Source organism: Plasmodium malariae, assembly GCF_900090045.1.
Source record: "Plasmodium malariae genome assembly, chromosome: 14".
In the NCBI taxonomy this organism is placed as follows: Eukaryota; Apicomplexa; class Aconoidasida; order Haemosporida; family Plasmodiidae; genus Plasmodium; species Plasmodium malariae.
In genome coordinates this window covers 2321205-2445971 of record NC_041788.1, presented here as the reverse complement: position 1 = coordinate 2445971, position 124767 = coordinate 2321205, and the positions used below count along the sequence as shown (strand labels likewise).

The window sequence follows — 124767 nt, the reverse complement described above, 5'->3', positions numbered from 1 at the left end:
TAATTGATACACATCTAAGTGAACAGTCATTATGTGATACACTTCTATGTGAGTGGTCCCTGTGCGAGTAGCCCCTATGTGAGATTTTTTCTCCTTGAACCTCCCTCAAATGACTAACCGAATGGTATTGCTTTCGACTTACACTTACCCCGCTGAGTATTTCCCACTCTTTTAAAAATACTGCGAAAAAAAAGTATATGTACAACTTAAGCATATTCTTACATTTTAACTATAATATTATGCGCTAAAAAAAAAAAAAAAATACGTTCTTATATGCTCCTAAATTTTTTCTCCCCAAATTTTCCAAATGTGCTCATTCGTTGACTTAATTAAATTGGTTTTCCTTTATCCCGTTTAAGCGCCTCTTGTTCCTATTTTACTTCGTTTAATTTCTCATTTTGTTCCTTTATTTATATATATAAGTACATATGTATATGCACATATACATATTATAGTATTTATTTCTTTACTTCACTTCTTTTATATTTTTATATTTTTATTTCACATATGTTATTTCATTTTGTTTTATTTTATTTATTTTATTATTTTATTATTTTATTTTTTATTACTCCACATACTTTTTTGCGCCTTCACTCTTCCCCTTTTACACTTTTTCTCTCTTACCAAATCGATTGATAATAACGATCATACACGCGTGTACGCATACAGCATGTACATAATAGCATAGATATGTACGTTAATGTACGCATATATTTGTATATATATATATATATATATATATATGTTCACATATGATCCAATTTTTCCTGACTCTTGGTGCTTTTCCTTCTTGACCTCTCAGTTTTATTTAATTTAGCCAACGAGTCTACTAAAATGTATTAGAGCACAAAAAAAAGAAAATAAAAAATAATTTTTAAAAGTGAAAAGGGTTAATAATAAATACACCCTTTGAAAAAAATTTGACCTTGTATATTTGTAGAAAAGTATATAATATGTATATATATATTATATATTTATTTATTTATTCATTTTAAATTGCGTTGTGATATGTATTATTGAGCATATATAAATGTTATATGCGAATTGTACATGTAGGTTGTCTGTCATTGTTATATTCATAATTTTTTTCTTCAGTTCTTTTCGTTTATTTTCGTCTAGTTTTTTTTTTTTTTTTTTTTTAATTTTTTTTCCATAGAATGAAGTTCATTTTTCCAGCTATTTTTGTAAAATCAAGTTCAGTTATCAGTGCAAGGATAACCCAATAAGATGACTACTATTAAACGTGGCACCTCCAAAAATGAGAGGAAATGATATATGTGTGCATATACATATACGCATATATACGTGCATATGTACCTATATTTGTACTCATTTTATCAAAATACCGACGAAAGAAATAGAAAGAATGAAAGGTATTTTCCCCATCTGCTTGAAAATTTGTGTACGACTTAGAAAACATTTTCAACCAGTGCGCAAAATTTTGCTTGTTATAAAAATGTATATTACATTTATATCACATCATGTAGTTATAATGGGGGTTCGCTTTTTTATAAAGAATTAAAATGATATAACAATGAAGTGAACATCTTAAATTTAAAGGAATACTATATGATGAATGGTACATGAACACATGCATATATATATATATATATATATATAAATGCATGTGTATGTATTTATATAATACAACATCAAAATAAACGTAGAGATAATTTTTATTGGAGAATAATGTTCAGACGTTGTTCAAATAAAATCATATGTCAAAATACATACCCTTTGTTACGTTTTACACACAACTGCTTCGTTCACACGTGCTGCATAGTTTCTGTGTGTTGTACATGTGTGTACTTCTTTCTATTTGAAAAAAGACAGCTGTAAATTACTCCCACATATAAAGGCGTAGACATATTATATTAACTGTGCAACGGATCTATATATAATTTTGTATTCATTTTGTTAAGCACTATCTAAACAAATAGATGATAATTTGTTGCGCATTTTTTTTATTTGCTATTTGTATTTTGTTTTTTCCCCATTAATGATTTATTATGACTAGTAATATGACTCGATCTTTGGTTTGTTTAATTTGTACGCGGTTTTGTTTTACCTGTACGTTATACATACGTATGTACATACATATATACATACATGTACACATAAATATATTCGTACAATGTATATATGTACACCTGTGTGCAAGTGTACTCTGTTTAGCTGGGCCCTTTTTCACATAACTCTTTTTTCATTAAACACATTATGTTTATTTATTATCGTATATAAAATGCAATTAATGCAATATTTTCTTTTTTACTTTGTGGATTAGAGTAACATATCTGAATTATTTATTTTATTTTTCTTTTAAATGCTAATTAATACTGTCATTATTCTTACTAACACTAAGAACATACACATTATTATAATGCGCTATGATATATATATATATAATATATACATTTATGTATATACACATATATAAAATAAAAAGACAACTATATATTTACCCCTTTTTCTTTACTTTTTATAATATATACGAAATGCCACAAAACACGTAATTGATTATCTCTTCTTTTGTTTATTCACCTTTTATGAGTAAGAAAAAAAAAAAAAAAAAAAAAAACATGAACACTGTCATAATATATTACATTACAATGTGTGACACTTCACCAAGTCATATTAATGAATTAGTAGACTTTTATTATTTGTTCTCCTATGAAATGTTTAAAAAAAAAAAAGAAAAAGTACGATTTACGAATATAAGTAAAATATTTGTTCCTCTAAATAATCAATTTTTTACCATTAAAAAATGCATTTTTATTATGGATTACCTTCTTTTTAAAATATGAAAAAAGGAAAAAAAAAAAAAAAAATGTTCATATTTTTATTATGACGCTCCTTTTTAGTAAGAATAAATTTAATGTACATAAATATTTTTACAATTTTTTTCCGTTGCAAAATTAAATCTTAAGAAAAATATATTAAGTGTACTTAGCAAATATTTGAATATTATAAAAATTAGTTGAACTGAATAAATATGTATTTAAAGTGTCATATTGGAGAAAGTATGATACTAGGAAGCGATCAAAAATCAGAAATACGGCCAAAGGGCAATATGCATAATATGTATGAACAGTACATTAATTAATTTTACCCTCTCATTACATGTTATCGTATATATTTTATTAAATTAAAAAAATAAAAATAAAAAAATACATACGTACATGTGTACATAACATACACACACATGTACAAATTCCCCTTTACACGTATTTACGTGTGTTCATGCCACAAAAGCGCGACTGCTTTGTGTGCGTACATTACGTCTTCACTGTGAATATTATTTTCATTCTAGTCATTTATGAGAAAAAACATAAGGAGGTTGTAAAATGGCGAGAAACAAAATGACAGAATAGAAATATATGTGAAACCTTTTGACATGCATTAAAACAATTTGGCTATTTTTCAAAGGACAACAGCTAGCCAAAATGCAATAATTTCCTGGTGTTCAGAAAAAAAAAAAAAAAAAGGAGAGTTAATATTTCATCGTTCTGTTTTTACATATATATATATATATATATATATGTAATACATATATTTATCTTTTTTTATTTTGTTGAAACAACCGTATTACAACAATGAATAAAAAACTTCAGTCGGTTACAGTATTTCAGTATGATTGTCTAACACACGAAAAAGAATATTAACTTGGTGCACAGATCATTATGATCATTTATTGCACATTCGTTCGGGCGCTCAGTTGTTTGGTTGTTCAATAGTCCAGTTCAGTAGCTTAACCGCTTGACTGCTCAGTCGTTCGGTTATTTATCCTTTTTGGAGGGGTGTTATTTTATTTTTGACAAAAGTGCGAACCTTTATTTCAGTATTTTTATCGTACACCTGTTAGTGCACAGTTCAGTCAATTATGCATATGTACATAATATATGCATAAATGTGCATGTGTAAATTTAACACGTCACGGGGCTGTATTTTTTTTTTTTTTTTGAATTATCTTTTAGCACATTTTTTACATTGTGACAATCGATTTTATACGATATTAAATTATTAGATTTTATTTTACTTTTTTTCTTCTTTTTTTTTTTTTTTTTTTTTTTCTTTCCTCTTTTTAGTTGTGAAATATAATTTAAAGAGTAGAATACTGAAAATATTACTTCTAAGAATACAGTAAAAGGCAAAACATTTCTTCTAGAAGTGGAAATTTATTTCGTTTGAATATTACATGTACGTACATATATATTTACATGCATGTTTTACATGAATAAATCTTTTTACGACATTTTCGAATATTTCTAAAATCGCTGGAAGGTCAGGTACCAATCGAAACCGTGCACGCAATTGTATACGTATATTTATTTATATAAATGTATGCATACACAAATATATATACACACATATATATATGCACACCTATATATATACACACCTATACATATACACACCTATATATATACACACATATATATATACACACCTATACATATACACACCTATGTATATACACACCTATATATATACACACCTATACATATACACCCTATATATATACACACCTATATATATACACACCTATATACACACCTATATATATACACATATATATATATACACACCTATACATATACACACCTATATATATACACATATATATATATATACACACATATATATATACACACCTATATATATACACACATATATATATATACACAAATATATACAAATTAACCATGCTGCATTGTAATATGCTCAACAGAACAAAGCGAAATGCACGATTGCATATTTGTCAATCTTTTTTAAAAAAAGTGACCCCTTTTTAAACTTGAATTGAACTTGAATTGAACTTGAATTTTTCTTTTTTTTTCTTTTCTCTCTTTTCTCTCTTTCTTTTCTCTCTTTTCTCTCTTTTCTCTCCTTTTTTTTTTTTATAACGCCTTCACAATTGAGCGTTTGGGGGGGGTGGGGGAAGGTTTACTTTGCGATCTCTCTTTACGTCAAGGGGCTTACACACAGCTTCCTACATATATGCATAAATATGTTCATATATTCACAAATATATACATACATTTATGTGCATATAACTACTTACGTATGTATATATGCGCAAATAACTACTTATATATGTCTGTATGTACATATAACTACATATATGTGTATATATGTTCATACGCCTCATGAATGCGTGTGCAACTGCAAATTTGCTAATACACAAGCCACAAATTTTTTTTTTTTTAACGACATACCTTTTGTTGTAGGTCTCTGTAAAAAAGAAAAAGTAAAACAAAAATAAGGCAGAAGAAACAGAAAAGACAAAAATAATCGAGAAAATCCTAGTACTGCAAAATAACAGCGAAACAAAAAAAGTACTTCAACAATAGCTCCTTTTTTCCTAAAGAATGAAAATAAAATTTTTAATTTTTCCCTTGGTTGCCTTGCTTGTTCAGAATAGTTTTGCAAGGTGTAACGATGTGGCAGAATTCACAAAATTGTTCGACAACGACCTTATAAGTAATTATGAGAAATTATTTAAAGTTATCAAATGTCAATATTGCAAAGCAAATAAAAAAGAATTTAAGGATGAAAAATGTAAACAAATAAAGGAAGAATGTAAGCAATTATTGAAAGGAGGAAAATATCCCCAAATGGTAAAGAATTTAATGTATGGTATAAAAGTAGATGATAGTCAAGATTTATTTGGACATGACACAGAGGAATTAAAAAAATTAATTAATTTCTTAGAATTGCATAAAAAAGAAATTGACAATGTAAAAGGTATGATAGATCATATAAAAGATAACAAATCCTTGTTGCAACTTAATGCAGGAAACAACTCAACTGTTCATACTCTAAATGCAAAAATGAAGAACTTGAAAAATAATGTAGACTATATAGAAAAGAGTCAGGATTTCATAAATAAACATTTAAATGCTGGAAGTGATGATATAGATAATGAGGATTTGCAAAATATGTTTAATATAAAAGAAACAGGAGAAACAGATAATGGTTATAAAGGATTATATAAACTTAGCAATAGTGCGAATACATTAGATCTTAATGAAGATGATAATATTCATAATATAGAACTAGGGGATATTGGTATCAAAGATTTTGTAAAAAATAATATGAAAGATATACTTAAAAATGGAGATGGACTTTTAGATATAGTAAAAAGTACATTAATTCAAGATGGTGGTAATATTGGAGGAGATTTAGTAAATCTTATAGAAAAAGGAAAAGAGATAGGTGAAAAAATTTTACATATAGAAGGAGTAATTAAAGGTAAATCAAAAACACAAACAGGTCATGATGCAATTGAACAGCTAGATCATTTTAAAACGGAATTAGCTTCTTATGAATATTTATTAGTTAATCTTAAAGGTGTAGTTCTGAATAAACTAAAAGATATATTACTAAAACTGTTATATAAAGCTTATATATCCTATAGAAAAAAAAAAGCAAAAGAATTAGGTTTAGAAGAAGCAGTTGAAGTTACTCATGATACCTATGTGAATGAATTAAAAAAAGGTATCATCGAATTAGGTATGAAAATATTCTTTCACAAAGTCAAACATTTATTATCTATCGTTAAAAAGAAAATATTCTACAAAAAGAACTCAAAAGCTAGTACTTCGGGTAAGGAACAAAAACAGGTCGATATGCATAATACCGTTGAAACACCTAAACTAAGAGGAACTGCCCCAGATGAAGAGGTTGCTCTTATGTCCAGCATAGACAACATGATTGAAGAAATAGACTTTTACGAAAATGAAATGTATCACAATCAATATGTAGACACAGCCAACCAAGAAAATGCTAACGTGCAAGGAATGGACGAAGATGAACAAACACAAGACGAACAAATGGTTGACGAGCAAGCGGCTAATCCAGTAGTGGATGGTACGCCAACCGATAACACGCCAACCGATAACACACCAACCGATAACACACCAGCCGATAACACACCAACCGATAACACACCAACAGATAACACACCAGCCGATAACACACCAACAGATAACACACCAGCGGGTGGCGTTGAACAGGAAGTAGAGGCTCCAAACAATAATCAGAATGAAGAAACGAATGCCCTTAATTACAATTTTGTTGAGACTCTTGACAAATTAGCTGAAGAGGGTGCCGTCCAAGATGCAATAAATCAAATAGTACACGATAGCATAGCTGTGGAAGCTGCCAAAATAGAGGAAGTCGTTGACAACGTTATAGAGGAAGTGTCTAAAATGGAGGACAATTTACCAGGTAACGAAAACGAAGCGGATGAGTTAAGTCAAGTCCAAACTCCACACAGTGAAACAGCGGTACCTAATCACGCAGTGGGTGAAGTAACTCAAGAACTAGCAGCACATAACGAAGCGGCAGAGGTAGTTCAACCATCTACACCATATAACCAAGTGGGGGAAGTAACTCAAACTCAAGCGGTAGTACCACAAAACAATGCGGATGAGGTTGTCCAAGCAGTGGTACCACACAACAACGAAGTAGGTGAGGCAGTCCAAACGGCAGTTCCACACAACGAAGTAGTCGAAGTGGTATAAGAAGAAGCATGCATCAATTTTCGCCATGCTTTGCAGAAACAATATGCAATGACTTTCCTCCATTTCTGTTCTTCCAACGGAAGCAAACGCGATTTTCAAAAATTGCACCCATATGTTTTAGCACGATCTTACCACAATCATAGTACAGTTTTATATGTTCGTATTTTTCAATAATTTTGTTATCTTTAAAGGTGCAATTGATGAGGGTCCAAAGTTGGAAATCATAAATGATATCTTCATTCATAGTGTCCACAAGTAGAGTTAAAAAAAAAAAAAAAAAATCTGTTACCCTTTTTTCACTTTGTTAATATTCTACCAATAAGTGCGTGCGTATATACATAAATGCATATAATATGTACATATGTTGTACACATATGCACATGGTTCGTTTGTTTCTTTCCAAAATGGACAGTATATGTATATTTATTTTGAATGGAGTACTAAAAGAATATGGTTATATATAAAAGTAATTAAATTGGCTAAAAAAAAAAAAAAAAAATTATTTTGCGAAGCCTTATTTTGTTGGTTTGTATATTTGTACTTGGATGAGTTCCGTTTAACACAACATTGAAGAGTGTTTAAATTGGACAGTATATATGGTTACTTTGTCTCTCTCGTTTTACTTTATATTATTTCATTTTTTTTTTTTTTTTTTTTGTATATTGTACCGTAAAATCATTTGCAAAATTTTTTCCTATGTTTGTGTATATAGTTTTATTCATTATCCGTTGAAACGCTAATTTTTTCGTGGTAGATTATTAATTTTTTTTTTTTTATCTTAATTTTAAAATTTTAGTTTTTTCATTTTTCCGTTGCAATATTACCTTTATTGTTTTTTTTTTTTTTTTTTTTCCTTTTTGTACTTCCTTTTTTATTTTTTTTCCTTTTTTTTTTTTGTTTCCTTTTTGTACTTTTTTATTTTTGTTTCCTTTTTTTTTTTTTCCTTTTTTTCTTTGTTTTCCTAGTATTTGTATTGTAAAAAACTGTCTGATTAACTTCTTTCACTTTTTAAAATAAGAGTTCAGCGTGTGTGAGTCTGTAAAATGCGGCGTGAAAGAATGATGCCCATAGTTACTGAGAGTTACAAATATTTGCACAAAGTTGTGCGTACTCATGGTGAATATTAAAAGTGTGAAGCTCCTGCTCACAGGCAGGTGCTAGCACGAATAGAGAGGGGGGGGGATGGGGAAATAGATATTGTTGGGAAGAAAAAGGCATAAGGAAAAAAAAAAAAAAAAATAAAAAAAAAATGATGTAATAATTTGCTTGGTCACGATGATCAAAAGTATCATGCATGTGCATATATATTTATGTATATGTTGATATGTCCATAATGGCGGTAAAGGAGGAGAAACATGCAATGGATAACACCTAAAGAAGCTTGGTTTAAAAAAGTATGCTTCTCTACATACGCGAAAGCAGTACTACTTCTTGCTGCACATCATATATCCCTAACAATTGAATCCTTTAAATAATTTTGTACGTAGACAAATTTATCATCAGTATCAGTTACCATATTCCCAGGTGGTTGGCATAATGTTAATTTTGAATTATATTTAGGAATTAAATGAACAATTGTTGAGTGTATTTTTAAAGGCATAATAAAATTTTGTGTTAAATCAGATGATCTGTAAGGTCCAAAAGAAAATCTTTTACATTTCCTGATGGTTATATTATATTTTGCAAATAATTTGTCTATATCTGTGTGTGATTTTTCAACATATGTTAATTTAATCCATTTACTTACTAACCCAGATTTTATGACTTGTACATGTAAAGGACGTATATGCACATGTTCTACATAACAACCTTTTTGCAATAATTTTATTTTTTCATCAGTTAATTGTTCTTGTGTTTTTATTAAATAAGTAGTTAATATATTATTATTTACATGTTTCAAATTATTTGCAAAATCTCCATCATTTGTTAGTAATACTATTCCTTCACTTAATGAGTTAAGACTATTGACAATTATTAAGTGTTCAGGTATAAAATTTATTACATTATTTTTTGATTCATATAATATATTTTTTTTTTTTATAAAATCGAAAAGGTTCATATTCAATTTTGAATTATTCCTAGTTATTATTCTATTATTCTTAAAAAACTCATTTTTATCCCTTATATCTGACTTTCCATCGTTCACAATTCCCCTTACGTTATTCCTTTTTTTGCCCAATTCACCCATTATACTCTGCTTTATCGTTAACGTTTTTTGATCTGTACTAGAACTTCCTGTTAATTCCATACTTGTCAGAAGCTTCCTCTGTATCTTTTTAGCCCCTTCCATATCTCCCTTATATGGTAGTTGTAGTTTATAGTTCTCAGCTAACACCCTCTTATAATCATTATAAAATATCCGCTTTTCCTCATATTCGTAATTTTTATCAGTACTGCAAAATACATGTTTCGGCTTATAAACACCCCATAGTTTTGTTGTAATGTCTACGTTAATTTTCTTTCCGTCTATCACTATCGTCGAATTTACATCAACAGCAACATTTTGCTTAATTACTTGGTTGTTTACCTTTCGTCAGGTTAAGAAAAAAGAAAAAAAAAGAAAGTCTATGAAGATGGTTCCATAAATAATTTTGCATACATGAACGTGGACATGTACAGATATAAAATAAAATAAAACAAAATAAGCAAAATAAACAAAATAAACAAAATAAACAAAATAAACAAAATAAAAAATAGTTGACAAAATTGTGCTGCTCCTCCTGCATACTCCTTAACTGTAAAAAACAAAAAAGAGCAAAAAGTAAAAAGAACGAAACAAAAAAAAATTAAACCTTAATTTTCCCGCTTTTTATCAATTCTTGGGCCTTACTCCTCGACGTTACGGAGGATAGGGACAGTATTTTCGAAAGCCTTAAAAATGTTCTGCACAGGGGAATACACACACACATATATATATATCAATATGTATTAGTGTTAATATATACGTCTGTTACCATATATGTACACATGAACATGTCGTGTTAAATGTTGTGTTAAAATATATGTGTGTAGTAAAAAAGGAGAATAAGAAATATGGCTCAAGGGAACAAAGAAAAACAGCGGAATGTTCAACATACATTCACGAACTCAGACATAATCATGCTTATACTTTCTATGTTAAATAATTTCAAAAAAAGCAAAAAATTGAGTTCATACGTTTTCTTTAGCTGAACTGATGGAAACATGCTCCTTCTTTCCTTCACATTTTTTAGGAAATTTTAAAGGGAAAATACTAACTTCACTTAAAAAGGGAATTATTCCCATATTTATTTTGTATTTACAATTTTTTTTTTTTTTTTTTACAATTTAAATAATATTGTATTTGTTGAGATTTTTCTCTCTTTGATATGACTCAGAGAGGAAGAGTGGGGAAAGAAAAAAAAAAAAAAAAAAAAAAAAAAAAAAAAATAATAATAACAATAACAATAACAATAACAATAACAATAACAATTACAATAACAATAACAATAACAATAACAATATCAATAACAATAACAATAACAATTACAATAACAATTACAATAACAATAACAATAATAAAATAAGTTAACCTTGTTCATAAAAAGAAAAAAAGGGAAACTACTGAAAAGGTTCAAATGTCGGAAATGATTGACGTGATAATAGTTGAACAGGTATGACGAACAAACAGTTTAACACATGTTCACATGGGGCCAAAAGAGTAACCCGCCTTCGCAAAAATGAGGCTGTTTAATTTTTGTAGGATTTTTTTTTTTTTTTTTTTTTTGTATTATCTTAAATAAGAAGAAAAACAAATAGCTATGAAAGGATAATCAAAAATGAAAAAAAATAATAATAAAAAATTGCTAAGTGTTAGGTATAAAGTGCGAAGAGTAACAATTTACCATTTAATAATTCAAAATACAAAATTCCAATTGTACCATTTAGGTGAACACCCTTTTCCCAAGAACAATTTTCTGTAATCGTTCTCCTCATCCTTAGCATAGCACATTACATTCCACTAAGGCTCATCATTGCGTAATGAGATAAGCTACACTTGCTTTTGTGCTTCTCTCATCCAACCATTTTTGTAAATTTGAAAAATGCATCAATGATACCACAACAAAGGCACATGGCTTTTCCAACCAACACATTTTATTATACTGCATTCAGATTGTTTTGTTAAAAATAGAGCCTTTACAATAAACTAATAAAAATAAGTTTTTAATAGAATATCTTAGTGCATTTCATGAACATGTGGAGACATATATATATCTACATGTAACATGTACGTGCGAAATGTACATGCACAATTATATGTTCAATGCCCGTACGCATGGATGAATCAGGAAAACGCTGTTATATAGCAAAAATAAAATAAAAGCTGTAATATGCATAAGCATTATGAAAAAAGGCTTTTATTTACATTTTGTTTTCTTTTTAAAATAGCTACATCTCTCTCAACAAACTGTAACACTTAACGACGATAATGCACACAAAAAAAAAAAAAAAAATAAAGTAAAATAAAAAAGGGGGGGGGAGGAAATAATGGTAAAAACGAGGAGAAAAAACATTGGGGAAAAAGCCCGCAGGAGGCAGCGATCCCTTATTTCCTGTGTTCATATATAAACTGTGTAACCATAAATAATTTTATGACAGCTCTTACACCTTTATTTTTTTTTATTTCACCCTTTACATAGTTTTTTTTTTTTTAAAATAAACAATAAATTAAGACACATTCTTTTAAATTTCAAAAAAAAAAAAAAAAAAAAAAAAAATTAAATAAAACGTTCATAATCACTTGAGGTTACTACTACCTTCTTCTCATTTAAGCCTCCAAAAATTTTTGAGTGCAGAGTGCAAAAACATTTCACATTTTTACAAAAGTGTATGTCATGTTTTTGTAAATGGTAAACTGCACTTCGGTAAGCAACTGTTAAATTTTATGTATGTTTCGAATTCTCCTGAAAGAAATAGGAACCAAGCAACTAAGCATACATACCTGCACACATACGTACAAACATACGTATGTGAACATGGGTGTAACTGCCTATGTTCATATTTCACGCGCGCTAGGTACCCCCCCCCCCCCATTAACAAGCATACATAGCAACTCGCGTCTGATTACCCCCTCCTTTGGCTACCCCATTTTGTTTCTGCCTTTTCTTGGAAGTATTACGCAAAATGTATGCATCCTCCTTCATCCAGTTGCTACGATGTATGTCATCCTCTTCCTCTTTCATTAAGTGTACGTTAAATTTCTTTTTATATATATCAAACAAGTAGTAGTAGTACCTTTTTATTATGCTTACCCTGTAAGCATATGATAATTTTTTAAAATTTTTTCTTTTTCTTTTTTCAATTACATACATATTATAATTATTTTGTTTCATTAAATAGGAACAAACATAAATATTAAATAAGCTCTGTAAAAATTTGGTGCATAATTTATCCAAAATTTTGGTAGCACCAATGGAAGGGGGTAATAGTGCTGGGGTGGTCTTCTGTATAATCTTATTCTTACTAGTATCATTTCCTTTGTTTATGTTATCTACTCTACTCTTTTTGCACTCTTCATATGTATATAAATCTGAATTATCGTTAAAGATGAAAAAGGCTTCACTAAATATGGGGTCTATAAGTCTTCCTTTGTTTTTTTTATCTTCATCCGTGTCTACAGATAAGCACTTTGTTCCTTCTTCCTTCCCATGCTCCTGTTCTATCTTCCGCTCTTGTTTATTCTGTTCATTTGGAAAAACATTTTGTTCTTGGTTTTTTCCCCATTGAGTAGTTCCTGTCCCTATCTCTACCCGATCTGGGGTATTATCATCATTATCATCTTTACGATATAGTTCGGATAACATTTCATTTTTCCTCATACCTTTCTTAAAAACATCTTCATCTAGTTGACCGTTAATGATGGTACCCAAATTTTTGGACTTTTTATGTAAAAAATAAACGTTCATAATCTTTTGAAAATGTACATAAGTTGACAAAATGACTTCCCTCTTTTTGATGCATAAAGGACGACGATCAAAACCATATGAATTAATCGATTCACATAAATATATTTGAAGATTTTTATTTCTCATATTATTTTTGTTAAAATTGTTATATATACAATTTTCGTTACACACACTGTCTTTTTTATTTACAATTTTTATTATTTTTTCAACAATCATATTTATGTTCATATTGTTAATAACTTCATTTCCATTACAGATATTGTAGAAATAGTTCTCTACATTCCCTTCTTCTTTGTCATTATTTGAATGTATGTATTTCTTATGACTACTACTCATGCCGCTATTATTACTATTATTATTAATCCCCCTAAATTCGTTGCGATGGTTTATATTGAAAATTCTGCACACGCGCAGCTTCATGCCCCTCATATCATCCTCCTTTGACACGCGCCTATCACTGCGCCTGCTTCTACTTCCATTGCTATGTGCGCTTCTACTTCCACTGCTACGTTCGCTTCTACTTCCACTGCTACGTTCGCTTCTACTTCCGCTTCTACGTTCGTCCCTACTTCCACTTCTACGTTCGTCCCTACTCACGCTCCTTTTGTTGTCCTTTTTGTTTTTCCCCTTCAAGCCGCTGATAATCTCGTTTTTCATCTCGGGCTCTGTTAAGAAAAACACTATTGATAAATTCAATCCCTTATTGTAATTTATATAATTATAAACTTTTTCTTGATTTTTCTTAGTTTTTAAATTAAGTAATGGTTTATAAAAAGGGATGAATCCATCGAAGTATACATCATATATTAGAATGTTTCTCACATAATTATTCTGTTTTAAACAATAATAACAGAAAAACTCATGTTCAGAATTTTTTGTACAAATAGTTATAACATTCTTCTTATTGTTATAGTATATATCTGTGTTCGATGGTAATTTTATATTAGTACAAACATACGTTAAATTTTCCACCTTTCTATTTAACACTACAACAATGTAACTGTATGGTATGTACAATAAACCACAACAAGCACTGTTATCACAAGTCTTACATTTTTCTTTTATAATTCTGTACAAGCATTTATGAAAAAATAATTTTAACAAATTCTCCTCTTCTTTCGAATTAGTATTGGGGATACAATTCTTCTCCTCTTTTATTCCATCTACCTTTAAATGATTTTTCAGTGTACCTTTGTTACAAGTCTTCCCTTGTACAACATCATCTAAAGGAATAGAAGTACAACTTCTCTTGTCATAATAATATTTTTCAAAACAGAATAACTCGAAGAATGCCTTTGCATACAGTTTCATCTCCGCAGCGTCCGATGCTACCTTCCCGTACGAGCTGGCATCACCTCCACTACTGCATCTATTCATATCACTAACACTGTTTCTATCCACATAGCTAACGTTTTTGTCGATACCACTGCCATCCTTATCATCAAAGATGGAGTTTTTTTCTTTTCCATTATGATCGGAAAAAGTGCAGTTAAAGAGGCAAGGGTATTTACTGTTTAGGTACCTAAAAAAATTTTCTTTTAAATGTTTGTTGGAGCATTTACACACAGGTGGGTTATAAAATAGGAAAATATTTTGGTCGTTCTGTCTGTACATGTCATATATATATTTAAACTGCTTTTCAAAACATAAGACATCTGGTGATAAGTTTGATACATAGCTTGCATCTGAGTAACTAGAATGTGAACTGAATGATTCATTGTGTTCACACTCGTCAGAATAATCATTAATATTGATACTATTACTTATTCTATTTGCCGTATTTACGAAATTGTCCACATCTTCTCCTTCTTTTTCTACTTGTTCCACTTCTTTCACTTCTTCCACTTCTTTCACTTCTTCCACTTCTTTCACTTCTTCCACTTCTTTCACTTCTTCCACTTCTTTCACTTGTTCCACTTGTTCCACTTCTTTCACTTGTTCCACTTGTTCCACTTCTTTCACTTCTTTCACTTCTTTCACTTCTTCCACTTCTTCCACTTCTTTTTTTAAAATATTACCATATTCAACATGATATACATCCTCCGTTGCCTCCTTCACACTACTGCTACGTCGATCATGTAATAAATCGCATTTTTCATTCTCCTTCTCATTAATATGCAAACTTTCGCTTTCATTATTATAGGAAAATGAATCACTCTGTATCTCATTCCTTATTATATTATCTTCTGTATGATTAACAATACTAATTTTACATTCGCCATTTTTTTCTTTATCCTTATTGCCTTTTTTTTTATTTTTATCTTTTTCATTCAATGAACTGTCATTATCCTCTTCCCTAGTTTTTCCACTCCTCATTTGATTATCTTTATCACTAATATTATTGTTCTTTATTTCATTTCTTTCACTTTCTGTTTTTCCTTTTACTAAACTCTTATTCTCATGGATGTTTTCACTTTTACATTGAGCTGACACATTATACATTCCGTCCCAATAACAATCGCGTATTTTGCTGCGGCTACTTCTACCACTACGTCCACCACTGCTAATTGCACTACTTCTAGCGCTACGCCTACCCCTTTTGTCTTTTTTTCCCCTCCCCACTAATGCATGCTTACTAATCAGTATCTTTTTCTTTTTAAAGATAATGTTCAGAAAATTATGATACCCCAAAAATATTTCAAATTTTTCATTTAAATAATAGTTCAACTTATTAACATCTTTTACTTTGTTCTTTCTTTTATTGCTAAGGTATTTGTTTTCAAATAATAATTTATCTATTATTAATTCTTGCCCTATTAAGAAGTTTGATAGTCCGCTGGTATTCTGTCGAGAGAACGAAAAGGAGTGTACGAGAGTCGTACGTGCAGATATGTGTCTATGTTCGCGTGTGAGCAAATGCATATATAAACATACATGTATACATGTAAATATATACACGTATGTAAACCAGTAAATAGTATGCTTAACTGTAGAGTATTCAAATATTAAGAATTGTAAAGAGAACGCTTACGATGATGTAAAATAGCTTAAAGTATAAAAAACATCCATTTTATAAAAAACGAAATAGCACAGGAGGGGAGGGAACATCTTTTGCAGCTTCCCTCCCCCCTTATACGTCTTAACGTCGATTGGACAAGAAATGCATAAATACATATGTACACAAGAACAACGTGCTCATATCACTACAAAAAGGTATACATATACTAGGCGTACAGAACTATATGTAAAATTAGCATGTCGATCCATTTCCAATGTGGGAATATTCTTTTTTTTTTTTTTTTTTTTTCTTTTTTACTTCGAACTTATCCATGTGACAAGTACTGAAAATGTGGTGCCCTGGATCAAACGAATAATTGCTTTTAGGTATTTTTTTTTATTTTTTTATTTTATTTTATTTTTTTATTTTTTTTTATTATTTTATTTTTTATTTTATTTTTTTTATTTTATTTTTTTATTTTTTTTTTTATTTTTTTTATTATTTTTTTTATCTTTTTTTCTTCTCTCCCTTATAGTACTATTTTTTTTTAGAACGTTCTTTTTTGAAAATTTTTCATAAATTTTCAATAATCTTCAAAATTTTTCAAAACATTTCAAAATTTTCTACATTAAACTGTTGTTGAGTAAACATAAATAATCTTAAAATGAACAGAGTTCTCTACAACAAAAGTGCCAAAAATTAAATGAAGTGCAAAAACAAACTAGAGCACGTCAAGGGGACGAAGAAAAGATGCTCAACTACAAAATACACTTGAAGTTTTCCAACTAAGTTCAACGACTTAAAGGTTAATGAAGCACAAATAAAAAAAAAGTATACATACCTACGTACATACATATACAATACATACATATACAATACATACGTATACAATACATACGTATACAATACATACGTATACAATACATACGTATACAATACATACGTATACAATACATACATATACAGTACATACATATACAATACATACATACATGCATGAATATAGGCATATAGTTCTTATGTATAAATATGAAAATATGCGAATGTGCGTGAACAGCCGTGCGTATTAGCGTATTTAACACCCATCCTACATTATTTAAACGTTAGGAATATTATTTGTAAAAACACCTGACATGTTCATAATAATTTTTTCTTTTTCTCAATCCCAAAAGGTTTACAATATTTCATAATTTAATAAAACATTTTTAAATAAATTTGGAAACCTTTCTTGTTTGCTCAAAATTAAAAAAAAATAAAATAAAACACATGTATATATGCATAAATATATGCATAAATATATGCATAAATATATGCATAAATATATGCGTATATATATGCGTATATATATGAGTTTATATGAGTATATATATGTGTATATATAAACATGTACATATAATGGTGAAAGGAATCTATATATTTATGCGCATTATTTAAGTATTCAATTACGTATATACGTATTATACGCATATTAATGCAAATATATATATATATATATAAATAGTACGTGCACATACGGTATTTTGTATGTATGTATGTATATGGTACTTTGCGTACATATACTTGTATAGAATAAATTCATAAAGCGAAAATTTGTGAAAAGAATAATTTTAACATTAATTAATAATTTGTCATTAACTTATGTGTATAGTGTATACGAATATGTAGTAAAAGAGTATTAAACTACAAACTGATATAAATGTTTATGTAATAAGCCAACGGGAAGATGTAGTGAAGTAGAATTAGAAGGACACTACTAAACATACATACGTATGCAGTAAAAAAGAGCATGCTAAAATTAAGTACAAATTAATGCATACTCTTAAGAAAAATTAAAAAAATAAAAAAAGGACGTTATATAGAAATTATAAAAATAAAACTAATTGACATTCACGTATATGCTACTTATATTAATTGGGGTATTCATTTTCCTTCCTATTTAAAAACTTTTAAAACGAAATGACAATGGAGTGGAATATAATGGATTATGATATAGTAGAATATAATGGATTATGATATAGTAGAATATAATGGATTATGATATAGTAGAATATAATGGATTATGATATAGTAGAATATAATGGATTATGATATAGTAGAATATAATGGATTATGATATAGTAGAATATAATGGATTATGATATAGTAGAATATAATGGATTATGATATAGTAGAATATAATGGATTATGATATAGTAGAATAAAATGGGTTATGATATAGTAGAATATAATGGATTATAATAGAGTAGGATATAATGGATTATAATAAAACAGAATATAAAAAAAAAAAAGAAAAGAAATAGTAAGGGGGGGGGGAATTAAATTCTTAATAAAATTAACAGTATATTATGTTAGAGAACCAAAACAAATTTAAATGAAAATATTTACATATATGTATATATATATATTTACATATATATATATATATATATATATATATATATATATATATATATATATATATATATATATATATATATATATATATTAATATTTACATTAACGCGTGCATATATGTAGATATGCACCTTTGGGGAAGAAACGAAGGTATACATACATGTGTGAATGCGTGCATATACGTATATATCCATGTACAAGTATATTTATGTACGTACACATATATATATGTACATGTATGCATTTCCCATACTCAAAATTAAAAATGCATTTATATTACATATTTAAAAAAAAAAAAATAATAATAAATAAATAAATAAAAACAATGCTAAAAAATAAAAAAAGGAACAGCAAAAGATTGAAATGTACATATTAGTACCATAACATCAAAGTAAAGAAATATAGGCATTATCGTATGGTAATAATAATGTATGACATGTACATAATATATTTATGCCATAAATGTGGGTGAATCAAAGAACCGAAAAAAATAAAATAGGAGCAAAATAAATATAGTAAAATATGAAAGAAATAATATAAAAAAGCAGCAAAATAAAGGAAGTAATGTAAAAGACGCAAAATAAACGTAGCAATGTGAAATACCAAAAATAAGTTAGGCAAAAAATAAAAGAATAAACTGTCATATAATAATAATGCACAAATGGAAGTAAAAGTGCTCTATAAAGAAAGGTTAAATAGACTTTAAAAAAAGTAGACAAGTATCAAAGAATCAAGAAAATGAAAAAAATGGTGAAAAATATTAGCGTAATGATAAAATAAAAAAGGCTAAAAATCCCCCCTCCCCATTTATCTGCCTCATGTTATCTACAGAAATACATACTTCTTTCATATGCACCCGCACCACCATTATTATGTACTAAATTTGTCGTGTTATAAATATTTCTATTTTTAATTACATAATTATGTTCACCATCTTCATGCTCCTTTTTCATGTTGTACGAGTTCCTTTTTTCATGTTCGTTCGTGCAAATAGACAGACTTCTGTTGCGCCTGCTGTCTTCATTCGGTTTGTTTGCGCCTTTTATTTTTTCACACCTAAAAGAGGGGGGGGGGAGAAGGAACGGAAAAAGAAGTCATAATAGTAGATGTATTTGCAGTAGTAGTAGCAGTCATAGGTACATTATTAAAGTTACATGTACATTATGTCAGTAGCATGCATACGAAAAAATGTCATCTTCGGGGTGCACACAGAAAAAAGCAACAGTGAGGTGTGTATAACTAGCTAATTTTTTTTTTTTTTTTTTTTTTATTTTGTGTACCTTTCATATCCCTGCACTGAGTAGGGGTAATTATTGGTTTGCCTCATTCGTTCATAAATTTCCTTATCCTTTTCAAGCAGTAACTTTTTTTTTTCGAGTAGGTACTCTCTGTCCTTTTCAAGATTTTTAAAACCTCTATTTTCTCCCACATTATTATTTTTATTATATGTATCATCTTCACATACATACACACTCGACTTGCGCCGACTGAGGTTGTTCATGTGGGGCATTGCACTAACACTTCGTCTAGCGTTGTCGTTAAAATACATGTTAGATATTCTGCTGCTTTTACACGTGCCTATTCCCTCGTCATTATTACCACTGTTGCTATTATTGTTTCCCCTACTATCGTTGTAGTTCCTCTCGTATTGGGGAGGTGTTCTATACCCAGAGTTGATAATTTCATTATACACGTCCTTCGCATTCTTTGTAATAGTCATGCGCTGTTTATTATCACCTTTATATTTTTCACTTTCCACCGAATTACTACTATACCGACTTAAGGTACTGTTATTATTGTAAGCACTATAGCATTCAGCAGCAGAATAATTATTATTAAGATGCGTACTATTATTACTATAATTGTGCATATTCTTACTCGAAATGCTTGTACTCACAGAATTTTTTTTTAAATATCTATTCATATCACATTTATCCAAGTTTTCATCATCATACATATTCGACTTCCTGTTGTCATTTATCATGTATGCTTTGTATTTATTTATGTGTGCATATGTGTCTTTCATCCTTGAAAAATTATTATTATAAGTACCCTCGTTCTGGTACCCTACCCTGCTGTTTTTCACCATGTCATCGTTGTTCCTGCTGCTAACATTGGCACCTCTGCTAACATTGGCTCCGCTACTAACATTGGTATCTCTACTAACATTGGTATCTCTACTAACATTGGCACCTCTGCTAACATTGGCACTGCTACTAACATTGGTACTGCTTCTAACACTGTCATTGTCATCTCTTCCCTTTAGAAAGAATTTTTCCCTTCGAATTTTTTCCATCCTTTCTCTCTCCCTCTCTCTCTCCATTCTCTGCTGCATTTTCTCTCTCTCAATTCGTTCTAGTCGTTCACGTTCTAGTTCTAACTCTCTCTCCCGATCCCTTTCTTTTTCTCGTTCCCTTTCTCTTTCCCTCTCAATTCGCTGCATTCTTTCCCGTTCTAGTCTTTCCTTCTTCTCATTCTCTATCCTCTCCAATCTCTCCTTTTCCAAACGCTTCTTCTCCATCAGTTTCATTTCCAAGGCTTTCCTTTGATTGTTCTCCTTTTCTATTCTGTTTCTCTCCATTTGTTCTCTCTCCATCTGCTCTTTCTCAATTCTGTTTCTCTCCATTTGCTTCCTCTCCATTTGGTCTCGTTCCCTCTCCATCTTTTCCTTATCATCTAACCGCCCTTTTTCTATATCATACATTTTTAGCTTTTCTTCCCTGCCAGCATATTTTCCATTCACCGCATGAGGGGTATTACTAATAATATGATGGTTATGATGATTGAACTTTACATTGTCCTTCGTAATCGTGTTAGAACTTTGTCTACTTAAACAACTTGAATTTCTTTCCCGTTCGTTGTTTCTTTTATTTACCAAAAAATTTGGAGAAATGCCATAATTTTTGGCATTATTATTACTATTAATGTTACTGATGTTACTATTAATGTTACTGATGTTACTATTAATGTTACTGATGTTACTATTAATGTTACTGATGTTATTAATGTTATTAATGTTATTAATGTTATTGATATTACTATTACTACCATTGTTATCCCTATTACCATTGTTATCCCTATTACCATTGTTATCCCTATTACCATTGTTATCCCTATTACTACTGTTATCCCTATTACCATTGTTATCACCTACATTTTTACACGTGCCAATATTAGCTAGCTGTGGGCAGGTATTTTCCTTTCTGCTAATAACAGCAGGTACTACATTTTTAATTATTTGGTAACCTAAACACTGTAATGCACTAGGTCTTTCCTTAGCTGATAAATTTAACAAATTCTTAATTAGAATATTTAACTCTTTTGATTTCCCTTTAATAGGTAACTCAGGTCCTCTTTTTAATTCCGATATTAATTGTGCAAAATTATTTGCTTTATGAAAAGGAGTTTTACCTGAACATAGTTCATATACAATACAACCAAGAGCCCACATATCACTCTTATCATCATAACTTTTTGTTTCATGTAATAATAATTCTGGTGACCAATAATATGGAGTACCAACACATGAATGTGCCATACTTTCTATACCTATATTTTTACTTAATCCAAAATCACCAATTTTTGCAATTGGTCTACCACTTAAATTATTTGCTTGAGCTGTTATTTTCCCTATATGTCTTATACCTGTAGAGAGGAAAATATTTTGCGGTTTTAAATCTCGATGTAATACCCTTTCTCCATTAGGGCCATCTTTTAAGTTATGGCAATATGCAAGTGCATGTAATAATTGTCTAGTTATATCTATTATTGCATGCTCTTCTATTTTACCAAACATTTTGTAACATTTTTGTATATTTCTTGATAAATCACCTGCATCACAAAATTCCATTAATATATATAATTTCTGGTTTGCTTTATTTAAAAATCTATCAATGTATCTAACAATATTTTTATGTTTTAATTCTCTCATTACATTCACTTCAATTACTAACTGAGATTTTTCTCTTTCTTTTAAACCCCTATAAGATATAGCTTTCCAACAAAAAAATTCTTGTGTCCTTTTATGCTTCACCAAAAACACTTCCCCAAATCTACCGCTGCCAATTTTTTTTATTACTTCATATTCGTTTAAACGATTCTCCCCATCGTCATACTTGCCCGGCATTTTACTCGCTTTTCTGTTCCTTCACATGTACATAATGTTATGTACATAAAGCTTCGTATATGCGTTTGTGTGTGTGTGTATTTGTGTCTATATTGGTGTGTGCATATATGTATGCATATATGTACATATACATACAAATAACTGTACTACAAAAACGAACAGGGGAACGGCTGTTCTTATGCCATTATACGTATACAAACATGTTTAGACTTCAAACAGGTATGCACATGTGTACATACAAATGTATTATGTATATATATATATATATATATATATATATATATATATATATATACATAATACATACAAAAGCTCAAAAAGGAGGTCAAGTAAGGGGGGGAGAGGAAAAAAAAAGAAAAACACAAACAAAATAAACGTTTTTATTTTTTAAAAGACAATTTATTTCTATTAAGTATGCTTAATTCAAATAAATTAAAAAAAAAAAAATTAAAAACATACATAATTAAAATATATATAGTTTAAAACATGGTATATTTTCGCTAAAAAGGCTATATAATTTGTTAAATTGTAAATATATACAATGTAAAGTTATGAACATACGTAAAACAAGTATCATAATGAAATTGTCTCTTCTGAAAATGATTATTTTGTTTGTTTGTTTGTACGCTTGTTTTTTTTTTTTTTATTTTATATATTTATTTCTTTTCTTTTCCTTTTTTTCTGTTTTGTTAGTATTTCTGCAAACATTGTAATCACCTTGTGTTAACTGCCAATCTGGTATTCATTTCCTTCTCCTTCTCTTTCCGTTTCTGTTTCTCTTTCTCTTTCTCCTTTTTTTGTTGTAAAATGCCTCAAAATTAAGAAAATATGCTAATAAATAATATTACTACGAATTCTTTTGTCCCGTGCAATAAATGACCACAGACTAAAGCATAACTAAGGGGGGTTATCTTCTGTTTATGCTGTAATTATTATTTATTTTTATTTGCAACATTGTTTTTTTGTATTCTTTTATAAATGCTTTTTTGTATGCTCCTCTATTTGTTTCTTCGCTTTTTTTTACTGTTTGCTTTTTCAAGTCTGTGTTCTCTTCCTCTCTCATATAAAATATAATGCACACATACATACATGCATATATATATATATATATATATATGTTTATATGTGTATATTATATGTAAGTTTCCATGAAGCATGGTATAAATTATTCGTTTTGCACCAATAAATTCATGGTTGAAATCGCAAGTGTCCCATGCCACCTTATGGTAAAGGGAGTACACATAATATATAAAGGGATAAGATTAAGAGGAAGTTAAAAATAAGAAAAAAAACATAAATTAAAACAAAAATAATAAAATAAAATCTAGGAGTGTTTAAATCAGCTATTAGTATTATTTCTGTATGGGGTAAATTATAGGTAATAAGTCAAATGAATTCAAAAGGTGTACGTAAAAAATTATAATTGATAAAAAAAAAAAAAAAAAAAATTCAAAAAATATAGTCTATGATTATTCTCTCAGAAAAGTTGTAATTATGATATTAATTAAATGAGTAAATATGCGAAACTATGAGTAAATATGCGAACATATGAGTAAATAAGCGAATATATGAGTAATTATGCAAATAAATAAGTAAATATACGAAGATAAAGAGAACGAATAATTTAAAAGTTTATTGTCATACATAATACACAATTTTTCGCGCTTGAATTTTTGTTTTTTTTTTTTTTTTGTTCATGTATATTCTCCTTAGAGTATTCATTTAAAAGCATACATAATGTACCAAGCAAATTTTGGTACTTTTTTTTTATGTCTAATTTTTGCACACATCTGCGCAAAAAAAAAAAAAAAAAAGGTAAAATAGAAAATGGTAAGGTAAAATAGAAAATGGTAAAAAAAATAAGGTAAAATAGAAAATGGTAAGGTAAAACTGCAAAATGGTAAGGTAAAACTGCAAAACGGCAAGGTGAAATTGCAAAACGGCAAGGTAAAACTGCAAAACGGCAAGGTAAAACTGCAAAGCAGCAAGGTAAAACTGCAAAACGGCAAGGTAAAACTGCAAAGCAGCAAGGTAAAACTGCAAAACGGCAAGGTAAAACTGCAAAACGGCAAGGTACAAAATTTCTAGCAAAATAAAAAGCTATAAAAAAAGCTTGCTAAAAAAAAAAAAATAATAAATTAAAATAAGATAAAGTAAAATAAAGCACAATAAAATAAAGCAAAATATAGTTAAGCAAAATAACGTAAAGCAAAATAAAGTAAAATCCCCTTGCCTACCAAAATCTAAAGCATAATAAACAGAAATTTGCCATTAAGCAAAACAGTAACAAGTCATATTTTATAATACATTTTTATGTTTAAAAAAAAAAAAAATATAGTATGAACTTAGAGATGAAATGACGTGATGAACACACATGAGAACGAATAAATTAACGCTAAGAATAAATCGTGAATAACTAGTAAATTAAACACCGTATTTACGGTAGATGCTATTAATATTTTATGTTTTTACCTTCTATTTTTTATATTTCATACATATTTTTTACTTCTTATTTTCTTCTTGTTTCTCACTTCGCACTTTTTGCTACAAGAAAAGCAAATTAATCTTTGAGTTTGGTTAGGAAGTTATGGAGAGACAAAAATGTTCATAAAAATATTACTCAACGGAGTGAGTGAACGAGTCAAGTGGTTCCACTGAAGTTGTGTTGTGGTATGTATAATAGCAAATCCCAAAAAACAAAAAAAAAAATAGAACAATAAAATGATAAAAACAAATTAAAATGTTATATAGTAAGTTACAATATGACACGTAAGGATATAAATTACGATAAGACATTATATGATAAGAAGTGTGTGTGTGTGTGTGTGTGTGTGTGTGTGTGTGTATGGAGGGGGTAACAAAACGGAATGACCACACTCCACAGGTGTACATGCGCCTATCAGAGGCACTTATAATTAGTCCAAGATAGTAACTCCTTCCTTTTTCTTTTGAAAACTTTTTTGTTATACATAAGTAAAACAAAGTCATATAACTTCTTTAAATGCTTTATATACACATTGTTGTTATAATATACATGATTGAAAATATTGATGGAGCATTTTGCTTTTTTTTGAAAAGATAAATTCGGAGAATTTATGTGCGAGGAGAGAAATGTTAGTAAGGATGTTATAATAATATTAATTTTCTTTTTGTGTTCATTTCTTAATTTATCAGTACTGTTACATAATTTTGATATAAATAAAATTATAAAATGATTATCCATAAATCTTAGCAAATGCATATGAAGTAAAGTGTTTATAGTTTGCTCAGTTGAATTGTTTCTTATGCTACAGTCAATATCGTTCAATAAATTTATATACTCATTATTGAAAATATAACCTCTTTTTGAAATGTTTTTCATTTTGTTCCTTAGCCATTGTTCGCGTGTTTTCTCAGTTATCCTATCGTACTTTATATCCTCTATGTCGGATGCTTCTTTAATATCTTCTTTGTATATATTACTTTGATTCATTTCCACATTTCTTGTTTCGCTCTGACCATCAGCATTGCCTATTTCGATGTGAACATTTTGATCATTGTGAAAATGCAACCTCTCACAGTAATCAAAATAATCGATACTGTTATATTTCTGATAATGATGTATCAAATAAACATATTTCAAAAAAGGGGATTTAAAAAAATTTAAAGAATAAATTGCTTTAAAAAAAATTAACTTATAATGTACTTCTAAACTGTATATGCTATCTAGATATACATTTTTTTTCATATTTTTTAATATATTATTTTTATATATGATAAAATTTTCAATACTGGTCTTCTCACTTCCTGTGTTTTTGTAAAATACATTACGTATTTCTATAGTATTATAATGCATTGTAAACATATCCACTATAGGAAAAATGGATTCATTATCTGCACGTAAATTTTCGCTAGCACTTGCGTCTTTGCGCAATGATATAATATAATCTTTATCCTTTTGATCTAATTTCGCTTCTTCAGTTGATTTACTGGAAGTATAACCATTTGACATCTCGTCTATGTATAAATGACCCCCTTTGAAAAAAAAATTTTCCGAAATTGGATAAAAGATGTTTGAAATAATGTAAAAAAAAAGACAAATTAATTTATGTTCATTCAAATCGTTGTCTATGTAAATAAAATTCTTGTACGAATTATCGATTAAATTGATATATCTCTCTTTCTTTTTTTTTATTTCTTTTTCGTTTATCGTTTCTGGCATATATGCTTTTTTTATATCTTTTTTTATGTTAATCTTTTCAACAAATGCTTCTATTAATGTAAATAAAATTTTCCCCACATTTTTAAACTTATCATTATATAACGAGTTAATACACCTTTTGCTAGTACAATCTTCATATTGAGCAACCCCACAAATAGTAGAATTGTACACATACTGTGATAGGACCAGTAAAATTTTTATCAAATGATTTTTATTTATATAGTCTATGTTCGTGTTAATAAAAGGGGAAAAGAAATTGTAAATATGAAAGCTCCTGTAGGCGGCATTATTGTAGTAGTCCCTGTATCTGCTAGTCCCGTTTGTGTGTTCCCTGTCTTCCCACGGACCTCCTCCCGTACGACTTCCACTATTGCGGCTACAATTACTGCGACTATTACTATTGAATCTACTACTATTGGGGCTACTACTGCTAGGGCTACTACTATTGGGGCTACTACTGCTAGGGCTACTACTATTGGGGCTACTACTATTGGGGCTACTACTATTGGGGCTACTACTATTGGGGCTACTACTATTGTTCCTGCCGCTCCTCCCATCCTTCCGGATTAACCGGGGGTGCGTCAGAACGCTGCTGTCCTCGAAGACGCCCTTTAGCGTTTGTGTATCCGTTTCTTCGACAATATTTTTATCATTATTTTTTAAAGTATGAACATTTCGCTTGTGCCAAGTTAAGAAGTAGTAATTTTCAAATAAGTAGTAGGAATATATAACGTGAATAATGCTATTTACATTTACATTATTGAAATAACGTTTCGAAAACAAATATTTATCATAAAAATAGGAAAAAAAGTTGGAGCATATATCTAAGTAATATAAATCATTATATACTAGTATGTACAAAAAATGAATCATTTCATCAGCAACGAAATTTTCTTTTTCTTTTAAAAGTTCTTTTAATATATTTTTATAAACTATTCGATCACTTTGAATTTTCTTTTGTTCTAAACATTTTAATTTATGTAAATTATCTTTTATTTTATTCTCTAAAAAATTTAGCTCTTCATATCTATCTGCTGAATATACTTCATCTTTACGAATTATCGTCTGTACCCTTCTTTTGGAGAATGCATTAATTATTGAGATAACTTTTTTGCCTCTTCTTATCATTTATGAGTACTGGTACATAATAACATATTTGTATGAACTTGTGTATGTATATATGTATATATAAAAGAGAACACTTAATTGGTACCTGCTACTTACTATAGCATCACTCCCTTCCCTAATATGGTTTCGTGTATTAATGTATTAACTGCAAACTATTTAGTGATATACTATATCCTTGCAATTACCGCTAATACGTTGAAGATCTTTTCGTCGTGCACCCATAACTCCTTACCACAAATGCTTGGGTTCACTATGCACACGTGAAACTAATTGTTTGCTGCATGCGATTGTATGCAGGCGTAGATTAATTTATGCCCTTTTTTTTTCTCGTTCTTTTTACTTTTTATTTCTCGTTCTTTTTACTTTTTATTTCTCGTTCTTTTTACTTTTTATTTCTCGTTCTTTTTACTTTTTATTTCTCGTTCTTTTTACTTTTTATTTCTCGTTCTTTTTACTTTTTATTTCTCGTTCTTTTTACTTTTTATTTCTCGTTCTTTTTGCTTTTTATTTCTCGTTCTTTTTGCTTTTTATTTCTCGTTCTTTTTGCTCTTTTTTCCCGCTTTTTTCCCTTTTTTTTTTTTTTTACCTTTTTTCTGTAGCACTGTGCACATTGCGTAAAATATAATACACCAAAGGATGAACGAAATAAACCAGTGGAAAAAAAAAAAAAAATTAAATAATACTGCAAAATGTAGAGATATATATCAAAATGTAGCTAAGGGAAGGACTGAAAATTAGCAGAATTGGCAAAATAAAAATTAAAAACTTAAAAGCTAGCATGGTGCAATTTAGCTATTCCACAATAATGTGTGTTAAAAGAGTAGGAAAAGATTATTACGCTCCATGATACTGCTGAACACGTGCGGAGAGCTTAAATGAAAAAAACCAGCGAGGAAAAAAGTTTGCATGTATGTACGTATGTATAAATGAATTCGAGCGAGAAAAGATTAAAAGGACTTATTTTACTAGTGTATAATATTAAAAGGGGGAACATGTTTGCATGATCATACTTTTCGATTTTTTTTGGTTCATCAAAAAAAAAAAAAAAAAAAGTTTACGTTAAGGAGAAATTGCAGTAGAAAATACAAGCACGCATAAATACGCGCATGACGTAAGCATGTACACATAAGTGTACGTACCTATAAACATAACGCTCATGTCTACACATATAACATTCACGTGATTACACCCTTTCCTACTGTACTACCCGAACAAAATGAAGTTAGACTTAGAGCTGATTAAAAAAAAGAGCGAGCATAACGAAGGGCTTATTGAAGAGTTAGAAGAAATATCGTTACACCAGTTGCAAATTAAGAAAATTGAATGCATTAACATCCATTGTAGAAACTTGAAAATACTACTACTGCAAAATAATTTAATTGAAAAAATTGAAAATTTAAGTCAGATGAAAAAATTGGAGTACTTGAATTTGGCCTTAAATAATATTACAGTTATTGAGAATTTAGAGAAATGCGAATCCTTAAGAAAGGTAAGAAAAAAGAAAGGTTAAACCCGAAAATATAAAAATAAATAAAAAAAAAAATAAAACAATAAAATAAGGAAAAGGGGTGGGGTAACATACATATGCACAAGCACACACCAGTGCATATTAGACATTAGGAGGCAGAAAGTAGACATATAATTTTGCGTACTAAATTCACCGTAAAGGTTAGTTTTTTCCTAATTTTTTTTTTTTTTTTTTCCCATTTTTGTAGCTCGATTTGACGCTAAATTTCATCGACGTTTCAACAATTGAAAGGTCCATAAATAATTTAAAAAAAAATGAAAAATTAAAAGAATTATATATGATGGGAAATCCTTGTGCCAGTTGGGAGCACTTAAAATTTTTTATTATATTTCATTTGGAAAATTTACAAGTTCTAGATGGTTCTGATATCTTAATGTCCGATAGAATAAAATCAAAACAGAATATTGTATCTGTTTTAAAAACCCTAGAAGAAGAAAAAAAAAAATGTAGACTTAACGAAAACGAACCGTATGATTCCATTAACAAAAGAAAGGAAATCTATGAAGAAATAGAACAAAATGAAATGGAACAAGAAAAAAATGAAAATAAAAATAAAAATCGAAATGCAGAAAAGGAAATTTTACCTGTATATACGGATGAGGGAGATATTCGTCAGTGCAACGAAGGTGTGTTATCTAGCCAAATGGGAAAGCAAAATAGAGAGGCAAAAATAGGAAAGGGAGAAAATGAGAGAAAAGCAAAAATGGGAGAGAAGCGAAAACTACATCGTTGTGCTCCTTCTGAGTTATATATCATTTTCACATAAGACGCACCATTTACATATTCACACATTTGTATACACATATATTTACGTATGCATAAATGTTTGACCGCATAAAGTGAGATGTCTCAATAAAGTCATTTTATTTTTATTTTTTCCCATCCTCTTTTAGGTCATTACAAGTTCATGTTTGACGAATATTCAAGCAGAAAATTTACCTATTTGAAATTATTTTTGCCAAAGTATTTGTGTAACTCCCTAATCAAGATAGACATAAACATAAACTATGTGAGGTGCATAATTAAAAACAAATTATTCCAAATAAAATTAAATGATTGCATTTTAACTGATTTTACAAAAATATATAGAAAAAAATATACTGGAGAATTACACATTAAAATGAGAAAAAAAAATTATAAAAAAAATAAAATTTTTGAAAGGGATTATTTTAAAGGGGAAAATTTTAATACATATGCAAATACTGCTCAACTTCACTCAACCTTGTCATCATCACCGTCATCGGTATCTTCACGTACTTCGTCTTTTTCTGATTCGTCTTGTACATCCTTTAAAAATAATCATTCCATTAAAGAGAACAAAAGGAAGAATTCAAAGAATTTTATGCTACCTTTCCTCAGCGAAAAGGATGACAGTTTTCTTCTCGAAGAAAAACAAACTAAATATTGTGCATCCCTTATCAGTCAAATACCTCCTCTCGAAAAAATAGCTAAAGGAAATTCTTAACAAGTAATGTTGTAAATTATTTTAAAAAAAAAAATATACAGCTAAACCTGGAATTAAAACATTGTATTTACAATGACCTATAAAAAAGGACATACGCGAGTATGTATGTACATATATGTAAGTACGGGAATTATAAATTGAAAATAGAAAAAAAATTCTTTTCTTTTATGCAGCAAGTACGCACCTGTTCTGCTACAAGGACTCAAATAGCTTTTTTGTCGTGTACGCGTATATGGCCTTTTTAATGTGTTCATAAATAACATTTTTTTTCTTTCTTTTTTTTATTAATTACAACATTTTTTGCAATAGCAACTCTCGATGGCGTTTTTCGCGTCGAAGGTTTAGAGCAAAAGTTTTTATTCGCATGCACAAAAATTTTATTTCATCAATTTAAATTTAATAGCTTCATGTCTGCTCAGTATGCTATTCTCTTTTTCTTTCTCTAATTTCCCTTCTGCCTCTTCAAAAGCCTTTAAGATATTTGGAGAGAGCTTTTCTAAATGCAATATTTCATCATACGTAAAACTTTCCAATAACGTATGACACTTAGCTTTTGATATAACTAAACATGGGGTAATAACAGAATTATTTTTTACAACACACTTAGTTTCTTTCATACTTTTTACAGTTGATAAAAAATTATCTCGTAACTTTGCATTGCACACAAATATTAATTTATCACTATCATCAGTGAGCTTTACAATATTACTTCTTTCCTTTGGTGGGTACGCAAATAAGAGAATTTTTTTTCTACCCCTTCTGTTCTTTAACCAAGACCATCCAGCTTTTTTAGAGAACCTTCGAACGCATACATTAAACATGATTACTTTTTGATGCCCTCCTAACTCCTAGCCTGTACATGTTACTTATACGTAGAAACGCTGCTAACGCGCATATAATATATGTGCATACATACATACATACATACATATATGTGCATACATACATACATACATACATGCATACATACATACATGCATACATACATACATACATACATACGTGTATTCTTATTTCATTCCTCCATTAAGCTCCTTTTTTTTTGAATTATTTTTATCGCTCAGGAAAATTTTCCTTATGCGGGTAATTCTTTATTTTACAGGCAAAAATTAAAAGTTCACAAAAAAAAAAAAAAAAAATTCAAAATTACATGAACAGGTCAGCTTTTTTCGAACAAATTTGGAAAAAATAAAAAAATAAAATAAAATAACCCATAATGTGATCAAAAATATATTAAAATTGACCAAAATAGTCAATATAGTCAAGCATGGCCACAAATGACCAAATATATATGGTAAAAATATATTCAGAATGCCAAAAATATAACCAAAAATAAGGTAAAAAATATTATCAAAATTGCCAAAAAAACTTCTGTTCATAATTATTTCAAAAAACGCACCTTACACAATTACAGCTAAAACATTTCAAGCATATAATGCACAATATATATATACATACAAATATATATATATATATATATATATATATATATATATGTAGCAATGGGGTGGGGAAAAATAAGTTTTCCCCTCTATAGGGAGACACCAATTTTTTAGCAAAATTGCTGACACCGAAGAACAAGAAGATAGGATGAAAAAAAAGAATACATGACTTGTGCATATTTTTCAGAAGAAAAACTCATTGGGCATAAGGAAACGCCATTTCCCCATGGGCAAATTATTCAAGTGAATTCCGCCTATTCTTACCCTATGCAAGGATTTTATTTTAATGTTTGACTGTAAGCATAATTTTCTTATCATTTTATGAAATCCTTGGTATAATTTAATTTTTAGTGTAAAACTATCTATATATTGTACATGACATTTATATATTAATTTACCATCAATAAATAAATTTTCTCGTAGTAACTTTAAATTTATTTCTTTTATTTCATTGTATGTTTTGATTTCATATTCTTTTTCAATTTTATATTTATATTTATGTAATAAGTAATTACTTGATAAAGTATTTTGCGTAAAAATTAGCAGCCCGCTTGAATTTGCATCCAGTCTGCCACACACATATAAATTATTAACCTTTTCAATATTAACATTTTTATAAATAAAATAACTCATACATTTATGTTCATCTTCAATGTATTTATTTTCATTTCTTATTAAATTTCTTACCAGTAATTTTTTATTTGATTTGTTATCAGCTGAAAGAGAAAGGTAATATTTAGGCTTATTAATAATGATAGTGATTTTATATTTTTTTAAGAATTCTTTTCCTTCTTTTGTTAATTCGATCTTATCATCATTAAGGGAAACATTAACATTTTCATAAACAATTTTATCATTAACTTTAAGAATTCCTTTCTTTAAATTGTTGAAGGCAAACCTCGAGCTACATATGCCTTTATAAGAACAGTATTGGCAAATTTTCATTTCCGTATCTTCTTCTTCTTTTCCATTATCACAATGAAAGTGTTTACTGTTATCTATATATATACTAGTTAAATCACTGCTAATAGCGTATGTTCTATTATAAGGAGCATTTAAAATTATATTATCTAATGCTAATGAGGATGCGGGTGCTTCTTTTTTTTCTACCATCTCACTTATTTTTATGGCACTACATTTATTTGTGACAGATTTGTTTTTTTCATCTCTTACCTCTTTTCGATTTTCTTCTTCATCCTCCTTAACTTTTACAATATTGTCTTTGCTTTTTCTTTTGGTTTTTTCTATTTTAGGCTCGTCTACATTTAGCTTATTATCCTTTTTCTCTTCTAAAAATTTCCCCTTTTCCTTTTTAATTTTTTTATCCCAATTTTTATACTCCTCTAAATATTCTACTCTTAACGGAGCGTACATTTCATGAACACATTCTTCTCGTTTTACCTTTTCATCCGAAATAGCACATTTGTTTTCAAAGGAATATATATTTAATTTTTTTTCATTCCTTTTTCCATTCAGACATTCCCTACTTAACACATTTTTCTTATGAATGGGCAGTATGTAATTTTCTTTAAAAAAATAATCATAATATATATTTTGTTTCAAGTCAATATGGCTTTTGCACTGTTCATATAAGTGCACGTTCTGTTCATATATTTTTTTGTCATATACATGAGTAATTATTTCTTCGTTTGTTTCATTACATATATATCGATAAAAACGTTTTAAGCTACTCCTAGAACTGACTTTGCATCTTCGAAGTTTCCATCTTATTATATTTGATGCTACTAACATGCGAGCTGGAGATATTCAAATGGGGAAAAAACACTCAACCAGAAATATGAAGGAGACCACAAAAAGATGTTACTGAACTGGGTGTTCAATAAAACTTGAGCATATGGTATTACCCAAAATATAAATAAAGGCATAAAAATAGTATATATTCTTATAGGGTAGATTAACATGGAACAGATTTTATTCTTAGAACCTAATTTTTTTTTTTTTTTTTTTTTTTTGCTAAAAAATTATGAACAGTTCATAATTTCGTTAGTGAGGTCATAAAGGCTATTTCCCCTTACCATAAAAGCATAAACAAAAAAAAAAAAATGTATACATATATATATATATATATATATATATATATATATACGTTAATACAAGCATACATTAATACGTGCATTTTTATCCAGTATTTGCGAATACTTATTCCTATGTTCCCATCGTTTTAAATTAAGAAAAAATAGATTAATACAAAAAAATTTTTTTTTTTACGTCCAACATTGTAATAATTGTCGATATTAATAGAACACAAGTGGCATTCAATATATTGCAAAATAATAACAAAAAAGTTAAACGAATTGAAAAAAAAAAAAAAATAAAATGTAGTATAAGAAAGAGCATACTGTGAATATAACAAATAAATAACTACTTCATGTACCATGTACGTGAAATGCTATCTAACAGCGAAATTATAGGAGCTGCGGATTTACATCAATCTATGCAGAGTGATGTTACAAGTCTTTAATTAGGCATAAAAAAAAAAATATATATATATATATATATATATATATTATATATGTATATATACATATGCATGTATGCATATGTATTCCACAGCATCATATATTATGTACACGTGTAGATGCGCATCTTACTCTTTTCGTTTTTCGAGTTAAAAGAAGCCCTAGCTAATCTTCAACCCTGAGGAAGAATGCTACTCGTTAATCATTAACACGGAATAAGTATAAAATTGTTGTGTATGCAAAGCTGCCTCGGTAAATTTTATTCTAAGCTGTCATTTAAAAATATAATAAAAAGAGCAGGGAAAGGCTTTGATGCTAGTTTAATAACGTTAATAAATTGTACAACTTGAAAAAATTGAAAATACTGCAAATATTGAAAATATTGGATATAATATAGTATAATATAAAAATAAAAAAATAAAAAAAAAATATGACTCATATAAATGCGCATGATACAAGGAGTGAACGAGAAAAATGAAGATGAGCCGTAAAATGAAAGAACGTATGAGGGAACTCCTTGAAAAGATAGGAGCGAGTAATAATGATGAAACTGGGAATTATGTCAAAAAAGTAGGGAAAAATAAGAAAGAAATAGAAGAGGATGTGTCAGAGAAGGCAAAAACAGTTACAGATAGTAGCAACGAGATTAATTCAAATCAAAGAAGCTATGAAGATGATATTCTTAATGAAACAAGTGATGACGAAGGTGATAATGATAAGCATAGAAATGATAATAGTACTAGTAATAGTAATTATAGTAATGGTAATAACAATAGTAATAATGTGCTGTACGAAAACAGTATGAGAAGAGCGGACGTAACAAATGAAAAAGATATTGGATTCTACATCAATGACGTTATAAAAAGAAATTATCCCATCGAGTATGAGGATAACAATATATACCCAAAAGTATACTGTTACGAACCAACGAGCTTTGAAAATTTTAAAAAAAAATTAAAAAATAAAAATGAATTAAGGCATTATGAGTGTTATTCGTCAACTATGAACGAATTTTTCTATAAATATAATGAGAATTATTATGACGAAATTTTAAAAAATGAAAATTTTAAAAAATTTGCGGAAGAATTGTGGTCAAATAGAAGGTATATAGAAAATGAAACACAATATAATGAATTATGTATTCAGTTGAGAAAAAAATTTAAAGTTAGTCCTTCAAAGCATCAAATTAGTGTTGCTCTACAATATCATTATTTGCAAACGTTAAAGGATGAAAAGGGGGATTCTATTCATGATACAGGGGAAAGGAAGAGCAATAGAGGATCCAACACCTCCGACGTTTCAAACCCGTCCACTGGTTGTGATGATACCACAATTGAGGAAAACAGGGTAGGCATTATGAACGATAACGGGATAAACAATGTTAACGATAAGAGAGTAGGCAATATTCGTGATAACATGGTGGAAAACGTTGTTGATATGAAGGAATCCACTGACTGTGGTAGTAACGAAATCGTGGTTAACAAAAAGGGGAAGGACGTGAAGTTCGTGCTAGAAAATGTAAACAAGATGATTATCGCGAAGGAGATTAAAAACTACAAGGATTTGGATAAAGAAAGTGTTCACTTTCTACAAATAAACAAGCGTAAAGGAGTTAGATCAAATAGTGGAGTGTTAGTAGTTACCATAATTACTCACCCGCATCAGTTTAGTTGCAAATATGATTGTCATTATTGTCCGAATGAACCAAATCAGCCAAGATCGTACTTATCTACAGAACCCGCAATTTTAAGGGCTAACCAAAATAATTTCGATGTGATTTGTCAATTTTTTAATAGAACAACTACTTTAGTAAATAATGGACATGTACCAGATAAAATTGAAATATTAGTCTTAGGTGGAACATGGAGTTGTTATGATTTAAATTATCAGAAAGAATTTATAAGAGATGTTTACTATTCTGCTAATATTTATCCTGTGTTAAAAGATAGAAGAGCAAAATTAAGTTTGGAAAAAGAACAAGAAATAAATGAACAAAGTAACTGTAGAATAATTGGGTTGACATTAGAAACAAGGCCTGATCAGATAAATAAGGATGAGCTCATAAGACTACGTTCCTATGGTTGTACAAGAGTACAATTAGGTATACAACATACAGATGATTATATTTTGAAAAAGGTGAATAGGCAATGTACATTAAAAGATTGCATAAGAGCAATATATTTATTAAAAGAAAATGGATTTAAAGTAGATATACATATAATGCCTGATTTACCATATTCAAATGTACATAAGGATATTAGTATGTTTAAAGAAATTTTATGTTCAACAGATTTACAAGCGGATCAATGGAAAATTTATCCATGTGAAATTACTCCATTTACAAAAATTGAAAAATGGTATAATAATAATGAATTCAAGCCATATTTCGAAACAGATAAAAATTTGCTTATTTCTCTTATTTTACTTGTAAAGAAATCCATTCATCCATGGATTAGATTAAACAGAGTTATTAGGGATATACCCAACCCGTCAATTATTGCTGGTAATAATATAACCAATATGAGGCAGCTTATAGCAAATGAAATGAACATAAGAAACATTTTCTGTCAATGTATTCGATGTAAAGAAGTCAAAAATCAGCAAATCCAAACAAAAAAGGATTCAATTTTTTTAAAAATATTTAAATATTCTACATTGGGTGGAGACGAATTTTTTATAACTTTCCAGGGAACAAAGAAGCAAGTTAACAAAGAGGTGTTAAGGTACAGCAAGCGGAAGAGGAAAAGAGGAAAAACTACAGAAAAGGGGAGAAAAGACGCCATAAATTGTAATAGCAGTATAAAAAGTGGAACTGCTACTCACTGTGGAAAACAGAATGGCATTGCCAGTAGTTCTACTCTCCCATGTGGTGAGAAGGAGGACGCAATAGGCCTATCATCCATATTAAGTACTAGTCAATATATGCCAGATGCTGAATCGTTCATGTGCAATAAGGAGATGGACAAGGTGCATAAGAGTGAGGATGTAAAGATAAATGAAAGTAATAGCGGTAATGCATCAGTACTTAATAATTTCACAGATGATAACAGATCAAGTAGCGATATGGTTAGAAAAAGAAAAACAGTACACCAAGATAATAAATTATATAGCAGTTTTGATGATGATAAGGATTATGACAATAAACATTTATTACTTGGTTTCTTACGGTTACGTTTAAGATATAAAAACAACTACTGCGATGAGAGACCATTTAAATGTTTAGAGAATGCAGCTTTGATTAGAGAGTTACATATATATGGATCATTGTTAAAACATGATGATTTCAAAGATGATTTAAATTTTGTACAACATAAAGGCCTAGGCAAAAGTTTAGTGTTAGTAGCTGAAATTATTGCATACTACTATAAATACAATAAAATGTCTATTATTGCTGGTATTGGTACGAAAGAATATTATAAAAAATTAGGATATACAAAAGAAGAAACATATATGACCAAGATTTTGGATAGAGAAATTATATTTAAAAATTATATACTTAACCGCAGCAGAATTGGAAAAACACTTACTATTTATGACTACAATTTAAATCACTGCCTTTATTTAATGCACAAAGAAATATGCGAACCTCCAAAATTTAAACGAAGTGAAATAAAAGAGTTAAATAGGTATATTAATGATAATATTATTCCACTAGGATCACAATTCTGTCATGAGTCTTTCAAAAATGAATCCACTCCGTACACGATAGATGTTGATACGCTACTAGACATTCGTGAGCGTAATATGCTTATTACTCCCATCGTCGACCTTTTAAAAAAATTGGCAGATAAGTATTTACTTAAAGATAATGGCAAATATTTACGTAACGGTGGGGGTGAGAGTAGCTGTGAGAGTATAACTGGCAGCGGAAGTAATGGCACATGTGACAGCATATGTAATAAGATATGTAAGTACCTGGACAAGTATTTAGTCAAATATGTTGGAAAATATTTCGTTAAAAATAGGGGCATTTTCAATGCATCCACTCTTCTACTCTTCGGTACCACCCTTTTCCTTACCACCCAGATAATTAAAAAGAAGAAAAATATACCGTTGTGATGCATGCGCAGTATCACATGCACAGTTCATACAACCAGAATTAGCCTCCTTTGTTTTTTTCCTTTGTTTTTTTCTTCCTTTGTTTTTTTCTTCCTTTGTTTTTTTCTTCCTTTGTTTTTTTCTTTCTTTCTTCTTCTCTTTTTTGTTCTCAATTTGTTACCCCCTTTTTGCATATTTCTACTCGTACCTTCGCCTTTTACATGCACCATATTTCGGTCGAAGGTGCGGGTGGCTGGCTCGTCCCTTGGTTTCCATGCACGTATAATACATGAACAAGTTACACGAACGTGTTACATGATGTGCTACATGTTTGTACGAATTGCATACATATGCGATATATAAATGTGTATATATGCACGATTCCCCCCGAATTATTAACTTGTCATAAAATTAAAACTGATAAAATATAGTTTATATTAACAGGAAAAAATTAAAAGGAGCATTAAGATGTGGATGACCGAGTAGTAGTCACAATAGGTCGTTCCTCTATTTCTTTGTCATTAGGCTAAGGATTTTTTTTTTTTTTTTTTTTTTTTTTCCCCTCACGGCTAAGCTACTTGTACCTGCCATTATAGTAAATTATGTTAACCATAAATTTTATGATGATATTAATATTACAGCTTGACGCGTAGGGGAAGCGGATATATTCTTTTATACGTATGCATATTTGTTATTATGTTTTTCTTTTTCAAGGACCAACTACTTTAACAGGACAAGCAGTTATATGTACTTGTAGATGATGAAAAAGAAAAATGTACGCAATTAAAATTAAGACGGACTATATACATACATATATGCATATGTATATAATGCAGAAAAACAAATATGCACAAAAATATATGTTAAATATAAAAAAATAAAATACATATGCATGTGAATGTAAATAAAATTAATGTACAAAAATTAAGTAAAAAAATTTAAGTAAAAAAAATTAAGTAAAAAAAATTAAGTAAAAAAAATTAAGAAAAAAAGCGAAAAATAAACAATAAACTGGTTAAAAAACGTTGAAGAGGATGACAAAAAAAAAAAAAAATAACAATAATAAAGATAATTTTAAAATGAATTAGATTGAATTGCACTGTATTTTTAATTGTATTAAATTAATATTAATATTGATATTAAAAAAAAATAATAAATAAATATAATTTATAAAAAAAAAAAAAAAAAAAAAAAATACATACATACATACATACAAACATACATACATACAAACTTACATACATACATACAAACATACATACATACGTACATACCGTTTTAACGATTTTAAAATTGAATAAATAATTTAATTATTTATTTTTTTTTTTTTTTTGTTATACTAGAATTTTCTTTTTGATCATATTTTTTTTCATTCGTTATGTATTTTGTATATAAACATCCATTATATATTTGTATGTATATAATATGTAGAAGTATATATATATATATATATATACATATTTATTTAGGTAATGCGTGTAAATTTATATATATGTATATATATGTATATTTTTTCCTTTTTTCGAGTCCATTTTGGGATTACCACAGTAGTGTAGCTTATCGTTTGAGAAATTTTCTTTTTTTTTAAAGATATAAAAATGTACATATATATTATAAATATATATACATAAATATACTTAAATACATAGATAAGTACATTCATACGTACGTACGTACGTGTATGCATACCACTTTTATATATTTCTTTCCCTGCTGATTTTGAGAAGACCAAGTATTATATGTACATGTATATGTATATGCGCACATGTATCAGTATGAATATACGTTCTGTAACATACAAGTAATAACGTTATGAAGAGCAGGTTTATAATAACATAAATTCCGGGGTGTACATAAATAGGACATGAATAAACAATTTTTTCATGTTTTAATTAATACCATATACTAATTAAAATATACTTATTTCATATGTGGACATAATATTTGATATATATTATAACTGTTCTGTAAATTTTAATATGATCAATTTGTTATTATTTTTTTTTTTTTTGTAATTATCATGTGTTTGCACGAGTAAATTTACAACCATACGTACGTACATGCATAAATATATACATATATATGTATTTATGTATATATATATATATATATATATGTACATATGTATATATATATATGTATATATGTGCATACATGTACAATTTTTTCTTGTTTTCATCTACGTAGCCCCACTATTTGCTTATTTGCTAACTTTTTTAAATTCGAATCGTAAAAAGAAAGAGGTGCTGTAATAATAAATTTATTCGTGTTGTTTCTTGTAGATCATTTAGTAAAAGCTCGAAAAAAAAAAAAAAAATTCCTAAAATTTCAATTCTTTGTGTACGATGTTAGTTTAAAGAGGAATAACATGTACATATGTGCATATAAATATATATATTTATGTGCTTACCTATGCATACACATTAGTTGCATTTGCAGCCTTAGTTTTTTTGATTTCTATTGACCTTATATTTTGTTCGTTTCTCTTTATTTCTTTTAATTTTTGGTACATATATTTTTTTTATTTCTACGTGCAATAGCCTTTTATTTCTATTTCAACCTCTATTTTTGTTTTTATTTATGGCCATAAGTAGCCGGATTCAACGTTATTTAATATTTTTTTAATATTATTTAACGATATTTTATTTTACGTAGTTTTGTTCTGCTCTGTTTTTCTTTATTTTGTTTTACTTCACTTTATTTCGCTCTATTTAATTTTATTTTTTTGTTTTATTTAAACTTTTTTTTCCATTCGATTTTGTCTGCAACCTTTCCAATTTACCATTTATTTTTAATGATTTTACATTTTTATCCTTGCCCCTTTTTGTTTATATCGGTGTGCATAATGAGCTAAAAGTAAATTACTTCATTTGCTTGATCGTTCAGACTAATTTATTTTTGTTTTTAAAAAATTTACCTGTACGTTTAATGTTTTTTATCACTTATTATTTGTTATTTGATTTTTATTATTTGATTTTTATTATTTGATTTTTATTATTTGATTTTTATTATTTGATTTTTATTATTTGATTTTTATTATTTGATTTTTGTTATTTGATTTTTATTATCTGATTTTTGTTATCTGATTTTTGTTATTTGATTTTTATTATCTGATTCTTATTATTTGTTATATGTTTTTTGCTATATATTATTGATTTTTTTTTTTTTTTTGTTAAGTCCATTTTTATTAATGCAGAATTTATAAGTAAAAAATTGATATTAAGTATAATCCATTTTGCATAAGACAGAGTAGTAATAAAGTGCGTGCGTACGAATATATATGCATGTGAAGATATATATATACACACATACATACGTATGTACATTTATGTATGCTCTTTTACAAGTATACATGTGCTTGTAGGCACACACACGCGTACGTACCTGCGCACATGAATAATATTTGCATGCACATGTGCATGTTAAAAATTTATACTGCACCAAAATTTACGGCAATAAGGTAAAAGTAAAAATGAATAGTGAGAGTAAGTCGGACAGAAGTGAAACAACGAAAAAGTACGAATTTGAAGATATTGGTAATTTACAGAAGGACATTTGTGAGTTGAATCATAACATAAATGATGAAAACAAATTTAGTGAAATACAGAAAGAGGCAAATGTTGATATATTTGATATGCATTACACTGAAATAAGCAACACTTTTGTAAAGGTGTATGAAAAAGGGGATGATAATAATGACAATGTTAGAAGAAAGAGTATAATTATTAACAGTAATAGTAATAGTAATAACAATAGTAATGATAGTAATAACGATAATAATGATAGTAATAACGATAATAATGATAGTAATAACGATAATAATATTAACAACAATAACACGAATAACACGAATAACACGAATAACACGAATAACACGAATAACAGTAATAACAGGAATAACAATAGTAATGATAGTAGGAGCATTGTTGAAAATTTGATTCAAAGTAATGATGATGATAATATCCGTATTAATATAGAAGGGTGCAGTGAATTAAGTAAAAACGGAGGTGATGAAAAGAACGATTTCAGTTTAAATAACATTTCAGAAAATTCTTATGAACATGTTAAGGTGAATTTATCAAATCATAATTTCACGGAAGTGGATAGTTTCCCGCGGAATGAAATGAATGAAGACAATTCCGATGAATGTAAAATGAAAATGAAAATTCAAAATTTGCTAAAATTGGTAGGACTTTTAAAAGCACAAATAAATCAAAAGGATCAAGAAATTTACAAAATGGGTAAGATACTTAGTGTTCCTTTGTGCGCACGTGCATACCGATGTGTATACTTACATATGTGAACACTACTTTACATGCATGCAGGCGCAAGGGCAAACCCCGTTGCATACCCCCTTCCCATTCAGTTTGTTTTCCTATCGACATAAGTTTTCATATCTTTTTTTTTTTTTTTTTTTTTCGTAGAAGTAGATTTCAAAATGAGAAAGGAAAAAAATGAAAAGAATATTTATATGCTGGATGAACTAATTGCAGAGAGTGAAACAAACACAGAAAGAGTAGAAGCGGATAATTTCCTTATGAAAAAAATGAAAAGCATCTTAATATCGCAGAATGAAGAAATAGTTTCATTGAATGAAGAATTAAAAAAAAAATCAAAAGAAATTTATTATCTTAATGAAGCAAATATAACAAAAAATGAAAAATTGGTTGAATTAAAAAAAGAGATCGAAACAAACTATATGCAGTTGAAAGAATATAAGAGCATTCAAAACGAGCTAGAGGTTGATGTAAATAATAAAATGTACAATGCAGAAAGCTATCTAAATATAACAAATCAAAAATTAATGGAAAACAATATTAATATAAGGGAAAAAAAGCTAAATATAGAAAAACAAAAAAGAGTAATAAAAGAGTTATATAATCAATTAAATAAGAAAGAGGAAAATATTTCAGAACTTAGAAGTATTATTGAAAGTATTGAACTAAATAATAGTAGAGATATTATAAAATATAAACAAAATAATATGGACCTGATAAACAGGTTAAGCTTAAATAACTCTCTAATGAATAGTCAAAAAATTGAAATTGAAAATATGCATATGAATTATAAACAATTAGAAGAAGAATTAAAAAATAAAGACAATGAATTAAAAAAATTGCACCAAAATCTTTTAGCGAAGGATGACGAAAATAACAAAATGTTACATGATATAAACAGACTTAAATTTGATATGGAAATAAAAAATATTGATGTTTCTAATATAAAACAAAAAATTAAAAATATTAAAAAAGAATATTCTATACATTTAAAAAAACAAAAAGAGAAATTTACAGGTGTTATTAATGAAATTTACAAAGAAAAAGATGAAATTATAAAAAATCATGTTGACAAGTTGTCAAAATTGACTTCTCAATACAATGAAATGGTTTCCCTTAACGAAGATATAAAAAATGAAGTAATATCATAAAAAAAAAAAAATTGAGCTAAAGCAAGGAGAAATTATTCATCTATCATTTTTTAATTGTTTGTTATGCCATGTTCATAATTTTCCCTTGCTTTTTCGTTGTTTTTTATGCCATGTTCATAATTTTCCCTTGCTTTTTCGTTGTTTTTTATGCCATGTTCATAATTTTTCCTTGCTTTTTCGTTGTTTTTCCTGCCTTGTTCATAATTTTCTCCCATTTTATCGTCTTCCCCAACTTTTTAGATGAATTTTCTGAAGGATGAAATTCTGAAAAAGTCCTGTGAAATCGAAAAGTTGCAAGATCGTTTGTTAGATTACGAATCGAAATTGTTAATATATGAAAACAACAATGAAATTAAAATATTAAAAAAAAGTGAAGATCATCTGAGGAAGCTTCTAAGCAAACATATACACAGAAATGAGCAACTGCTAAATACAACCCTTCTGTTACAAAAATCGACGTTAGAAAATAACACACTAGAGAAAAAAATAATTGAGTTAAAAGCTAAAACGTACAGAAAGGATCAAGAAATAAAAAAACTACAGGAAACAAACACTAGAAAAAAGGATCCAAATAGTAATTCGAATATCAGTGAAGATATTATTCTGACCAGTGCAGATAACAGTAATAACAAAAGTAATAATAATAATAATAATAGTAATAACAATAGTAGTAATAACAATAATAGTAATAACAATAATAGTAGTAATAGTAATTATAATAGCGTTAATAATATTAATATTGATGTTAATAGTGACACGCATATTATTAACAATTTGAGAAATTTTAACAACTGTTGTACGGATGAAGATAATTCCATTTATATGTTAAAAAAAACAAGTGAGAAAAATAATATGCTCGATGTATTTGTAGAAAATGAAGATAAAATTCAAAATATGAAAGATTCCTTCCCCAGTTCATTTAATGATGACCCTGTTCATGTAGCCTTATGTGAATATCTTAATTGTATGAAGAAGAATAATACTTCCTTTAAAATAAACAAAATTAATGATAACACTTATTTGTTGAATAATAAAAAAGTGTTCATAAAATTTATCAATGGCGATCTGTATGTAGAAGATGGTGCATATCCAGTCAAGTTGCATGATTACTTGCTAGGTATTACAGACTAAATAATTCCGGAAGAGAAGAAGAAATTAAAAGAAAAAGAAAAAAATCGAATTCACTTATCCGTATACATTTTCTAACTATGTGTATACATTTTATGTTTCCCCAAATGTTGGATATTTAAAAAATTAGAAGTGGGGAAGGGGAAAAGTACATACGTGTGGATATGGATGTGTTTGTACACATATTCGTACATTCGAATAATATCCATGTGTTGTAACCGTTTGATCGTTGCTTTTATGAATAATCCTTTTTTTTTTTTTTTTTTTTTTTTTTTTTTTTACATATATAATGCATATCTGTGACAGTACAAAGGAACTCATAAAATTAAAAGAATTTTGATTTATCACTCATCATTCCATTGGTGTTTTTACTTTTGAGTAGTAAATAAATTGCGCAAACAAAATTCTACATATAAATTGTGAAAATGGTATTAAATTTATCCTTATACCCAAGTACAAAATGTGTATAGGAGAGCTACGATTTTCACTTTCTATTTTAGTACAAATTTTCTAGTATGCTATTGTAGTTTGTACTTCTCTCAAGCATGTGTGTTTATCCTTTGTTCATTTTTCCTTTTTCGTTTTTCTTATTATGTAAGTTTTCTACAGTTGGTGGAGAAGGTGTGTTTTTAATAAATCAGTTGATAAACAAAAAAACAAAAAAAAAAGAAAAGAAAAGAAAAGAAAAGAAATGAAAAGAAATGATAAAGAGTAAAAGTAAAAGAAAAGAAGCGAAATGAAGTAAAATGAAATGAACAAAAAGACAGAGTAAGATTACAGAAAAATGAATATATTTTTGTTAGCTACATAACATACAGGGGGTTGTTAACTTGATGCCAATGCAAAAAAGAAGGGATGAAAAAAGAAAAAAGCTGAGAAATAAAGAGCGGACCGACGAGAGGACTGAAAAGAGGACAGAGGCGAAGAACATAATAACGAAATTAATCAACGAAACAGAATAAAAGAGACAGAGAAGAGAAATAAAAATGGGATACATATTGAAAGAACAGTGTTTTCTTATTGATCAAATAGTATAATGCTGTGAAAAAAAAAAAAAAAAAATTAATTCATAATAATTTATAATGAAGCATAACAATCATAATGAAGCATAACAATTCATAATGAAGCATAACAATTCATAATGAAGCATAACAATTCATAATGAAGCATAACAATTCAAAGTGACGAAGAAATGGACTTAAAACGAAACGGATGTGGATTGTTAAAAAGTGTTATAATAAAAAAAAAAAAAAAAAAAAAAAAAAGACAATAATGCACATATGTACACATGTGCATGGGAAAAAAGCGGTTTGCTCAAAAGTAATCGTCAATCATTTCTTTGTCAACGAAGGTTTCAATCTGACTCCACAAATAGTCACTTGCGTCAGACGTTATTTCATTCTTGTCTAATTGAAGCCTGTGCCACATGTTAGTATTTGTATTTTTGGGAATTAAACATACTTCTATTTGTTTCTCATCATCTTTTATTATTTTCAATCGAAATAATTCTTCAATTAATAGAAATGTTTTTTTATATCTCCTAGATGTGGCTAAGGTTTTAAGTTTAACCGCATCTGTATATTCTTGGAGTTTTTGTATTTTATATTCAATTTTTTTTAATAGCATTTTTTTGATTTCATATTTCTTTCTAAGTATATTTTTTTTTTCATCTATTTCGTAAAAAACTTTTAACTTCCTTTCTCCTCTTTCATCATTAGTATCACAAAATATGGATTCACATTCCCTTAATTTTTGTGAAATTGTTTCATACTCTTCATTAACAATATTTCGTTTATCCTGTACATTTTTTTTTTTATTATAAATTGCTTGTTGTATATTCTGTATATTACTATTAACACTATTTCTTATGTTTATTATCTCACCTATACAATCATTTTCACTATTGAAATTTAAAGAATAATTATTCAAAATCATAACGTTTTTATATAATATATCTATGTCTTTTTCACTATTACTACATTCTGTTATATTATGAACAATATTTTGAAAATGCAAAAAATTATTATCCCTATTTTTGTAAGCATCCATCATGTTATGTATTCTCATTCCCCTTGTCTTTTTCAAATCCATTTCCTGTACACCCCTCGATATGCTATTTATTTCGTCGTACTTGCTGTAATAGATACCTTCCATGGTTCTTTCCCCCTGCTTCTTATGCCCATTCGGTTTATTACCACGTCTGTCATCGTTTCTACTACCGCTTCTACTACCGCTTCTACTACCGCTTCTACTACCGTTTCCACTACCGTTTCTACTACCGTTTCTACTACCATTTCTACTACCATTTCTACTACCATTTCTACTACCATTTCTACTACCATTTCTACTACCATTTCTACTACCATTTCTACTACCGTTTCTACTACCATTTCTACTACCATTTCTACTACCACTTTTAGTAGCGCTTTTACTGATGCTTCTACCACCCGTGCTACCGATGTCGTTCACTTCCGAATCGTGATAAGAATTAGACAACATTTTAAGATCCTGATTATTCGATTCTATTAAACTATTTTTTAGAACCCCTTTTTCATTACTTAAAAAAACGGAGTTCACTTGTTGGTTGACGGCGTCCTCCTTCAATAAATTAGTAAAGCTCAAAGAATTGTTTGATATATTCTTTCTATTACTACTACTGTGCTTGGTGGTCACTCCTCCCCCTCCTTCTACGTGGTGGCTATCATTGATCCCTTTTTTATAATAAGTTTTCCTTTTTACATGTGCATTAAAATTTTCTTCACTTAATACTTCAAATGTACTAGTATTAAACATATCATTCTTATTTGAATTATTCAATATTTTTTCACTATTAGTGTCTGTTATGTATTGTAAATGCCTCTCATCATTTTGCTCATTTCTAGTTACTAATCCATTCAAATAATATAAAGAACTGTTGAGATTTCGATTTATGTAATTGCTACTAGATTCATTAAAATTTGTGTTAGCATTAGTACTCCCTAATTTATTCCTGACTAAATTTACATCTTTTTTTTTTTTTTCTTTTTTTTTTAATTCTTCCATATTTGTGCATATTTCTTTTTCCATGTAATGATATTTGTAATTTCCTTCGTAATTTGTACCATTCAAACAATTATCACTATTTTTCAAACGCTCATAATTAGTGTTATTCCTTCCCAACGTGTGTGAGGCAAAATTAAAATTCTTGTTCATATTATTGTTGAACGTGGTATTTACATTAACTCCACTGGTAGCATACATTGTTGGCAGTGATCTATTTAGGATTGTACTCTCTTTATTACTACCAAAAAATATATTGGCACTCGGTCCCTTAGCACTTTCCTTATTACCATCTCCGCTATGTTTACCACTTCCACTATTGATTATGTTACCACTACCGATTATTTTACCACTACCGATTATTTTACCACTACCGATTATGTTACCACTACCGATTATGTTACCATTACCGATTATTTTACCACTACTGATTATTTTGCCACTACCGATTATTTTACCACTACTGATTATTTTACCATTACTGATTATTTTACCACTACTGATTAAGTTACCACTACTGTTCATGTTCCCATCAGTGTTGATATTACCATTATTATATTTATAATTATAATTATCATCAGCATTACTACTACCATTAGCATCTCCATTACTATCATCGTCCCCACTACCGTTTGTGGGCTTATTTTCGAAGTTTAACTTCGAATTATGAACATTCGAATTTTCCTTTGTATTACTTGACACGTTGTTCATACTATGATAACTTTTACTGTTATCAAAATCGTAATTACTTTGATCGAACTTTTTATCTGACCTTTTAAGGTCCTTATTTTCATTGTCATAATTTTTATTAACACCTTCTATAGCATTATATTTCCTTTTTACTGGCGACGTGTATGAGTACATAATACCCTCCACGTTGTTACCACTGACGTTCTTATTAGTGTTTTCCTCACCGCCTTCGCAATTGTAGGGACTGTTATACAGTATAGAATATTTATTACCTATAGTTACATTACTGCTAACTGCATTACCAGTAGCGTCTTTTTCCAAATGAATATCCTCATTAAGGTTCCTTCTTACATTCTTCTGTTCGTCAAATCTATTATCACTATGGTTCTGCGCTATTAATTTATTGAAATGCGGCTTCTTAAAATTGTTATTTGTCAAATTTCTTGTATCATATAGAGATACTTTTTTACCTCCATTTCCTAATTCATTGTGTGCAGGTTTTATAAAACTTACTGGAGGAATTTTGTGAGAACCATTCTGATTACTTTTGAGACTACTTTTAAATGGGGGTTTCAAAATATTATTATATGTTCGTTGTTTCAAGTTGGAGTTCTTTATATATATCTGTTTATGTGATGGTTGTGTAGTCTGTCCATTTATTGTGCATTTACTAACTCCATTTAAATTACTTTTAGCTTTGTTCATGAATCTAACATTCTTATTTTCATTATTAATAAATTCGTTTGTCTTAAATTTTGATTTTGCCGAGACCTGATTCATATCTTCGGTGCGCTATTTTATTTTACTTATCTGTTTTATTTATATGTTTGTTTATTTAACTGTTTTATTTATATGTTTGTTTAGTTAACTGTTTTATTTATATGTCTGTTTATTTAACTGTTTTATTTTATGTTTGTTTACTTATTTATTTTATTTATTTGTTTATCCGTTTATCCGTTTATCCGTTTATCCGTTTATCCGTTTATCCGTTTATCCGTTTACCCGTTTATCCGTTTATCCGTTTATCCGTTTACCCGTTTATCCGTTTACCCGTTTATCCGTTTATCCGTATATCCGTATATCCGTTTATCCGTATATCCGTTTATCCGTTTATCTGTTTATCCGTTTATCTGTTTATCCGTTTATCTATCTGTTCATTTATTAATTTATTTTATTTTTTTTTTTTTTTTTGAATATTCAAAAATGAGCTGCTACTCTTTTGTTCACTTTTGGCTAGTTCCTGGCATAATTATTTTTCCCCTTCTCTTACTGCCTTTGCCAACTTTTGCTATCTTTAGCTAACTATTTCTAATCTATGTTTTTCTTTACCTCTCTTTACCTTTTTTTTTTTGTTTTTTTGTTTTTTTTCCTTTTTGTTTCAGTATCGTTTATTGAAATACTCTAGGAAGCATCCCTTTAAAAAATAATAAAAATATAACAAACTTTTCATATCATTACATGAGCGTGTAAAGTCTTCGTATGTGTTATTAACTACGCAGTTTTATGCTATTTATCTGCAACGGCATTACACACTCATTCCTGACAAGCATACATTTCAGTATTAGGTAAAATTGTAAATTAAGAATAAAATGACCGTGTACATATGCGAGAGGGGGGTGGGGAGGAAAGGTAAATAAGGATTAATAGTATTGACAAGGTGCTTATATTACGACGTACTTATATGCATACGTATATATATAAGCATGGATGGATATACATAAATATATAAACGTTTAAATATGTATGAACATACATATAAATATATATCTTTTATTTTAAGGATTATTCAAATGTACCATTGTGTGCGATTGTATATGACTATTCATGGTTAACCTAACACCATTTTCGCACATAAAGTAAATTCGTGGGTCCCCGTGCTTCCTCTATTAACACACGAATAATATGTACATAAACATACATATATACATGTATAATATATGCCACGTTTGGTCAAAGAGAAACTTGTATAATATGTAAGATGATACATTTAAATTCATAAAAATTGCATCAAAAATTTTATATTTTTAAAGTGACTATCAAACAAAAATTAATATGTATATTTAACAATAAAATTATGTAAATCGTATGATGACCGTATTCTTTAATATTTTTAACTTGTCTTTATAATAATTATACTAATAATAATAATTAAAAAAAATAATAATAAAAAAATAAAATATTATGTATGCGTAATGCAAAATAAACTAACGAAAAAAAAAAAAAAAAAAAAATGTATGGTAAAATATTCAACGATGTACATACTTTTTATAACTATTTCAGGTGAATTCAGGTAAACCAAAAAAAAAAAAAAAAAAAAAATTATGAACAGTTAATAATTTTCAATGTGATAAAAATACTATATGTATCATTTTATATGTTAAAGGGAATGTTTTTATATATTTATTTAATTTATTTTATTTTATTTTTTTATCCCATTTGGAAGTGTGTGCAACAAAAATTTACTGTTTTGCGCGAATTAAATTTTTTATTTTTCATTTATACTCTCCATTATATGAAGCACATGTACGTGTATGTGTACGCGTGTACATATGTATGTACCTGTCCATATATTACGCGTCTATGTATATCTACATATGTATACATATATATACATGCTAACGTACCTATATCTACGTAGGTATATATATGTACACGCATTCAAGCAAATTAGGAGAAAGAAAATGAAACCATAGCAAAGCAAAAAACATTTCCTATCTGACACGTTTAAAAAAAATAAAAGCGCGAAAATAAAATTTTACCCAACGGAATCAGTGTTAATTATAACTACATATAAAGAGAAAAGGGAAGTACAACAAGAAGTGTAAGAAGAGTAAAAAGACATATAAATTTGATAGGAAAATGAGGGTAAATAGTCTGTCAAGAAATATTGTAAATAAGGATATAAGTTAAAAAAAAAAAAAAAATATATATATATATATATACTTCAATCAAATAGATACGTATTAAAGCTTTATGGACTTAAAAATGGAAGTGGTGTTCTTTATATTTTCTTCTTTTTATCGAACAGTTATTTTCCCATATGCTGTTATACACTATTTAAATAAAATATATATATATATATATATATATATATATATATATATATATATATATACTACTCTGTATTAATGTAAACAGAGGATTTCATTTTTTTTACGTATTTGTGCTATTTGTACGTATTTGTGCTATTTGTACGTATTTGTGCTATTTGTACGTATTTGTACTTTTTGTACTTTTTGTACTCTTTGTACGTATTTGTGCTATTTGTATGTATTTGTACTTTTTGTACTCTTTGTACGTATTTGTGCTATTAGTACATATTTGTACTTTTTGTACTTTTTGTACGTATTTGTGCTATTTGTACATATTTGACCATTTTATACTTCAGTACTTCCCTTAATTTGACCTTCGTTTAACAAATAAAATGTTATAGAGGGGAAATAAAATAAAATGAAATAACAAGAACGTATGAACGAAAATTCTGTAACATAGCATTTGTGAACATATTTCTCAATTAACATTTGATTATATCAGTGCTGTTTATAACTCTCAAATAATTCAAAAAGGCAATCTACTTAAGGTTTATTTTCACAAATATATTTTTTCATGTTTTAAAAAAAAAGAGATATATGAACTTCTTACAGATAAAGACACAAATTGTGTACCTTCTTTAATTACAAAAATAAAATGCATTTCAAAAAGAAAACTTCCATTTTCTCCTTTTCATTATTTTGCTTGTTTCGTTTTTTATTTTTTTGTTCTTACTTTTTTTTTTTTTTTTGTTTTTTCCTTTTAACAAATTAAAATAAATGGCTTAACTATAATTTAACCGATGTCTGCCCTTGTTGGAGATACCTACTTCTACTTTTGAAAAAAAAAAAAAAAGGAATGCATAATTGTATATACAGTATTGCACATACTCGATGGTATTTTCTGAGAGTATATAGAGAATAATTTCCTTCCTTCAAATAAATAAAATAAAATAAATAAATTAAGTAAAATAAAATAAAATAAAATAAAAACAAAAGAAAGGAACAAAGAAAAGGAAAAAGTTAATATATATTTGTCTTTTGAACGATTATTCCTTCAAACATTTATCTTTCATAATTTACAAGTAATAACACTTTTTGAATGCACATTTTTTTTTTTTTTTCTCCCCACTTCCACATTTTTCATACTGAGGAATAATGCATTTATTTCCCATGTGCAGTTAATGTTTCTTGTCTTCATGTTTTCTTCCTCGCATAGTTATATAGATAAGTAATTTGATATGATATAATTAACTGAAATACACTTTTTTGCTTTTTTTCATCAATGAATTGAATGATTAACACAGCAAGAAGAGAGAAAAAATAAAAGGAAAAAAAAGAAAAAAAAAAAAAAAAGCAAAAAAAAAAAAAAAAAAAAAAAAAAAAAAAAAAAAAAAAAAAAGCAAAAAAAAAGCAAAAAAAAAAGTAAAAAAAAAAAGAAGCAATGAAAGAAAAAAAGAAACAAGCAAAGAAAGAAAAAAAGAAAAGGCAAAAAAAAAGAAATAAAAAAAAATAGAAAAAAAAAATTCTATTAGAACATATTTCCATTCGTAAACGGTTGGAAGATACAAATCTCCATAAAATGTTTTGATGTCTAATGGGCTTTTTAATTTCCTATCAAATAGTAAAATAAAAGCATTTTTCCCCGCATCAGATTCGCAATGTAATTATGCAGTTTTCTCTATTCTTTTTTCAAAGAGGAGAACATTGTTGTCCTCTTTTTTCATTTCTTTTCATTTATCTTTTCTTATTCTCTCATCTCTTATTTCATCTTATCTTTTTTTTTTTTTCTCCCCTTTGTTTTCAAAATTACTATAAACATGTCCCGCCGCTTTCCCCCTTTTATACCATACATATACGTACATTAAAAAGAAAAACGAAAAAAGAAAAAACGAATTTCTTCTCTATCTTATACATTTAAATGTTCGCAGTTAACTTTATGTAAAAAAATTATTATTGTATCAAGGGGAAATGGAAGCTCCTCGCTTATGCTTCGGCGTAAAAAATAGTAGTTAGACATAAAATTGATTTTATTTTATTTTTATTCTTCTATGTTTTTAGTCTATACTTTTTTTTATATTCTATTAATTTATATGCATATAAATATATTTCATATTTTTTCATTTTTACTTTATAATTTTTTTTTTTTTTTACCACGAACTGGGTTAGTCGACAGTAAATGTATTTTCCTTCTATGCAATTACATCTTACTCATACTCCTTCAAATGGAGTACTGAAATAATTTCGACATAATTCGTAACAACATCATAGTGCGGGAAAGAGGGATGTGCTTACTTGTAGAAGTATGTAGTTAAAAGAGAAGAATCGTGTATTTGCGCCAATATAATACATACATATACACACATATACGCATACATATATATTCACACGTATGTGCATATGTATATATCTATATGCATATATCCATATGCATATATACGTACGTATATATGCTATCCCCTGCACGCGCATATTTACAACTGCTTACGTATGTTGAGAACCTGTAGCGTATAAAAAAGGAACTAAACAAAAAAGACAAATACATTTTTTTTCAAAAAAAAAGATTTAACTATGTATTTTTAAGATATGCGTTGAAGCACATAAAGACATAAACTATGTAGCAGCTCGTGTAAATTAAAAATAGAAAAATTTGAAAAAGACGTAGCCATTAATTTATTCATTGGCGATAAAAGGCAGTAACTTGTTCTAACTGGTAAATGGCAAGTTTCAGCGCACAAAGAAGTGCGTAAATAGATAAATGTGTAAATACGTAAATTTGTAAACAAATACAGGTATGAGCGTATAAATATATACACAAAGACACATTTAATTTCCTTATTAATTTCCTAATTAACTTCCTAGTTAATTTCCTAGTTAATTTCCTAATTTTCAATAAACACACGGTAGTGTTACATATATGGGGGAGAAACATACATGCAAAATACATATTGTATGACGTTAAAAATTCCAAGGTCCCTCCTTTCGATTTATATATTTATAAAAAAAAAATAGTAAGTAGCATAAAAATAAAGGAATAATTTAATAATTACTATTAACAGATTTGATGACAAGCCCAAAATGATTTAAATACATACCACCAATTGTTAGTCATATAATATTACATTAAAAAAAAATAATAAAAAATAAATAAAATAAAAAAAAAAAAAAAGCAGTGTGTAAAGCTATGAAAAGCATAAAAGGGACTTCACATGAAAAGGAAAACAATCTACATAAAAAACAAATATTTTCTGGAGGAAAAGGAAAAATTAGAAAAGAAATAAGGATGTATAAAAGGATACACAAAAAAAAAAATAATCAAAAGAGTAAGAATAAATATAAAGGTAAAAAGATTGAAATAATTCAGAAAAAAAAAAAAAAAAAAATTATAACTAATAAAAACAAATTGTGTAAAAAAAAAGCATATAACATATTACGCTCTTTACAAGGGAATACCAATTCAAGAAATACCATTTTTTTGCTAAAAAAAAATGAACCTCATAATAACGATAACAGTGACAGCACCTCTTACTGCCTACTACTCATTAGCAAAAGAAATGCACGCGGTCATACTATTTTAGAAATCCCTAATTATATGAACGAAACCGGCTTCCAAGAAGTATGCTTCACTCGAATATTCAAAAATATGCTCCCCGTATTTCAGACCTACGAAGGGAAAGCGCAGAAGGGAATAAGAAGTGGTCAAATAGTAGGAGCCGATGAAATAATTAGAAGCGGTGAAATAATTAGAAGCGATGATATAATGCGAAGCGATGATATAATGCGAAGCAATGATATAATGCGAAGCGATGATATAATGCGAAGCGATGGTATAATAAGAAGCGATGGGATGATAAGAAGCGAACGGATGATAATAGGCGATGGGGTTATAAGTTCTAAGCTAATACAAAGTGATGCGAGAATGACACGTGCAAAGTTAAATAAAATCGATATTCGATTTACCAATAACAGATTTTGCACAATAGCAAGAAAAAAAGGGGGCTATACACCCTTCTCATTAATGATTTCGAATTTTCAATTAGGAAAAAAAAAAAAAAGTTCTTGTGCACTTCTCTGTTTTTTAGAGCTTGCAAAATCAATCATTAAAACTGCAAGTAAAAACGAAACTTCTGAGCGAACGGATACAATAAGTAGAAAAACTAGTACAAGAAAAAAAAAAGTTCGTAAAGAGAAAAAAAAAAATATACATTGCCCATTAAATTGCCCATTAAATTGCCCATTAAATTGCCCACTAAATTGCCCACTAAATTGCCCATTAAATTGCCCATTAAATTGCCCATTAAATTGCCCATTAAATTGCCCACTAAATTGCCCACTAAATTGCCCATTAAATTGCCCATTAAATTGCCCATTAAATTGCTCATATTACCCACTAAATTTCTCATTAAATTGTTCATTAGTATGCTCATTAATATATAAAAAAGTGAAGGGTACGAAGAAATGTGTTATTACATGTGATCCATGTTATTACACGACCAATTATATTAGCAGCAAATTATTATTATCATTATTATTATTAGAAACAGAAGTAGCATTATTATTTAACACTGAAAAAGGTGAGAAAAAAGGGATAGCACTATTTTTATTGCCTAGGTTGAGAGCACTTCGAGCAATTAGCAACAAGTTAAGTCAAAGAAATTTTAAAACAGAAAGCATTAGAAAAAGAAGAAAAGAGAAGCACTACCGCTGTAGCTGCAAGTATCGTGATAACTACGACTGCGATAACGACTGCTACTGCGACCTCTTCCGCTTCTTTCTCTGCGTCCTCTTCTGCTTCCACTTTTTGTACCACCGTGCGCAGGCCGCAAAATGCGGCTTCATAAACAAAAAGCGTATGACTGTCAGTACCATGACAAGCTTTTTGTGCCTGCGCGTAGTACGTAAAAAGTCAAAACGAAAGGTTATCATTTCTTTTTTTGGAAAGAAGCATGAATGTTTTTTCCTTCTCCTTATAATGAAAAGTCAAGTGCACATAGATGATGTAGTAACAGATGATGTAGTAACGGACGATGTAGTAACGGACGATGTAGTAACGGACGATGTAGTAACGGACGATGTAGTAACGGACGATGTAGTAACGGACGATGTAGTAACGGACGATGTAGTAACGGACGATGTAGTAACGGACGATGTAGTAACGGACGATGTAGTAACGCATGACTTAAAAAAAAGCATATTCCATTTTAACCAATTAACAAAAAATATTTCTGAGTTATATGAGGGGGACGCCTGTCCTTATTACAAGGCAAAATTTGATTCGACAGAGTTTAATAAAAGTTCATTTAAAAATAAAAAATGCAATAATGAATTTAATAACGTACTTAATGAAGAAGATACAATAAGAAAAAAAAAAAGAAAAAAAAAGGAATTTTTCATTATGAGATCAATAAATAAATCCCTCATTCACATTCTTTTAAAAATAAATCTTTTAACCAAGCATACTTGTTTATCCACTCATATGTGTGGTATGGAAGAGAGTACGATTGTTATTCTTATCCCATATAAACTGTGTTACCATTTTTTAAGTAAAAATAGAATAACTGTTCGCACTATTGAAAAAAGGACAAAATCATATAAGAATAATATTAAAAAGGATATAAAAAAAACAAATAAATATAAATTTAAATTTAATTATTATCTAAACAAGAGACGAAATTACAATTTTCTCATTAAACATTATACTATCAAGTTATGTGTAAATAGTAAATTCGTGCATTATTTATTAAAATATATGAATAGGGACAAAAGAAAAATTATAAAAAAAATTGAATTAAGTAAAAAACGTTTTGTCAAAAGTGATATGTTAGCTTTTTCTTTCTCTTCGGATAAAGAATATAATATAATAAATATTACTCAAGCAATTACATCCTGTACGGAGCACCACATTTTTGTTATACCACATGAACAAGTGAATAGAGACACAGCTACAGATGCTACACCTAGTAGTTTTACTGTGTGCACTGCTTTTCCAGTTTTTATGAGAAACAAAAGCGGAGTAAATTATTATAATGAAACATGCTCAAGTGAAACATACGCGAGTAAAACACACTCGAATAACACGTACACAATCTCTGCAAACCACTTGAAGAGAGCAAGTGAGGAAGAGATACATAAATGCAACCACGCAAATATATCAAATAAAGGAAAACCTCTATCAGAATTAGTTTATCATGTGAGGTGCTTTACGTACAGAAATAACCACTCAAGGTGGGACTACTACGATAGTCGTGATATTAAACTGCCAAATTTTGTAATCCCTTTGTGTAACCATCCAAACACAAACATGAAAACAGGAGATGCAGAAAAAGGCGATTTAAACGAAAGGATAGATATAAAGAATATTATAAAAATAAAAAAAAAAAAAATTGAAAAAAGGGTAGCAAAGAAAAATACTGTCATAGGGGAATACAAATGGAGTCATAACTCCGTTTGCATGTACAAACAGAAAAAAAAGAACCAAATAAGTAGCCATTATCATATTAATGGTACATATGAATATTCATTTTCGATTTTCAATATTGCCTATGGGGGAGGAAATCGAAATAGTAATTCGAGAGTTAATTATAACTCGTTTTACCATAAAGGATGCCTTGTTGATGTGTTTCGCATGGGAAATCGTCACCTTCCCTCCAGCCACTACAACAATAGTAGTATCGTCCTACATGTATCAAATGTCGAAATGGATAAAGAAGTTCTATGTAAAAATGTGAGCATCTTAAGTGGAAAAAAAAAAAATGTACATATAGACATAAACACAAAAGAAGTGCTTCTACTGGTATGTGGAAGTGAAGATGTTACCATAACTCGAATGAACAATAACAAAATTGGTTTCAAATATTTAAATTATATTAACTATAAGGATATCCTAAATAACAGAAGCGCAAACGATTGTACACGGAAAAAGAGGAAGTGGTATTATACTCCTGATGTGTACACAAAACTGCATAACAAGAAGATACAGAAAAAAAAAAAAAAAAAAAAAAAGGGAAAAAGGCTAACCCGCATTAATACGCACGAGCACGATGAGCATGATGCGCACATGTTTCTTAATCTTCTCAATCTGCTCAATCAGCAGAGTAGCAGAATAGACGAATCCCTGGAAGGCAAAAAGGAGGCAAAAGATGAATGCATATCTGAACGCATATCATCAAAATGTTGTTCGAATTACAGTAGTTCAGTAGATATCCAAATGAATGAAAGACATCGTAGGAGTAGATTTAACAGTTCAACGAGTGAATGTAAAGAGGAAGGTTTTCCTAAATATTATCACACCTATGATAATGATACAGTTACTCATTTGTTAAATTATTTAAATGATTCATCAAGTAAACATACTTGGAGCGAATCAGAAGGATCGAAAGATTTAAGTCGAAATATATATATGAGGAGAAATTTTTCAGATAGTAAAGTTAGTGATGACGAAATGGTATACGCTGAAAAAACGTTGCATCGAATAAATGATTTATCACATGTAAGAGGGGAAACAAATCATTACTGCTGTTATTACCTACCTAATGGATTCCATCGAAAGTCAGTGGAAGTGGAATTGTTTACAAGAAATAAAGCAAACGAAGATAGTGCAACTGATGTACACAATACAGTAAACAACAGTGCGGTCATATCCTCAGAAATAAATGAAGAAAATATTCTAAGCGAAAATTTAATGAATAAGACCCCCGTGGGTCATAATGGTGGCTCGTTACTGTATAAAAAGGAGGGAGAGGGAAAGGATATCATAACTCAGGAAAAAAATAAAAATAAAATTAAAATTAGAAATAAAAAGACAAAAAGACAAAAAAGAGTCAATCAGATGGACTGTGTGTTGAAAGAGGATCTTCCCCAAGAGAGCATAGACGACATTCTTCAATCGAACTCAGACATCAAGTTGGGCTGCAACAGTAGTGGTAGAAGTAATGGAAGCAGTAACGGCAGCACTAACGAAAGCAGAAACAGCTACACCAAATACAACAATGGAAGCAGTGCTGGCAAGTATAATAACAGTGGTAGCACTAGCAAGTACAACAATAGTGGTGGTAGTGGTACGGGTAGGCACGACATAGGCTGTGGTAACGGTGTTGGAAAATTGCGCACCATTAGTAGCGGCAGCAGCAATAGTGGAAGCGTCAATGAAGGGGAAGAAAAGAATCAGCGCATTGAGAATACATCCGGGAGAGGGTGTGGAAAAAGCAGAGCGGATAATGACGTTGATTTGGAGGTTGCCGTAATGGAAAGACATAGTAGCATTTTAATTAATAGAGGAATAAAAACTAAGAAATGTGTTGACTATTCATTGTATAATACATATGCAAAATCATCCTTTTTGCAGTGCGCAGAACAAGCAGATAACCATTTTATAGGTAATTATTTAGATAGATATAATGATGAGAATTTTTATCATTTAAGGCAAAAGGTAAAATTGTGTTTATCAAGAACTTTTGCTAATTTAAAAACAACTAGCGAAACTTGTGTTCTACATTTTACTAATTTAATATTTGATTTATATATAAGTAGATTTAATTCGAAGGAAGAAATTATAGAGAGTATAATTAACGACATAGTTACAGAGGAAAAACAATTTTCCGATGTGATGGTACAATTACTTAAAGAATTTTATCCAAAAATTTATTCCGATTTTATATATAAAGAACAATTAAAAACGAAATATAACGTTTTATATAAAGAACTAAAAGACTCATGTGATTTAATATATCATTTTATAGCTATTATTTGTTTATTCATATCGCAGAAATATTATAATTATAGATTAATTTCAATTGAATTAATAGCAAAAACTTATTGTAAAAGTCATTTAGAAGGATTAAAAAAAGTATACTCCTTAAATAATGAATTAATTAAAGAAGCCTCTCCTGATTATTACTCAGCTACACAATATTTAGACACTACTTTTTCCTCTCATAGTGTTAATAAAAATTTTGCTTTAGAAGTTGAAATCTGTATTTTGAAAAAATTAAATTATGATTTATCTATTCCAACTACTTATAGTCTGTTAGATAGTCTACTTAAAGCTAATGAAAATATTAATTTTTTGAAAGTCAAAAATGATTATAACTCAACTGAAGGAGAAATTTTACTTCGTATCGCTAGTATTGATAATATATTCCTTAAATATAAATCCTCCACGCTCTCTATGGCCATATATGAAATTCTAAATTTCAATATTTGCAGAGATAAAATGCAGAGGGAATTGTTCGACCTTAAACAGTTAAAAAATTCTGGTCAGTACCCTAAGGGGGATATTAACAGGGCACAAGAGGAACAAGAGATCGGACATGTAGGTGCAGATGCATATACCTATGCAGATGCCGATCCAGGTCCAAATATGCAGCCGGACAGCCTAGCTCGAAAAGACGTACCTTCAAATAACGAAATAAAAGAAAGAGAAAAAAAAAATGAGCTCAAGCTTTTAAAAAGACAAGCAAGGAGCTTAATAATCGCTGAAGAAGAAGATCGATTCATCATTGCATCCAAATATATAAATGAAAAATGTAAATTGTTCAAATTTGTTAAAAATGTTATCGTAAACATTTGTTTTATTATGAACAAAAAAATCCCAAAGGCCTATTACAAATCGGACTATGACTTAACAGATCAAATAAAAGGATACATTCAGAAATTTCATGATAGCAAAAGGAGGTATTTAACTCGACTTCGAAGGCGGAAAACGAGCATATCCAGCAATGGCGCTACATGCAATAATTTCGGTACATCCGATATATGCGGTACACCTAGTACATGTGACGCATACATCGCCAATATTGGTAAAGCACACAGTGGGGGTATGAAGCAGGAAGAAAGAAAGGAAGGAGGAGAAGCCACAACGCAGGGAGTAAAAGACAGTGAGAGGGGGAAAAAACATGACTCAAAAACAAACTACAAAAAGTGCAGTAAGGATAAAATGACTGATGGTTACCCGAACGAAGAATTCATATCAAACAAAAGGCGAAAATTAGAGGAGAGAGTTCCACCTGCGAGTGACGTAAAAAAGGACGAATATAAATTTCATTCGACAAAAAGCAAAATTGCATTAAAATTTCAAAAAAGTATAAGACAACTAAAAAAACTGAAATATGATGATATCCCCATCCATTATTGCACTCCTTACGTTTTAGAAGGGAAGGTTTTAAAAATATACATAAAAAAAAGCAATGAAAATAAAAAGGAGCGAAAAATTCAAATTGAAAATGAGTTTATAAATGATAGCAGTACAAAAAAAATGATGAAAAAAAATGTAGAAAACTATGTGAATGATAAAAAATCATTGAGTAAGAACACAGAAACCAAAACGAAGAGTAACTATATCATAGGAACGAGAACAAAATCGACTGATGAGCATCTCGTATTTTATTATAATTATATAAATAAATTAAAAAGTAGATTAACCATAGGGTTGAAATATTTTTTACATAGGATTAAAAAAATTAAGAGCAGACAAGTGTGCATATCACTAGTTAATTTGAATTATTTACTCAGAAAAAAAGGAACTAAGAAGAAAATAAAAAAAAGGAAAAAAGAAAAAAAAAATAAAAATATTCCTTTATATAAACAATTATTAAACGAAGTTAAAATTTTCTTTTTGTGGATCTATAAATTAACAAGTATTGAAATTCGACCATTAATTCGTTTTTCAGATTTAAAACATTTATCAACTGTCAAAAGTTATGAAAAAAATTATTCCAAATATGTTATGAATAAATTGAAATATAAAGATGACAAAACACACACAGATATTAGTACCAGTTTAAGCAAAAAGGAAAATGCTTCAAATGTAACTAGTGTTAGCAGCTCAAGTACGACTATAAGCAGAGCAGAACAACATGACTATGATGTTAATAAAAATCAGAATAAAAATGCAATTCAAAAAATGAATGTCCATATCAATAAAGAAGACAAGGAAAAAAAAAGAAATAATAAAATAAACAATTACAATAAGCAATACATTGAAGAAGTTATCAAACCCATTGAATGCGAAGAAAAAAAGTTTTTTCATTTTTTGAAAAATTCAAGCTCAGTAAAAAGCGTAAGAGCACAACATATAAATGAGGAAGAAGAAACAACAAAATATATATCTTGCACACAAGAACAAGAAGTGAAAGTAAATCCCTTTAACCAAAATTACGAAAAATGCATATCATCCAAATGTGAAAAATATGACCAAGTTCAGAAAAAGAAAATTTTTTTTGAGAAAACTAGCCAATTAGGAGAAAATGAAGAAGGTGAAATGGCTAGCTGCGAGAGAAAAAAAAAAAAAAAAAAAAAACTGGCGAGGGGGAGAACGATGAAGAGCTACAAAAGGGAACACAAGGAGAAGTAGAGACAAAGATAGAATTAAACACAGAATTAAGTTCAAAATTAAGTACGAAATTAAGTTCAAAATTAAGTACGAAATTAAGTACAAAATTAAATGCAGAAGTAAATGCAGAAGTAAATGCAGAAGTAAATGCAGAAGTAAATGCAGAAGTAAATGCAGAAGCAAAAGCAGAAGAACAGGGTGACTTCCCATTGCGCAAAAAGGAATATGAGTCCCTAGAAAAAGGAAATATGCCCCCAGAGGAGCCAATCGAAAACAACAGTCATGTATTTTCAAAGCATAATTTCGAGAACATAACAAAAATAAATAGTGACTGGATTACTATTAATGACCCACAAGTAGACGAGTGTGCAAAAGAATTGATGGAGTGTTTTTTGAAATGGAAAAACAAAAATTATATTTCAAAAAATTGGACGTTTAATGAATACTCAAATTATAAAGAATATTATTTATCCTTAGTATTTGGTGATTTGAAATCGTCCGAAACGCTTAAAGGGATTATAGAGATGATGCATATGAAATATAATTACTTGTTAAACATATACAACGAAATTAATTTTTCGAATGGCTCGGATTATAAATAAGAGGGCGAGAGATGGGTGAGCAATGGCAGTAACATATACAGATATGAAAATATGTGCATATATAAATATAAGCCTGCATGAACATGCTAATGCAGAAATATATATACATATGCATATATACATATGCATATATACATATGTATATATTATAAATTTTGTAGTGATTTATAAAAATTAATGCGCTCAGTAACGGTACCCTTGGTTAATCAAGGGAGAGGGATTCTCAACTATTCAATGTTCGTTTACATAAATACATGAAATTTGAACGAAACATTTTTTTCTTCTCATACATGTTTTTTGCAGAACGCGAGGATTTCCAAAGCAAAAAAAAAAAAAAAAATAATGAAATAAGAATCAGTAATATGAATAACAGTTATATTTATATTACTATTTATTCATTCTTTTTTATATTTTTATATTTTAAAATTTTTATTTTGTTTTATTTTATTTTTTTCGTTTTTTCCCCTGTCGTTCCTATGTTTTACTTTTTTCTATACATGCAATTATAAACGTATTTGAATGCATATATATTTATGTATGTTTGCATATATATATATGTTCATATTTATGCATACATGTATTCATATGTATATGAGTTCCTATGTTTATGTATACATATATATTATATATAAATAATACATACGTATGCGTCCCCTTTTGACCATTTCATTCTTTATTTTTCTCCATATTCTTATTCCTTTTTTCCATTTTCATTTATTCGTAGCAAAAGCTTATTCATTATAAAAGCGAATAACACCTTCGTACAAAAAAAAAAAAAAAAAAAAAAAAAAATTATTAATTTATGGCTTCATATCATTCGATAATTGCAATATTTTTTTTTTTTTTTTTTTTCCTTATCTTTTTCCTTTTTTTTTTTTGTTGCCTTTTCATTTTTGCTTTTATTTTAGTGCAATAGTTCTTCTATTTTATCTCGCACAAAAGTTTACGTAGCATTTTCAGTTTCATTCTGTTTTATTCTATGTGTGTTTTGCTTCGTTCATTTTTCACTTCTTTTTTCCCTACATATTATATATACACATATATATTCCTTTTACTGTTTTTTCTTTTATTTTTTTCCCTATTTTTTTTTTTTTTTGTTATATCCTTTACGTGGCTTCAGTTAACATATGAACATATGAACACTACAAAGTGTCGTTCGTCGAATTAATTTATTTTTTAAAATACATCAACATATTTTAAATAAATTCAAAATAGTGAAAAAAAGAGGGGAAAAGAGTAAAAATGGGGAAATAAATAAATAAAAAAGTAAATAGATAAATAAATGAGCATATAGATAAATAAATGAGCATATAGATAAATAAATGAGAATATAGATAAATAAATGAGCAAATGAACAAATAGATAAATAAATGAGCAAATGAACAAATAGATAAATAAATGAGCAATGAACAAATAGATAAATAAATGAGCAAATGAACAAATAGATAAATAAATGAGCAAATGAACAAATAGATAAATAAATGAGCAAATGACAAATAGATAAATAAATGAGCAAATGAACAAATAGATAAATAAATGAGCAAATGAACAAATAGATAAATAAATGAGCAAATGAACAAATAGATAAATAAATGAGCATATAGATAAATAAATAAAGATATCAACAAATAAATATTTAAATAAAGATGTCAATAAATAAATAATTAAATTAAGATATAAGCAAAATATATAGATAATCAAATAAACAAACCCTTTACGCACAAATACCCTTTCAGAATAGCTCTTCGCAATCGTAAGGGGGTAAAGAGTTAAAAAAAGAATTTACCTAAGTGAATAACAGTAGAATAAGCATTTTTATTTCTTCCTCTTATGGATAAACCAATGCATGGTCAAACGATCGCATGATAGATATAATACTGTTCTGAGGATACAGCAGCTGCATTGATGAATGTAGTACTATATATTTATGCTTAAGTATTGATTTGTAATATTAAAAGGTCATAAATTATAAAACTAAAAATTGTTTTGAGCTCAAAAAGGGAAACAAAAAATAGAAAAAAATAAGCGAGAAAGAAACATCTATAGAAAGAAAGAGATTAACAGGACAAGTGCGCGTACTAACCTGCACATTTGTGTGTACATTCACGTACATATGCCTCCAACATAGGCACAAAAATGCGCGAGTGATACCCATGTTGTTAAGGGGAAGAGTATATACTCAAAGAAGCCTTCACCACTTTTATGTTAGCAAAATAAATTATTATGAATAAAATAAAAAAGAGAAAAGAAGTAATAACGAAGCAGATGAAAGTAAACAAGGTAATACATAAAAAGAATCATGTAGACCATATGCGTGAACATTATAGTAAAAGTTTTAGTAATCGTAGTAATATGAAAAGATATACAGGTGTTAAGAAAAAAATTTATAGGGGAGTTGTATATAAACAGGGGAGGGAGCATACTAGCGTAAGAAGTAAAGGAAAAGGTTTTTCATCCTGGAACGATAATTTATTATATTTTGAAAATGAACACAACAATAGTGTAAGAAATAGTGACAGATTTTACAAAGACACCTGGAGAGCGTCCCACAGGAAGGTGAAAAGAACTAACAAAATAGACATATGTAAAGGGAAGGGTTCGGATATACACGGAAAGAAAATAAGTAATAAAAAAATTAAGAGGAAAAAACGGTATATTGATGTGATAGGAACAGAAACATTAATTAATTACATAGGTGACTTGAGAGAAATATATCTAAATAATAAATATAAGAAAAATTATGAAAGTATAAAAATGGGTATTGAGAAAAATAAAAATTTTTCGATTTTATCAAATTATATGAACTGTGCAGGTAATGTTGATGAAGAAAAGCATTTAGCTGATTTTATTAAAAAGCAATATATGAACAATTCTCTTATTGAATTATTTCAAAATATTGGTAGAGATGTAGTATTCTTAATACATCTGATGAAACCAAGAGAACATGAAATATTAATGAGAAAGATGATTTTAAAAAAAATAGAAAATTTTATAAAAAAGTTGTTTCCCAAATTTTTTATCATTACATATGGGTCATGTAATACGGATTTGGATATATATAACTCAGATATTGACATATGTATATATAATAACATCAAATGCAATAAAGCGAATGTTTCCAATTTATATAGAGAAATGAAAAAAAGTACATTATTTATGAATGTGGACACGAAGAAAATATTAAGTGCCAAAGTGCCAATTGTTAAATGCTTTTTTAATGATTTACAATTATCTGTCGATATATCTTTCAATGAAGTGAGTGCACTGACTAGTACAATATTGACACAGAAATGTATTAAGGAAAATTCTTTATTAACATATTTAATTATTTTTTTAAAGATTTTTTTAACACAATACGATTTGAATGATGCATCACAAGGAGGTATCAGCTCATTTAACGTGTTTCTAACTTTAATAAATTTTTTAAAAAATAATAAAATCGTTTTTTACGGAAAGAATCATTTTTTATATATAGGGGAAGTTATACATAAATTTATTTCCCATTTTTCTCTAATGAAAGATAAACTAAGCCTCCTTTCGTTTCTTAACCTTGCCAATGGGGGAAGTGGGACAAAGGAGGAAGCGAAACAGGAAGAAAAAAAGGAAAAAAAAAAAGGAAAAAAAAAGGAATCAAAAGAGGGTGCAAAAGAGGAGGCAAAAGAGGGAGCAAAAGAGGGAGCAAAAGAGGGAGCAAAAGAGGGAGCAAAAGAGGGAGCAAAAGAGGAAGCAAAAGAGGAAGCAAAAGAGGGAGCAAAAGAGGGAGCAAAAGAGGGAGCAAAAGAGGAAGTTGAAGTAGAAAAAAAATTTTTTTTAAAGGAACATTTTTATAATTCTCTTTGCAAAGAAGACAGCCATGTTAACAAACTTTTTAATGAAATATTTTGCCAGTTCGTTGTTTATGATCCATTAGAAGAAGAGCAAAAAAAGATAGTTACATTTAAAAAAATTCTAAAAGCTAGGGTTTGTTTTAAACAAGCATTTTATGCCCTATCGATTATTTTTTTATCCTATGTAAAAAAACATAGTACACAGCTATATGAAATGTACACTCATCACATTTTTAGTGACTACCTGCAAATTCTTTCCTTTTTCAATTATATAGGTGATAAATATATAAATCAGGGTTTGAAAGATTATTATATGTTTTTTCAGAGTAATATACAAAATTTCCGTTTTATTAAAGGGAGTAAGCCATTTTCTAGGAATGAATTGTTTTATCATAAGAACAGCGGTAACGATAACGCATACTTGGCGCATTTCCCACCTCTTCGTACAGGAAGTGGTAACGATCGTGCTGATGTTGATATGAATGTGGATATGGACGTGGATATGAATGTGGATATGAATGTGGATATGAATGTGGATATGAATGTGGATATGAATGTGGATATTAATAACAATGTCGATGTTGAAGCTGTTGTAGATGAGAATGTTGTCTCCTCTGAGGACGCTGTGGCACGAAGCAAAACTAAAGATCATGTAGTAAAAATTGAAAGTAATAGACAACAAATAAATGTATGTGGTGCACAAAAACAGCTATTAAAGAAGGAATTAGTAGGAGCTAGTAGTCCATCATTACACATTTTGGACAATACTAACATAGATAGTGAGGGGCGTGAAAACTATTGGAAGAACAACAAGAAGAAGAAGAGGAACACTACTAATAGTTACGAAGAGTATCAGTCGAAAACGAATGCAAAAGATGTAATAAGAAGGGATATCAGCACCTACTCATTACCATCTAAGGGAAGTAGTGAGGTGGAAATAATAAGTCCAGAATGTTCAAAAAAATGTAATGGACACATGAACGACACTTCCACGGATTATAATTCATTGGATACGCATAACAAAACATGTTTTATGGAAAAAGGGAAAGACATAGTAATAGTAAACACAGAAGGGGAAGGGGAGGAAAGAAGGGATGAATGTAATAAAGACGATAAGAACAATTATATTACAATCGAGGATTCAGGTGACGAAACTTCAAGTATAGTGGAAAAAGAACATACCAGAAAGCAGCTTACTGGAAAGAAGCATAATGGCAAGAAGCTTAATGACAAGAAGCTTAATGATAAGAAGCTTAATGATAAGAAGCTTAATGATAAGAAGCTTAATGATAAGAAGCTTAATGATAAGAAGCTTAATGATAAAGAGTACACTGGAGAAAAAACTGGGGAACGTAATCTGTCCCGCCCATATGACACAGATAACAAAAAAGAAAATAATAGGAGTGTTATAAGTACACTTAGGAGTTACTTCGAGTATTGCGATTTTGAAAATATAAAAAGGAAAACAAATAATTTATATAATTCCCTTGGCAGTAGTACTAGCCCAATTAAGAGAGCAGAGTGCATAAACATCATTCTTAATGAATTAAAAATTGTACACTATATTTTGGATGTTAAAAAATTATTATGTAACAGATTTCATCATTTTTATTTATATAATCATGTAAAGGTAAAGAATGTAAAGAATAATCAATTGTCCGAAAATGATCAAGTCACGATAAAAAAGATGAAAGAAAAAATGCTAACAAATTTAACCGAGTTTAAGAGGTACAATCCTAATAAAATAATGAGTTTAGATATAAATACAGATTATTTTGTACAAGGATGATACTCAGCAAAGGTATGATATATGTGTTCCTTCAGCGGAGGGGAATACTGTTCTTTTTTTTTAAAAAAAACAAAAAAATGAAAAATAATTCACATATGAACAATGGTTAACGAAGAACGAAGAACGAAAAACGAAAAACGAAAAACGAAAAACGAAGAACGAAAAACGAAAAACGAAAAACGAACAACTTAGTAAATACTTTACCCCCTCTACGTACAAATGAAAAAAATGGAAGGTACACCCACTTAATAAGCATCTGTCAGGAGTACTATTAGAAAAAATATAAAACTGGTTAGCAATATTGTTACGAAAAAGTGTTAACGCGAAGCGGAAGGTGTAGATTAACGTGAAATGTTAAGCACCACGTGCCAATGAAAAAAAAAAAAAAAAAAAAAAAATACCATAAAATATAGTGTGTGTGTGCTTGTGCATGCCGCTCTTATGCTTTTGTTTTTTCATTTCCCTTTATCACAAGTTTCATTTTGTTTTCATCACGTCGTCGTTTCTTTGCTTTACCACTACTCTATTTCTCTACTTCGCTACTTCTCTACTTCGCTACTTCGCTACTTCGCTACTTCTCTACTTTGCTACTTCTCTACTTCGCTATTTCTCTACTTCGCTACTTCTCTACTTCGCTACTTCTCTACTTCGCTACTTCGCTACTCCTCTATTTCTCAACTTCTCTATTTCTCTGTTTCCTTTTTTTTTTTTTTTTTTCATCAATGGGGCAGATACAGTGCCACTTCGCCCAAAAACCTCGTGTTATTCTTATTTGCACCTTGTCTAAGCAGACAGTCATATAGCTTCAATTAACATATATTGTTTTTTCAATCCAAATATTATTTTGTTAATAAAGGCTTTTATGCTAGATAACTTATCGTTATGACTCCAGCCATTATGAGGTAGAGGTACTGAACTGTTGTTGGCATTCTGTTCGTCCTTATTAGTAACATTCTTATCCACATTGTCAACATTATCATAATTATTAATGAATGTAAAAGTACTTTCCATTTCTTTGTGGTTATAATTCTGATAATATATCATGTCCCCTTGTGTGATACTAGAAATATCTTTGTCATAATATTTTAAATCAGGAAAAATGAAATGTAATATTTTCACATTGTTGGTAGATGACTGTGAATTGTTTATGTAACTTAGAATGGTAAAAATGAGAGAATATACAAAAGAATAAATGATTGGTTGTTTATTCTTATGCACAATATTATGAACATAGGGGAGTGAACAACTTAATGATGTAATACCATATATTTTGCATAAATCTAAAATTTCAAATAATGAAAATAAAATTATTTGAAAACTTTTCTTATTCATATTTTTTGGTATTATTACGTGAAAAATTATATCTATATAAACATTTTTTTTTTTTTTTTTTTTTAAAAAATTTGTGTAAAATTCACAGCAATTATTGTAATGAGTATGTGAGTTACTTGTATACATTCTTTCTTCGCCTAGAAACTTGTTTCTTTGTTTTTGCTTCGTTTCTGGGGTAGGGATTCTCTGCCGTGTATCACCACAACGAATAGAGCTTCTACTAGCGGCATTAGCAGGAGCACATCTTCCACCACTACTACCACCACTACTACCACCACTATTACCACCACTATTACCACCACTATTACCACCACTATTACCACCACTATTACCACCACTATTACCACCAATACTACTATCAATACTACTATTACTTCCACTAGCACCATTTTTGGACGTAGTTGTGCTAGAAAAGCCATTGTTGATTTTTTCTTTTCCGCCAACTAGGTCTTCCGTATCTTCGTAACAACCCATACCTTGGAATACCTTCATTTGTCGGTGTACCTTTAAATTATTTCCGTTCATTGCTACTTTTAAGTTTTTGTGTCTTGTTATGATAATATTTCCAAAGGATGAAAAAAAGATATTCTGATCTAAGCAAAAAGAATCTTTTTCCTCATTTGGGTAATAATTCTTGCAGTCATTCTTGCAATCGTTTTTGCAGTCATTCTTGCAGTCATTCTTGCAATCGTTTTTGCAATCGTTTTTGCAATCATTCGTGTTGTGAAATTTTTTTTTTTTTTTTTTTTCAAAAGAGCATCTATAAGGAGCACTACATTTTTGGATAAGTTTAGTCAAGTCTAATTGGTCAATCACACTGGGAAATATAAAATCTGTTCTTGATAAACTGATATTAAAGAGATTTTTGTATATATTCTGTTTAGAGCAGTTTGTTATATTTTCATTAATATAAAGTATTAGTCCATTAAGTTTTTTCTCCTTTAAACTTAACTCGTTTAATCTAATTTTGTCATTGTCATAGTTGTATGTTTGCATTTTTAAAAAGCGAATGGAATCTTCTCTTAAAAATTTGTACGTACTACAATAGCTTTTTTTTAAGAAAAATTCCTCTTTTTTTTCTCTACTACTCTTTCTGAATTGGCCATTTGCATTAAAGTATTTGGAGCATTTATATTTCTCTACAGCTAACTTACCCACACCTGCGCGGTTACTACTACTATTACTAATATTGTTACTACTGTTTCTTTCCTCACAGTTTCCACTATTTTTGTTCCTACCGTTACTACCACCCGTGGGGTTGTTGTTCTTAATGACTGATGGTTCTATTTGATCATTCTTATAATGGAACATGCTTCCCCTATAAGAGTTCTCTTCGCTAATGCTTTCACCATTTTGCTCCACAAATTTGTTAGCATAATAACTAGGATGCTGTTCATCCATGGTAATCTCATTTCTATTCCCATAAGTATAATGAACACTATTACACATACTTCTTAACGTGTTCAGAAATTTTTTTTTTAATTTGACGTTATTTTTGTTGTGACGCTCAAACAAATTATGTGGGTCACCTAAACTAAATATAATGGACACCTTGAGGGTATCATATTGGGAACTGTTCATGTGAAGGTGTAAATAACTCAGTACATTCATTTTGCTTCTCATTAATTTATATAAAAAAAAAAAATTAAAATAATTTAATATGTATGCAAAATGTTTACTCTTATTTTGCTCGTTATACGGTTCATATTGCACCCCACTGACTTTGCTTTTTTTTTTTTTTTCTTTTTTTTTTCCCGTAAGTAGACTCCTTTTATCTCCTTCTGTTGGCAAAGGGGGTAACGATAACACGTTTTTCTTACTCCTTATAATATTAAAAATGTATAAGATATTCTCTTTATACTCCTTCAAATTAATATGTTGCATTACGCTTAGTTCATGGTCTATATGTCTACTTAACGCTTCTTTCTCGGCTATGTGTTTGTAAACCATGTCGTTAATTTTTTGCTGATAGGATTCATCTTTTTTATTTATTTTTCCGATTACATTTTCTCTTACATTTTCATTTATAATATTTTCCATTTCATTATTATGAGTAATGGATAATTTCTCTTTTTTTCTGCTCATCCGTTTTAAATTTTCCCGATGCATATTATTCATACGTTTGAACAAATTATATACATTTTTGTATATATCAAAGTATATATTTTTTTTTTCATATGTATTACCAACTCTTTTGCATTTTATATGTAACTCAGAGAGACATTTCCAATAGTATACGTGTGTGCACAAAATTTTCAACTCCTTAATAAATCGCTTTTGTCCTGAACGTGTACATGCAATTGTATGACAATTTTTACACCCTTCGGAAGAATGATTATGTATACACACGTTTGGCTTCCTAGCATAGGCGGAATTATCACTGAAGGGATAGACATTATCGGCGATCGCTATCTCGTTGTCCATTATGCGGTTCCTCCCACAGTCCATACCGCAGTTACAATCATTGAAACTTCTTCCATTATGACGATAAGAAGCACACTTCCTGTGCCTATAAACACCGGATCTGTGACGAGTACAACTCCCACTGTAGTAGTTTCTACTGTTTACATTTCTTGTATAATTGTAGATGACAGAGTCATTGTTACACGGTGGAGAACTCTCCCTCACAGTTGCAAACCTAGGAGTATCTTTTTTTCTAAAATGTATACATTTTTTTTCAGTCCAGTACTTTTCTTTTTTACCGAATGCAGAACAGTGACAACTAATAGTTGATCTAGCTTGCATACCAGTTAGTAGTTTATTTCTAGTACACCTGCATATTCCTACCTTTTTCATTTCACTGGAAATAGACTTTTTCCGTTTTTCCCTACCAGAAGGGATAAACAATGCCGTGTTAAAGTCATGGGGAATATGAAAAAGATATGAATTCCTTTGATCAAATTCAGAAAGAAGAAAATTCAAATAGGAAAAAGTAACGTAATTAAAAATTATAAAATACTCATCGTACACATTCACTTTATTTTCTTCAAATTTTTTTAATATATTCGTATAAGTCTTAATTAAAGTACATATCAAATCATCATCAAAATTGTAAAACATTAAATTAGTGCAAAATATAACAACATTGCTGGTAATATTTTTGTAAAATTTTTTTATTCTATTTAAGATATTTTTGCGCAAATTGATCATTTTTATTATTATTTTTTTTTTTTTTATTGCTATTTTATATAAAATTAAAAAGTTTTACGAAAATATAAAATAATGATACAGACAAAGAAAACTGTTCTTTCTTTTTTTTTTTTTTTTTTTTTGAAGGTTAAGACAACCTTGGTTTTGTTTTTAAAAAAAGTAAAAATAAAAACATGAACAAATTCAGAAATTACACAGTAAAATGAGGAGATGGGTAAATTATTTTATAATTCTTTTGACAAAAATGGGAATATATAGCGGCTAAAAGGGGCATATATATATATGCAAAAAGGGGATGATATATATATATATGTACAAAACGGGGATGATATATATATATGTACAAAACGGGGATGATATATATATATGTACAAAACGGGGAATATATATATATATATACAAAAAGGAGAATATATATATACGCTAGATGGGGAATATATACATATGTTAAAAAATGTGTATCACTTTCCCTTTACGCATTTTTACCATTAAAAGAAATATTTAAAATAAAAAAATAAAAAATAAAGAATAAAAAAAAGAGTTCAAAATGAATCAAAAAAAATAAAAAAGAGGTTTTTAAAAAAGAAATTAAAATCATATACAGCAAAACATAAGTAGATATTATCGCACAAATTGTTTTTCTTGTTCCCCTTACGCTAATGAAAATTTAAAAATTATACTACATCACTAATTTGGACGATGTGTATTTTGTTATGACACATAAAATTTTACAAGCAGTTTTATCACTGTGAATTGGGTACTGCACAATTTGATGAAAGAATTCATCCGTTCGTTGTTTTCACGTCCATTTGGTTTACTACTCTTTCGTATTCATACGTTCAGAAGTCCACCTGTACGTACCTTTGCACGTTTACACATTCGCACGCTTGCTTATTTATTTATGTTATCCCTTTAACGAATTCGCCCCCTTAACATTTCATATCCATTCTAATTTACCCCTTCTCTTTTTCATCAAAAAAAAAAAAAAAAAAATTATTATCTCATGTTGTACGCAATTACGTAAGCCTAAATGGATGGGAAAAAAGAAAAAAGAAAAAAGAAAAAAAAGAAAATTAATTATAACCTCAAAAATAAAAAATTAAAAATCGTTTGTAAGATTTACAATTATGTAATAATAATAGTAATAATTATTATTGCATGTACATAAATTATTGCCGAGTCATGTTATTATCATTTAATTATTCATTTTTGGTGGTATGGTTATTTTCGTTGCCTCTTCACAATTTCTGCAATTTTTTTTTTATTTTTTACATTTCCGCTTTTACTGCTTTTTATAAAATTTATGCCAATTTTATTTCATATATATTTCTTTTTCTTTTTTGCGCATTTTGCTTGTTCAGGCCCTTTGCGAGTTTATTTCGGCTGTTCGGTATTTCAGAATATTTTCTGTTTTGTTTTGTTTTATTTTGCTATACTATGTTTTACTTTGATGTACTATTTTTCACATTGTTGCATTATGATTTACTTTGTTGTATTTTATATATATATATATATATATATAATATATATTTTTTTTTTTTTTTTTTTTTTTCCAAACCTGGTCATAACGCTCAATTTTCATGGTGCGCGCGGGACAGGAAAGGAGGAATAGTTTCCTGGATTTGCTGCACAGGGGAGAAATGTCCATATGCCGTAAAATTCCAATACACAAACACTGCTTGTTATGCAAGAAGTAGGAGAAGCATTTATAAAAGCTTTTTTTATAAAAGTAAGATGGAATTGGAATAAGAAACACATGCCCTGTACTAAGTTTTAAATTTTTATGAAACGTTTTGGCATTTTTGGAATATTCATTAATATTAATTCCAATAAGTGAATAAATTACTGAGTATTCAATTGCATATTTACTTATTGGTAATGAGAAACAAACTAAATTGTGTAGCATTTCATCCACGAATATATTTGCCGATACAAGTTCAAATGTGTATATATACTCACCACAGTTTTCCCATATTTTGTTCATTTTTTCATTATCGTTATAATTTTCATAAGATAAATTAATACTTCCATCAATATATTCTAAACTTTCAGAATTTTTAATTAAACAAATTAAATATGGGTTTTTATTAACACTAAAAATGTTAAAATTTTTTTTTTCTTTTTTTTTAAGTATATATCCACTATTAGATGAATCATAATTCGATGATGAACAGCATGTGTCAACTTTCATTAATTCTTTTATATTCTGTGGAATTTCGTGTGCAAAAATTTTCTCATTAATATTTTCATCTCGATATTCTTTCTTAAATATTCTTTTTATTAATTCCATATAATTATTCCTATTTTTAAATATATTACTATATAACTGATACACCATATTCTTTATAATAATTACTTCATTGTCTATTCTGTACGCATCTTTATCGATGAACAAGCTGTGATTAGCGTTCAGTATAATTATTCTCTTAGCATAAAATATACCTGCTTGTATCAAATTTGTGCTATTCATGGCCGATCCTCTAATAAACGCAATATTGTTTGAAAAATAGAAAAGGTCATTTTCGTAGTTAAACTTAGGAACATGTAACGATAATATGATAATGTTATACTTTATGCTCCTCCTTTGGTTCCGATCGTTCCTTTCGCGCTTCCCTTGGTGTGTTTCTTCCCTCTTCATTTCTCCCTTCCTTCTGCTCTTCCTGTTTGTTCCCTTCCCTTTCGAATTGACCGAACCATACAAATTAATTTTTAAATGTTTAAAGAGTATGTGAATATTATCCGGCCAACCGCACACTAGTAACAGTGGTTTACTCTTCTCTGTGAAAATATCTCTATATGCAGATATGTAATTATCTACTTCATATACACCTAAAAAAAAATTATACAGTAAATTTGAATTTTTTGCAGCTTTTTCAATTCCAGAGTTATCAGTATCGTTACTGCTTTCATTTGTATCCTCATCATCACTATTCGTATTATCGATGTCACTATTTGTGGACATGCTACTTGAGTAGTTGGAAATATCAGCTAAACTTTCGTCGTTCTTGCTTATCTCATTCTTCATATCTACTTCGTTATCCATTTTGCTCCTTCCATCCTTTCCGATGGAAGCTCCACTGTTACTAGGAGCCCCATTGTTACTAGGAGTTCCATTGTTACTAGGAGTTCCATTGTTACTAGGCGTTCTATTGTTACTAGGAGTTCCATTTGCGCCGGCCCCATTCCTTCCCACCTTTCTCACGGCCTTAAACTTTTCGCTGATTCTCCTATCGTTATATTCATAGACTTTCTTTGAAATGGATTTGATAGAAGACAGTTTTATTAAGTTGTCCAAACTAGTTGTTAATATTATTCCTGAAAAGGCTGACGTATAGTAGTATTTGTTTTCTTCTCCTATGATATAATCCACTGGGTTAAGAAATATCTCTTTATTCATAGTTATAATACCAATTAGAAAAGCACTATACTTCTGATAGAAATATTCAGATGCGGTTTGAAATAAAAAACCTCTCATACATTCTGGAAATTGGAATCTATATATATTATACTTCAATCCTTCTAAGTAGTAGTACATGTTTAAGCTAACTTTCTCTAGCATATTGCCATAACTCTTATATGTCAAATTTTGCGATGCACTCATATCTTCCATGGAATTTAAGAAGAACATATCATTCTTGTTTGTATCTATACTTTTATTGATCACTACATTATTGTTCCTCCTTCCATTCTCTAGTTCACTGCTATTAGACTCGTAGTTGTCGTTGTGCCTCTCCACGTTATTGCTCCTTTTTGTGCTATTCATGTTATGCTTATTACTATCTTGTCCAACTTTACTGCCGCTAACATTTTGACGCCATGTGTTAGATCGGCCCTGCTCCTCAGAATGGTCGATTTCTTGTTGGGAGTTACCCGCCCTTTGGTTTTGCTTCAATAGAGAAACGATATCGACATACATACCCTCCTCAGAACTTGAAGATGAAATTTCACTAAATTTGTTTATTTTAATTTCCCCATTTTTCATTTTTTTCCTGTTCTTTCTTTTCAAAATGCGGTTATACATTAGTAGCTTCAGATCGATTATGTATTTCTTCAAACTTTTCACTGCTTTAGGTTTATAAAAAAAATTAATAATAAGAAAGAAAAGACCTTTACAATTAATACTTTTCGCTAGTAGAGCATATTTTAATTCTTCCATACTCAGATAATTGTACACATTCATTGATTTAATGAGATTTTCATAAGTATTATTAGACAGCTGCAAAGTAGTCGGTATGACAGTGTTGCATATGTTATATGCTCCAATAAATCGTAAAAGACATTCTTGATCATCTTTTTCTCTAACAAAATAAGAATCATTTATATTAATATTCATTTCTAGATTAAGCATATTGTTTTTATTTATTTCATTTTTATAATCTGATAATATGTCTGTATATTTCCACTTTTTCGTTTTTTCTCTAGAGCATTTATTCATAATTTTATTGTGCAAAATATCATCTGGATTTATCCTTTGGTTTGGGTTATGATTACTAAAGTTAAGATTATTACTAGCTAAAAATATTTGTTGATATAGTAATGTATATTTTTCCGAATCTACATTATTCAGTATGTACAAAGCTCTAGCATTAATAACAGCATCGTAGATAATACTTGGACAGATGAAACATTCATTTCCTCCATTAATACATACCTTTATATTCGTATTTTTTACAATACTTCCATATACATATCGATATATTATAACTGGTAAAGGTGTAAATATAAATATAGATTCCACTGAATTTGGAAAACTATTATTTATACCTTTGCATATATATAACAACTGAGTTGGACTGACTGGTCCTAGTATCAAAATGTAGTCATCATCTTGTTTAGGTATTATACCCATAACTGTCTTAGGGCTAAACATCGTTTCTTTTAATCTTTTAAATTGTGCTCCAACAAAACTTATACATATAATAATTATAAACATCGTTAAGTTCTTACCTGCTGCTGTGACAGGTGTATAATCACCGTACCCTACAGTAGACATGGTTATAACCCCGAAATATACGAAATCTAGAGGAGTTACAAAATCTCTTTCTATATCTGGTGCTTCTAGTATATACATAATTCCTGAAAAGGTAAACAAAATGGCCAAAGCTAAAATGATTATACCTATGATTATAATTTTTACATCACTTAACCAAAAAAAGCATGAACTTATGGTACTCTCAGCTCGTACTAATCTTAAAAATCGAAGAGGGCCTAATATTAGAAACCAATAATTCTGATTATAATTATTATGACAGAAGAAATTCATAATAAATGAAGATATAGGAGTAGTAATAAAATCAATCAAAGAAAAAAAAGAAAAAATATACTTCAATTTATTATTGGAAAAATATAAACCAAATAAATAATCAAATACACCACACCACTGGAATGTACATTCTATATAACCATATATGGATGGAACGTTTTTCATCTTCCATTCAGTTATCTGATAATTTTTTGGTTCTCTTTCCATATAGCTAGCTGCCCATAACCATATAATACACCACAAAACAATTCTTATTAATATAGCAATAATCCATACAGGTTCATATGACATATAATGTATAAACCTATGTTTTATATATAAAGACACATCTCTAAAGAAGAGAAATAAATTATTTGATGATTTAGATGATTTCATATTATAATTAATAAAAAAATAAAACATCCTTTTTATATTATTGTAACAAGTAACTTTACGTAGAAGATTTGTTTTCCCTCTTGCTAATTCATAGAATTTTTTTTTTCTTTTTTTTTTCTTATTATTATATAATAATGCACTTTTAGCTGCATATAAATTTTTCTGGGTTTCATTTTTATCATATAATTCTATGTTCTTCTGTATGAAATTTTCTTCCACACTTTTTTTTCTGTTCTCTACTGCTTTGTAAATTTGTATCTTCTTGTACGATTTGGCTCCTCTTCCACCAGTTTCATCCTCATCATCACTCGAACTTGAGTAATCACTTGAACTGGACGACCTTATCTCTGCTGAATGAGCTTTTAAAAATTGTGCCAACTTGTTATCCTTATATGATGTAGCAAAGGTTAATGGCACATATTTCTTATAAATAGAAGACTTGATCGATTTTATTTTATTTTTATTTCTCATAAATTTACTAGATCTATGTCCTAATAATATCTTTATATTATCTAGACTAGCCGAGTCTTTCATCATCATATCGTTGCTTTCGTTCACTCGGATGTTAAAACTTAGTGACCTTGTCAAATTCAAATTTCTCCTCTTATTAGCCTTTTTCAAATCGTTATTCATCCACATGTTACAGTCGTCCAGATATATGCTCTGCCTTTTGTAGTTACCACCACTCGGTGCATGAGCACTGCCTCGATCCCTTGCGCGCGCGTTTACTCGGGCTCTCATATGATCAGTCATGCGCTTGGTTATAGTACCATTTAGTGGGGCATCTCTACTGATATATCCATCCGTAAATACAATGCCGCTTTCTCCTTCTTCATTTCTCTTCCTAGATGTGTTCTGAGCAAAAGGACGGAGAGTGGTGTTACCTTTTCCATGGTTCATGTTCACCCCCTCTTGGTACCCATCCTCCTTCTGTTCTTGTTCGGCTATTTTTTGCAAAAACTTGTTAGATTTATGTGCTGTAAAAATAGTTTTAAGACTATATCTTTTGTTATTCATATTTAAATTGAAAAAGGAAAACGTATTTCTTTTTTTTTTTTTTCCTCGTTCTATGCTAATTGAATCTCTATCATCACTGTTCGTAGGACTATCATAGTATAATGGTCTGTACTGATGTGAATATTTGTTTACATTTCTAGCTCGGGTAAATATATTTTTTATAATTCGATAAAAAAAAGGAAATTGCAATAAAATATATGATATTAGCATACTACCAAATTCTAAAAATATTATGTACAAAATTATTATGGGTCCGTAATTAGATGATATATCTATAGAAGCATAAAGTATTAAAACAACAATTAGAACACACAATATTGATGTAAATATTTTGTATATATAATTCTGTAATCTAAAAAACTTTATCTGGTTTACTCTACTTCTTCCTGTTCCTCCTCTACATCTGCTTCTGTTCCCTTTTTTTTTTTTCTTTTTTTTTCTTATTTCCTCTTTCTCATGGTCGTCTGTCTGATTATCTTTATTAAAGCTAGTATCATATACCACTTTTATAGGTCCTTTACTTGTAATGTTAACATTCATTTTATCTTTTTCTTTGTTAGATGAAGCATAAAAAACTTTGTTTCTGCCATTATCAACGTGGTTACCACCATCCTCTTCATCTGTCTCTCTAGCGTTTTTACTTCTATTCAACTGTAATATGTCCGAAGAAATTATTACCTCCTTTTTCACAGGATCGAGTATTTTCACATACGTGCTCTTGGTATTCTTTTTAAAATTTGCTTTCTCATCCGTACCATCGTCTTTGTCATCCCTCCTTCCCTTATCTGTTCCGTTTTGATTTATCTCTTTATTCCTTTCCATACTTTGTGTGGGCATTTTTATCCTTTTTATAAAGATGCTTATTCGTTTATTTTTGAATTTTATTACTTGTCCTTTTCTAGTTTTACCCCTTTCGTTCCTTAGGTGAGTAGTACCAAACAGTTACATGAATGTCCATGTGCTAGGAGTTGAGCGCAGTAGGTGCGCAATGCATGTGCATTACAGTACGTGTAAAAGGAAACGCCTGTACACATACAAGAGCAGTTGCGTAAACATATATCTATGTTTGTACTTGCTCTTATACTTTCGATTGCTATTGCGATTGCTGTTGTCTATGTAAATGCGCATCTCTACTTCCGCACATTTGCGTAGATGTGTGGTTAAACAAACGTTCTTCTGTCAAAACAAGCATTAACGATCAGCTTCAACACACAAAAAATGCTTCTCTTTTTCTGATTTATTTCCAGCTATTTTTCTTCTTTTAGATTGTTTGATTTTGCTATGCGCCTTTTATTATTTTGCGCCCAACTAATCCAAATGGACTTGTATTTATATATATATTTTTTTTTTAAAATAGCTAATTCGAGCTTCCTCCCTGTAAGACAGTTTGTCTGTGGGTTAACTGCTTAATAAACTAATAGCTGCAAGTTAAAAGTGCCTTGCATACGAACGTGCACGTATACATACACATATTACATATTCATATACATATACATACACGTACACATATGCATACGCATATATATTATTAACGTGTATACTTCCAATGACTTGTTAATAAAAAAAAAAAAAAAAAAGAAAAAAAAAAAAAAAAAAATTAAAAAAAAAAAAAAAAATGAAAACAAAAAAAAATAAATAAAAACAAAACAAAATAAATGAAAACAAAACAAAATAAATGAAAACAAAACAAAATAAATGAAACAAAACAAAATAAATGAAAACAAAACAAAATAAATGAAAACAAAACAAAATAAATGAAAACAAAACAAAATAAATGAAAACAAAACAAAATAAATGAAAACAAAACAAAACAAGATAACCACCCTAATTAGCGAAGAACATACATAAAAATTGGGTTACCCAGAGAAATACACTGTTTTAAAAAAATGTAATGTAATTGCGCGTGTGCATACTTATATACATGCATATATATACGTGTTGAAGTGTTACTCCTTATCTTTTGCATTTGTTTGCTTGTACGTGTACATACCGCTTATACGCATGTTTGTACAAAATACACATGTTCGCATATGTATATGGTAATAGGTATAGTTCGCCAAATCAACGGAACAATACAACGATCTCTCTTTCTGTAATTATTTTAACACAAAACAGAAAAAAAAAAAAAAAAAAGAAAAGAAAAGAAAAGAAAAAAGAGAATGAAATGAAATAAAGGAATATAAGGTACAACTAAAAACAAAAGAAATTAACATGACGAGCTAAATAACCTCTCCCATACCAATAATATTTGTTAAGATAAAAACAAATTAAATTTTTCATCGTACGGAATTTATATCGCTCATTTGTACTTTAATAAAAATGAAACGCATAGCTAATAATGATGACACAACGAAAAAAAAAAAGTTTATGTATATACATATATATATATATATATATATATATATATATATATATATATATATATATATATAATGGGTGAATGAATAACAAAATAATATTCCCCTTTTCTCCTATTCAGTTTTTTCCTATTTTTTTGTTTTATTATTTTTTATTTTTTGCTATATTTTAAAATGTGTGCTTAAGAATATTATATGAACGAAAATCGGCAATGGTTATTCCCACCTTTAACATATATGCGTACGAACAAATATGTATATTCTTAAATATAAAAAATTTACACGTATGTGTACGCAAAAGTATGCATATGTATGTTTATATACAAGTATTTATGAATATACATAACCTTTTTTTTTAAAATGAAAACCAATTATTCTCCTGCATTTTTTACCTTCACATATGAGGGCAAAATTGATTGAACAGTTGAGAAATTGTGTACTTAAGAAGGTAATAAGGAAAATTACAAGAAAAAAAAAAGCAAAATTAAACGAAGCATAACAAACGAAGCATAACAAACGTAGCATAACAAACGAAGCAAAATTAAACGAAGCATAACAAACGAAGCATAACAAACGTAGCATAACAAACGAAGCATAACAAACGTAGCATAACAAACGAAGCATAACAAACGAAGCATAACAAACGAAGCATAACGAAACGCAGTTAAAGCAAAATTAATAAACGCTTTTTTGAAAACACATCAACTTATTAAGTAAAATTTTTGGTTTATCTTTTAAAATTTACACTTTTATAAGCCATTATAATTCGTCAAACGGTGTGTTAAGCTAATTTTATGTTCTCTTCTATTTTTATGTATATCATGTTTTTATACCTGTGTGTCGTGTGGCGTGTGTAGTGTATTGGGAAATGACTTTATATTTATAAAGTGGGGGGAAAATCTTTTCTGTTTGTTCCCTATTTTAACTGATACATAAAAGGTTTTATTGGATATTCGTCTATAGGTAAAATGTACATAATGTTTATTTAGCTCTTTAAGCCATTCCCCAAGTTTGACATATATATAAAAGTATTTATGTATGCAAATATATATATATATATATATGTACACATCCCCATTTATGTACAGCTAAGGGGGCACAATTCACATAACGATTACTTGAAAAAATATGAAATTGTTAAGCCAAATATTTATTGAAAATTTATTTAAAAGGGATATATATTGTGAAAACGAAATAGCTAACTCGTTTTTCTTTTCTTTTTTTTTTTTTTTTATTCCAATTTTGTTTCTATTTTTTCCTTTTTTTCTCTTTCTTCCGAGTGGTAAAAACGTGTACTTCATTATATACAAAATTTCCAAATACCGCCGAACATTTTATCGCAAAATTAAAAAAAAAAAAAAAAAAAAAAAGGATTCTCAACACAAAGGTAACGTAACTACAACATTCGCAATTATTAATAAGGCAAAAATTATCTTGGTCGTACCGATGTGAAAAAGAGCTTAGCTTACTCATAACAAAATATTCAGTACTACAAATGTTCGTAGTAGCACTTATAACTATTATTAGCTCAACTTGTTATTTCATTTGTAGCTGTAGGTGTAATTATTATTCCCTTATCCCTACTCTTGCTTATCAACTATTTTTGAAAACCGATGTTTATTTTATGGTGTACGTATTATTATAACGATTGCACTCATGTTTTATAGGCTCATGTTTTATACGTTCATGTTTTATAGGCTCATGTTTTATACGTTCATGTTTTATACGTTCATGTTTTATATGCTCATGTTTTATATGCTCATGTTTTAAATGTTCATGTTTTATAGGCTCATGTTTTATATGCTCATGTTTTATATGCTCATGTTTTATATGTTCATGTTTTATAGGCTCATGTTTTATATGCTCATGTTTTATATGCTCGCGTATTAAATTATAAAAGCCACGAAAATGTCAATGAATGAAGAGGTTTTTAAAAAAAAAAAAAATAAATAAAAATAAATAAATATGCATACGTCTGTATATATACATATATATATGTATAATATATGTGCGTATACATGTTAAAAGTTTAAACAACAAAAAAAAAAAAGTTCATGAAAGAATGATAAACTTTGTCGAATTTATCAAATGTACCAAATGTACCAAATGTACCAAATAAACCAAATAAACCAAATAAACCAAATAAACCAAATAAACCAAATTTACCGAATAAACCAAATAAACCAAATAAACCAAATAAACCAAATTTACCGAATAAACCAAATAAACCAAATAAACCAAATAAACCAAATTCACCGAATAAACCAAATTTATCAAAATTAGGAAAATTACTACTTTGAGTTTTTTTTTTTTATTTTTTTTTACAAAAAATATGAGAAGCTTGCTGAAATTAAAACACATCAGTTGTAAATCGGGTGAACGTTTTCAATGTTCAAAAAATTTGTTATTTATAAAGAAGGACGGTCCGAAATATATATGTACAAAGAGCAGAGTAGAGAACGAAGTGGGAAACGAAATAGGATACAAAACAATCAATAAATCAGGCGGTTACGTAGGATATAGAGTAATTAGCAATGATGAATACTGTTTAACAAGACATAGAAGACATATAAATACTACGCAAAAAAAATCAATATTTACAGATAGTAGAATTAAGGCAAGTACGAATGAAGACAACGAGGGTAATGCCAATTTAAATAACAGCTCTAATGAACATATAAACAATGGTGTACCTTTTGACAATAGTAATTGGAATAATGGATCTTCAATACAAAATAATGATGATAGTGCTAATTTAATAAATGATGGAGGTGAGAATTATTTTATGAATGATAACAGTGTTAATAAAATTAATGATGACAACAGAAAGGATACCACCATTTACCAAAAAGATATGCACAATAATAACGACATTAATAGCAATCATGACGAATCCTTTTTATTTGATAGGGATGTAAGAAGAAAGGACGATATGGGGGGTGAGAACGGATTTATTAATTACAAAAGTAAGAGATACAACAATTCTGAACGGAGCAAGCACAGACTCAACAGTTCCATCCAACAATGTGATGATGACACTAACGAGGATCAATACAATAGCGACCAATACAGTAACGACCAATACAGTAACGACCAATACAGTAACGACCAATACAGTAACGACCAATACAGTAACGACCGATACAGTAACGACCGATACAGTAACGACCGATACAGTAACGACCGATACAGTAACGATCGCTATTTTAATAAGGATGAGCAAGTGCCAAAATACTCGAGATCTTTACGCACCTCCGATAGGTATTCGAACCTGGGGGATAATTTAAAAGAAATAGAATGGAGCAAGGTAAAGGTAAAAATCGAAAGACAGAATTTATTTATGAATAATGAGAATAATAAACAAAAGAATTTAACCACAGAAGAATATCAAAATGAGTTAAGAAAATATAACATATACGTTAGTAAAGATTTCAAACTAAATAATTTTATAACCACCTTTTCCGATTTAAATTTTCATCCATCTATTTTAAATCATTTGAATAGTAAATATAAAGAACCAACAGCTATTCAAAAAATAACATGGCCAATCGCCTTGTCAGGTAAAGATTTAATAGGAGTAGCCGAAACAGGAAGTGGAAAAACATTAGCATTTGTTTTACCTTGTCTTATGCATATACTCAAACAGAAACACAAACAAAAAGAGAAACAAATAGAAGTAAATGAAAAAGGGGCAGAAATAGAAGGGCAAGAAAATGGACAAGTGGCACAATTAAATATGAACAACAGTACAGAAGAAGACTATCAAAACGATAGTAATGAAGAACAGTATGAACAGCGAAATATATATGGTCTTATTTTATTACCAACAAGAGAGCTATGCATGCAAGTATTAGAAGAAATAAAAGTTTTCGAGAAATCTTTAAATATAAAAAGTACTGCAGTATATGGTGGTGTACCGAAATATTTTCAAATAAATAATATAAAAAAAGGAGTAGACATTATGGTTGCTACTCCAGGTAGACTTCTAGATTACTTAGAAAATGGAATAGTAAATCTGCTTAGTTGTATCTATGTAGTTATTGATGAAGCAGATAGACTATTAGATATGGGCTTTGAAAAGCAATTAAGAAAAATAATGACACAAATTAATAAAAATAAACAGTTATTATTTTTAACAGCTACTTGGCCTGAACAAGTCAGAAAATTAGCATATGATTTTTGTTCATCTGATCCAGTAAAAATCCAAATTGGTAAAAGTGAATTAACAGCAAATAAAAATATTGAGCAGAATGTTATAATTAGTTCATCTATTGATTTAAAAAAAAAATTATTAGACTGGTTAAAAGAAAATTATGAAAATCACAAAATTTTAATCTTTTGTGATACTAAAAGAAATTGTGATAATTTATGTAAAGAATTACGTTATCATCAATATAATGCATTAGCAATACATGGTGATAAACAACAAAGAGAAAGAGACAGAATTCTGAACAATTACAAAAGTGATAGATGTAATATACTAGTTGCAACCGATGTAGCATCCAGAGGATTGGATATAAAAAACATATCTGTTGTTATTAATTATGATATACCAAATACTATTGAAGATTACATTCATAGAATTGGTAGAACAGGAAGAGCAGGAAATAAAGGAAAATCCATTTTATTTTTCCCTCACGATTATTACATACCACAAAAACAGAGATTTGCAAAGGAGTTGATTAAACTATTTAATAAGACTAACCAGATGGTCCCTACTGAGCTTAGGGAAATTGCTGGATATTAGTAATGACAAATGCATTTAACTGTTGTAAAATTTGACGCTCTAAAGGGGAATGTGTAAGTAAGTGCTCCTTATATGTAAGTGTAAGTATGTACATGTGTATATATTCTTATATGTATACGTACGTTTTTACATGACCTTACATATGAAGGTAAAGATCATTCTGGTGTACGGCTGCCATTCACAGTTTACTATTTTTTTCACTACCCACGTGTATTCCTTTTAATATCCTATTTTAGACAATTATAATGGCGTTTTTATATTTCCATGCACTATGCTATTTTTTATTTATGTTAATTAAAAATTTAATATTTAAAAAAATATATGTGGTATTAAGTTTTTGTATCATATTTATAATTAATTTATGAGCATTCATTTATCTTTAAATAATTTAATTTTTATAATTCATATGGCTGTGTTTTTAAAAATATCACCCCTCTTTTTGTAAAGTTTACACATTTTAAATACAACAAATTTTTTTAATACAATACAAATTATAAATTATAAATATGCTGCATTTTTTTAAAAAATATAAAGTGTGTTACATTTTGAATATTAAATAAAAAAAAAAAAAAAAGACAAGGCGAACGCTAATACTAAGGTTAATGCTAACCGATAAAGGTAATTGTTAAATTTAAAAATACGTATGTCAAACAGGCAAACGATAGGTGATCAATTAAAAATGTGTACCATTAATTGGTTAATGTTTAAGTGTTCATTTAAGGGCAATTTTGGTGGATTAAGACAATTTTGCTTTTTTTCCCCTGAAAATTAAAAAGTATGTGTGTAATTGTACATGGTCATATCAAAATTTTAAAAATTAATTATCCCTATGATATAATTATTAGCACTGTACATTTGTACTCTTCAAATGTTGCAATATTTAATTTAAGGATGCACGAACGTACACATATGTGAGTTGTGCACATGTTTAATTTTGTTCTGCTTGTTTTAAAATGTCTAATATGTTAATATGTTTTACATTATTTTAATATGTTTTACATTATTTTAATATGTTTTACATTATTTTAATATGTTTTACATTATTTTAATATGTTTTACATTATTTTAATATGTTTTACTTCATTTTAATTTGTTTTGCTTTATTTTACTATATTTTATTTTTTCCTTTCTTGTGTATCCCTTTACATTTTCACTGAAAGCATACAACAAAAGAAAAAAAAAAGTTTTACATATTTTAACAAATTATTTTTTGTGCGTAAAAATATAACAACAAAAAAAAAAAAAAAAAAAAAAAAAAAATTTAAATAAAAAAATGGTAAATAAAATTCAAGTAAAATGAGTTCTCGTTTTTTAAATCTGATGTATAGCAAAATCTCTAAGAAAAACAAGAATTTCACTTCATAGTTAGTAACAGGAGTGACCACATTTTGTCTCTATAAAAATAAAAAGATCCAGCAGAGGAAATCATATTCATTACATTAATTTTAACTTTTAAGTGGCAGCGAACGTTTCTTTTATTGTTGTGCTTTTGCATTTTCACGTCTGTCCGTTTTAGCGTTTGCCCCTTCTCACATTTTTATTGTTTTTTCATTTGAAAGGGAGCAAAAAAAATAAAATAAAATGAAATAAAATAAAAACTACGAAATTTACGAATGAATTGTAAATAATGAACTCTGAAGATCGAGTATACAAACAAACTCTTTTTTAATTAATGTAAAGTGTACATATGTAAAAAAAAAATGGAAATTGATGTGCAATATCTAATTCGTGCTCTAAAATATTTCACAAAAAATGATGATGCAGAGCTGTACGAAAAAGACGTTAAAATAATTTTTAATAAAATTCTCTCACAAGATATGAGTCATGAAGGTGTAAAAGAGTTGATAAAAAATATAAAAGCAGATATACAATGGCATAAGCCTAATTATGTTGAAAATTTTATTTTAACATCCTCCATTTTACATATACTCATAAATAAGCAATTAAGAAAGCATGATTTGGGTACAATTTTTAAGGATTTATTTAGTATACTTCAGACGAATGGAGAAATAGATAAAAATAATTTAAAAAGGTTTTTAAGTTTATGTGACAACAGAATTTTGGAGGATTCGTCTATGAGCCTAAGTAAATTTAATTTCGACATAGCCAACTTAAACAAACCAGTTGATTACACCGCGTTCCTAAACTTGATGGAGAAATATTTAAAAATACAGTAAAAATGTGCGTGCAGGAAAATACGAAAAACGAAAAAAAAAAAAAAAAAAATGCAATAAATGAGACATAGTAAAAAAAAACAATAAGAAAAAAAGTATGAACAAGGAATGTATTTTTTTTTTGTTTTTTTATCATGACCGTTCAGATATTTTTTAGCGTGGTACATTCGAAAATGTGCTTTTTTAATAAATAAAATTTTTCGTGTATCTACCATTTAATTCGTGTTTTTTATATTATGGTATATGTTATATGTTCCTTTGATAGTTATTGTGCCATTGTGTAATGAAATTTATAATTTCCCTTTTCTTTTCATTTGCGATATTTTTTATCTTTTTTATCCTTTTACTTTTCTCTTTTTTTTTTTATTAAGCCACAATTATCATTTTAGTGGCTCTCCGTTGTAGTTATTTTTTTTTTTTAATATATAATTACCTGAACAAGTCATTTTTTTTCATTCTGTTTTTTATATCTTTAAAAAAAAAAAAAAACTTCTATTATTCATGTTGTAGGATAATTTCTAATTCTACATTAATTTGGACTACGTTTGGGGGTAATGTTTCACATTTTAAAAAGCTTTTTTAATTTTTACATTATACTTAATGTTGCGTATTTATCTTTAGATGATCTTTAGAAAATATTAAGATTAGTAAAATGAAACAATATATATTTTTTTTTTTTTTGCATATATGGAATTAAAAAAGGGCAGAAATATTTGAAGGTATGCATGAGCGTGCTTATTATTATTTTTATAGTTTTACACTTTAATATTTCTACATTTCTTCATTTCCATATTTTTATACGTATTTTTCTTTTTTAAAAATACATGTAGTTATTTTTTAACAGACATATATAGTATGCAAAGGTAAAAATGGACAAAAAAAAAAAAAAAAAGAGACAGCCTTCTTCCAATATTCATTGTTACAAAAAAAATGCCTACAGATGTATAAAATTTTTTTTATCAATACTGTTATTATTACCGCTGTTATTACTTTTATTATAACCGCAATTATTATTGTTATTCGTACTGTTGCCATTCATATGTTGCAATTTTATGTGCACTTGTAAATTTTTTCGAAAATAAAGAAAGAATGCTACGTACTCGAGTGTGGGTAAAAAGGGATACACGCTTTTATTCTCAAATTATCTGTTATTTTAGCAAAACATATTGTTGTTATTACTACTATTATTGTTTTGCTATTGCTACTGATATTGTTTATTTTCCCCTTTGAACAAGATTTGTCAAAAGCTTTATTTGGAAAATTTTTGTCAAGGTATATTTTAAATATTCAAAATAACGAATAAACGCATTTTAAAGAAATGGAAAGGAAAAGGGAAAACCTTTGTCCTAAATAACGGTACACCGCATTTTTTACACAATTTTTTAATGCACAAAAATTATTTTTTTGAAATAAAATTATTATTATTTTTTTTTTTTTAAATATATTTTTTTTACAAATTTTAGCTATAATTTATCTGCACGTTCAATGAATTAATTATTCCTAGCCTTAATCGTTCATTTTGCAGCACTGCGAGTTTTTTTTTATTTTTAATACATACCAATTTATCCTACGAATTTGACATATAAATTTATTTATCACTTGTAAAATGTATGTTTAAAAAAAAAAAAATTTTATAATTTTTTTTTTTTTTTTTTTAACGATAAGGAATTTTTTATAATATAAATAATTAGTAAGCGTGGTCACTTATGCCTTTCAAATTTTGATTTTTCATATTGGACACTTCGTTTCTGACTTAGTGTGTAACAGTTCTTCTTTTTCATTTTGCATTTCATGTCAACCTTCACTCTGCATTTCCTATTTTACATCGTTGACCTCCATTCTTGCTATTTATGAATTACATCCATAAATAGCAGTTCTCATTAACAACCATTGTTTTTTCCATTTGATTATGCGTAGCGGTTAGGCGCAAATCCCAATCTCCTGCGTACATATTTCGGTACGCCGCTTATCATTACAAATTTAAGCACTCCCATTTATCCTCACCCATATGTATATACACCTATGTTCATGCTTATACATATATAATTATTAATTAGCCAATCCTTCTTATAATAGTCTAAGGTATGAATTTAGGAATCACAGGTGTTAATTTTTTTTCTTTTTTTTTTTTTTTAAGACATAAATACATCAATTTTTGTGCTTCTTTAAATATTTGTATCCGTTATACTCTCATATTAGTATAAAAAAATAGTACATCATTATAATGGAAAAGTTTGAAAACTGTATAATTTGTCTCTGTTATATATACATATTTGAATATGCACACACATATATAAATGGTTGGGTGCGCATATGTATTTATATGTATGTATACAGAAAGATACGACAAGACACAGAAGGTTACAGCAGGTTACAGCAGTTACAGCAGTTACAGCAAGTTACAGCAAGTTACAGCAAGTTACAGCAAGTTACAGCAAGTTACAGCAAGAAATGCTTTTTAACCTAATTCATTTGCTTAATTAATTCGACCTTGTCGCATTAAATTCACAGTCGTTTTCCATTTATTTTGTATCAACATAGTGTTCATTTTGCATAATTTTTGCATTAATTTTTAATCCGTTTTACCTTATTCTTGCCCTACCGTGTCTCTAATCTTTCATATCTTATCCCCTTACCGTTTCTTCCTGTTTCTTTATCCTTTGTCGGGATGACCTTTAAAAAGAGCTCGATAATTTTTCTAATATTTTCTTACAGCGTATTTCGTACTTTGGGAAAAGACAATGTGATAATTCGATGGAATAGAGAAAGTTTTTTACAAAATTTGAAAAGTAAATTTATAAATTTCATTGCAAATAAAAAAGGATTTGATAGAAATGGATGGATTAATATGTCTTCATCAAAAGAGAAGTATAGCTACATAGATTTAAAAGTAGAGAAGGATACTATTATATGTAATGAAGACAATAAGGTAGTTGAGGTGCAATTAGTGAACCAGAAAGTAATAAAACATACAGGTGAGGCAACGTATCTCGAATTATATCTACGAGCGAAAAATGTTCAATCCAACTCGGAGTTCAACTCAAAAGTGAAGGCATTGACTCAGTCAACGTCGAAGTCTAGGTATATGCCTGTCACTAGAATACCTTTGAAGAAATTTGCAAAAACTTTTGATAATAGGTTGTTTGACGCCTACGAGGATAACAGCACTATCAGCGGTAGTACTAGAGGTAGCGGCAGTGGTGGCAAAGATGGCGGTAGTCTAGCCACAAATTTCGAGGGATACTTGGTCTGCACGAAGAAAGATACGAACGCACTACTAGTGCCTAAGAAGATTGATACAGTTGAATTTATATCCCCCCCGTGGAAAGTAAAAGTAAGCGTTGATTTCTATAAATGTCCACTCTCCAATTTTGGAAGAGTTTTCCTTATAACAATAATAGACCAAGTGAACATTCTAATGAATAATAAGAGATATTTTATATGGCCTATACCATTAAGCTCTTTTTCCGAAGTGTATGATTTCCATATGGCTGTACATGATAGTAAAAAAGGAAAATTTTGTGAATTAGAAAGACTTATTAAAGATAAATCTCTACAATTGAATTGTCCTAGTTGGAATGGATCATACAACCATGGTATTACAAATGCTCTTCTCTTATCAGCATATATGGGAATGGCTTCTATACAAGGCATATCATATATATTAACGAAAAATATAACTCATCATGATATTAGAAATTGTTTTATTAGGAATAAAAACAGCTCATCAGATTGTGGGAAAACAGGTGCAATTACACTCCAAGATTATAACAAATTTTCAAGTGAGGATGAAAACAAACAACAACTTAATGAAACACATGAGGATAGTAATAATATGCAAAATCAAAAATTAAAAAGAGCAAATATACTTAGCAACGTAGTATTTGTATGTCTATCGGGTTTATCAAATGTTCTATATGGTATTAAATTAATTATACAAATAATAAAAAATTTAGAAAATATTAATAAGGATTTTGATAAGGCACTCTTATTTTATCCATGGGTACTAAAATATCCAAAAACATATTTCCATTCAAGTGCTACAAAATTTGAGGAAAATAACATATATAATATCATGACAGGACAAAGTGAAACAGAGGAAAAAATACAAGACCATAATTCTTCTAATGATGAAAAAGAAAGCATAAATGGTGTTAATGAAAAAGAAAGCATAAATGGTGTTAATGAAAAAGAAAGCATAAATGGTGTTAATGAAAAAGAAAGCATAAATGGTGTTAATGACAAAGGAAGCATAAATGGTGTTAATGAAAGGGAAAACATAGATAAAGTGAATGGAAAAAAAGAATTAAGTGAAAAAAATAAAGATACAAAAGTAATAAAACAAGTGGAACACCATATTTTTAGCAATTAAACATGTACATGATAAAAATATAATTTATATTTTAAGTGCCCCTAAGACAAGCAGCAATGGGTCATTATATCTGGAAAAATTTTGCTTTCTTCGTTCTCTCCTCTGAAGATTAGGAGAACGTACCTTTTTGTTTCGTCTTAATTTGAAGGTACGCATATGGGCATAAGTATGTGCACTCATACGTACACACTTGTGTGTAAAAAATCGCTGCGTTGAAGTCGCCCATTGTTACTCAAAAGGACAACAGTATGCGGGCACCTACCCAAGTATATAAACTTACGATTATTTTTATGTTTGTGTTTATACCTCCACTAATGTATATATTTATACTTACTCTTGTGTATATGTTTATACTTACGCTTGCGTATATGTTTATACTTACGCTTGCGTATATGTCCATGTTTATTTATTTTTTTTTTTTTTTTCCCCCCACCTTAAGCGTAATAAGTCCATCCGTCTGCGGCAAATAAATATTTGTTCATACTAAGTGTTTGATCTTTTTTCTTGTTTTTATAACCCTCAATTTATAGTAATTTTTTTTTTTTTTGTGTACTTGTATGAATAACTCTCGTCATTTTTAATTTTGTGGCTTTCATGATTTGCATTAAGCCTTTTGCTTTCTACAACTTCCATATTGCACATTTTCTATTTCTGAACAAAAAAAATAAGTTCTTCCATACGAAAAAATACTATCAAATATTCATCCCAATTTTGCAAGTCACTAGGAAATAATGAGAAGACCAAAATTATTATTTTTCGATCAACCCTGTGTGTGCATAATGCTGTATGATGCCGTATAAACCTATACAGCGACATACCGCTGAAGCGTTTGAACGCTTCTTTTTTTTTTAAGTAAAAAAACAAAAAAGCTTTTCCGTTCAGTTGGCTAATGGGTGTAAGACACATGTAATATCATTTTTTTTGAAAATGTTAAGGCAGCAATACGGGGAAAAAATAAAAACAAATATATATATTATAACATAACACAACATAATAAAGTATAGCATAGCTTCGTATAACAAAATAAAAAAAAAAAAAAGACGAAGCAGGGACGAAGCAGGGACGAAGGAAGAACGAAGGAAGAACGAAGGAAGAACGAAGGAAGAACGAAGGAAGAACGAAGAAAGAACGAAGGAAGAACGAAGGAAGAACGAAGAAAGAACGAAGGAAGAACGAAGGAAGAACGAAGGAAGAATGAAGGGAGGAATTTAACCTTTACGAAGTGGAATATTAAAAAATGGGATTTTTCTAGCAATTGCAATTTTCCGTTTTCATAAATAGAACCTCACAAAAATAGAAATATTATGAATTAATAAATGTAAAGATAAAGCAAAAATTAAGAATTAGTGAGGAAAAAATGAACAAAAAATATTGAAAAAGCAAAATGCTAATACCCACGCTCGCACACAAAGACAAATACACACAAAAAATTTGTATAAACGGTAGTAGCAAAATTATTTTTTTTTATTATCAACATTCATTCTGTGTTACATATGGAAGATAATAAAAGCAAGTTTGCTTGAAAAAATACAAATGATGCTTATATTTCAATCATAATAAATAATTTTATTTGCTTTGTTTTTGTTTTACGAAATTAATGTTTACAATGATTTTACTTCAAAATTTTTCATATTTTTTTTTCTTTTTTTTTATCGTTTTAAATAATATAAAACAGCCAACGTGATGAAAAGAGTTCATTCTTTTTGTGCTAAGATATCATGAAGGTCTCTTCCTTTTCAAACTTCATATCCTTCAAAAGCTTGTCATGTACCAGCTCAGTCTATACAAAAAGGGAGAAAAGCAAAATATCAGGAATGGGTAAGGCACATAAGCATAAGTGGAAATTTTGGAACACATAAATGGAAATAACGGCGTACACACAAGTGCATATATACAGGAATACGCACATGCACATTCACATACATACATATATACATGTATATACATATATATATATATATATATATATAAACCCAATAACTTCTTCTTACCTTGTCACCTGTTTGTAACTCTATAGACCCATTTTGGTACTTGCAGAATTTTCTCCTGAAAACAGTTACGGGAAAAAATTATATTTTTATTGTCTCGTTACAACATCATGTAACATATCCTTGTTCTTGTTTTAGTTATACATTTATTTTATACCTTGGGTATGTTTGGTAAAGGTAGTAGCTCTTTCTGAAGAGCAACGAAGAGCTGACATTTTGACCGTTCGTAGACTCATATTCTATCCAGTAAAAAATGTCCTGCACAGGAAAGGCGATCATGCCGTATGGATACGTATACACGCAAGTGAATATATATATATATGCGCGTGTGTGTATTACACCCGTATGTACGCACAAACATACATGCTTACGAAAATCTCATGGGAAATCATTAAAACTAAATACGTTTCTCATTCAATAGTTAATATTTAACATTTTGGTATAAACGCTTCCCCCTTTTTCTTTTTTTTCATTTTTATTTTTTTGGCTAGCTACTATATTTTTTATTATTATTTTTTTTTTTTTTTGGCTAGCTGGTACATTTTTTTTTTTTAAACATACTGCTAACGTTTTTGTGGCAATGAACTTTTTTTGAATTTTTTTATTTGGTAATTTGACCATAACATTTATACAGTTTTCATCGGGTGGGTCTTCAGATGGTGGAGGCAAATTCTGAAAAGAAAATAAAACACATTTTTTATGTATAAAATTTCGTCATCAACCTTCTAACGTCAGTTACATATTTCGAAGCGTGGCAGTTTGTACTACGCTGGTCATACAACACATACACGCTGCTCATGCGACGCACATGATACATACGCTAAGGCACAATCAGCCAGATTTTAGTCGCTACCCTCTTTTTACCTTAACATATTCCTCCATTGACAATTTCAAAGCAATTTTCAAATCGTCATCGTCATCCATATAATTGGAGTTAACGGTACTCATATCATCGTTCAACTTCCTGCCTCCATATTCTGGCCATTTAAATTTTTGAGTTTTATTAGAATTTGAAAAGATCAAATTTTTTTCTGACTTGTTCATGTTAAATTTGTCCTCTAATATAAAACCGTCTGACATGCAAGAAATTTCGGATATTTCATTTGTTGGTATATAAAATTGATTTGGATTTTTTGCAACAAAATTTATATCTGGTTTAGGTAATGATATATACGGATTTTCATTCTGAACAGAAAATATATGATATTTCTTAATAACATCATTAAAATAAAATTTTAAGTTCATATCTTTAATATATAATGGAGCACTCTTTAAACTGTCAAGCACATACCATGTATTATGAATTTTACGTATGCTAAACCAGTGCTGTTCCAAATTACATATATAACCAATATCTTGGTGACCACTTGAAATTATTTTAATTAAATCTTCTTCAAATGCATTTTTTAATAATATATTTTTTCTCTTTAAACACTCAATTAATACTGATATGTTAATAAAACCATCATCCAATACATTTAATGAATTTTTTCTTACTAAGTCGTTAGAAGAATATTTTAAAAATTCTTTTTCTTTTTCGTCCAACTCTTTTCCAATATTAGCCAGGATGTCTTCACTGTAATGAGGACCCTAAGTTTTTCAAAAGATAAAAATTTTAAAAAAGAAAAATAACAATAAAATGAATGTTAAGGGGGAAAGGCAGATTTATACACGCGCGAACAGAAACGCACACATACGGGCATTACATGTATGCATACATGCACAAATACACATACAGACAAACATACGCCCGGGCGCCATGCCTCTTCATTTTAAGAACAGACAATCCCATCAATTTACGCACAGTACCAACTTATGCACTATTTTCAAAGTCTTAATTACAACATATACTATACAGTGGATTTGTAATTCCACAAAAATGAGTTTGTTTGCATTTGATAAAATTGGAAAGATATATGCATATGTATATACATGTAAATGTAAATATGTAAGCGTACACACATACGTGTACATGAGTATACGTACATATGTATACTTTTTTTTTTTAGCTACCTGAAGAATGCTATTTAAGCAATGGAGACCACACATACGATCGTTTCCCTGCTTTTCCCAGTAAACATACTTCTTACTCATTTTTTGAAAAACTAAAGAATCTTCTTCAATTTTTGTTGTATGTTAAGCATACATGTAAGTTAGTATGCATGTACGTAAATATAAATGTAAATACATATACGCATAAGTACATACACAAACACATATATTCGTTAACATATATAGGTATGCATAATCCCTTCCTTTTTAGTTAAAAAATAAAATAAAAGAACATAGCATAATTGTTCCTACTTCATATATAACAGTAATACACTGATCTTAAAAAGCCGTTCATCTTACATGTACTATTTTAAAATGGAGAGCGAGAAAAAAAAAAAAAAGTTAAAATAAATAAGTAAAAATTAATAAATAATAAGTAAAAATTAATAAATAATAAGTAAAAATTAATAAATAATAAGTAAAAATTAATAAATAATAAGTAAAATTAAAAGAGAAAAAATTCCAGAATATTTATTTATTACTTTTCTTAAAGAAGTAGTATTACCTACATTTCTTGAAAATAGTGATTTGAAAACAAAATAACCGAGAAAAAAAAATTCAATCAGGTATGTATAAATACGTACTATACATACATATTTGTACATATATTTGTGCATATATTTGTACATACGTTTGTACATATGTTTGTACATATGTTTGTATATATGTTTGTACATATGTTTGTATATATGTTTGTACATAAGTTTGTGCATATATTTGTATATGTATATATATGTATATATTAATGTACATGTGCGTATAATGCATAATTTTTTTCATTTGTAAGTTAAAAGGAATTGTTAAGGTACAAATGTTTTGGGTGTATATTTCGAAAAAGTATATTAATGTAAAAGAAAAAAAAAAGAAAAAAGGAAGTAATAATAATAGTATAACGAGGATAATGTTCAAAATTGCAGTAATTGCCAAATGCGCATAAACGCTTATTTATGGAAATTTATGTTTATATATATGCGTATACATATGTGTAAAATATATACATATATACATATGTGTATAGTATATACATGTGCATATATGCGTACGTAGCAAATAAAAAAAGGAAAAGGAACAAAAGCTGTAAAGTGGAACACGTATATCAAGAGGACATTTTTTCACTTCGCTACTAACAGTATATAATTTTAAAATATTTTTATTCCATGCCTTGTAATATTAAATTATGTTATGATAAACTAGGTTTATATTAAGGATGAAATTATCATACATTAAATTATTAATCGTTTTTGCAAAAAATGTAGGAAGCAAAAAATAAAAGATAAATGTGGACGTTCTGCGGATAAGACACTCTGTTTTGAATTTTCATTTTATAGTAATGTTATGTAAGAAAAAAAAAAAAAAGGAAAGAAAAGAAAAAAGCAAAAAAATAAATACGCTGACGAATAAATAAGCAGATGAATAAACAGGTAGATAAATAAACAAATAAATAGATTAATAAACAAACAAACAAATAAATAAACAAATAAACAGACAAACAAATAAACAAATAAACAAATAAACAAACAAATAAACAAATAAACAAATAAACAAACAAATAAACAAACAAATAAATAAACAGACAAACAGACAAACGGACAAACAGACAAACAGACAAACAAATAAACAAATTAATGAAGTAAAATAGAAAGGTTAGTAGTCACTGCACATTTTTCGGTTTCCTTGTACAAGTCGAATTCTTCTATTTCATCATTTTTTATTATGTGGTATCTGCGGGAATATAATTAACGAAATGGACAATGTACAAGTATTCATTTATGTATGTAAACATATGTGCGTATGAGTATGTGCTTATGTATGCGTACGATCATGTACATTTTCCACTTTCATGTTTACCATGCAATTCAATGCAAAATAAACAAAAACAAAAAAAGCACTTTTTTGAACAACTAAAAAAATAAATAAATGTCTATCTATGCAGGTTATAAAGAAAACTAAGTTTTCAACGTAAGCATAGTTTATTTTTATAAAAATGAATATCTCTCTTTTTTTTTAATACAAAAAAAAAAAAAAAAAAAAAAAAAAAAGTAAGAATGTAATAAATTCAGAATGCTTAACTTTAATATAATAAAATATATACTTATTTTTTCTCTCAATTAAGTTTATTTTCGAGGTATTTTTATTACACACCTTATTTTTTGGTAATCATCCCTTAAGCAAAAATAGAAAATTATAACAGAGAAAACTAAACTTGAGAATAAGAAAATTAAAAAGATAATTGGATGGTCGTCCATATTATAGTGTCATTTGATAAAGTTCCCTTGTCTAATTACCTCCTCTCCATTCGTTTTTTGCTACATAAAAATTTGGTTGTTCCTAACTTGAATTATTTTGTATGCCAGGTGATGAAATGCCTATAATAATCTTGATCGACAAGAACAACCACATACATTCGTATGTATTGTATACTTCGTATATGTATAGAATCTTACGTTACGTATTTATATATAACAACTTCTAATATAAAAGGAAAAAAATTGAATACTTAAGCCGCTTTACTATGTGAAAGTATATATCAGATATACACGAAACACGAAAATGTTGTAAGGAAAAAATAGTTAACATATTTTTGATTTAGACACATCACAGATTTTTTCCTTTTTCCATTATCCCTACTTACATTTCCGCAAAATTATTGTCACTTCCACTTGTTTCACGCAGTGGTATTAACAATAATGATAATAACAATAATGATAATAACAATAATGATAATAACAATAATGATAATAACAATAATGATAATAACAATAATGATAATAACAATAATGATAATAACAATAATAATAATAACAATAATGATAATAACAATAATGATAATAACAATAATAATAATAACAATGATAATAATAATAATAAGAAGAAGAAGAAGAAGGACGAAATAAAATAATAAGGAAAATAAGATAAATGAGGAAAATGAGAAAAACTTCCCATTGATTTATAACAATTTATTTATGAAATTTTTATTTTTTTACAATAACAAGTTACACTTTTTCACTATTAAGCCCTTTTTACTTTTTTAGCTGGAACTGTAAAATTATTTTTCAAAAAAGGAAAAAAAAATGAGCCTCTTCTCTTCCAGCTCAATAGACTAATATCTAAATTAAATGAAAATTATAAGCACAAAAAATAAACGCAAAAAATATACATAAGTTGTTCTTCTTTTTAGAAATAAATAAAAAAAAAAAAAAAATAAAAAATAATAAATTCTCAATACAACACAAGAGCAAATTTGCGGATGATGCTCCTTTAAATAGACATTTTATTTTTTGATTAAACAGTTCTTAAATTATTCAAAAAAACTTTGTTCCGTAAGAGTGCATACATATGAAGACGCGTCCTAGTATTTTAAGTTATCGTTTTATTTTAATTTTTTTTTTTTTTTTTTTTTAACTTTTTCACCTCTTTCACTTTTATTTATTAGTAATATCTTTCAATCGGTGTGCTATACTAACAATAAAGTATCTCAAAAAGTTGTTCGAACTTAAAAATGTATTTACATCAGTAGCGCACTCTACATATTTACTTTTGAACTGACATATGAACACATAAGGTCAGTTTATCATAATTAAAATGAAATTGTTAAGTTTATATTCAAAATAGGTTTTTTTTTAAAAAAAAAAAAAAAAAACAAAAAAAAAAAAAAAAAAAAGAAAAAAGAAAAATTATATTAATATAAAATGCGAAAGAAAAATGATGGACGAGACAAAACATGAAACAAAAGAAATAATGAATAACCATATAATAAATTAAAAATAGATATGAAAGGTAAAACTTTGCAATTTTTTTACGCTTCGTAAAATTTTAAATAAAAATGGAAAACAAATTATTATATATTTAAAAATATTATTTGTAAAATTTGATACCACTGTAATTGAAACAAATACATTTTTTTTTTTTTTTTTTTTTTTTTTTTTTTTTTTTTTTTTTTTAAATGGAATGGGGAAATATTAAAAATGTACATGTACACATGTATATCTTTACAAACCAGTGTAGCACATACTAGCCATATAAACACACACATATATATAAACACATATATATAAACACATATATATAAACACATATACATAATCATACATGCATATATATTTCAAAATAAAAACAAAATTACGACAAAAATTAGGACAAAACCTTGGTAAATAATTTAAGAAAAAACTGAACCAAAGTATAGGCAAAAAATTAGCCAATTTTTTATGACTTATTAATACCAAATTTGGTACACATTAGGACATAAACTGAATCGGTATAACAGCAAGTCCATTTTTACTTTTTGTCCTCGTCCACCTGCCATGTTTCATCTCATCTCCAACTGCCACAAATAAGTATTTATAATTGTGTGAAAAAGAAAATTTATTTATTGTACCATTTACCTGAACAGTCAGAATTTTATGAACACTTCCTGACGTTTTGTTAATATTTTTATATTGCCAAAAATGAACATAACCATCATACGATCCAGAAATAAAAATGTTGGTATATGGAATACTTGTAAGTGCTGTTATAGAATATGAACTGTGTGCATTTTTATGTATGCATATATGTTTTTTATAAGAGGAAGTAAAAATATAAAAATGACCAGTAAATGTTCCTGCAATAAATATTTTATTATTTAATGTGCAACAAGATTCGATAATTTCATAATTTATATTAAATAATATATGATTATCATTTTTTGTATTCCACACACGTACAGTATAATCACTGGAGCTAGTTATTAATTTATTTTGATTTAATGAATTCATAGATAAAATGGTATTTGTATGTCCTAAGTATGTATTTATACATTTATTAAAAAATCGCAAATCCCATAATTTTATTGTTTTATCATATGAGGAAGTAAAAAAATTATGTTCCATATTTAATTCATCAGTATTATCATTACATCCAATAACTGCACTAATAATATGTTTATGTCCTATAACTGAATTCGTACAACTCTTATTTACTCTATTATCCCATATGTTAATTAAATTATCACATCCAACGGATATAAAAAAAGAATTAAACTTGTTACAACATATGTCCATTACACTTTTAAAATGATTTATACCACTTTTATTTCCAAAATCTTTAAATGAGCTTAAATCTCCCTTATATATATGAACCTTTTCTCCTCTAGTTAAATCCCACTCAATAATACATGCATCTTTTCCACCCGTGTATACTGTATTAATTGAGGTGTTTTCAAAATTTTTTGGTTCCAAAATACTTTCACCATAACCATTTGAATTACGATGAACACAATCAGGATGCCTATCACCATGAAGATAATGATCATTATCATCAAAATCGTCAATGCTCTCGTAACGAGAGCTACTATTTTTGTAAAAATAATCTCTATTCCATCCAGAAGGTACACTGTTCTCATCGTATTTGCCGTTATGCTTATTATCGTATTTATATTTCTCATGGTCCAGCTTATAGTCGTAGTGGTCGAAAAAGGACAAGTTGAAATCCGGGCACGCAACACAGGTAACACTTTTCTTATGACCACCAAAAAATAAGACATTTTCATCCATTTTAATATTTTTACCTGAACTGTTCATATGTTCTAGATTTTTATGCCCCCTTTTATTATTATTATTCAATATATTTGATAATAATTTTTCATCACGAAATATTTTTATTTTGTTTTCTAAATTTAAAAGAATTTTACTATTTTTTGATTTTTCTTTTTCCATTAACATTTTATTTATTTTTTCTTTATTGTCTTCATTTTCATCAGAAGAAAAGTTGTCACTTAATTTACTTCTTTCTGATGCTTCTTCATTTCCATCATGTGTTGATGATTCATTAGAACTATCATCTCCATCCGTACTTTCAATTCCCAAATCTTTTAGATATTTTTTTGCTAAATACATTTTCCTTTCCTCAGGGTTGTTGTATGTATCATCATTTTCTTCCTGATCAGAGTAATTCTTGTTACTAAATTCTTCATCATCACTCTCTTCATTATTTTCGTTATTTCGTTTTTTCTTTTTATTTACAAGGGTCAGTTTATCATCTTCTGACGCCTCGGACGTTAGGATTTCATCCGATTCTACTTCAGAATTGTCAGCGTTTTTTCTTCTGTTACTATCGGTGTTTTTTACATTTCTAAAAAACTTTTTCTTCTTATTAAATTTCATTTTGGCTAGCCGCTGCATTCATATAAGGGGCATAAACAAAATTGCTACAAAATGTATGCCGTATTATGACGCTAACTGCAGATATGTACATATATATATATATATTATATATACATATAAGTATGTACCTATATCTATTATCCCCCCTAATTTTAGCCTTCTTTTAGGGAATCCTCACTTCCACATAAAAATTATGCAAATTATAAAAAAAAAAAATAATAATAATGACCTGCACGACGGTTTTGTGTTATATTCTCAAGGTAAAATTTCCTGCTCTTTCATTTGTACGTTATAATGCATACTAAAAGATTAATTCTCTTAAAAGTTCATATATCAAGCTAATTGTATAAATATAAATATGTACAGATAAATGTACATAGAATATATACGTATATGTATATATATGTATAATAAACTACATTTTTTTTTATTTTCGTTCATTTAATTAAAATTTATGCTCAAATATGACGTTTTTTTTTTAGTGAGTTTTCGCTTGTTTATTTTTTTAATTTTTTTCATTTTATTTTTTTTCATTTTATTTTTCTTCATTTTATTCTTCTTCATCTTATTTTGCTTCATTTTATTTTTTATTTATTTTGGAGTATGCAAATTGAAATTTTGTTCTTCCTATATTTTTTTAGTGACAGTGAATTTTTTTTTCCGAAATTTTTTTAACTTACATATATGTTTCCCAATATTAGGAATTGGCATATTGTTATTATATATGTTGTATAAATATACCTGTACGGACATGCATATATATCTATATCTATATATTTATATCTATATATTTATATCTATATATATATATATCTATATCTATATATTTATATCTATATATTTATATTTATATCTATATATTTATATTTATATCTATATATTTATATCTATATATTTATATTTATATCTATATATTTATATCTATATATTTATATCTATATATCTATATCTATATATATATATCCGCAGAATGCTAAGATAAAAATAAAAATGAGGAAATTTTCTTTTTTTTCCTTGTAGCAGTGAAGGTAAAATATTTCCTTTTATTGTTCACCATCTTGTTTTGAAACTTGTTCCTTTGGTTTATTTAAAGAAGCTATTTTGTTTTTTTTTTTTACATGCTCTAAATGATACTATAGGAAGAAAAAAAATGAACACTGCTCTAATGTATAAGTTAACGAAAAATAGTTCTGAGGAATAATCATAATTGTATATATGTGTGCTAATAGAATTTTATTATTTTTTATATTTTTATTTCTTTTTTTATTTTGGTTTTGTGAGGCGAATTGATTAACGGATGAAATAAGATTTCATCGTTTTACATGTTTGTTCTGATCTCATTATATACAAATGATATATGTAATAATGTTTTATATTTTTAAAACAAAAAAAAACTGTGCATCTTTTTAAAAATATTTTATTCATATGTAGCATTGTTCTTGCTGGAAGTAGAAGGACAAACTTAGTCGGAGGGCTTGAGCGAAGCGTAGTGAACGTGTCTAACCATCATGAATTTGTAAATAAGTAAATAAATAAATATATATATATATATAGAGAGAGAAGCGCATATGTATATACGCATGTACGTATGTATGTTTCTACCTACTGGAATATATATACTCATACGTACATATATATATACATATGGACATTTCAAGAGGGTCCCATTCAAAGTATTTGCAGCCATACGATTTCGTTTATTTTGTACATGCAGGAACAGTGTTCAAGTATATTTTTGCTTGTTCTACGTTCCATGTTATACGTTATACGTTCTATATTTTTTCTTTATTTCCTTTTTTTTTTTTTTTAACACATTTCACATTTCGCAATTATGGTGAATATATATAAAAAAAAAAAAAAAAATTATTGCACAAAAATAATGTGAGCAATAGAAATTTTATGACAAATAAGACTACACATACTGTTTTGTTCATAATGGAAGGTATTTAAAGACCAATAAAATTAAGAATAGTTTTAAATGTACAAATGATACAATACATTGCAGTATGTATGATGTGAAATGGAATACATTAGCCTGATAATATCATGATATATCAAACGAGCGTCTTACATGTCCATTTAAAGGAAAAGTCAAACATAATACATATGTATGTAAATTGTGCAAGGTGTTACATTCAGGGTAAGTTAATATTTTTAGCAATTTTTTTTCCCATTTTTCGCTTATTTTTTGCCTATTATTTTTTCCCAAAATTACTAAAATAAGAAAAAACTGTCTTAGGAACTAAAGGGGGCTGGAACATATTTTACTCTACATTGAAATAGAGAAAAATTTATAACACTACGAAGAATCTTATATCTTTTTAAATATTTCAGTGTTTCCTTTTTTTTTTTTCTTCTTTTTTTCTTCCTATTAGCTCCTATTTTGTTATGCTAACCACGTTTTGAAATAAATGTATCCCTGAGCACATATTTATAGCAACGTTTAACTAAGAGAAAAAAAAATAAAACAAGAAATTATGTGTAATCCGAATATGTATTATTCGTTATTAATTATTCCTCATTCAGTATTCCATATATGCCATTAGTTTTTCAACATTTTTTTTTTTTTATTTTATTCTTGTTCTCATACGCATTTACCTCTATATAAAATCACATATATTATCATATAATCTTTGTGTGTAGCTTCGATTTTTTTTTTTTTTTTTTTTTCTCTTCTAACTGTTAGTTACAGTATAACGAAAGATGTTTTTCATAATACTTAGACATTATTTTAAATGTGTTTTAGCAAAATTTTAAGGGCTATTACGTTAAAAAATTATTTATATCATTACACATTTACTTTGCCATGATAGAAAAATAAAAAGATATATTTGAAAAATGGGAATACATAAGGTAAATAAGTATACATACGCGTACATATATATATATATATATATATATGTTTACATACATATATGTACGTATGTTTACGTATGGCATGTACATCCCTTAGGACCCCTATTTCATTGAAAGTAGCTATTTAATCATTGAAAACTTTTCCCCACATCATCCCTATTTTGAATAATTTTATAAATTGTATAGAATATGAGAAATACGTATTTTTTTTTTTTTTTTTTTTTTCCTGATTTTTTTCTCTTAATTTTCTTTTTTTTTAATGTATCAAATTAGTGAGAGAATTAATATATATATATATATATATATATATACATATATATGTGTATTTTCACTACCAAAATGAAAATATAATAATTTTTTTTTTTTTTAATGTTTTTAAAAAAATAGTTGAAATATATATATATATATATAAAATAAATATGATTTAATTTTACTTTTTTCATTACATACCTTCTTTTCTCATTTTGATAATTATTAATATGAATTAATAGCATAATTGTTTTTAACATCGTCCTCTTCGAAATAGAGCAATGTATATAGTATGCTTCCTATGTTTGATGTGCTTCTTTTTTATTAGTAAACCCTTTTTTATTCTTTTTTTTTTTTTTGCGCGTACATTTATTGATACATCGCATATATGTACATAAGTGCAGACAAAAGCGCGTGTACATCCGTGCATACATATGCATATACAAGTATTCATACATATACATCCTTATATTTGCATTTGTACTAAGCTCCCTTACCAGAGAAATACTATCTTCATAACATAAGAATTTGCTTAAAAAGGGAAGCTCCTTATCACACACGCGTGCACACTAGCACAGTTACACAGTCACGTATATACATATGCATATATATATATATATATATATAGATATATATAAATATTTATAAATATATATAAATATATATAAATATATATATATATTTATATATACGTATATACATGTGTGCATATGCGTGTATATTTGCGCGTATCAGAAGGAAAAGGACAAAAATATATTGAGAATTACTTAAAAAAAAATAGTAGGCAAAATGTTTGAGTGCAGAATAGATGGGCAATTTTTTAAAAAGCTCTTTGAAACGTTAAAAGATATATGTACTGAAGTTAATTTGGAATGTGATGAAAACGGAATTAAAATGCAGTCCATGGACTGCAGTCATGTATCTTTGGTCGATTTGAATATCATGTCTGACTTCTTTCAGCACTACAGGTTAGTCATGTTAAGAAATAGCAAATGCAGTTGAGTTGGCACAAATTTGCACATTCGTTTGCATAACTGTCTACATAACCGTCTGCATAACCGTCTGCATAACCGTCTGCATAACCGTCTGCATAACCGTCTGCTTGTTCGCCGTACCGTTCATGTACTTACGTGTTAATGTGACCTACTGTTCATGCGATATTCTGCTCAATGACCCGTCGTCTCGTGTTCCTGTAATTATGTCTACCACGTGTTTTTATTAGTTTTTATTAGTTTTCATTTCTTTTCATTCGTTTACTTTTCTTTTCATTCGTTTACTTTTCTTTTCATTCGTTTACTTTTCTTTTCATTCGTTTACTTTTCTTTTCATTGGTTTTCCTTTCGCTGCTCCTACCTCCTCATGGCAGGTGTGATAAGAACTGTGTACTAGGGATAAGCATAAATTTCATGTTAAAAATATTATCAGTAATAAAGGAGAAATCAACTGTGTTTTTATTTAAAGAAGACAGCGATAATGATGCTGTTTTGAATATTGGCATAATTGATGAAGAGGAACAGTCAAATACTGAGGATTCGTTAGAAATACAAGTCAAACTTATAAACACACAAAAAGAACATTTAGAGATACCACAATCTGAGTATCATTGTCAATGTACAATGAAATCAAAAAAATTTCAAGAATTTACAAAATATTTAAATTCAATTGGTGATAATGTATCTATATCTATGAAAAAAGATACGATGATATTAAGTACAACTGGATCAGATATAAAGGTAACAAAACAATTTACAAATGATATGACAGATATATCAATTACTTGTTCTAAATCTGTTTCTCAAGAATTTGCAACAAGATATTTGGTTATGTTTTCAAGAGCATCTTCTTTATCTGATGAAGTTTTAATTTCACTCTCTCCTAACATTCCAGTGTCTATTAAATTTAACTTCAAACAGCAACTAACAGAGCTACAAGACAACTCTCACTTGACCTTTTTCCTAGCCCCCAAAATTGGCGAGTACTAGTACTGCGGAAAGGGGGGTAGTAGTATAAGTAGAGGTCCAAGTAGAGATCGAAGTGGAGGTCTAAGTGCGCGTAGAAGTCGAAGTTAAAGTAAAAAAAAAAAAAAGCGTTTCCTGCACTTACTCCATAGAAACATAACATTCGCGCGTAAAAAGGGAGAAAGTGAGCTTTTCAATTATTCACAATTGGAATTTTTTTTATTATATACAAATATACATACACACCCATACACATACACACCAAACCACAAACATGTGAATATGGAAACGTGCATGACTGTTTACATATTTAATCAAGCTACTTCTTATGATTTATAGCCCATATTTTTTTTTTTTTTTTTTTTTTTTTTTCATATCCTAAATGAGAGTACGTATATTACGTGCAAATTTTTATTTTCGATAAGTAAAAAATTAATATCCCCTTGCAATATTATAACCCCCAATTTTTGGCTATACATGATTCTTTTTTTTTTTTTTACATTTGTCCACTATGTAATTAACATGCGTACGTGTGTATATGTACGTATACGTATAAGTATGCATATGTACGAGTACGTACAAGTATGTAGTATGTATATACATGTATACACATATATGCACATGTGCTTATCTGAGTATGTTACATTTCCTCGTGATGATCTTTTAATAACGCAACTTGCAATAATTTTGTCTTTAAAAAATGCAAATTTAAAATTCGTGCAAAACTGGTGTTATGGGTGCTACAAATCCGTTGCAGGGAAAAGCACAAATTAAAATGTGCAAAAAATGGAACAAATGTAAAAAAAATAAAATAAAAATTGAATTAAAAATTAAAAAATTAGAAAAAATTTAAAAGAATTTTTAAAAATAAAATTAAAATAATAAAAAAATAAAATTTAAAGATTAAAAAAAAAATATTTTAAGATAAAAAAAAAAGATTAAACAGTAACCATAGTAATAATAACGAACGAGTGATTTAATCATTCATGAAATTGCGCAAAGATGAGATTATTAAATAGCTAATATATGATAAAAAAACAAATGTCAAATGAGAAAATTTCAATCGGGAAATTCATTTTTTTTTTTTATTTATATTTTCCTACTTTTTTGTTTATATTTTTCCATCCTGATCATACGTACTTCCCTGGTCCACACCTGTCGATAATAAATTCGAAGTGCTATTTTCCGTTTGATCCTTTTTCGAAGATAAGTCAGTACGACACGAAATATTGTAGTTATACTGGAGCTTTGTAGACTGTCTGAGCCTTTTCATAATATCTTGTTGATGCTTATTCCTATTTTTTATTTGATTAAAAAATATAGCTTCTTCGCTTATTGTGTAAAAGTCAGGTAATGACTTTTCATTTGCTTCATCCATGGTCGTACCGGGCGTGTTTATATGTTTTTCATTTTGATTGTTCCCCATCTCTTCATATATATTTCTGTTTAATGCTCTTTTATGTATTAATTTGGTTGAATGGGATTCCTGGCACGCTTCATCAGAGTACTCATCCTGCTTTCCCTGCAGTTCTTCTTTCCCTCCCCGCTGCACATCATTCTTGTTTATGACTACATTCAACCCACCCTTTACATTTGTATCCCCCCTGTCCACGTCCAAAATGTGCTTTAATATTTGCACTGAGTATTGTAGCTTTTTTTTAAAATTAAAACATTGATTCCATTCTTGATAAGGAATATGTATAATATACCACCCGAACTTTTTTAATATAAAATCTTTTATAATAGAATTCATAGTTCTACTATAGCTTTCTTTGTAAAAATGAGCTATACCATCTACTTCTATTAAAATTTTTTTATTCAATAATTTCACTGCAACTTGATTACGTTGTGCTCGATCATTATATATGCCCCCCTGCTGGTTATACTGTACTTTACCATTATCTATGTCTGCCTGCTTCTCCCCCCTTTTGCTTTCACAAAATAAGTTCATCTTCCCACCATTGGAGGTATTTGTTTCTTCATCAAAACTAATGTTATTATATGTGTATGCCTTATTGTGTTGTAAAAAATCAACAACAATGTCTAGTTGGAAAGGTCCGAACTGTACTTCACTCCTATGCTTTATTCCAACTAAGTTAAAATATCTTGAAATGTTTCTATGCGTTTTTGATGATAATATTATATAATCATCTATTTTGAACTTTACATTTCTACATTTAAGAAAAAACACTTTTAAATAAATGGGAAATTTAAAATAATTCGAAAAAAATGCTCTTAAATATAAGTCTACTATTTGTAACTGGTATATACTAATTAATGATATTTTCTGTCGATACTTTTCACTTAAAATGTAAACTAAATTAAAAAATAAATTTAACTCATTTTTAAAACGTTCTTCGAGTATTTCTTCTTTTATTGAATTGTCCTCTTTTTTATTCTTCCTTTCGATAGGTTCACCATTTACCTTATAATTAGAAATTGAATTCTTCAAAATCGCATGAACGTTCATAATTTTTGCGTTATTTTTACCTTGTCCGGTCAGGCAAAAATTTTCGCTCCTCCCTTCGGGCAATCTGGCACCCAACAATTTGACACCCTCCATCTTGGCACCTTCCATCTTGATACACCCCATTTTCGAAGCATTCCCATCATCCGCGCAATCGTCTTGGTGTTTATCATCGTCCGTGCTATCCTTGCTATATCTGACCATAGTAATGGACCCAGTGGACGACTCCCCCACATGTGCAACTTTTTTCTCTTGTTCCTGATCAAGGTACAGCTTGTTCATGTGAAAGTAGTATATGAAGGAGAATACGATATTCGTTAATTCCTTTTCATTAAATTCATGTATAAAGGAAATAATTTTTTGAAAAATAAAATCATAAAAGGGTTTATGATAAAAACACAATTTTGTAAATGAATTAAAAAGTTGACATACATGGGTTTTATTAATATCGTTACTATTATTTAGTAAAACCATTTTATGAGCTTTAAATAAAAATATAATATCCCTATATAAGAAGTTCGAGAGAGAATAGCATGTTAATGATAAATCAGACAAACTCAAATGATGAATATTTCTACTCAATGTTTGAAGAGATTTCTTAACAAATTTGTATGAGTACATTTTTAATTTACTAAACGAATAAAATAATAATATTATTTGAAAAGTTTTAATCGTGTCTATTCTTTCTGTACATTCCTTTAACAATAATTTATAGACCTTTTTATCTTTAAATTGTAATTTTACTAAACCGTATATTAAATTAGTTAATGATTCATTAGAAACAATTTCGTTGTTTCTTTTTTTTTTCCTTATTATGTAACTAATAAAATGAGAAAATTGTTTATACTGAATTCTTGCCTTTCCATACGAGTGTACAAAACTTGACAGACAAAAAAAATCAAAATGGTTTTCTCTTGAAGCATTCTTCTGCGCCTGTACCTGTCTCTGCGTCTTTATAACTGCTTCTTTGCTCTCTTTTCTTCCTTGAATAACAGACCTAATGGTAGAAGTACTGCAACTGGTTAACTTATATGACCATTTTTTTTGTACACCTTCCGTTGTAGATTGTGGTACAAGCGCATTCTCTGCAATTTTTCTTTTTGGCATAATCGTCCCCCCCATTTTTACTTCCATTTTTGCTTCTTTTTCCGCTTCCTTTTTGGACTCGTTAACCCTTCTCACCAACAGCCTGTACAAAACGATGTACACCTTGTGGTCCTGTAGCCCCACCCTACTGAACGAATATGCCAACTGCTGCAATGACAAAACGTCGAATTTGTAATTTTTAAATTTTGTTCCAATGGTTGCTCTATACAAAAACTCGTCAATGATATATGTAAATAAAGTTTTGTCCTTCCTATTTAACCTTACCAACGAATTAGCTAAGTTACTCATTTCGATATTTTTAAATTTTTGTATTTTCATAGCTGACTCGTTAATAATTTTATCTAGCATCAAGTTGTTGTTTATTTGAATTTTTGAAAAGGAATAAACTAAATTACTTAAAGATTGAACGGAAAATTTCGATACATTATTTATTATAAATGGAATTAAACAGTTAAATGTTTCATTATCATAATATTCTAGTTTTATCAAAGAATTCAATATTATCGAAACGTCTTTCGGTTTTAATATTTGTCCTTGTTCTATATTAGTCATCTGGTTATTTTTCATCTCAAAATTATTATTTTTTTTTTTTTTTTCTACTATCTTCTGTACGTTTTTATTTTTTCCCAAATGGGGCACTTGTTCTTCCTTTTCTACCTTGTCTTCATTGCCTATTTCGGTTACCCCACTATGACATAAACTATCTGATGACCTGTCTACACATTTAACAAGACTGCTTCCAATAATCGCTTCGTCCTCTTTTAGCGAAACGCTTCCCATAACGGTGCCGTTTTTCCTGACCTCTTCATAATTTTTCACACCGTCAGCAGTGTAATCACAAATTTGAAAATTCGTCAAACCGGTCAAATTAACCAAATTTGTCGAATATGTCGAATTCCTTTGCAATTTCATTTTTTCTTTAATTTTGTCACATATAATTTTGCACAATTTATTATTTTTTTCTCCAATTTTTGAAAAACAATTCAATATAATTGCGAGCTGATGAAATTCATAATTTTTAATTTTTAAAATTACATTTTTTGCTACAGCATTGGTGAGAATATTACCTTGCCTGTTCATTTTTACACAACTATAAAAAATTATTGTACAGTCTTTTGGGGTATAAGCCCTTATATTTTCCGCTATTACAGGGATACATTTTTTATAAATTTTATCAATATGTTCTTTCGAATGAATGTTAAAATAAGAAAAAATGGAAATAATTTCTCTTATATTCCATGGCTTGCACTCATTAATGTTACTATTCAAAAAATTTTCTGTTAATTTTTTTATTAAATATATGGGTTTGGACTTTGTAAAAATGTATATCTGAAACAATTTACTAATGCTTGTGATATCAAAACTTTTATAAATTCTTTTTATTTGTTGATGTAACAATAAATTTAATACTTTGTCTTTTTTTTTTATTATATTTAACGTCTTGTATATTTTTATAAATTCATATGGTAAGAAACAACGAACAAACTTTCTTGTGCACTCAAATAAATTATCTACAAAATCACTTGGTAGTTTATTTAATTCATCTTGGTTTCGAATTATTTTATATATGTGTAATATTTCACTTTTACTTTTCTTATCTAAGTCCTCTATATCAAAAGGGATGTTCTTGTAGTGCAGCTTCAACTCATTTCGGTCAAAAGGTATTACAGTTATTTTTCGATATCGCGTATTGCTAGAAGAGAATTGCACACCTATCTTTTTTTTAATTACTATCTTTACTTGGTACATAACACAGCTTAAGTTTTTTACGCTCTCTGTGGCGCAGTGATGAAAACACAGTGAATACATGCTCCTCTGAAACATCGTTTTTAACTAGTCATTTTTTTTCGTTCCTTTTGTTCTTGACAAAGGGGCTTTACACGCGCGTGTAAGTATGAGCATACATATACGTGCACATGGGCATATACATATACGTGCACACGGCCGTATACCTTTACATGGCAAAATTATATGTTAGCACAAATGTATGCTGTCCTGTCCTCGTTGTATTTTTTTTTCATTTCTTTGCCATGTAAGGGCCTTTACATAACCCCTATGGACCCTTACATTACTTGGAATAAAAGTTGAGCTCCACTTATTCGTAGCAGTTCTGAACATTTTTAACCAAAATGTACATGACAACAGATGTACGAGAAGTTTAGAAAAATAGGAGAAGCTGTTTTTCCAAAATGAGGGTGCACAGGGCTTGTTTGTCATATCAACATTTTGCGAATTTGTCAATTCGTCAGTTCGCTCTCCAATTCTTCTTCTCGTTTGCCTTTATATATGTATTCCCACTATTACGTACATTACGCGTGTGCGGTGCTGCTTATTCAGTGTTGTACATGCTAGCCAAATAGATGCATATATATGTGCATAAACGAATAATTTTCCTTTTCCCTTGCGTGACTGGTATCAAACCTTCATTCATTCTGCGCATATATAAAACCATACATACATGTTTCAATTCAAAAATTGGTTAATCCTCAAAAATTCTCAAAGTATAATTTACTTCTCTAAATTAATTTAAAAAAAAAAAAAAAAAAAAAAAAATATACACAACAAAAAATATACAAAATATAACAAATACAATAAAATATATAAAATACACTACATAAAATAAATAAAAATACTGCAACAAGTTAAACAGCGAGTGCAACAAAAAATTCGAGCTCTGGGAAGTTTTAAAAAAGCAGCAAATAATTTAAAGCCCTTTCGCCCCACAGCGAAATGTTAAGATAAAATGATAACACAAATTGACAGAAGGGTTAAAAAATAAAATAATGAACAATAAATAATGAATATTGTACAATAAATATTACACAATAAATATTATACATTAAATATTATACAATACATATTATACAATAAATATTGCACAATAAATATTGTGCAATAAATATTATATGATAAATATTACACAATAAATATTGTACAATAAATATTATATGACAGATATTACATAATAAATAAATAAATGAATAAACAAAATATCTCAAAAAATCTGGTTCCTATGAATAATTTTGCCTGCCGACAAGTACAATCATCGTGTGCTAGTATATATATATATATATATATATATATTTGTGCGCATACGCATACTTATGTACACATATTGACGCCCATAGTGATATACATACTTGTGTACACACTGATATACATGTGCATTTATAAATTCGCTTGTGCATTCGCGTATTCATTCGTTTATTTTTTCATTTATATGGCAAAAACAGAGTTGTGAACGGGTCAAATGATGAATACGCAAAACCCAAGAGCACACCCAATTGAGAAAGAGGAAGACTCTTTAATTAAGCTAACTAATTTGGAAAAAGACAAAACAAAACCGAACGAAATGGACGAAATGGACGAAATGGACGAAAAGGACGAAATGGACGAAAAGGACGAAATGGACGAAAAGGACGAAAAGGACAAAATGGACAAAAAGAACAAAAAGGAAAAAGAACAAGAAGATGGCAAAGGGGAAGAAAAGAGCAAAAGAGAAAGTGAAGAAAGGGAGGAAGAATGGAATGAAGAAAAGCCAGTACACGGATTGGGGACACATACCAAAAAGGTCATAAAAAGGAACAAAAAAAACACAGCGGTTTCGGCATATTCGCCTGCATATATATCTGAACCGATATATCAGTGGGAGGTAAAATAATAAAACAGAAATGGACAAAACAAGACAAAAAAGGGCGCAACAAAACAAAAAAAGGGCTCAACAAAACTAAACAAAAGATTTTGCCATTTTGACAGAATTAACGTGCAAATAACGTTGTTCTGTTAAAGTGTAGTTGGTGTTATCTTAATAAGATGGCAGATACAGAAAATAAGGAAACTAAGAAAAATGAGAAAAATTAGAGAAAAAAAAAAAAAAAAAAATGCATTTATCATTTTTATCGCTATCTGCATGATAAATAAGGTTTCGTGCATATTCCTAACTCGTTGTACACCTTACGTCCTCATCTATTCGCTCAACCTTTTACTCGTTCATTTTATGCTAAATATTTCACCTCTTTTTGTTGCTCCTTGCAGGTGTCCAGCAGTGACCGCATTTTTTACGATAAAGTAAACGATTTCATAATACATCAGAACGTGTCTACAAAAGCGTTACTTGTTACTGATATAAAAAAAAATAAAGAGAATTACAAAGGAGTATATGTAAAATTCGACAAAGACTTGTGTGAGCACATTTGTTTCTCTATTAATGGAAGTTTTTTTCTTTACTATTGTATTAACCCGAACAGAATTGAAATATCAGATATATTAAATAATCATAATATTTATCTGAACGTGGAAATAAATAAATTGAATGAATACGAAATATTAGGTTTGTTTTGGTTGAATAATAATTATAATAATAATAATTATAGTAGTAATAATAATAATTATAGTAGTAATAATAATAATTATAGTAGTAATAATAATAATTATAGTATTAATAATACTAATTACAGTAGTAGTAATAATAATAATAATAACACAATTTGGAAAGAAAAAATTGAAAATTTAAGTTCATCAGATTTTGTAGTAGTAACAGATAATTCGATTGAAATTTTTAAAATATCCTATGATAATTTAATTATAACCCCTTTGAAAAAACATTTTATCAAATCGAAATATTGTTGGTATGATGAGAATAGTTCATATATTGCTTTATTGTCATATAATAAAAATCATGTTATTTTACCATATTTATTAAGTAATAATAATGCAATCAAATTACCAAAAATTGAATTAAATATATTAAAGACAGATGTGATAAATAAAAGTGATATTCAAATTATTACTCTATATGAGGAAACATATTGTATTCATAAAGATTTTCGAATTGGGAGGATATCATTTCGTTGTTTATCATCTACCTTATATTTTGATTACGTTCTTGATTTGTTTTATAATGGTATTGTTGACACTTTTTCCATTGACAATTTATTTCTTGTCTTTAATTATTCAAATGAAAAAGTATATATATTTGATGTGAAATATAAAAAAAAAACAAATTCCTTTAATATTTTAAATGATCAAAGTAATCACACTATAAACATTTCGTATTTAACATATCCCAAATCATTTAAAACGCAAATTGATTTTAATCATATATCTTTCAAACCGTTTAATGTGTTAATTGATGACCAATATGGTAACGTCTACAAGGTGCATATGGATTATGACGTGTTCATGCTGCAGATTTGTCAGCATTTCTCGAATTTGGTAAGTCCGAACGGAGGCACACATAGAAAAGGGGGCGAGAAGAGGCATACCTATGTGTATATGTGTACATATGTAGCTCTATCACTATGTCGTTATTTCGTTATTTCGTTATTTCGTTATTTCGTTATTTCGTTATTTCGTTATTTCGTTATTTCGTTATTTCGTTATTTCATTATTTCGTTACTTCATTATTTCGTTATTTCGTTACTTCATTATTTTATTATTGTTTATTTTATCTTTATTTTTTTAATTTTTTTTTCCTGTGCAAAGGCGAGCACAGCAAGCTGACGCTGATATCAGCGATAGTGCCTATAATGCTGCTAATCATTTCGCGTGCTTTGCTAACTGCGCTCATATATATATATATATATATATATATATATATATATATATATATATATATATATATTTGTATTCATGAGCTCATGTTTCCCCAATTCGACTACTCGTAGAATGCCTCGGTGGATGTTTTGTTGAGGAGACCCAACTGCAAAAACCGCATTACGGAAATATTTTACCTGGCCTTAGAAAACGATATACAAATAGAAGATTTTTTAAGTATAGTAAACATAATAAATATTAACTACCGAAAATTGATTGAACAGTGTGCAAAGAAAGGTAATACTATTACCACTATGTCTGTAACAAAAACAAATCGAAAGATCATTCAACCACTTGAAAGTTTATTAAAGAATTTAGGTGGTAAAACATTAATCACAGAAAAAGATATTGTTACTGATGCATTTCATACTTTTATGATAAAGAAATATAGTCTTAATAAAAAAGAAACATTATTTAACTTTTCCTTGAATGTTCGAGAACTTGAGAAAAACAAAAAAGATAAAAAAAAAAGCGTACATATCAAAAATGAGACCGGCGAAAAGTATATGCTAAAATATAAAATAAAAAAGAAATCACAAGAGAATGACAAACGGAGTGGCCTTAATATTTCAAGCGAAATGGATCAAACTCGAGGGGATGAAAAAAATAGCGCATTAGTAGATGGGAACTCGTCGAACGGAAAAAAGGGCATTAAGGATGATGGCAGCAGTGGTAATATCGGAAATGGTGATATCGGCAGTGGTGATATCGGTATTGGAGGTGATAAGAACGCACGTAACCGCAGTGTCGAATATACGAAAAACGTTAATTGTATCATTGAACAAAAAGACATAGAGAAAGAACCACATAAAGATATAAAGAATGAATATAAATTAAAATTGAATTATTCGGAGTTAAATAACATGCCCATATTTTTAATATATGTACTTGAGTATATGAAGTCTTTATTATATTTAAATATTATACCTAACCGTATACTGCAAACTTTTATATTTGATTTATGTATTTTCTTTAAACAAGATAATTGTTTAAGACAGTTATTACAGTTCTATGTTATTTCTGATTCTATTGAAGTAACCAAGAGATTATTTCATTACTGGAAATTAACCGAACATCCATGGGCATATCAGTACTGTTTAGATATGTCATTAAGATTGAAAGAATATGAAATGGCTATACACCTTTTTCTGTGTGCAAAGAAATATTTAAAAATTATAAATTTTTTAAGAAATTACAATTTAGTTGATTACCCTATCTCTGTTATTTTACAAGCCATTGAAAATGATTTCGACTCGCCTGATAAATATATCATTTTTAATCAAGTGCTTCTTTCCCTGAACAACTGGATCATGTATACTGTTTTAGCAACGAGCGAATATAGCGAAATTGACACGTGTACATAGGAGGATACACCAAATTTGCACATTTTTAACCAATTTTTAGCCAATTTCTTCTTTACATTTTGCTTTATTTTTTCCACATTTTAAGCCAGTTTTTACCCTATATTTTGCCATATGTATATATATATGTGCATATATATATATATATATATATATATATATATATATATATATATATATATATAGATAGATAGATAGATAGATAGATATAGATATTTTTTTTTTTTTTTTTTTTTTTCTAGCGACGCCAACCGGGATCCTGCGAAATTTCCCCTGCCGAACTTACAAGTAAGTGTTTCACTTTCGCATTTTCGTGGTATGTCGAAGCGCGAGTACACACTTCTATAATACTGCGATGATTGCAATTGTACATATATGTGAGAACATATTTTGTTCATCTCGTGATGTATGTACTTTTATGCTCTTATTTATATGTTCTCATATTTACGCCTTTATTATTTTTTTTTTTTTTTTGCATGAATTTCACGAATAAAAGAATTGTGATAAATGGGTTAAGCTAGTTGAAGAAACTTAAAAAAGTGCTGCATTTATAAGTGTAATAAATCTTTTCCTAATTTTTTTTATTCGTTCATAAAAAGTATACACATATATATATATATATATATATATATGCATTTTTTCTTTTTATTATCATTTTCTTGAATAAGACAAACTTGCAATGTTTATGTAAGACACATTTATAAGTGCACAATTATAAGTGCATTGATTTAAAAAAAAAATGATAAATAATAAAATAAAGCAAAAAAAAAAAAAAAATTGAGCATAAAAATAAAAAGGGGCACATAAGAGATTATAAAAATTAATAATAATATATATATTATAACATAAGGTGTTTCCATGAGGGGCTTTCAAGGAAGAATGAAAGCTCATGTACAGAATGATTTTAATTGAAGTATTTTATCCTGTACAGTAAAATGTAATTAAAATACATTACATTATATCAAAAAAGTGAAAGAAAAAAAAAAAAAAAAAAAAGGAGATAGAAAAGAAGTTAAGAAAATCAGTTAAACATGTTGCATAAATGCATAAAACTAACATCCACGTTGGCACGTAATGGCAGATACATAAACGGGACACGCGTCTCACATTTAATATACAGTGCATACATACATATATATATATATATATATATATATATATATATATATATATATATATATATATATCAATATTTTTTTTTTTTAAATATTCCAATGAACTTGTTTCCTTCGACTTGTTTCCCTCGACTAATTTTTTAATTTTTAATTTTTTATTTTTAATTTTTAATTTTTTATTTTTAATTTTTAATTTTTTATTTTTAATTTTTTATTTTTAATTTTTATTTTCCCCCTCCCCCCTTTACCTCCTCCAATTATTAACACTACTCATATACGTACACCTCCGATGTATACCCACATCAAGTTTTTCCTATTTCTTCAACTCGAACACTTTCTTTAACAAATAAGCAACAGCTCCCTCCCTATGGGATAAAGGTAACACACACTTGGCTAACGATTTTGCAGACTCAGTAGCGTTTGCTACAGCGAAGGAATATTTAAAATTCGAAAGCATAGCTATATCATTCTCTGCATCCCCAACTACTAACACTTGATCATTTGATATGTTATAATGTCTTAATAAATAATTAATACCTGTATATTTATCATGGCCTAGTTTCGTAACTTCTGCATGCCCATTATATGTTGTAAAAATTGTTAATTTATTTTCGAATTTTTTTTTTAAATTTTCTATTACACTTTTTGATTCAGATGGATCTAATACTATCATAAGTTTATTCATAGTCCTATACTTCAACATTTCATTATGTCTTATAATTATACTTCTATTTTCACTATACATTTTTTGTAAAAAATCAGCATATTTGTTATCTTCTGTAACATAATTTGACTCCCCTCTATGAAAAATGGTTTGATTTACTAAATTATTTTCAACAAGATATGTTATTAATTCTGTATATATATCAGTTTCTATTGTTTCATCAAGTAATGTATAACCTATCTGGTCATATACTATTGTTCCATTTATATATACACCTGGCATACCATAAAAATTCATTTTCTTTAAATTTTCCTCACCAAATGCACTTAAAATGCCAACTTTTGATCGTCCTGTACATATACTAACCATGTAACCTCTTTCAATCGCTTCTTTTATTGCTTCAATATTTTCCTGAGGAACTTTAATGTCCTTATCTACAAATAAGGTTCCATCAAAATCTATCAGCAGTAATTTTATGTCTGCTCCTTTTAATGTTTCCTCCACATTTGTGCTCGTACTTTTCCCAGGAGCCATATTTTGCGCAATGAAAATAAAAAAAAAATGAGGGAAATAACGAATGTGGAAAAAATAAAGAAAGCGGAAAAATTGCGAAAAATGGGAAAAATTACGAAAAATGGGAAAAAGAACGAAAAATGGGAAAAAGAACGAAAAATGGGGAGAATAAAAAAGCTAGCAAAATAGGAATAAAAATAAAAAATTTCTGACCCTGTAAGGAAAAAATGAATGAATAGGTATAGGCGCAAGAGGTTAAAATAAATAAATAAATAAAATAAGAAAATAAAATAACAAAATAAAATAACAAAAATAAAATAAGAAAATAAATTAAGAAAATAAAATAAGAAAATAAAATAAGAAAATAAAATAAGAAAATAAAATAAGAAAAGCAAAATGCAAAAAAGATGGCAAATACGAATGGACGGCGGACGCAAAAATGATTTACATACGGGATAAAAGAAATTCCCGATTCGAAAAAAAAAAAACTAAAGGTCCTTTTTTCAAATTATTTGGGAAAGATGAAGCAAGATCTTTAAACTTATTGCATTACTATAAAGGAAAAAAAAAGTCAAAGGTAAAATGCAGTAATGCTTAAGAAGAAAAATAAAATGAAACAGAATAGGAAGTAATAAAAAAAAATTAAAAAAAGCAAAAAAAGTAAAATAAAAATAAAAGAAAAATGTGAAGCATAAAAAGAAAAGAAAAGTGTGAAGCATAAAAAGAAAAGAAAAGTGTGAAGCATAAAAAGAAAAGAAAAGTGTAAAGCATAAAAAGAAAAGAACAAATGGCAATAAAGAAAAGAAAAGTGTGAAGCATAAAAAGAAAAGAACAAATGGCAATAAAGAAAAGAAAAACTGTAAAAATTCTTAAAAAAACATGCACATTCATTTACATATACATGTATATATATGTATATATATATATATGGGATGTATATATATTTATATACAAATACAGAATTATATATGCATTTATACTATTTCTGTTAAGTGCTTTTCCCTCTTCGTTTCATATAATTTGAGTATATATTTAAAATGCTTTCGTCGCCCTTAGGGGAAAAATGTATTCATATTCCTCATACGACAATATACCATAATATGTGGTTATATTCAAGGATGAAATGGTCAAGTATAAAAAGGGAAAAGAAAAAAAAAAAAAAAAAAAAAAAAGGCGAAGACACAGTAAAGGAAAAACAAAAGAAATGAGAAGTATGATGTTAACTTTAATACTTTTCAGTAAAATTTTTTTTTTTTTTTTTTTTTGCCAGCACGTGCAATCCAAACAAAAAAAAAAATAATAATAACGAAATAGCAAAAGTATGAAATAAGGAAATGTTTAAATAACGAAATATTAAATCGTTAAATAACGAAATATTAAATCGTTAAATAACGAAATATTAAATCGTTAAATAACGAAATATTAAATCGTTAAATAACGAAATATTAAATCGTTAAATAACGAAATATTAAATCGTTAAATAACGAAATATTAAATCCTTAAATGACGAAATATTAAATAGTGAAAAACGAAATAACGGTATAGAGAAATAATAAAATTAAAAAATTAAATATAAAAATAGTAAGGATTCTGTACATGCTACAAACATGACAATAAAGAAAAATAGAAATAAAATGAAGATGCGAATATTTTTTTACATGATGAATAGGAATTGCCAAAATGACTACGTGAAAGCGTACCTGAATATCTAATATATGTATGTAAACTATATATATGTATATATTTGTATGTTTATATATGCATAACTTGCACTGTGTATAGCAGTAATTAAAGAATGGCTGCAACATGAATGTACCCATAAGGAGCTACTAAGATATTAACGCATTCTGTCAATTATTTTGAT

The 124767-nt window shown here is 28.3% G+C and overlaps 24 protein-coding genes across 24 annotated transcripts; 11 read left to right on the top strand and 13 right to left on the bottom strand.

The window, feature by feature from the left end:
- Positions 1-5369: 5369 nt before the first annotated feature.
- On the top strand, positions 5370-7526 carry MSP9 (merozoite surface protein 9, putative; the record flags this gene model as incomplete). The annotated part of the gene is made up of 1 exon (XM_029008209.1): positions 5370-7526. The coding sequence occupies one exon, from the start codon at positions 5370-5372 to the stop codon at positions 7524-7526; it is 2157 nt and encodes a 718-aa protein (XP_028864522.1).
- A 1441-nt stretch (positions 7527-8967) lies between these two features.
- On the bottom strand, positions 8968-11496 carry PmUG01_14062800 (RNA pseudouridylate synthase, putative; the record flags this gene model as incomplete). The annotated part of the gene is made up of 3 exons (XM_029008208.1): positions 8968-10053; positions 10319-10409; positions 11456-11496. The coding sequence occupies 3 exons, from the start codon at positions 11494-11496 to the stop codon at positions 8968-8970; spliced, it is 1218 nt and encodes a 405-aa protein (XP_028864521.1).
- A 1081-nt stretch (positions 11497-12577) lies between these two features.
- On the bottom strand, positions 12578-16721 carry PmUG01_14062700 (conserved Plasmodium protein, unknown function; the record flags this gene model as incomplete). Its single annotated transcript, XM_029008207.1, has 2 exons — positions 12578-16234; positions 16707-16721. 2 exons carry the CDS (start codon positions 16719-16721, stop codon positions 12578-12580), a joined length of 3672 nt encoding a protein of 1223 aa, XP_028864520.1.
- A 2882-nt stretch (positions 16722-19603) lies between these two features.
- On the bottom strand, positions 19604-22908 carry NEK1 (NIMA related kinase 1, putative; the record flags this gene model as incomplete). The annotated part of the gene is made up of 2 exons (XM_029008206.1): positions 19604-19838; positions 20063-22908. 2 exons carry the CDS (start codon positions 22906-22908, stop codon positions 19604-19606), a joined length of 3081 nt encoding a protein of 1026 aa, XP_028864519.1.
- A 2899-nt stretch (positions 22909-25807) lies between these two features.
- Positions 25808-28237, bottom strand: PmUG01_14062500 (conserved Plasmodium protein, unknown function; the record flags this gene model as incomplete). The annotated part of the gene is made up of 1 exon (XM_029008205.1): positions 25808-28237. The coding sequence occupies one exon, from the start codon at positions 28235-28237 to the stop codon at positions 25808-25810; it is 2430 nt and encodes an 809-aa protein (XP_028864518.1).
- Positions 28238-29453: 1216 nt separating this feature from the next.
- Positions 29454-31230, top strand: LRR13 (leucine-rich repeat protein, putative; the record flags this gene model as incomplete). Its single annotated transcript, XM_029008204.1, has 3 exons — positions 29454-29726; positions 29953-30391; positions 30659-31230. The coding sequence occupies 3 exons, from the start codon at positions 29454-29456 to the stop codon at positions 31228-31230; spliced, it is 1284 nt and encodes a 427-aa protein (XP_028864517.1).
- A 377-nt stretch (positions 31231-31607) lies between these two features.
- Positions 31608-32051, bottom strand: PmUG01_14062300 (conserved Plasmodium protein, unknown function; the record flags this gene model as incomplete). The annotated part of the gene is made up of 1 exon (XM_029008203.1): positions 31608-32051. The coding sequence occupies one exon, from the start codon at positions 32049-32051 to the stop codon at positions 31608-31610; it is 444 nt and encodes a 147-aa protein (XP_028864516.1).
- An 804-nt stretch (positions 32052-32855) lies between these two features.
- Positions 32856-34424, bottom strand: PmUG01_14062200 (RNA pseudouridylate synthase, putative; the record flags this gene model as incomplete). Its single annotated transcript, XM_029008202.1, has 1 exon — positions 32856-34424. The coding sequence occupies one exon, from the start codon at positions 34422-34424 to the stop codon at positions 32856-32858; it is 1569 nt and encodes a 522-aa protein (XP_028864515.1).
- Positions 34425-35626: 1202 nt separating this feature from the next.
- PmUG01_14062100 (histone S-adenosyl methyltransferase, putative) lies at positions 35627-39211 on the top strand (the record flags this gene model as incomplete). Its single annotated transcript, XM_029008201.1, has 1 exon — positions 35627-39211. The coding sequence occupies one exon, from the start codon at positions 35627-35629 to the stop codon at positions 39209-39211; it is 3585 nt and encodes a 1194-aa protein (XP_028864514.1).
- A 3451-nt stretch (positions 39212-42662) lies between these two features.
- On the top strand, positions 42663-45749 carry PmUG01_14062000 (conserved Plasmodium protein, unknown function; the record flags this gene model as incomplete). Its single annotated transcript, XM_029008200.1, has 3 exons — positions 42663-43431; positions 43615-44606; positions 44859-45749. 3 exons carry the CDS (start codon positions 42663-42665, stop codon positions 45747-45749), a joined length of 2652 nt encoding a protein of 883 aa, XP_028864513.1.
- Positions 45750-47060: 1311 nt separating this feature from the next.
- PmUG01_14061900 (cyclin related protein, putative) lies at positions 47061-50255 on the bottom strand (the record flags this gene model as incomplete). The annotated part of the gene is made up of 1 exon (XM_029008198.1): positions 47061-50255. One exon carries the CDS (start codon positions 50253-50255, stop codon positions 47061-47063), a length of 3195 nt encoding a protein of 1064 aa, XP_028864512.1.
- A 5433-nt stretch (positions 50256-55688) lies between these two features.
- Positions 55689-64435, top strand: CYC2 (cyclin, putative; the record flags this gene model as incomplete). The annotated part of the gene is given in 2 exon segments (XM_029008197.1): positions 55689-63779; positions 63794-64435. 2 exon segments carry the CDS (start codon positions 55689-55691, stop codon positions 64433-64435), a joined length of 8733 nt encoding a protein of 2910 aa, XP_028864511.1.
- Positions 64436-66700: 2265 nt separating this feature from the next.
- On the top strand, positions 66701-70051 carry PmUG01_14061700 (conserved Plasmodium protein, unknown function; the record flags this gene model as incomplete). Its single annotated transcript, XM_029008196.1, has 1 exon — positions 66701-70051. The coding sequence occupies one exon, from the start codon at positions 66701-66703 to the stop codon at positions 70049-70051; it is 3351 nt and encodes a 1116-aa protein (XP_028864510.1).
- A 795-nt stretch (positions 70052-70846) lies between these two features.
- Positions 70847-74533, bottom strand: PmUG01_14061600 (conserved Plasmodium protein, unknown function; the record flags this gene model as incomplete). The annotated part of the gene is made up of 1 exon (XM_029008195.1): positions 70847-74533. One exon carries the CDS (start codon positions 74531-74533, stop codon positions 70847-70849), a length of 3687 nt encoding a protein of 1228 aa, XP_028864509.1.
- A 996-nt stretch (positions 74534-75529) lies between these two features.
- PmUG01_14061500 (potassium channel, putative) lies at positions 75530-82025 on the bottom strand (the record flags this gene model as incomplete). The annotated part of the gene is made up of 2 exons (XM_029008194.1): positions 75530-75559; positions 76092-82025. 2 exons carry the CDS (start codon positions 82023-82025, stop codon positions 75530-75532), a joined length of 5964 nt encoding a protein of 1987 aa, XP_028864508.1.
- A 3852-nt stretch (positions 82026-85877) lies between these two features.
- On the top strand, positions 85878-88292 carry PmUG01_14061400 (DNA helicase 60, putative; the record flags this gene model as incomplete). The annotated part of the gene is made up of 1 exon (XM_029008193.1): positions 85878-88292. The coding sequence occupies one exon, from the start codon at positions 85878-85880 to the stop codon at positions 88290-88292; it is 2415 nt and encodes an 804-aa protein (XP_028864507.1).
- Positions 88293-89992: 1700 nt separating this feature from the next.
- On the top strand, positions 89993-90469 carry PmUG01_14061300 (conserved Plasmodium protein, unknown function; the record flags this gene model as incomplete). The annotated part of the gene is made up of 1 exon (XM_029008192.1): positions 89993-90469. One exon carries the CDS (start codon positions 89993-89995, stop codon positions 90467-90469), a length of 477 nt encoding a protein of 158 aa, XP_028864506.1.
- A 2665-nt stretch (positions 90470-93134) lies between these two features.
- PmUG01_14061200 (conserved Plasmodium protein, unknown function) lies at positions 93135-94838 on the top strand (the record flags this gene model as incomplete). The annotated part of the gene is made up of 1 exon (XM_029008191.1): positions 93135-94838. One exon carries the CDS (start codon positions 93135-93137, stop codon positions 94836-94838), a length of 1704 nt encoding a protein of 567 aa, XP_028864505.1.
- Positions 94839-96546: 1708 nt separating this feature from the next.
- ATX3 (ataxin-3, putative) lies at positions 96547-98920 on the bottom strand (the record flags this gene model as incomplete). Its single annotated transcript, XM_029008190.1, has 6 exons — positions 96547-96618; positions 96830-96884; positions 96984-97084; positions 97388-97498; positions 97691-98416; positions 98840-98920. The coding sequence occupies 6 exons, from the start codon at positions 98918-98920 to the stop codon at positions 96547-96549; spliced, it is 1146 nt and encodes a 381-aa protein (XP_028864504.1).
- Positions 98921-103113: 4193 nt separating this feature from the next.
- Positions 103114-105036, bottom strand: RRP9 (U3 small nucleolar RNA-interacting protein 2, putative; the record flags this gene model as incomplete). Its single annotated transcript, XM_029008189.1, has 1 exon — positions 103114-105036. The coding sequence occupies one exon, from the start codon at positions 105034-105036 to the stop codon at positions 103114-103116; it is 1923 nt and encodes a 640-aa protein (XP_028864503.1).
- Positions 105037-108912: 3876 nt separating this feature from the next.
- On the top strand, positions 108913-110105 carry PCNA2 (proliferating cell nuclear antigen 2, putative; the record flags this gene model as incomplete). Its single annotated transcript, XM_029008187.1, has 2 exons — positions 108913-109091; positions 109490-110105. The coding sequence occupies 2 exons, from the start codon at positions 108913-108915 to the stop codon at positions 110103-110105; spliced, it is 795 nt and encodes a 264-aa protein (XP_028864502.1).
- Positions 110106-111192: 1087 nt separating this feature from the next.
- Positions 111193-115464, bottom strand: PmUG01_14060800 (RAP protein, putative; the record flags this gene model as incomplete). Its single annotated transcript, XM_029008186.1, has 1 exon — positions 111193-115464. The coding sequence occupies one exon, from the start codon at positions 115462-115464 to the stop codon at positions 111193-111195; it is 4272 nt and encodes a 1423-aa protein (XP_028864501.1).
- Positions 115465-116908: 1444 nt separating this feature from the next.
- Positions 116909-120614, top strand: PmUG01_14060700 (conserved Plasmodium protein, unknown function; the record flags this gene model as incomplete). The annotated part of the gene is made up of 3 exons (XM_029008185.1): positions 116909-117307; positions 117691-118869; positions 119322-120614. The coding sequence occupies 3 exons, from the start codon at positions 116909-116911 to the stop codon at positions 120612-120614; spliced, it is 2871 nt and encodes a 956-aa protein (XP_028864500.1).
- Positions 120615-122039: 1425 nt separating this feature from the next.
- Positions 122040-122924, bottom strand: HAD2 (haloacid dehalogenase-like hydrolase, putative; the record flags this gene model as incomplete). The annotated part of the gene is made up of 1 exon (XM_029008184.1): positions 122040-122924. One exon carries the CDS (start codon positions 122922-122924, stop codon positions 122040-122042), a length of 885 nt encoding a protein of 294 aa, XP_028864499.1.
- Between the last annotated feature and the right edge of the window lie 1843 nt (positions 122925-124767).